This window comes from Zingiber officinale, chromosome 3B (assembly GCF_018446385.1).
Source record: "Zingiber officinale cultivar Zhangliang chromosome 3B, Zo_v1.1, whole genome shotgun sequence".
NCBI lineage: Eukaryota > Viridiplantae > Streptophyta > Magnoliopsida > Zingiberales > Zingiberaceae > Zingiber > Zingiber officinale.
This window is the reverse complement of record NC_055991.1, coordinates 8,533,560-8,642,166: the sequence shown is the minus strand read 5'-3', so window position 1 is coordinate 8,642,166 and position 108,607 is coordinate 8,533,560. Positions and strand designations below refer to the sequence as shown.

Genomic DNA, 108,607 nt, shown 5'->3' with positions numbered 1-108,607 from the left:
CACTATTTTTCATTGTTCTTAGCTTCTGAGAGTAGGGTTGTTTATATAGCCCTACTCGGGGCGCCTGACAGCGTTTCAGGCGCCTAGAATAGGATAGAATTCTATCCCCAATGCAACATTCAAATGCCACATCGAAATGACTAAGAATCAAGTTCTGGGCGCCCGGAAGGGTTCCGGGCGCCTCGGACTAGTCCGAGCACCCCGAAGGTTAAAAGTCAGCATTTTGTTGACTTTCTCTCGGGGCCTCCAACTTTGGCTCTGCTTGCTTCGATCCGGATCTTCTGCTCTGGCTCCGCCCGCTTGGGTGATTTCGGTCATCCAGAATAGGGCTCACCCGAACCCAACTTCCAGTCTTCTCGAGCAAACTTCCACTTCGGCTTCTTGTCCCTCGAAATCACTGCTTGCTTCCTTCTCGTCCACCAGCGTACTCTTCCATAGCTTTTCGTCCCTCGGACAATTGCGTCTTTTGCTCCTCGAGCAATCTTCCACTCCGGCTTCTCATCCCTCGGAAACACCACACGCTACCTTCTCCTCCACCGGTGTACTCTTCCGCAGCACCTTGTCCCTCAAATGCACCGAGTCCGTGGGCTCTCTCTCGTGTCGTCCTTCTCGCTAGCTGCGTCTTTCGCTCGACTTCCTGTGCTCCTAAGTTCCTGCACACTTAGACACAGGGCTAAACATAACAGGACCTAACTTAACTTCCGTCGGCTCTCTCCCGTGTCGTCCTTCTCGCTAGCTGCGTCTTTCGCTCGACTTCCTGTGCTCCTAAGTTCCTGCACACTTAGACACAGGGTTAAACATAACAGGACCTAACTTAGCTTGTTTGATCACATCAAAACTACCTTGGGGTATTAACAAGTATATCCCCTCCCAAGCGTTTGGAACCCTTCTAGGCACCGCGACCAGGACTATAAATACATCACTGGTCCCAATGGTTCAAAACAACAAGAAAAAGAGAGAAACAACACTTGTAATTATTTCAATTTAATTTAGCTTTCTAGTTGTAAGATTTAACTACTGTAAGAAACTTCTCCACCGAGAGGAGAATTTTAGTGAGCTTTACATCTTCCTTGGATTAACAACCTCTCCGGTTGTAATCAAGTAATTTCTTTGTGCCTCATCTTTTTTTAGTCTTTTAATTATTTTATGCAAGTGTTGATAATTATTAAGTTATAAAATTCGAAGAAGGTTGTTGTTCTTTGCAGGGTTACTCACCCCCCTCTAGCCGATCGTCAAGTGTCTTACAAGTGATATCAGAGCCAGAACATCTCAAAATGACTAACTGTCGACTGAAACACTGAGATGATGGCCGGATCGAGCATTTGCCTGCCGAAGTTCGAGGAAGAATTTGCATTATGGATAAAACGCATGGAGGTATTTTTTAAAAATGATTTTGAAATTCTTTTGATAATTAAATATAGTTTTGTAGCTCCCAAAGACCAACAAGGAAATGAAAAGGAAGAATATCAATGAAACAAGGAGCAAGCAAACTTCGTAATAAATGGATGAGCTGAGTTCCACCTACTCAGCGTACTTCCACCCTAGGAAGTAAATCGGGTCGAAAATTATAAATCAACAAAGGAACTTTGGGAGAAGTTCCTAGAACTACATGAAGGGACTTCCGAAGCAAAGCTCATAAAACGAGATCTGCTCCGGAACCAATTAATGAACCTCTGGAAGGAAGAAAGTGAAATGATCGCACATCTGCACTCGAGGATCAAAGAACTCATCACCGGACTCACGAATCTCGAAGAAAAGGTAACGAACCGAGATTCATTAAGATACGCTTTAAATACATTCCCTAGGACACCTAAGTGGACCTCTATAGTCGACTCATTTTATATACCTAAAGACCTAGAAATTAGTTCATTAGAATATCTCTTTTCCATCTTCGAACTTCACAAATCTAGATGTATAAAGATGAAAAGGGAGTCTAGTCAGAACATTGCCCTGAAGACAAGAACGGACAATCCAAATTCAGAAGCGTCAATCGACGAAGATGAAGCGTGCTATTAGTAAGAAAATTTAATAAATTGATTAAATATAATAAATTTAAATCGCAGATGAGAAAGCATTATCGGAACAAGAGGAAGGTCTGATGTTACAACTGTAAAGAAGAATGTATGCTTTAAATGCATTCCCTAGGACATCTGAGTAGACCTTTATAGTCGACTCATTTTATATATCTAAAGACCTAGAAGTTAATTCATTAGAAAATCTTTTTTCCATCTTTGAACTTCACGAATCTAGATGTGTAAGGATGGAAAGGGAATCTAGTTAAAAACATTGCCCTGAAGGCAAGAACAAACAATCTAGATTCAGAAGTGTCAATCGACAAAGATGAAGCGATGCTATTGGTAAGAAAATTTAATAAATTTATTAAATCTAATAAATTTAAATCGTAGATGAGAAAGCATTATCGGAACAAGAGGAAGGTCCGATGTTACAACTGCAAAGAAGAAGGGCACATCGAGGATAATTGTCCAAAATTGAAGAACAAGGACAAGGAGAAGAACAAGAAGTCAGCCCGACCCAAGCATAATCTAAAGGCAACATGGGATGAATCGTCGTCCTCCGAATCTGAAATCGAAGCCTACGCTGGACTAGCCCTAATAGTAGACCATCAAAAAGAAGATGAAAGCAGCTCAAAGATGAGCATCGATGAAGGGGGAGGATCATCAGAGGAAAGCTACGATGAAAGGGGAGTATCAAAATATGAGGTAAGTTAGGTACGTGTCTTATCTCCTAAAAAGTCATTTTAATTTATTAAGATTCTTTCCAAGGATTTAGTAAAATTAGGAAAATAAAATATAGATGTGAAAAAACAATTAGCCAATACATGCACCTTATATTTGCTTGATAATTTAAAAATAGAAAATGACAAATTGAAAACAGAAATATAATATTTGAAAAATTATGCATGCTCAAATAATCAAAATATTAGGAGATATAATAATTTAAACTAGTATTTTAAATACCATAAGGGTCAAATTAGGAAAATATCACAAAAATACATTCTTAAGAAATTTCTTATTAATCTTGTAGGAAGAAACCTATTTTGGGTTCCAAAATCATATTTAGATTAATTACTTTCTTAGGACTTTCAGAAAGAAAGTTAAATGTTTAAATTTTTTAAGAGACTTTGTCTAGAAGTGATTGATGCTTCAATAACCAAGAAGGTCTACTGTCTCGCCACAGCCTGGAAGCTAATTACTGAATTGAATGTTTAATTGACTTATTGTGAAGCATTCAACTAATGCTTTAAATTTTTGCTAGAAAAATTTGTTTAAAAATATCTAATCATTAAAATTTATTCAAGTTAATCTAAACAATCTTTTGAAATTTTTTTCATTAGAAATTTTTATGAACTAGTGATCAAAATGTATTTTTTTTTTAATTTTGCCAACAATCCAACTTTTCGTGAAATATTTTCTGTTCAACCCTTGCTAAAATTTTATTATTAAAGGAGTTTTTCTTAAAATCAAAGTTTTTGAAACTTAACTTTTCATATTTTTTTCCTTAAACTTTTTAAACCTTCCAAGTAATATACTTAGCGTACTCCACTTTTAATGTGATAAAAAAGAGGAGTAGTAAAGTCCAGGGGGAGGTAGTACAATTTTATTATTATTTTTATTTTTGTACTTGTATTTTTTTTTTACAAAAAATTATAACGATTTGTTTATGGTTTACCCTAACTTAACTTGGGTTTGATCACATCAAAAAGGGGAAGATTGTTAGTACCCCCAAGGTAGTTTTTATGTGATCAACCAAATCAGGTTAGGTCCTGTTGGTATTTAACCCCTGCGTCCAAGTGTGTAAGAACTTAAGAGCACAGGAAGTCGAGCGAAAAATGCAGCTAGCGAGAAGGACGGTACAGAAGAGAGCCAACATGCTCGGTGCGTCTGATGGACTAGATGCTGCAAAAGAGTATGTGGGCGGATGAGAGTGAGGGGTGCGGCGTTTCTGAGGGACGAGAAGCCAAAGCGAAAGATTGCTCGAGAAGGCCGAAAGTTGAGTTCGGGTGAGCCCTATTCCGGATGGCCGAGATCACCCAAGCGAGCGGAGCCGGAGCGGCATACCCGGACCAATGCGATCAGAGCCGGAGCGGAAGACTGGGATCGAAAAATCAACAAAAGCTAATTTTTTTGTCCAAGCGCCTGGAGCAGAAAATTATCTGGAACGCGACATGACACGTTTCGTTGCGATGGGGATAAAAGTTTATCCTTTTCCAAGCACTTGGAACCCTTCCAGGCACCTTGACCAGAACTATAAATACATCCCTGGTTCTAATAGTTCAAAACAACAAGAAAAAAAAAAAAACAACACTTGTAATTGTTTCAGTTTTAGTTTAGCTTTCTAGTTATGAGATTTAACTGTTGTAAGAGGCTTCTCCGCCCAGAGAAGAATTTTAGTGAGTTTTACATCTTCCTTGGATTAATAACCTCCCCGGTTGTAACTAAGTAATTTCTTTGTACCTCGTCTTTTTTAGTTTTTTAATTATTTTATGCAAGTGTTGATAATTATTAAGCTATAAAGTTCGAGGAAGACTATTTTTCTTTGCAGGGCTACTCGCGCCCCTCTAGCCGACCGCCAAGGGTCCTACATTTTTTCCTTCCTTTCCCTCGCTCTCTCTTCCGTTAATAAACCTTTCCCTCGTTCCATCCAAACGTATCATAAAACTAAAATTATATATATTAGTTTTATATATACTGCGAACCTTTTATCTACGGATTTGTTCGGACTAGACTCGGGGTGCCTGGAATTAATCCAGGTGTCCGTGGGTGAAATGGTCCAGGCGCCTGGACTCCTTCAGTAATTTTTTTTATTTTTTGGTAGTATATTATATGTCGTTAGGGTCTAAAATTTATAGAATTTAAGAGTTAGGTTATAACGGATTTGAGTCAATAAAATTTTTCCTCTAGGGTTTAAGCTTTCTTCTTGGGTTATAGTGTTCCAGATTAAAAATTTTAGATGCTCATGGGTATATTATATGTATTTAAGATTTTAGAATTTAGAGGTTAGGTTATGATCCTGTCGGGAATCTGAGAAGACGGAATTGTCGGAATAACATGGCTAGGATGTTGACCGCATTTCCATGACCCGGATGATGAGCTGTCTTCTATGTTGACCAAGTTGTCGGAAGTCTTCTAGTCAACGCTACCTGTAGACAACGATCAAGTCGGGCTGATCCCTGACACCTCGATGCTCGAGGCAGGTCCCAATAATATATAAGAAATATGCTAAATAAATAGTGGAATGATGAAGTAAATAGAGAATGAGTACAGTGGCATACCCTGGCCCCGGGGGGCGCCCTCGGATGGATCGGTGAGCTGGTCGCAATGTTGATCAAGTCGTCGTGATCCAGAAGGGTAGTGGAATGTGGGCCGGAGGAGCCGAATCTGACGGCACAAAGTCAGATTTGACGACACAGAGCCAAATGCAACAGGGATTTGTCGGTACGGAGCTAGATGCGGCCTGGATCGCCGAAATATGACAGCAACACGCAAACTGGAATGCAACAATGACTCCCAGCAATGGCTCACAGGCCGAGGTATAACAACACATAGGTTGGAACACACTATCGGCTCGAAGGTCGAAACATAATACTTGTTCGAAGGCCAGATCGACACAAAGCAGACATAGAGCTAAAACAGGGGCGAACTCAGCTCGCGGACTATCCATATATGCGTTGCTGGCACGTGGGGACTGCCGGTTGTAGTGTGATGATGATGACTGCGAAGTGCAACGGTAACACCCTCGGCGCTGGAACGGGTTGAGAGTAGTATGCGACATCCACTGAGGGGCGGCTGTCGGAGTGCCGGCGAACTCAACGAGAGAGATAGGCAGAGCGTGGGCTACCGATGCACAGAGGGGGGAGGCAGTGTCGTCGTTCGGCTGTGGACAGTGAAGAAGAAGTTACCAGCGAGCAGTTGTGGATGCCGGAAAGGAGAGAGGGGGAAATGTGCCACCAACCAATTGGAGATGGGTAAAAGAGGCGGTATTTGCGTGAGGGAGCAACACCGCTCATCGTGGGACGAGGGAGGCAACGCCGACATCCGACGTCGGTGTCTGAAGGCATGTCCAGTAGTGGAGGCGACGGTGAGCCCTCCGACGAGGTGGTGCCGAATAGGGAAAAGAGGCCCTGCTCACCATCGTATCATGTTATAATGAATTTAAGCTAATAAAATTTTTTGTAGGGTTCATATTTTTCTTTTGGAATATAATTTTCAAGAAATAATTTTAGGTGCTCACGAGATATAATATATATATTTAGAATCTTTTGGATTTAAGATTTAAATAATTTTTTATTTTTAAAAATATAAAAAATTGGATTAAATCCAACCGCCTCCACCAAATTTTTTATTTTTTTAAAAAAAGGAGCCTGGATTAATTCCAAGAGCCCCAAAAAAAAACTTGTTGCAGACCGTTCCACAGTCAAGGGTTCGTAGCATATCATTACACAAGATCGATATATATAATTCAAATGAGTTCCAGAAAATTCATAACACTTTGACTCTTAAGACTTTCACATTTGACCAAAAAATAAAAAAGATGAAACATGAAGAGCGGATTAATTCTAATCGATTAGATGGTTGATTTGGTAGTTCTTATTATCAATCCCCGAGCTTTTAGGAATCATGGCTGCCAGAATTTTGATCAAAAGAACAAGGAGTCACTCCACGGGAATGGGTTAATTGCTGCGCCGGAGTACTCATCCATAGTCTGGAAGTTGCCGGCGGCGGCAGCGGCAGCGGCGTGATTGTGACTGCCCTCCAGCGCTGAAGCTTGAATTGATGGGAGTGCGGTCGTGGCTGAGAACGACAAGCAGTTAATGTTCCTCTGAGAAGGCATAGGAGCCGCCGGAGGCTGCGGTGGAAGAGGCAGTAGCGACCCGTTCATGCTCTGGTGTAGAGGGGGAGCCATGAGTGTATGAACCGCCGGAAGAGGAGTGGGAGGCAGTGGCGGCCAGTTGATGCAGTGCTGTAGAGGTAGAGGGATAAGTGTAGGAACCGCCTGAGGAGGAGGAGGAGGAGGAGGCGGCGGAGGGGCCATAGAAAGTCGCCGGACGACCTCCTCCCGCCTCGAGGCGATCTCCCGGAGCTTGTTGTCGACGAGCTGCGAGAGCGTGGAGGCGTCCTCGATGCTGACGTCGAGGAGGCTCCGGCCGAAGAGGCCCTCGAGTAGGAGCACCGACATCTCGAGCTCGCGGTTGGCCCGCATCAGGCGGCGGAGATGGTCGCGCAGCTTGGCGACGCGCTCGAGGAGGAACGTCTCGTGGCTTGACACCTTCCGGCGTCGCTGGATGTCCGGCATGTCCCTGAAGCGTCGGAACGTGAGCTCGGCGTCGCGGCGGGACGGCCACACCGCCGGGCGCAAGGGGTGCTGCGGATCATACACCGCCGCCGCCGCCTCGACGTCGCAGAGCACCGTCAGCTCTCGCACCTTCTTCATCAGGCCCTTGAGACGCTTCTTGAGCGTCGCCCGGCGGATGGCATCGTTGGCGATCCTCACCAGCCTCACCTTGCTCCTCGCCATGGCAGAACAGAGGCCTCTGCTTCTCTTCCCTCTCCTCCCTCCCTTTATACTGTAAATTTGGGCATCTCCCCTCCCATGTCTTTATTACATGAACCATTGAACCGTTCGGTCGGTTCATTTAGATCGGATTCGAATCCACCGATAATAAAAAATGATATACTCATAGTCATAGTGGCTGATAAGCTAAGCTTTTACGAGCTCGCAAGTAGACCACGAGCTCATCGTTAGGCTCACAGCGCGAGGAAGAAGAGAATTATCGTCTCCGGAATAGTGATGCAGAATATCTTCTTAGTAGTGTTTTTAAGTAGATAAGGATTGTATCTCAATTTTAATGAATTAATAGATGTATTTTTTTAATGGACTGATAAATTAATAGTATTTTTAATTTATTCATAGAAAATTTTTATAAGGTCTGATCGGTTATTTTCAAAATTAATCGATATAAATTAAATAATTAATATCTAATGTCAGTTAAAAAAATTATCCATCCTATTCAATAAACTAATGAACAATGTCTCATACTTTTGACAATCTCTCACCAAGGAAACTAAGGGGGTGCTTGGTTGGATGGAATGAGAGCAAGAAATGGGAAAGGGATTGAAAGTGAGTGTTTGGTTTGGGGGATTAGTAGTGGGTCCCATGGATTCATTACCCTAAACATGGGAATGAACCATTCCCTAATAAAAGGAGAGGAATAGGAAAGCCCCCATTTCCATTCCCTACTTCTATCAATCCCATTCTTATTCTCATTCCTTTCAATGAACCAAGCACCCCCTAAGTATTATAACGAATTCATCATCAAAATATCAAATTTAATGTAAAATTGATATCAAAATATTTCAATTTACACACCACTTTTTACACTAAATATAATGTGGTGAATAATGCAACACCATCATATCATCATATTTAGTGTGAGAGAGAGTTTTTATTTTTATTTTTATTATATAATTAATAAAATTAAATGTAATTAATTTGTAATTATTATTTTATTTGTCTTTACTTATATGATATTAAAATGTAATTAAATATAATTATTATTTATTATAAATTTAAATTAAGTGTGTTTAGTAGCATATTTAAATTTTATTATGTATATTTGTAAAGATTTAATTTATTAAAATTATTTTTTAAATTTATTTAATATATTTTAGTTTAGATTATATTTTTGTAAATTATATCACTAATTTCATTTAAAAAAACAATACAAAGAGATGTCTACTCCAAATGTTGAATGCTTTGAGGTGTCGGCTCCATATGTTAAGCTCGCTATATATGATAGTATTAGATTTGAAGAGTTTCTAGTTTCAAAGCTCATATTGCCCTTCAAAATATATTGATTGAATATTTATGAAAATAATATAGTAATTTTGAAAGTTAAAACCTTATAATATTGTATTTTCAATTAAGTGTCATTGTATATTTTAAATGAAAAATAGTAAAATATTTCATCCTGATTGGATGTGATTTTATAATATTTTTAAAATGTATTTATACAACAATTATGTAATAAAAATAAAAAAATAAAATCATAATATTATATATATATATATATTAGTTGGATGTTAAATTTTAAAAAATTTAACCTATCAAATATTAATAAAGTATTGATTTTAAATATAACAATTATCATATAAAAAATAAAAAAAATATAAATGTATATTGATAATTAAATTATGAATAAACAATAGAATATTCTAAAGAATATTCTTTTTAGTGTGATATAGTGTAAGTGGATTGGAGTTAAACTAGTATTTGGTGCTAAAATTACACTATTTTAATTTGAAAACTATACTAGTTAGGGCGTTAATGGATTAGAGATGGTCTAAATACTTCTTTTCCCCCCTAAATTTAGTCAATTTTAATCTTTAATAAAAGATTTTATTTGTTATGTGATATCCATTTCTCTGGATGCATGTATATATAAAAAATTTCTTTATCAATTAATATGATGATAATAATAAATTCCTTCTCAACAATAGTTTTTATTAGCATATTTATTTAGATTTGAATGAAAGAATCAATGAATGAAAAATCATGCACGTTCATGTTCATTTTATTTTCAATTTTGTATTATTTATAGGGGTGACCGGGGTGAGAAAGGGGGCTTGATTACTTTTATGGTAGCAAATATTGTGAGATCCAATCAAGATATTTTAATAATTGGTAATAAATATTTAGATGGGAATCGTTGTAATATATTAATTCAATTGAATTTCATGTTTTTGAAATTGTTGTCCCTCTTTTCAAATGGAGTTTAGATGCATTTTGTAGTTATGTTATGTTAAAATACTAAATTTATTTGATACTAATAAAAGGGAAAGAATTGTACGTCAAATCATTAATTTAAATATTAAAATAGAATTACCTTCAATTCATACGTCTTATATTTAAGAAGATTTTATCAAATTTTCTTATTTATTTATTTATTTATTTTTATTTTTTTTATTTCAGTTGGTTATTCAACTTAGGATCGATCCCATACAAATTTTTATCGACCATCAAACTAAATCTATATTCATTTAAAAAAAATCATCAATTAATTTATTAAAATTTATTTATTTATAATTGATCCGGCGATAAGGCCGGGGGCCCTCATGGGCAAAGGGTCAACGACACGTAGGAGTCAGGAGTCAAGAGGGGTCAACCCCGTCGGCTCGCCGAGCGGGCACCCTATGCCGATCGCCTGGCCATGCCCTCCAGTCGAAGGAACTATAAGCCGGCCATGAGTCCGGGTTTCAGACGCCTAGGTAAAAAGGCTATATGGCTGAGCGGGTGGTCCGGTCGGCCGTGGCCCAAGTCAAGGGTACAAGGCCGAGCGACCTGTCCGCTCGACCAAGGCGTCAAGCAACCAGACCAAAGTGTTCGTCCGAGCAAGGGACCATGAATCTCCCTCGGACGGACCAACATCTACGACGGGTCGAAAGTAAGGAGCCGCCGAGCAACTGGACGCTTGGCTCGAGAAGATGAAATCAAAGAAGACGGGACAATAGGGACGTCATCCTAGTAACCTCTATCGCTAACAACAGACATGTTCGATGACCAGGCCATACGCAGAATCGTACGATGGAAGGTTCTTCTGTCCCATCAAGGAAATATTTGGACTGTAGCAGTATGGCGTTAGACATGCTCTTCTGACAAGCCCATACTGAAGTATGGTGCAGGACACGTGTACCCCTCGATGTGTGTGCGCCAAATTCACCATAGCTCTATATAAGAGCCATCAGACTTCGCCGGAGATATGAAATCTACGATCTTTGGAGCCACTTCATTATTTCCCCCTTTGCCTGACTTGATCGTCGGAGGACCGTCACCGGGAAATCCCACCCGGCTCAGTTTTGCTGCAGGATCGTCGGAGCGTACGAGGAGCCAGCAGAGAGCGCCACGTCCCCAGCGTCCATTGATTCAGCGCTCGGACAGGATCAATAATTATTACTACCAATAATGTCATGTAATCCCTTTCCACGTGATTGGCACATGAGAAATCAATGCAATTCCGAGGCCCAACTAGCTGGCCCAATAATTACAGTCTCTCCCCCTCTTTCTTTCTCTCTCTCTGCCGTTGCTGCTTCGCCCTTGCCTCCTCTCGTCTCTGGTTTGGCGATTTCATTGTGGCGGCTCCATGTTTACTGGTTTGTTGCTCATAGACGAGTACTAAGAAGTAGCCTTTTGGTGATTGAAGGATAAAAATTCCACCTTTTCCCAATTTGGCAGTGTGATTTCACAGTTTCACTTATGTAGTTGGGTTAGTGTTCCCGTTTCTATGTGCTAATGATCATCATGAATCGGTACTATGTAGAGTGACTCTTAGCAGGAACCAGTGTCATATACAATGTTGGTGATTTTGGTAATTGAAACTTGGATTCTGGATTATGTTATTGCTAATTAGACATTTGTTGAATAATCTTTTAGATTGTGCAAATGCCCTCTTATTTTATTTTTTTACATTTCAGGTCTATCATGTCTATTCTTAGAGTTTATTAAGGTTTTAGCAATTGTGAAAGAATGCCTAAACAAGGTTGATGTTTCTTGTTGTTGGCACCCATGTCTGCCTCACATGTGCAGGGATCAAGGCCTAATTTAATTGACCAATGCGAGGTTGTTTATGCTTATCCTAACAAAAGATCCCTCTCAGTTGTTTCTCTGCCATCAATTGTCCCTATATTGAAGTGGTAGCAGCTGGGACAATGTCGAGAAGCAAACTTGGGAGGCCAAGGCCATAATAGTTCTTCTCATTCTGTTTTACATGTTTGTGTTCAGATATTTTCATAATGGAGTGTCTAGGAGATAGGAAGTAGGATACTGAAGCATCCCAATCTATGCATGCCTGTTCTTTTTCTTGATTACAGTATCATGGCACAATCAGTTTGTTTTCCTTTCTCAGTTGGCCTTTCAACACAAATTATTCTTCTAGTTGCATTTTTTTTTATGTTCTTGTTTTTTTCCCCATATTGTTTAAGCCTATTCACTTAGGGATAATGACACTTATTTTGTCCTTGCATAGATTTTGCTAAACATATTCACACAAAATAACAAATGCCTAGGGCTAGACCTTGTATGAATGCCTGATACTTTTTGTAGTTCAAAAATATGGTCACTTTCTCAAAAGGAACAAACTAATTGATTTGTTGATCTATCTTTACTCTCTAAGTTTACCGTTTCACGGTTCTCCATGGTTCAAAATTATTGTATTAAAAAATTAAAATTGTAAATTCATAAAATTATTTGGACGCTATTGGACCATGATTATTAAGAATAATCATTATCAAAAGAAAATTATTAATAGTTATTAAATGATTGGCAGACAAATGGAATCATTGGCAGACAAATGATTATAAATTAACTAACAAATGCATAAGTGTCTCTCTTACTCTTCTTCCAATTATTAAGAATAACAATATAAAAAAATTATTAATTAGTTATTAAATAATTAACTAACATATGAAAACATTAATAAGAATGGATTTGATAGTAGACTGGAATGGGAATGAGTTTAGCCATTCCAATATTGCTGCATGGTGGAATTAACAACGACATGTGGAATTCGACGAAGAGAGGGAGAGATTCTATATAGGCTTCGGCAACGGTGTCGACACCGGTGCTGTAGTGCCACTTGGCGACGAATTTACAGTCGATATGCCTCGTGCAGCTTCAGAACTACATGCCTCCCCTTGTGATGCAAGAGGAAATCCAAAGTATTCAGATTTGCATCTTTTGGATTTTTTTTTTAATTAGTAATCCATTAATTAAATTTAGTTTGTTTTTTAATTATATTTAATTTGGTTCTAAATCTTAGGGAATAAGTCTTGTTAGTTAATTTATCTTAAACTTTAGGGAATAAGTCTTATTAGTTAATTTATCCTAAATTTTAGGGAATAAGTCCAGTTGGTTATTTTTTTCCGTTTAGATTTTTTTTTTTAGGGTTTAGAGAGCTATATAAACCTATGCTTAGATGATGTTTAGGGGAAGTTATTTTGATATTGAATCAATTGGTTTTGCTTAAGTCATGTTACGGCTACATCTCTTTGTTTGCGTTCTTGATTTCATAATAGGTTTAAGCCTAATTTTCGCTATTCCTTTTTTTATGTTATTTCTCTCTTATTTTCTCGTTAATTCCTCTATAACTTCACGTCCCAGAATAATATACATATTCTCCTTAGCGTCAGTTGGTATAAGAGATCATTAAGATCCAATGGAGAGTCATCGTGGACATGGTCATGGTCACAATAGGTAGGTTTCGAATGAGGAAGCCCAGCACCATAATCATAATATCCAGGATGTAATGATGATCGAGGATTTGCATAAGCAAGTTCCAAAGTTATCCCAGCGTCTAGCGGCACAAGATCTTGAAGATAGTGAGGTGCATGGTCGAGGTCGTGATAGATAGGTTCTGGCGGAGGAAGTCTGACACCGTGATCGTAGTGCTCAAGATCTTAAAGGTGGTAAATTTTTTTATTTTAATTTGAATAAAGAAGGGGAACCTTAGCGCAATGGTAAAGTTGTTGCTTTGTGACCAAAAGGTCATGAGTTCGAATCATGAAAACAACCTCTTGCAAAAAGCAAGGTAAGGCTGCATACAATGGATCCTTCCCCGGGACCCGCATAGCGAGAGCTTAGTGCACCGGGCTGCTCTTTAATTTGAATAAAATTTTTCTTGAGAAAGATATATGTAAGGAAATAGGTTGCTAAACACGCAAACACGCAGCGGAAAAACCTATTTCCTCCAGAAGATTCATGCGAAGGGAGAAGAAAAATATACTAAGTTTACATAAGAACATGAGAGATCATACCTTTGTAGCGTGCTCACGGACTCCCGACAGCTCGGATCACAGCACGATCTCGCGTTCGCGCCTCTACGGTATCCACACGAACAAGTGTTCGTTTGTCTCACAAACTCACAAGATGGAGAAAGGTTGTGCTAGCAACCTATGAAGTGGATTTCGACCAAGAGGAGAGGAGCAATGAGAATGAAGAGAATAAAGCCAAAATGAAGAGAAAACACTTAAGTATTTTCATTCAATGAAAACATTTAATTAGCATTAATAGCCTTAATGGGCATTTACACTCCATTAAGGACCACACACTTCTAACTCCTCATTTCAAATAACTCCTCATTTCAATTTCGAAAATTGAATCAAATGTATCATTGAATTTCGAAATTCAATGAATGTCTCAAGTCTCCTCACTTGAGTCTAACTCAAGTCTAATTCACTTGAGTCTAACTCAAGTCTAATTCAATCGAGTCTTACTCAATTAATCTCATACAATTCAAATTCAATGAATCACATTTCATTAATTTGAATTGACTCTTTGAGTCTAGTTTGAATTGGACTTAATCCAACAATTAAATCCAATTAAGTCTAACTCAATAAGTCCAATTCAGATAAGACTTAATCCAATGATTCATCATATGAACCCATCTCCAAATCTACTTGTTCTTTGTGTGTGATCCAATCGGTTCTCGTAACGTTGGCAATGTACCTAAATCAATATTTAGATACAAAAGCAATCAGTGACATCTAGCAAGGCATCATTACTACCCAAGTGACGAGAAGGTCAAGATCCGACCTAACCTATTTGTGGTTATTATCTTGTATGACTTGGTCCTTCTATCCTTGATATCTAGATTGATCAATGAGGCATAGACCGTGTCATCCTCTTATCAACCTTTGTGTTTCTTGATCTCTAAGTAGACACACTCAATCAAATAAGCTCAATATCTCATATTGACTCATTTGAGCATGATCATGCTTTCTTTGTGTCCTACTAATCAAGGGGTCCACAGATATCGCTTCCGTCATATGAAAGGGATAGATCCCATCTACATCATTCACATCCCTCCGCATAATTCATTGCATACCCAGTGATCGACTTTATTGTCCACCTTGTTACAGGTGATGTTTGCCGATATCAAAGTACACAACTCCTTATGTAAGGAACCGTAGTGACTTCAGGTCTAAGGACTATTCATACCAATAGTCACATGAGAATGTTTATGACACTTATATAACGATCCATGAAACATTCTCATGGCGGGTCATTCAGTATATATTCTTTAATATATGCCCATGTGTCAACCTGATATCTCATATCCATGACTTGTGAGATCAAGTCATCCGTCGACCTACATGCTAGTCTCAACGTATTAATATTGTCCTTGTATATTAATGCTCAACTAGGAATAGTTAAGGGTAGTGTTCTCTACAATATCTCACTATCAATTCAACCAATTGATATACTGTAGATAAGAACCTACTACCCAAAGACATTATTATACTTATTCAATTGACACTGAACTGAAATAAATATAATAACCAACTTTGCCTTTTATTAATAATGATATATGATATAAAATGAGCCCTTTACAATCATCTCATAATTGGTACTAGGGCTAATACTAACAATATAGACGACAAGATCGAAATAGTCAGTGATCCAATTTATGATGAAAATGAGACCGAGTTAATTAGCGAGTCAATTTATGATGATGAAGAAGTGGATGAAGTTGATAGGGATTTTTAAATTGAGGAAGAAGCAAAACAAATTTAAGGTTCTGACATGGATGGTACTGTTGTTTACAATATCGAAGAAAAATGCACCACTAAAACTTGTTCACAATTTTTTCAAAAACAAGATGCAAATGATCAGTGTGACGCAATAGGTTGTAAGGATGTCGCTGACAGCATAAAAGATATGAATATTACAGAAGTCAAACCTATATCTACTATCTCATCCAAATTAGATTCTTTCAATAGTGGTTTTGCGGAAGCAATCAAATCCAAGCTGGACCTTCCACACAGCCGTTGGTGATGGACGCAATATCGCCTCTAGTTCTGAAGCAAAGATACCCCTATGTGTCATCGCTGCAACATTCCTATGATGGTGGATCTTTTGTTGTGTACTTTGACGGCTCCTTCCTCACCTGCTCCTACGGTGACAAAGTAAAACTCGTGAGTTCGTCCGATTCCTCTGCCTTAAGGAGTCTTGACGGGTTTTCAGAGTCTAGTTCTTCCTTCACCTTAAGCCTTGAAGTCAGGTTCCTTTTCACTACCACCGACAACCGTCAAATTCGAGTTTGGGAGCTCTCCTCCCGTAAGTGCATTCGTTCGTGGAAGGGATATGATGGTTTAGCAAAGAGCATGGCATGCCATTCTTCTAGTGGATTTCTAGGTGGAGTAAACATAATGGTTTGTGTTTGGGACGTAGACGGTGGATTTTGCCCACATTTCTTCAAAGGTCATTGGGGTATTGTGACACTCATCAAATTCCAGTTACTGTTGTTCTCAGGCGGTGATGTTGCTATTGTTCGAGTTTGGAACTTGCAATCTAAGAAGTGTGTTGCAGTGCTGGAAAACCACTTCTCACCAGTTGCCTCATTGGCAATATATGATGATGGCTCGATTTTGCTAAGTGCTGGAAGAGCTAAGGTCGTGAACAGATGGGACTTGCAAAATTATAGCTTTAAGATAGACAAGAGTAGTGTCCATGATGTCATGCTTATCGGCAGATCGATGAGGATTTTCATAGTTCAGCAGCTTGTAATACATTTTGCCTATTGGGTACCAGATGATCTTCCTCGTGGGCTACTACTTAACAGATGATCTTTCTCCTGGGCTACCACCTGATACAACTTTAAACTTGAGTACGAATTCTCTTCAACTCCGGGCGACTAATGCAGGAGGGAATCCAAAGTATTCAGATTTGTATCTTTTGGGTTTTTTTTAATTAGTAATCTATTAATTAAGTTTAGTTTATTTTTTAATTATATTTAATTTGGTTCTAAATCTTAGGGAACTAAGTGTTGTTAGTTAATTTATCCTAAATTTTAGGAAATAAGTCTTGTAGTTAATTTATCCTAAATTTTAGGGAATAAGCCTAGTTGGTTATTTTTTCCGTATAGATTTATTTTTGAGGGTTTTGAGAGCTATATAAACCTATGCTTAGATGATGTTTAGTGGAAGTTATTTTGATATTGAATCAATTGGTTTTGCTTAACACACGTTACGGTCACATCTCTTTTTTTGCGCTCTTGATTTCATAATAGATTTAAGCTTAATTTCGGCTATTTTTTTTTATGTTACTTTTCTCTTGTTTTCTCATTAATCCCTCTGCAACTTCACGCCCTAGAATAATATACATATTATACTCGATGTCACCTTGTCTCTATAGGCATTGGCCTCTCCGTTGAGAAGCAACCTCCGTCCATGCCCAACTCCAGCAGCCCTCAACCGCAATCCTCTCATTGAAGAGTGTCGACTCGGCCCAGTTGGCGTTTATCAGTGAGAGCCAACTCGAGTCGGAGTGGGCATTTTGCGCTTGATGGGGTCGATCGGCGTTGGTCGTCATCCTCCCTTGTCGTCAACTCTCCCTCTGCGACGTGTGCGACGACGATGCGATGGAGGCGTGCCCTATTCGCGCGGAGGAGAGAAACGAGCTACAAAAAAGAAATTACGCTTAGAAGATGGGAATGAATTCTAAACCTGCCACATTCCTTGGGTTTTGTCCATTTCCGATTATTTAGGAATGATTCCAAAATTATTATTCTCAAACTCATTAACCGAACACTTTATATTTTTATTATTCCATTCATTCATTCCCAAACCCCTAGACCAAACGCCACTTAATTGTTGTAGTCTAGTTAGTTAGGATACTCTAGGAGACCCGGGTTTGAGTTCTAGCACCAACAAATTTCTTTTTAACATCTATAAAAATAAAAAATAAACAGTAATCGCGGGTTTGAACCGACATTTCAATGGGTTAATGGACCCTTGAACCTTAATCGGCCAAGCAAGGGGCCGGGCCGGTTACGATTCAGGCTCGCAACCCGAGTCAATGGGTAACAGGACCGTTGACCTAGTTACGGGCCTCGGCCGGGTTCGGTAAGGACCCAGCCCATGGGCAGGTCTATAACAAACGATGCTAGAAACTGGAAATTTTTCCATAATAGCATTGATGCTGATCATCTTGAAGTTTCAGTCAGTTCCATGTAAACTGTCTTTCCTATGTTTACGTGCGTACCAACATTATATTGCTAAATGCAAATTCTTACATTTGCCTCAGCCATCGATAAATATGCCCGATTGTCTTTTAGGTACAGAACTTTATTGGTTTCACTGGTGGATTTCTAATTTAAGCTGAGATTTAGAGGTCAGGTTAATGGAGGACTCGCTAAGGAACATGAATATACTGAACCAAGATAATTCCACTGTGATTTGCATTGAGGAATCTTCTCTACTTACTGAATTTTTCCTTTTGTACCGTTTCCTTAAATTGGATTGATAGTGAAGAACTTTGATGGGACAATAATATGCAATGGGATCTAGGTTCATTGAATTGCAAAAAAAAAAATTTCGTGTCGGAAGGACTTACTTTAGTTCGATGTTTCTATCTCTATCAATCAACCTCCTCTATCTGGTTCATGCAATCCCAACAAAATAAGCTGACACTTCATCTTCAGGATCCATGATGGCATATTCTTCAGTGGTCCTAAATTTCCATTAGCTATCGACAAGCACTACTACTGAGTAATACGAAGAATTCTTGTCCCAATTCCAAAATAACACTGTGGAATGTATGAGATGAAAGGTACTCTTTATTCCCTGCACTTCCTGTCTTTATTTTCTTCTTCTTCAGCTGTTATTCATGAGGTTTCATCTCCTGAAATATCACTTTCTAGTTAAGGAGAGGAGAGTGGGGACGATGTTGTAACATTTAGCTCACTCTTGGGCTTGTGATTTTTCCTCTTTTGTTTTTTTTGTTTGCGAGGTTTCAACCTCTTCTACTTGTGCCGTAAGTGTTGTCCGTGTCATATATAACTTTTGGCTTAAAAAACCTTTTGGACTCTCTTCTTTGTCGAGAAGCTTTTCCCATGCCTTCTTTTCTGAAAAACTTTTGTGTTGTCTTGGTTGTGACAAGTGGTTACACTGGCATTTTAAGGGCCTACGAGCACCACCATAATGCTGGTAGATTCAGCACTAAGCAGTGATGATTAAGCATCTTTGTGACTGTTTGCTGGTCCCTCATTCGGATCAATCACTTCTGTGTTACTACATGCACACAGTGACCTAGAGACATTGTGTTCTTGTAGAACTCCTTGCTTACAGAGCTTGCCACCATGTACATTGTTAGATTAAGATACCTGATTCTGTCACTGATTTTCGATTCAATTGTATTCAATTCCATTAGATATTACTTGGGTGGAGAAATGGCAATATACAAAAAAGCCAATCTTCCTCCGAATCGAAACACTTTATAAGTGATGGTTGGTTTGATGTGAGGTGCCACTTTCATCTAAACTAAAGAGGAAACTTTGATCACTTAGGTGGTGTTGTGGGGCAAAGTGGCCTTGTCAATCAATCCTATTAGGACCATGCAATTAGTGGATGTATCATTTTAATCTTTCTCATGACTTATTGCCTTCTTTGTTTGCTAAGGCCAACAACATCTTCATTCAGTGTTTACCAATCCTCAAGTCCGTTCCAGCTTCAGGGACAGACCGACAGTAGAGCGCGCGCTTAGATTTCAATACTTTGTTTAGTTATCTTCTAAAGATAGAAACAGGTTTAAGATTTGGACCACACTGTATGACATTTACGATGCTGCTCGATCGAGCAGTCTCGGACGGCATTTAAGGATCCCGGATGAGCTGGATCCCCTAAAGTTTAGGGCTCAATCTCACAATCTCCAGGAAACCTCCATTGGGAATGAATGGAACTCTCCATTAGTCACCATCCTCCTTCAGCAAGGAGTGCCCCTCAATAGTCTCTAGTGTGGAATGTGGACCACCTCCCTCCCTTGAGGACAAGAAGGGATAAGGCCTGGGGCTCACGGCATTCTCTAATGGTCACAAGATGAGGTTTGCCACATTGCCGCGAGCTCGCTATCTTCCAGCTGTACCCGAACGATCCACCGTTGGTGATCACATCAACTTTTTTTCTTTATGCATCGTCGTCGTCATTATCATCATCGTCAAGTTGTCGTGTTTGTCCTAAGAGTCGGATATAACTTCATAGCAAAATATGATTAGTATTCTCATACAGTTAGGTGTTTTCTAATGGAACAACAATCTTTTTCAGCTGAATTGAAGGCAGACGTCTAGTTCTTCCTACACCATATATATTCTTCTCGGTTCGGATCTTTATTCTTTCGAGCACATGAGAAAGTTCAAAGGTGGATCTAGTCGTGTCCGATGAGTACTTAAACGGTAGAATTTTCATCTAAATTTGAATTCTATCTCTATTTCTAGCGGGTAATTGAGAGCCGATAGTTAATCTCGCTCGAAGGGGATGGCGGATCACCCTACCGGGTTCGAAACGTAGTTGAATTTTGAGAAGTGGTCCACATCGATTGCGTCTCTTTAATTTGTATGATTCTTCAAACCTTATTTTCTATTGGGAATCATCGGCATCAACCAGTTGGAGTTGGCTCTTGTACATCAGCTGTGAGGACCATCATATTTAATTTTAATTCAATTTTTTGCTTCGTTTTTTTTTTTTGAAAAATATAGGTGAATTTATTAGATTTTTTTATGTCTTAATGTTCAACTGTTTTAAATTTAATTTTGTGGCAGACCATTTATTTCTGATAGGAGTTGCATTGGGAAAAATAAAAATCATTGAAAAAGACTAAAAATGTATGGCTCAACAAGATTAATCAAGCTATAATGCACTTCAGGGATTAAAAAATTAGACTAGGAGGATATGGAAAAGTAGTATAATTTTGACAATAATTTCATATGAAAACACATATTGAATCTTTGTAAATAGGACTATGTGATGATATCATCATTTGAAGATGGTGCGATTGAACTGATTTTGATTCGACTAATGGACTTTTTTTTTTTGACTAATTGATTTGATCGATAAACTATGAACAGCGGAAGGAGAAGGGAACCTCTATGATAATTGAGAGTCCTATTTGAATACAATTCACTAAAAAATAAAAGGAAAAAAAAAACAAAGAAAATTATATGATGAGGATCCATTATTAGGGATAATATGTGATATGATCCTTGACAAGCTTAATTTGTTTAATTGGGTTCACATGGGCACATTCATGGCACCAAAATAGAGAATTAATCATTCATGACAAATGACATAAATTATAGTTTGATCCACATGGCCTAATTAATTTAGTCTTGGTGGCAAATCTCCGATCAAGGGCTAAAAACTAAGACAAATCATATAGTAACATATCTCATCTCATCTACCTAAAGTTCATACAAATCCGAGCATGTTTGGCCCGAGTAGATTTTCAGCTGCGAAGGTCCGTTGTTGGATGAATTATCATGAGCACTTTTAAATTTATCCTATTGATGAAAAAAAGGAAGATCATTAATTTATAGGATTAATCGGGTCTATATGAGTCTAAATACTTGGATTAATATAAAAGTAGCAATCTTTTTTTCCATTCCAATAAATGAAAAGGAGGTGTTGAAGAATCTCTTTGCTCTTTTGCAATCACTTTAATTTACTTTTAATAAAAGCCACGAATATATGAATGACTAGTGATTAGTGAAAAGATAAAGGATATATGTGCATTGATACTTGCTTGGGCGATATTAAACCAACGGATGAGTTTTTTTAAGTCCCCATGGTTCATCCGGACTTTCTGAATTTATTTGATGTTGGATAGAAAATTTTTATAAACTCAAGTTGATTTATTCATATTTTTATTTCTATGTGAATGAAAAAAAAATGATGAATCAGTTTAACATTAAATTTGGGACGATCAATTTTGCTCTAAGAAAGTTTTTTATTGACTGTCAGGATAAATTAAGAAGCGTTTGTGACAAACGATCTAGAAATTCAACATTTCATGATTATACGTCTCATTTAAAGAAAATATTCCTATAAAATATATCATAATTGGGATTAAACCTCATATACTTGAATAATAATTTGACATCCTTCTATTTTATCATAGACCTAAGAGTTTTAGTCCCCTCGGGGTGGTGTGATGGTTAAGACATGGAGTATTGTCTCATGAGGTTCTAAAGTCAAAACTCAGCACGTATGAGCATGACCTCCCTCATACCTTGACAACTTGCACTAATGGTTAGTAGTCATATATAATTTATCCTCTCCGTATTGTTCTAGATACGCATTGACGGAGACGCATGAATAAATCACATTTTGCCACGTAGACTCGAGAGTTTCTGTGTGAATGAACTATAGACACATGAGTTTCTCATTGATACCTCATGGGAAAAGAACATCAACTTTGGAAACACATTTACTTTCTCGTCAGAAAACAAGTAATAAAATCCATTGCTTGTTTTCCAATTCCCATTCACGAGCACATGTCGAATTATTGGATCGATTCAGTCGAATTTTTTTATTCAAAAATTTATTTATTTTTAAATCTTCATTATTTCAATTTAGTCTCAATTTTAAAATTAAAAAAATCGATTAAATGGATTCAATTTATTCATTTAAAAAAATCTTCATATATAATTTTGATTTATTAAATCGAATAATATTATTTGACCGTTATATCTAAACAATCATCGTGTTTCTAGATGGTATTTTATTTTATTTTTTTAAAATCCTAATTTTTGACTGTCCAATAGCAGATGTTTTTATCATAATAAAATTCCATGTAAAAAAAATTATTTAATTTCCATTTAATAATTTTATTATTAAGTAGTCTTTCTTCTCTTTATCCTACAATTGATTCTATCTGTCTCTGGGATCATGATACCGTGATAGGATATTCATATTATCTCCTAGATATGTACAGTTCGAACCCTAGCTACGACATATTTATAAGAATTTTTCCTCCAAATAGAACGTATAATCAAAGGATGTTGGACTTCTGGATTGGCCGCCACGTGCACTTCTCAATTTATCTTGGTGGCCGATCGGAAATTTCCGTGAGATCAAACCGATCACTTTCAAAAATAATAAAAAAAAAACTAACTGAGATTATCATCATCATTATTTTACAATTGATTATATCTATAGAAATTGTTTCTTATTTATCATAAATATTTACTGATTTATCTGATAACTGATAAAAAAAACTTTCAAAATCAAACTCTCGCTCAACATTAATCCAACTGATTAATTTTTTTTTCTCCTCCCTGCCCCATCATCGGGCCACCTCAACATTAACTCTATCATTCTATCAGCTTTGATGTTGCACTCAGCCCCAAGTTAAAAGGCCCCCACATTCCTATCTCTTTCCTCTCTCTCCCTCTCTCTCTCTCTCTCTCTCTCTCTGTTTCTATCTTTCTCTCCGCCTTTAGCTCGGAGAGCTCGGTCCGTGGCATCTTCTCTCATTGAAATTTCTTCTAAATTGCCGGCCACATTGCTGAATTGTCGTCAATCAGCTCTTCATGGGCAGGCACTCTTGCTGCCACAAGCAGAAGTTGAGGAGGGGGTTGTGGTCTCCCGAGGAGGACGAGAAGCTCCTCGACCACATCACCAAGTTTGGCCATGGCTGTTGGAGCTCCGTCCCCAAGGTGGCAGGTAGTACCAACATCCCCTTTCGGTTCGATTTTGGTGATGAATTCAGACTGAAATTAACTCGACAAATTTTCAGGTCTGCAGAGGTGCGGGAAGAGCTGCAGGTTAAGGTGGATAAACTACCTGAGGCCCGACCTCAAGAGAGGCATGTTCTCGGAGGAAGAGGAGAGGCTCATCGTCGAGCTCCATGGCATGCTGGGCAACAGGTTGGACGACGAACTCTGTCTGTTCCCTTTATTTATTTATTTATTTATTTATTCCTGTATTGTTTGAGCAGAAGATTAATTCTCCATATATAATTTGAAGTAATCTGTGCTTTCAGATGGTCTCAAATTGCGTCTAGATTGCCCGGCAGGACGGACAACGAGATCAAGAACTACTGGAACTCCAACATCAAGAAGAAGATGAAGCAGAACGGGATTGACCCCGACACCCACAAACCACTAAAACAGGATAACAAAGTCACTGCCACAGAACAAGGGTTCAGCAATCATCCCCTTGGCCAGCAGCCGCCGCTCTGGTTCGAGCTAATGAACTACAACAACAACAACAACAACTTGATCGCTTCGGCGGTTGTGAATTTGCCTCGAGATGAAGCTTGCTTTCAGTCATTGCAGTGTCTAGAGGGAGGAGCTGGAGGTGGAATCATGAACCCAAGCAATAGCAGTGGGAGCAGTACTGGGAATAGCATGAGCAGTGCAATGGAGTTGCAGAGCTTCAACAGTACTCCTCTAATGGAGATGGGCGGCGCCATGCTTCCATGGCCAGACCAGCTGCTGCTGCTACCGAACAAAGGAGCTGAAATCCACATTGAAGGTGAGCCAGAGGATCTCAAGTGGTCAGAGTACCTGAATGGCACCATTAGATGCTTGGCTTCGAGTCAACAAGACGACTGAAGATAAATTTGAAGAATCAAGAACGAAAATTGATAGGGCATGTGAATTTGTGCACATAAGGCAGGAGCCGAATATACTGCAGCCGTTGAGTGCCTGATGAAGAACTTGGGAGGATGAACACAGAACAGGCATGAGGATTTATTTTTTTTTATTTTTATTTTACTGTGATTTTAGTTTGTTTCAGTAGGAAGAAGAAGAAAAAAATGTTTGATTTGGATTGGAATCTTGTGATAAGAAAAAAAAATTCTTGTTCTAGTTTAACCATAATTATTGATCCAACCTCTAGCACTTATGCACTTAAATAAAGTTATTAATCTCAGGATGTATTGGTTAGATCTTTTAAGTAATTAATCAAATATTTAAAGGTTAGAATCTCAATTATAATGTATTATAGAGATTTTTTTTTCTAATGTAATGATAAAATGGATCTCTTATAATTGATGAAAAATTTTCATAGGATTGAATGAGTTATAAGATTAATCGTTTCGGAGAGCTGAATATTAAGATTATTAAAAATAAATAAATAAATAAAACTATTAAATTCTTTTTATCAAATCTAATCTATCCTTTATGACATTTAAAAAGGGTGAAAACAGAGAATAATATTGGGAAATATTTGAAGTAAAGAACTGTGAATTTTGCTTGTAGCTAAACATACTAAAAACACAAACAAAAATGCCTTTGTTTTTTTTAAAAAAAAGTGCATCACCCTGCAAAATCAAAGAAAGCTAAAAATAACTCCACTGGATTTCATTTGCTCTGTACGAAATAATATAGCCTTTGAGTTATTTTATATAAAGCAATATCACTGTATTTATAGTTAATTTTCAACGGATATAAAATAAACTAAATATTCTTGTTATTTAGTCGATTACATAAGTTGACGACTTCAGCTCCAATATTACTTATAAATTGACAAAAATTAAAAGGACATCCCAAATCACGACAAATATCATATTAAAACCTTTTTTTCCAAAAAAAAATAAAAAAGAAACAAATTCAAATAAGCATCCATCCTTGATTAAATGCCCATGGATTCAATATTATTGTAAAAGCATCGAGTACCTTTTAAACGTTATAGATGCTATGACAAACTTTTATAATATTTAGAAATTAGCATATAATATGTAGCTGCTATATGGTATATATTGTAAAAGCTCACCGAAGCTTGGTTAAGATAGTTTCAAAGTGAAGCTCTTTACCTTTGCACGCTATTTTATATAAAGCAATTTTAAGATGATTATACTTTGATTAAATGTAGGTCAAAATAATTCCAAATTATACTTGCCTAGGAGTATTTGAGACCAGGTGGAGTTGCTCTGGTCAAGATAACCCTCGTTAATTTGGTAAATTTCAGTTAATTTCATTGATTATCTCTGGGGTGATCGGTTTGGTCCCATGAAAATTTTTCACCGATCATCAGGATAAATCAGGAGTAGGGTGACCGGTCCGATCCCAGGAAGTTTCCCATCGACTATCAGGATAAATCGGGAAGTGCGCACGACAGTCAACCCAGACACCCAATATCCTTTGATTATATTCTCTATTTTAAAAAAAATTTCTATAAATATGTTATAATTGGAGATCGAATTGTGAATATTTAGATGACAATCGGAATATTCTAACATCATGCCTCAGGGATCAAAGCTACTAGAAGGTGAATCAATTTTGATCGAAAATGGAGTATATAATTTGGAGTTTTTAAATTATTTTTTTGGTCGGATTGGGTTGTAAAAGGTCGAGAGACTTCGGAAAGACTCATTTGCCCTCCTCACGATTCACACTCGCTGAACCCGTGCCCGAGTCGCCTTCCTCGCGCCGTCTGATCTCATTCCTCTCCGGCGTCTGCTCCTTCTTTCGCCTTCGTCCATATCGCCCACCCTGATCTTACCGTTCCGGTACACATCGTCGACATCGGACTTCTCCGCTGCTGTTCTGAACGCTTTCTCCAGTATCCGGTCGAGCCGCATCGGAATTTCGATCTGGTAATGCCCTTCACCCTACACTTGCCACTAGGGTTGTATCGCCGACGAGGATATACGCGTAGTTTTAGATCTAAAAGAAATTCCTCGGAATTATATCTGAGGACAATGGATATTGTTGTGATTTACTTTGTAAAAGTTATGCTTGTTGGTGCTTCGCGTTAGTGTCCCGCTACCAACCCTAGATTGTTCTGTTGCCTGCACAGTTTCTGAAAGAAGATTCCCAGTGCGCAGGGCTTGCCGCGCTATGGAGCTGAGCGTCTCTTTCCCTGTGGACAACCCGCCGCTGTCGGTGATCGCTGCTGCTAAGATCGCTGGAATCGCGCTCTCAACCGATGCTTCCCTCCCTCCCGGCTCCGATCCTATCCTTCGCCTTGCTTCTGGGTAAGGAGCTTACTCCCTCAGACTCTTTTTTATGGTCTCTAAGGTGCGGAGGTTCTACTTCGGCTGCAAATTACATAATTCCAGAGGCTCAAATGCGGCTAATTGTGATATTTCCCTCTTTGTTTGGAAGAAGGATCTCATTTGTCTACGAATAAATATTGCTTTCCCAGCCGATGTACAAACTCTTTATTTCGGTTCTGTTAAACCTTAATTAGTTGATCGGCCAGTGCACGTGTGTTTGTATATAGTAGCATTTTCTTGACAATCACTGAAAGATTAGGTTATTTTTCTTGGCGAGTTTTTAATGTTTTTTCTCCAGCCTCTGATCACCTATGAATGTTATCGACTCCTTTGTTTTACTAGTCCTAACTGAACCCTAGCCTGGTAAATGCCTTGCCTGCTAAATAACTATCACTAAAGACACCTTGTTAGCTCTTTACATGGCTTCATACGGAGTCAACGTTCAATTTAAGTTTGATTAAGTGGTATTGACCTAAATCAATATCTGTTTCCTCCCTCTGAAGCCTCTTTTGTACCCAAGCCTTGATGCTTTGTGTGGTAATTCAGGGAGGTTTTACAAGGTACTAACACTCTGCTCTGGCACATTGGTAGTATTGCAACTCTTCCTAGCTTTTATGGCCCGGACAGATTGGAAGCTGAGCAGGTATGCTATCCTAACTCTGTGGATGTTTATTGGTTGCTCATTTCTTGAATCATAGAGATATATTGTGATTTGTCTTCCGTTTCTTACAGATTGATAAATGGCTTGAGTTTTCCTCAGTCTTTCTGTCTGGTTCGGAATTTGAGAATGCCTGTGCACATGTTGATGGACATCTTATTTTGAGGACCTTGCTGGTTGGTTTTAATGTGTCCATTGCTGACATTGCAATATGGTCTGCGCTTGCAGGTATAGTAATTCCTGGAACCTGTTCTATTTGTCAATGTACAATCTTTGACTATAAGCATCTTGTGTCTGTAGGCACTGGCCAAAGGTGGGAAAGCCTTAGAAAATCAAAAAAGCACCAGAACTTGGTTCGCTGGTTTAATTCAATATTAGCTGAATATGGAGATGCTCTAAATGAAGTCACTGCTGCATATGTCGGCAAGAGGGGATTAGGAAAGGTTCCTGCAGCTAAGGAAATTGTGGGCAGTGGCAATTCAAAAGACTCAAGTGCAGGGGTTCTGCAGAAGGAAAATACAACTGGCTTTGAAATAGATCTTCCTGGTGCTAAAGTAGGAGAAGTATGCTTGCGATTTGCTCCTGAGCCTAGTGGGTATCTTCATATTGGACATTCAAAGGCTGCTTTGCTGAACAAATACTTTGCCGAGAGGTATCAAGGGCGGCTACTAATCCGCTTTGATGACACTAATCCATCGAAAGAAAGCAGTGAATTTGTGGATAATCTTTTGAAGGATATTGAAACATTGGATATCAAGTATGAAAAGGTTACTTACACATCAGATTACTTTGATGATTTGATGAAAATGGCTGAGAAACTGATCCTTGAGGGAAAAGCTTATGCGGATGATACACCCAGGGAACAAATGCAAAAGGAGAGGATGGATGGGATTGATTCAAGGTGCAGGAACAACACTGTAGAGGAGAATATGGCAATGTGGAAGGAGATGATTGCAGGTTCAGAGAGAGGTTTACAATGCTGTGTAAGGGGTAGGCTGGATATGCAAGACCCTAACAAGTCCCTTCGAGATCCTGTTTATTATCGCTGCAATTTGGATTCTCACCACCGTATTGGATCTAAATATAAGGTGTATCCAACTTATGACTTTGCTTGCCCATTTGTTGATTCTGTTGAGGGTATTACACATGCTCTTCGAGCAAGTGAGTATCATGATCGCAATGCACAGTATCACCGCATTCTTCAGGACATGGGTCTGCGAGATGTCCAAATATATGAATTTAGCCGATTGAACATGGTTTATACACTTCTTAGCAAGAGAAAGCTTCTTTGGTTTGTTCAAAATGGGAAGGTAGATGGGTGGGATGATCCACGCTTCCCGACTGTCCAAGGGATTGTGCGTAGAGGCCTAAAGATCGAGGCGCTCATACAGTTCATTCTTCAACAGGTAACATTATGACATATTTCATGTTAATAGTCGATGCTTATAAATTATAATTTTCGTGTCAATGCAGGGTGCCTCTAAGAATCTCAACTTGATGGAATGGGATAAGTTGTGGACCATCAATAAGAAGATAATCGATCCTGTTTGCCCAAGACACACTGCTGTCATTGAAGAGAAGAGTGTAATATTGATCCTTGAAAATGGACCAGAGAAACCTTTTGTTAGGATTATACCTAGACATAAGAAATATGAGCCTGCAGGCCAGAAGGCCACAACCTATACAAACAGAATATGGTTAGACTATGCTGATGCATCATCAATCACAGAGGGTGAGGAGGTCACATTAATGGATTGGGGAAATGCAATTGTAAAAGAAATCAAGAAGGAAGATGGAAATATAACCCATTTGGTTGGCGTTCTCCACCCTGAAGGCTCAGTGAAAACAACAAAGTTGAAGCTAACTTGGCTTCCTGATACTGAAGAATTGGTTCACCTTTCTCTTCTTGAATTCGACTACCTGATAAAAAAGAAAAAGGTAACCTTTCAATTTAGAAGTTGATGTTCTATTATACTAGTTTCATTTGTATGGTAATATAAATAGGATGAGTATGCTGAATTATTTTGTTTCTTAGGCAGCATTACTTTGCATCTGCGAAGTCTTCCATACTATTATGAATCAAGTATCCATGTATAGGACTCTTGCTAAAGAATGTTCTGTCATGTTCCACCCACTGAAATTCTGTTTGGTGTCACAATGTAGTTTTTATCCCAGAGTTATTATCATGCTCGATTGTGTATTATTGTTCTGTGGTATTCTCTTTGAACACGATCAGTAGATTGTAAACTGGGATTTACCGTTCTTCTCAGGTTGCTAAACTAATTGGTTTTATGATAAAACTCGTAATCAATCATATGTCAATCCAGTTTTAGCATAGAAGCAGAAATATTGGGTCGCTGCCATTATAAATGCTAAATCATGATAAATCTTTTGCTTTCATACGCATGGCATCTTTAAAAATGCAATCTGACAGAATGGATGCATAGTTAGTAGCTACATAAAATTTCTAATGGCAATATATCAAAAGCATAATAGATTTTTTTAACATAAATTTGGCTTGTATTTCCTTGTAAAATAGTCTGCCATCTTTTCATTGTTATTTCTCCTATTGAAGGAAAACTTTTTATTACTCAAATGTCTGCATTATATGATCACTCGCCAATTTTAAAAACTGAAAAACGATGTGGTTGCCTACAGCTTGAAGAAGGGGAAGACTTTCTCGACAATTTAAATCCCTGCACAAAGCATGAAACCCTGGCTCTCGGAGATGCTAACATACGTAACCTGAAGCGAGGCGAGATAATCCAGCTTGAAAGGAAAGGCTACTACAGGTGCGATGTGCCGTTCTTACGTCCTTCCAAACGCATTGTGCTATTGGCAATTCCTGACGGGCGACAGCAGGCATCCCTAAATTCATCTAGGTGAAACAACTTGATCTGCATTTATCTAGCCTTACAATTGGAAGAACAATTTTGTTTATGGTTCATTTGCACATCAAGAATGAAACTCTATCCTTGGAACTCTTCTTTTGCCGCGGACATCCTTACCATCCTTTTAGCTTCCTTGTTTGCAAACACTTCTAAATTTGCAGAAAACAGCTACCATCACTATGTATGTCTGAATATGAACGAGCTTTTTTATTTATTTAGAAGACATTTGGGCATTTTGTTTCAACTTCTTGTTAACGGTGTGTTTAGGTCATAGGAATTGCTATTTTGTTCTCTTATTTTATTCTAATGAATTTATATTTGAAGAAACACAAAGATTGAATTCAAATATCAATTTGTATAAAATTTAAAATGTTCTATGCATGAGAAGTTGGCCGGTTAGAGTAAACCGGTGTCATGAGTTAGATGGGGGGCATTCAAATTGGCAGAGTAGACTGTTTGAGCTAGTTGACTAGTTCAATCTTTGGAGCCAAAAGGGAAGGCAGATCGGTTGAATTGGATCAGTAAATCTTATGAGCTATAGATCTAATGTAAGATTATTATTATTGATTTATACACAGTTTGTATGATCATGTGGCATGTGGCGAAAAGACGAAATCGCTCACCCCCAGCGCCTCCGCCGCACCTGACCCAAGACCATCACGAGGGAGGTAAATCATAGCATCCTGAGCTAGCATGTGGCAGATGAGGTGAGTTACATAGGGACCGGAGATTTACGCCCCCACAGTTTCTATGATCAGAACTATGAATCAATCACCATGGATAACAAAATGAATGTGACTTCAGTGTCAACTAACTATTGGATGTTTATGTAGGTTCCAATTCTTGTGCAAAAGTTGTTTAGCAACTTGCAGCGAAGCATCAAGTAATAAATAACAAACATTGCCGATTGAAATGATCCCGTGATGCAAAAAATATTTAAATAATATCTAAATGAAAGCCACAAATTATTTTGAACAGTTTATTTTGATGACTCTCCAATTTAGTGATAAATTAAGAAATTTTTTGACGAATAAATATATTAAAACTGTTTTTAAAAATAAAATAAAGACATTGGATATTGAAAAATATATAAATAATTTTGTTTTTTTTTAATTCAATAAAGATTGCTAGATTCTTGATCTAGAAATGAAAAAAAAAAAAATTAAAAATAGGGTGTTTTGGATGATAAACCATTTAATTTTCTTTCCTTTATTCTAAGTAAACAATTTAATGGATTGATCTCACTCACCTTCCTCAATTAAAGTAAATTAGCACAACACAGAAAGGATTTCTTTCTTGTTTCTTAGGTATTCTTTTTTTTCTTGATTCCTTTCCTATTTCAATCCACACCTCCAAGTAAACAAAGCATTAATCTCCGGCTTCCATCCTTCCTCACCTATCCTCCTCCCTTTCCTCGAATCGGGTTGTTGTGGGGCTCGCGCATTCCATGGAAACTACAGGAACTGCTCGATTTACTTGAGACCCCAATTTTTGAAATTTTTTGAATGTTCTTTTTCCTCACTTATTTTGGATTATAATCTCTATTTGTGCGTTCAAGCTGCAGTTCGATTGGTTCTTCAGAGTTTCCTTCAAAGTTCCATGGCGCCTATACTTTTTCTCATCGTCGCATTCTCATGTACGGTGGGAGCTATAGCATTGTCTATGCTTCATATATACAGGCACCTGTTGAATTATATGGAGCCGACTTTTCAGCGCTACATAATTCGCATCATCTTTATGGTTCCGGTATGTTGATTTTCTGGTCTGCTTCCTACTGCATCTGTTGTTGTTTGTGTTTTGCTTATTTGTCTTTGACACCAAATATTTACAAATTGGTTAATATGAGTGTCATGCAATTCCACTAGTGCAATCACATTACAACTTTTATGCCTTCATTTATTCAGTCTAAACGCATTTGGCTAGTATGCAGTTTTAGAAACTAACTATGTTCCAATTAGCAGGTATTGTGACCATCATGATTCAACTATGTAGATCATACCATGTGTAAATTGTTCTTGCAGTATTAGCGATTATCCTTTTTCCTACAAAACCCACAACTAGTTTCTTAAATTTTTCTACTAAACCCTGAACTCTATTTTGGGTGAGAATTTATGATGGAGAGGCCATACAGGGGTAGATCTATATGCTGAGGATGAAATCTTATTTAGGCCTTGAAGTTATGTTAATTTCATATTTTCTTTCCAGAAACATGAAAAAAATGGGTGGATCTTAGAATTTCCTACACAGATGCAAGTCATAATTCCATATGGATGGAGCTCTGATTTGTATATTGGTATTTTTTTAATGCTTGGAATCTCAAATCTATAAATAGTATTTTGATTGGACTTCCATACTCCGTTCCATATATTTCCTGAACTATATGGTCATTGGACTCACAGTTTCTTTTCAGTATCCAAGCAGGTGACTTATTAGTTATTCTCTTCTATTGATATCTAAGGTTTATTCCATAATCTGTTAGACTATAATTTACCTATCTGTATAAGGCTGCATCGTACAGAGGCTTGTTAATGCACCTTCCAGAGTAGATATATAATTTGCTGAAATTATGTAGGCAAAGGTTTAACGTAGCCAAATCTTGACAAAGCTTGAAGACCACGTTGACTTTGAATCAACATTGTGTTGAACAAATGGAACACTGGGCAATTCTAAGTAATTATCATGTGGATAATTCGATGTATTCCATGCTAGATCAAGCTGTATACAACAACTATAACAAGTTGTATGCCCCAACAAATCATAGCAGAGTTTTACATTGCATTTCATGATTTAATCTCAGTCAAAAACATCAACATGTGATGATTCATTGTTTGGATAAATTGTTAAATATATAAACATTACTGCAATATTTTGTGAAGTTTGGGAGCAAGCATGACTGATGCTTGAACCGGAACATGTTTTAATTCAATAATAATATTGTGGATGCCTTGTCTGTTATAAAAAAGGAAAGAAAAGTATGTCTAGAAATTGCTTCGGCCTTTTCTGGACTGATTCTTTATTCTCGCTTGTTTAGAAGATACTAGTTCCTGTATCTACAGATATATATTCACATGGCTCTTAAAATAATTAAAAAATGAGTTGTATGTTCCTTTGATAAGATAACGAACCTCTCATGTAGCTTTCTGATTTCTATTTCATTTCTCTCTCTCTCTTTTAATCCAGTTTTACTAATGCCTGGAATCAAAGCCAGTTCTCTTTTATAAAAGATATGTTTTGATTGTCTTCTTAATAATATACACATATATGTGTTTATGCGCACGTCCTAGTTGTTTTTCCATGCCAAATAGATGATTCTGATATGTGGTTTCTTTATATCACAATTAGATTAAACATATTTTGCCTGTTCAGTTTTAACATGTTTTCTCAGGTTTATGCACTGATGTCATTCTCGTCCCTCATCCGTACTGAACGGTCCATATGTTTTAGTACTATGAGAGAAATGTAAGTTATGCATATCATGACCGTCGTGCTAAGTAACTTGTTTCAAATAATTTGAGAATGCATGTCTTTTAATGCCGTCGTACCATTTATTTTCTAAATATTTATGATTAATTCATGATATTCACTGCAAATTCTTGTTAAACCAAATAAATTTAACATAGAAATACACACTATGTGATTAATCAACCCAAGTGTAATTTCACATCTTTATTTATTTCTTTTGAATAGTAATGGCTATTTTGAGGTACTTGATGCCGGTTTATTATATATCTTTAAACTTCAAAGACAAGATTGTGTAGGGAGACATGATCTGGTAATTCTATACTCTTAGAAAAGATTAGTTATGCATAGATTTGAACTAATACATTTTGCATCAAGGATTAAGCTATGTGCATAGTGGATATATTGTCTGGACTAATTGTAATTTATAATAAGACCAAGTTCAGTGTAATTCTGATAGAAGACTATAGCAATATCATTTTATGTATTTGAAATTGTTTTTTATGGCTGGAACATCTGATTATCAGTCGAAAATTTTGCCTGGGAATTTGCTGGTAGATTAATGCAAATTTCCCTAATACATTATACTTTTCTTGGTGTTTCGAATGGGATTCATGAATAGCAGATTTGAAAATTTTAAGTAATATGTACTTTAATTTGCTGTTCTATGCCTTTCTCTCGATGTGCCAAGATTGTTACTATCTTATCCTTGTATATTTTTTGAATTTGCCGAGTTGAACAATCTCAGGTACAGGAAATTAAAAATTGAACTCGGTTTCTTTTTAATTGCTGGGTTTTTTTTTTCAACTGTAAAAGAAAGATACACACACACACACACCTGCTGTTTTGGTTGAATGAGGGACTTGAAAACCTATATTTTTACTTCCAAGTTTGACGATAATTGATGTAACACTAACTAATTATTGTTTCAGCTATGAATCATGGGCTATTTCCAACTTCCTTTTACTTTGCTTGGCATGGGTTGGCGGTAGAGTTGCAGTGGTTGAGTTTAATGGACAATCGCTGAAGCCTTCATGGTATCTAATGACATGTTGTTTTCTTGCTATTCCACTTGATGGGTGCGTGCCGTGTCAATTTTTTTTTATACCTTCTTGTATCTATATTTTGTGACTTAGCAGCATGAAACTTGATGCAATTTTAGTCACATATCTTGTTATTTATTTTTTAACATTCTCGTTCAACAGACGTTTTATAAGAAGGTGCATGCAAGGTGTTTTGCAATTTGTGATACTGAACCGTATTTTTGTCAATATCACCTTCATAATCTTTGCAAATGAGAAATATGAAGATGGAAATTTCAGTGTGGACCAAGCCTATCTTTACATCACAATTATGCTCTCGCTTTGGTTTACGTCGCATGTAAAGATTTGCTCCGGCCTTTTAACCCTGTGCCAAAGTTCATCATAGTCCAGTCCGTCGTTTTTCTCACTTACTGGCAGGTACTTTCTTCACAACTTTTCTTAATTGATTATTTTGAGTTTGTGTCACATGTTTGGATACTGAAAAATCTTTAACACCACGAACTTGACCATTTTGGTCTCCACTTTTCTTTTGTGTGCGTGCAGGGTGTTCTAGTTTTTCTCGCAGCCAAGTCTAATCTCATAAAAGATGCTGAAGAAGCTGCTAATTTGAACAAAACTTCATTATGTGTCGAGATGCTCGCAGTATCGGTCAAGAACCGTTGTGCCTACCGACCAGGAGATGGACGCTGTGAGAAAGAACAAACAGACATGTGCAGGAAATCTAGATGAGGTTCGGTTATCCTGCGTATCCACTTCGCGTTTAAGTAGCCCTGTGAAATCGAGCACATGCCCTGACCAAGTGGACTCCGAAGCAATCAAATCTTCTCGTAAAGAATGGTGCTGATTCTTTCACTAAACCATATGAGCTTTCAGTACTGGTGACTACTGATTTAACGAGCTATCCTGCGAAGGTTCCTGCAGTTGACGACGTAGGCAATTGTGTTCATCGCTGATGTTTTCTTTTCTTTGTTGATTCTGAAACTTAGGCAAAATCAAACTACAGAGGTCTCGAAATGTATCCATTAGGGAATCACCTTCGTTTGCAAAAAAAAAAAAAAAAAAAAAAAAGGGTTCGATGCTTATGTTGATTTGATAGATATGTCAATAATACGAATGACAGATTTGAGCAACAATGTGTCCTGCTAGATTTAAGGTTTAACATCACGAGAATATATTTGTACACATACGGCCATTTTGGCAGAGGGGGAAGTGAGGAATTAAGAACTGGCATCACCTTCTGAATCATCAGAAGCATAATTGACGGCCAAGTTCTTCGTCGAAGGCATCCCCGCAACAACATTCGCCTCGATACCGCACTCGTTCATTCCCCTTGTAATCTTGAAGTAACCATCCTGTGTAAACCAAACAATGAGTAAGTTAGTCGAGAGTAAGAATCGAAACCGAGTGGTAGTTTCATCCGTCTAATTTTGCACATACCTCACCCCATTCTGTGTTCCATGAGTTTGCAATAAGCTGCACGTTGAGGAAAAGAAGAAACAGCTCAAATCAGAAATGTTTTAATAAAACAGAAGAGTTTCAGGAAGTGGATGGTTTATGATCGGACCCAGTAGTCTTCACCCTCCTCGCTGGTTCCCCATCCGATCAGCTTCACAGCATGACCACCCATCGGGTAACCTGTGAGGTGCTTGTAGACTCCTGACTGGTAGTGAGCAAAATCCTAAGCACCGGGAAGATTGTAAGGTTATCGAAACATTGTAGAAATGATCAAGTGACACCAAACCAGAAGGGAGAGGCTATGAGAATGGCATACCTCATAAACTGTGAAATCAACTTCCACAGGTCCATTTGTGTAGATCTCGGCCATGATATCCTCTGGATTCGAGTTTACTCTATATGCATCGACTCCAAAACGCTTATTTTCCCGCCAGATGAGGTCATCGACTTTACACTTTCTTTCACATTTGGGAGTTGGATATAGAGGTTCACATCCCGGATGAGCACATCCAATGTCATCAAAATAGGGGTCACACTGCAACATCAAGCATAATTAAGGTTGTCAGAGAAAAGGAGCCATATAATAAAACAGTTCCTACTCTCATTTTGCAGAAAATTAGGGTGGAAAAGCCTTTGATGCTATAAGAAAGTTGAAAGCATAAGGGTAAAGATATTGCTGCCTTCAAATGGGCAAATTCACTTATTTTATCGACAAATTAAACAAAAGCATATTCAAGTTGTTCATCCTCAAAAGTTAAAACTATTCTCACCAAACCCTCATTTGAAGTCCTTAATACATACACATGATGTAGAGACATTAACAAATGGAAGTCCTGTTATTTAAGCTCCCATTAATGTTTATTCTCACTTGAAATTCACAGAATTTGTACATTTTCATTTTCCATTTCTCTACTTTATATCAGAAATATTATTGTATTTGGCACGTCATTAAGCATTTAAGACTATAGCAGTTGTGTTCGTTTTGATTGTCTAAAACTTCAAAAAGAAGCATAAGGGATACATAGGAAAAAATCATAGAGACAAGACCAGAACAAATGAATGCTAGACAAGACAAAGAGGAAACGTAGGAAAAATCATACATAGTTTCAAGTATTCAGCACATCATCGAGCATTTAAGAATATGGCAGTTGTATTCAATTTGATTGTCAAAAACTTCAAAACAAGGGATACATAGGAAAAATCATACCAGACAAAGAGGAACATAGATACTAAAGAAATTTCTAAAGAGTTGTAAGAAAAAGGTGGTTACCTTATCAGTAACCACGCCATGGCGCACAAAGTATTTCCATGCGCGTAGAGTATACCCTCCATCACAGCCATATCCACATAAAAACCCACAGCATGACAAAAGGTCATTAACCGAAAGAGAAATATTCTGCAAATTAAAAGCATGCCTTGTTTATATCAGCTTCTACTACACCAAAAGGTTGTGTTTTATTTATTTATTTCAAAAGAAAAGGAGTAGGTCTTACAATGCCAAAGTGAATGCAGAAGCGATCAGAAAGTGATTCTACGGCACCAAAAGCCCAGCAAGAACCACAGTGGCCCTGCCCGTGAAGAAATTCACATATTTTAACTTGTCTCAAGTCAACAATAGAGGGATTAAATGAGCCAACTTACCTGGTCTGTTAATTGATCAGTAATCCATCCATATAGTTGCAACAGCTCAAGACAGTTAGTTTCTCATAACAGAAGTGTGCAACTTTTTTAAAACAATAAATAAAATCTTATAATCAACAATAACAACAACAACAACAACAACAACAACAACAAAAGACAGCTGACCGAGTATTTTTCCAATTGTGCTACACTGGGGCCAAGCTTTTCTTGCATCAAATTCCTTGGGAAGGTTTAAAGATTTTGGATAGGTCTTTGTAGGAAGAACCATCACCTCATTGGAAGGCATAGGCTTAACCCCGAGAATATGCTTGAATTGCTCAACCTATACAAAAGGAACCATGAAAAGTAAGCAACTACAGATTTATGAGACTCAGAGTTCCATCTGACTCATTAAAATTGGACTCGAGAGCTCACCGTATAGTTTTCGAGACGAGGATTAATGGAAGCTTTCCATCCAGCTTCAGGGTTAGCATTAATTTTTTCAATGATTGAATCCTGTGTCAACCAAGGAATATCACTATCTGATACTTGTAAGAGAGAATAAAAAAAATAGAAGAATCATCCCCCGTTAACAGAATTCTATTTAGAACCATTGTCCAATAGTGAGAATGGGCACCTGAATGATCTTTGACTCTGACCTGAGCTGAGGCATCGGCTTAGCTGCCATCACCTGTAAAAGAATACTCATTCAGGAAAGTGACAGTCTAATTTCTGATCCGATTCTTAAAGCAGAAGCTCAGCAAGGTCATCAATCACCAAAGTTTGACTACAGCAAGTGTGCAGTCAAATAAATTGAGTGGGGAAACCAAAGTTTGAAGTGTTTATAGTGGAACTATGCAAAAAAAAAAAGTTTTTTTTTCAAACGATTAGCAAAGACACTGTGTCGTAAAGTAAAACAAGAAGAGAGAAAAACAAGATTGTCTCAAGGAACCAAAACCAAGCCCACGGAAATCCTTCATCGACGGAGCCCAGGAAGCACGAATCGGCAGCGGTCGGTTGCGATCGGGATGGCGATTAGATGAAATCAATCCTCCATCGCCCAAATCGCAACTAAACCCTAACAAGAGCAGAGAGATTGACCTGCTGCTGGCGATGAAGCGCCATGGCCAAAACAAACAGGAGGAACAAGGAAATCAAGCGCCGGGACGTCATCGTGCTGCAACCGCCTCTTCCTCTTCCGGATGGAGATTAGATTAACGGGACGGGGAGGAGCAGGATGAGAAGAATCTGGTTTAGCTTAGGATATGTTGTATGTAGATGGAACCATGGAGGGCGGAAGGAGAAGCAAAGGTCAGCGTCGTGACGCCATGAGAGGCGTACGGGAGAACGCAAAGTGAGCGCCACGACCGTGGGAGCTGGCTCAGTGTACATGGGTGCGTCGGACGAATCGGAGGTTGACACGGCGACGGGCGGCGGCTGCTGAGTGCGGCGAACTATCGAATCGGATCGATTCTAGAATAATAACAAATATTATTATAAATTTAATAAAATCTGGAGAATAAAATATCAGCCGTACAAATGGCAAAATGGCGGCCCCGCAGGACCTGAGACGCGAAGGAAGTTTGGGTCGGAAAGGAGGGGACGCGAAACTTTACGTATTTATTCTCGTCCATAAACCCATACTTCGGTCCCCCTCGCGTGGGGCCCATCTCAGATATGACTATTTTCTCCAGTGACGACACAGGTACGACAATGGGTTCAGTTTTCGCTGGCGCGATTTCCTCGGTTTTCTTAGTGCTCAATAGTCCATTAATCATCGACCCATCCGTCGTGCTGGTTCATTTCTTCCTCGTTCGACTCGAAGGGCCTTCCTCGCTCACCGCCGACGATCATACCGATCGATCCCGTTCGTTCTTCTCACTTCCTCCTCCTTCAATTTTGTCCTTCTCCATAGATTCGTTTTCTGGTTGACACCCTTATCGGTTGATCGGTTGATCGGTTGGTTATTGTGCCGATGTTTGTCCTCCTCTAGTCCTCTTCGGATTTGATTTTTTTTTTCCTGACCTCTTTGTTCTTGGATTTGTGTTACGATTTGTCGATTCATTAGGTTTTTTTTATTTTTATTTTGGCAGGGCGGTTTGCGATTGAGCGATACATGGATTTCAAGGAGGTTTTTGCATCTTTGCAAGAAATTTTTCCACAGGTCAGACAACGGTTTCCTGTCTCTTTGCGTTCTCTAGCCCTATGCGATGTGCATGTTTTGTTGCCATACTTAGATAGGTTGTATTTTTCTTGAGAATATAAAGTTTAGGTATTATCTTTATTATTTGTACCATTGTATGAAATTTGTTGAATCATCCATCATACGGTGAAAGAAGAAAAAAAAGCTGCAGGTTTTTCAGATGGAATTGTTATTCATGTTGCACAGGCAGAGATATGTATTGACGAGATTGACACTGTGTTGAAGTTTGAAAATTTGGGATAACCTAAATGCATTTTAATTGTGTAAAGTGTTTTAATTGAAGAGAATCTAAAAATTCTTAAAGCACCAGAAAAGTTATCTGAGTTTATCAATGATCATCATAATTTGATTCTTATAACACCTAGTTTGGTTTCATTTGGTGAGTTGCGATCTAATAAAGAAGCTTTATAAGGTAATATAGGTGTGCCAATATTAACTTGGGTTTAAGCCTTTTGATCTAGTAGTTGAATCTAACAAGTTAATGGGTCACTACTTTTATCTAAGGAAGTCATAACAAATGGTATTGGAGCATTTCTAATTTTAGGCATGGTGAAATTTTAAAAAGAGTTTCTGATGTGATGGTGGAGCCCCCATCAAGTTTCAAATGTGGGCCATCATTGGTGATTCTAAGCTATGAGTTAGACTTTGAGTATTGATGAGGACATCAAGCCTTAATTTATGGAGAGTGTAATTGTCTAGTTTAATCCTACGTGTTGAGTTTTGGGATAATAATGCTACTACTAATTCATGTTTAAGCATTTTGGGCCAATGGGGGAGCTTGGAACTAAATGACTAACTTCTCCCATCTAAGCAGTAAGTTTACTGAATAATTTAAGTTCTTAGGTTGGTTAGGGTGATTGATAATGTTCATAGGTTGATTATAGCATGCAAGTGATTTGCTTATGTATTTTAGAGACTGTGTCCTGTAGTTGAATTTTTCAGTTGTTTCAGGTGTTCCATTAAGCCCAATGTGCTTGTACTTATTGTCCCCTATTGATCTTATCATGCTTCAATTTTTTGATTTCATCATTAAGTTAACAGCTAAATTAATATACTATGAAGACACTTAATGAGGGAGACAATTTTCTATTGGTACTGATCAAATACATTTGAAGTTGGAAATGGGTTTACTTTGGAATTGATTAGATTATTTTAGAACATGATTGTATTTTAATTTTATGTATTGCCTTTATTCTTCAAAAACTTCAAGCAATTCATATTTTGAACTCTAGTATTAAATGTTAGCTGGTGATGTTAGTGTTGCATAACATTATCTATGATTTGTTCATATCCTTACAGGTTGATTTGCGAATATTGAAAGCTGTTGCTATTGAGCATCCTAGTGATGTTGATGCTGCAGCTGAATCTATTCTTGTAGAAATTCTACCATCTATTGTCTCTTTTCACGAAGCATCATCCACTCCACCAGATGCAAATGAAGTGGCTCATGCCTCAACTTCAAGTAGTGTTTCTTTTGTTCTCTGTTTGATATTTATAAATTTTCTGCTATTAGTTCTGATTCTTTTCTAGGTATAGACCTAATTACTAGCATAATTTAAATTGTGTTATGATGCTAGTTTTATCTGTCTTTTTACTTTTCTACCATTTTATTGTCTGTCCTGCAAAAATTGTGTTGAGGAAAAAAAAATATTTTGTTGGATATAATACTAGTTTCCAAACTATTTTGCTGTTTTTATGTAGTCAGTTATACTATTGTTTGATTCTGCAGCTGAAAAGCATAAGCAGCCTATGTTTTGTGAACATCAAGAAGAGAAAGAAACTACAAATCATCTGTCAGACAAAGATCCAGTTGTTTGGGAAAATACAGTTTCGAGTTGTGGTTCAAGCTCTGTTAATACTGGGTCATCATGCATTGTGGAAACAGGTGCTAGAGATTCACAGGTTAGCCTTGCAAATTACTCAAGGGAACTGGAGTATCCAACATCTGATATTAATGCTTTAGAGGAAGTAAATACAAATTCCAGCTCTGAAGGAAATGTTAAAGAGAATGAACTTGATCTAAACCATGGCGGAGTTCTTCCTTCAAATCCATTGTTTGAACAGTTTGTGGATGCTCTTAATGATATAAGCCAGGACGATATTGTTCCCATTGGTAGTTCCAATCTTGCACAGGAAGATGAATGTCCTTCAGGGCAACATGTCATACAACCATCAATTGAAAAATCACATACTGCATCTGATGATATGCATGAAACTTCTCAAGCATTATGTGATAAAATCGCTATATCATTTAGATATGAACATCAACAATTGAAAAAATTGGATATCAATTTGAATTCTATTGATCAACATCCGCAATTGGAATCACTGGATATTGATTTGAATTCCATAGCCAAGGAGCAAATTATGAGTGGTGGGAGCTACATTTTAGATGGTTCCATGGAACAATCTGGATTTCCAGTTCAGCCTCTGAATACTCTGAACTTCTCTGAATTGGTAACATATGATTCTGTTTTAGATTACGATACCTCAGGTCCATGTATTAAAGCTTATGAAATAGAGGATTCTGAGGGTCGCGCTGTCAGTGAGTTTGCAACTGTCACAAGTGCATTTGAAAAGCCACTCTCTAAGTTTTCTGATAAGGGTGCCACTGAATTTATATCTTCTGAGAATGGGTTGCTACCTACTAATGACAATCCACCAACTCTGCTTACACGATCAGGTCATTTTGTCGATATTGAATTGCTTGCGGGTATGATTTCTGATGCTAAAGACAAAAAGGTAAAAATCTTATTTCTTTATATTCTTCTGTTTACTCACTGTTGCTGCTGACTATTGAGAAAATGTTCTCTACAAGAGGTTGTATGAACTCTAGTGCCTAGACTAGATAAGTTCTAGTTGGGTAGTTATAGTTAATTTTCTTTAATGTATTGGAGTCAGAAGAATGTTTGTTACCTTGGTATTATTAACCTTTTGTAAAGAAATAATTGTCCTCATCGTAATAGAAGGTTTTACATTTTTTGTTTCTCTAATATGGGGCCTCTTATTTGAAGTCATCCTGTCAACTTTTGATCCTGTTGCTTAGCCACCATATTCTGTTTTTCTGCATTGAATTATCAGCTTTTATGTTGCTATTATTTCTTGTAAACTTTTACTTTTCTATTGTAGGTTAGCAATAGTAGAGGTATTGTCCGAATATACATCCTGTTTGAATTGCTTTAATACTTTAAAGTTGTTGCAGGATAGTCTGTTATCTGCTGTGGAATTAACTGGTAATTTGATGAGAGATGTGGAACTTCTTGAGGAGAGGAGCAAGCATGCTAAAGAGGCAGCCTCTAATGCTGGCGAAGATATTCTTTCGAAGACTGAGGAACTTAAGATAAGTGTAGTACATGCAAAGGAAGAAAATGACAAGGTTGTTGGCAAAATCTGATAATGTGCTCAGGATATTTATTTCTAGTGGTTGTTTACTTAGATTTGTGCTTTATTTTGTAGCTTGGCGGAATTATTTATGGTGAGAAAGCTATATTAGCTACTGAAGCCCAAGAACTCCAGTCCAGACTACTCAGTTTGTCAAATGAAAGGAATAAATCTCTTTCCGTGATTGAGGAGGTTAATTGCTGACACTTTTCTTTGAAGTGTATATATGTTTGTTAAGCTACTTGAATCCTTGAACAACACTTAAATCTATTTAGTTGTGCATCCCTTTTCTATGGTGATTAAACTTTTCCAGTGTTATGGCACCTCTAATGGAAAATTATGTCATTCCAAGATTCAATGTTCTTGTACATATCTATGGCATTTTATATTTACAGTGTCTTTCCTAATATTTTACTTGCCAATCTTCTATTTTTCTTGTTTAACATAAGCTCATTGCTCCTCATGCAAGATGATCCGCTGTTTGTAGCTTGTAGTTGCAAAAGAATTAAAAGAAGATAGAATGCTATGCTCAAACAAGGCTCTATACTTTTTTTGTCTTACTAAAATCTTTGTTCCAATGTTGGTATTATGTTTTTGTTTTGGTTTACAATGGAAACTTATGCATTTCCCCCTTCATTATATTTCTTAATTGATTGTAGATATGAAAAGGAAAATATAACACGAATACATAGATCAATCTATTTTTAAAAATATTACCAGCAAAATTTTGAAGAAAAACATACTTATGCAGACTATATATGCAGATAGTATTAAAATATTCAACAAATACATTGTTTTTGTTATCAAAAATATTTGTCACTTGAAAAATAAGTGTTAACACTTAGAAGTAATATGCTCAATTGATTGTAGATATGAAAAGGAAAATATAACGATAATACATAGGTTAATATATTTTTAAAAATGTTACTAGCAAAGTTTTAAAAAATACTTATGCAGATTATATATGCAGATAGTATTAAAATATTTTTTAAAAATATATTTCTTTTGTTATCTAAAATATTTGTCACCTGAAAAATAAATGTTTAACACTTGCAAGTAATAAGCTAGTGAATATGTTAATTTAGAGCTTAAGTTAATTTTGTTTGGTTTAAATGAACCAAATAGGCTTTTGACTATAGCAACTGATGGCCTTTAGTACATGCTATCTTGTTTTACAATAGGGATAGTGTTCCCTTGCTTTTGTTGTTACTGGATTCTTCATATTTTAATATTTGCTATCTTATTGATATGAATTGTTATATCCTAACTAGATGTAGTGTCCATACATTATCCTTCTTCAAAAATAAAAATAAAAATATCTTATTGTTATGAATTTTTCTACCCTATATGGAAGGACTAGGATTGGGAGAGAAAGGGTTATAAAATTACAAATGAAGAGCTCCATCATTCATGTGCATCTTTTGTGTTCCTTACCCTCATTCCCATCATATTTTCCATTCCATCCTTGTAGACTAACTCTTAGTGCAATCTCTGATACATGCTTTATTTTTTTAGTTATTTTGTTTTTATTAATTGCAGTTACGCCAATGCACACCTATGCTTTCTTTTTTATTAAAGTTGTGCTGATGCACACCAATGCTGCTTAGGAAATTATAGTATTCTATAATTATAGAACACATTAATCATTCTATGTTTGTTCAACTTAACCGCCATTTTAAATTGAGATATACTCTGTTTAACTATTTCCATGTAATAAAATAATGAGCTATATTTGAATTTAGAATGAAATTTATATATCTTGCAGGATGCAACTACTTTTCTTATAGAACTAAAACTGAATGTATGAAATCTAATTGTTTTTCAGATTCATCAAACCCTCATGGCACGCATAACTGCTTTGAATGAGGAAATCGCAGCATCTGAACAAGAGAAGCTTGAGAAGGAAGCTGCAGCTCAGAGGGTTCTTAGCGAACAGGAAGTCATCATGGCTTCTATAGTGGAAGAGTCGAAAAAGCTGCAAGAAGAAGTGGAAAAGAACTCCAAGGTAATCTGTTTTTCAAGCATAAAAATAAATTGCAAGATCGTATACTGCTCTGGGAAATTAACAAAGCTGGATTTCACTTCATTTCTTTTCAACTTTTTTGCTACAGTTTAGGGAATTTTTGATGGATCGTGGCTGCATGGTCGATATACTCCAGTAAGTTTGGTTTCTCGCATTTTATTTTTAAGTGCACTTGAACATGCAAGCATTTTGGTATCATTACAAATTATTATTTGACAAAAGTTTGATGTGGAATTGGGGCATACCTCATTCCATCCCAAAACGAATTGTCATTGAGTTTGGAGTAGTTTTATATTTCGTAGTCCCATGACCATGTAGTTTCGATAGTAAAGTATTGATCTTCTGTTTCAGAGGTGAAATTGCTATCATCTGTGAAGACGTTATGCTGCTGAAAGAAAGACTCGATACTGGTTTACCTTTAGGTCGATCTCTGCGAGGGATGCCTTCCAGCTTGTCTGCTTCTTCAGGCTCATCACACAGCAGGAGCAAACACTCGTCGTTGGACGTGCCACTTGAGCTAGAAGGTAGCACAGAGACCCTTTCGATTCACAACAACATCGTCGTGACACCTTCAAGCACCGAGCAAGCCAAGCTGGTGACTAAACATCCCCTTCAAAGCAATTTCCTTGGCTGCGACATTCGCAGCGCATCTGTCACTGACAATGACGGCTGGGAATTTTTAAAAGATGATATGTTCTGAATCTTATGAGAGTGGAAGAGGCTACAGCTTGATACGTTGCTTATGGGTTAAAACAGTTTGATTTCTTGTCTGAATGTAGTTCTGTTGGATCCCAAACTTGCTATATTCTGTACAGTGTTAAATTTTGTGGAGTAGAGAAGCTGTGTATTTACTTGGATGAAAAATGTGAAGGAGAGGGATATAAAAATATATACAAATTGATAAGTTTAATTAAAACACCCTTCAAAGGTTTTTTAACCTCATTTAACAAATAATGATGTGATAAATGTATTCTATCACACATTACTTACCCATCCAACTCAAATAATATTAAAAAATAAAATAAATGTTTTAAATTAATGCCTCGTTTGGGGACTATGGTCAAATATTAACTAATGTTTAATTTTACATAAACAAAGAAGCATTTCAGCATTTGTAACGTTAGAATATCCAATCGATAGATTCTGAAACTCCAAAACAAGAATATGAAAAAAATAATGAATTTTGTCTGTAAAGAATCCATACACATTTTTCATTAATGGATAATATAATCTAATACAGAATTGTTCTGCTCTTCTACGGCTTTGTTTACTCCGAAAGATGGAAAAAAATTGACCGTACCTGGAAAAAAAAATCCGTAGGAAGTATAAGAGAAAGATAGGAAAAAAAAGAGAAAAGAACAAGAGGAAGAGGAAAAAAGAAAAAGACAAGGAAAAATGGACAGACGGACTTGTGCGGAGCCGCAGGTCTAGGCTGTGCAAGGCGATCTGACTGGGAGGGAAAGGGACGGAATTAGTTTAGTTTGATTTGGACGGATAAAAAACTATCAATTTTGGAAGGATTCATAATTCTGTTTGCTCATCTAGATAGAAAATAATTGGCCTTTTGTTTTTACCAAGTAAATATGTTCAAGTTTTTATTTCCGTCCGGTTAAATAAACATAGTCACATATTCTAAGTTGTGATACTTTTTCGGTTGTATTCATGAATAAATTTAATGTTTAACTTAATAAAAATTTATTTATCTTCTTTCAATACACATAAGATTAATTAAATGAATAGACTTGAACAACTCATTAAACTAAATAAACAACCTTGAATACATGTATTCAACTCATTAATGTTCGTAAATAATATTTCTTAATACAATTTTTATCAACATGCTAAATTGATAAAGAAAGTTTAAAAATGAATAAATAAATTTATATTTTCAAACTCAATAATCAACTAAACAAACTTGAAATGTAAAAGTTTTAAACAATCAAACAAGCTTGATAACATTTAAATGAACCTAGCTCAAGTCAAGCTTAAACTAAACTCAAACTCATAAAAAGAAACTAAGTCAAGTTTGAACAATCATTTCAATAGTTTGATTTATTTTAGGCTCGGCTTGTCTTGGCTTGGCTCGATTATCTTATCAAATATATTTTTTATCCCCTCGGGATGATCTACTGGCTAGCACATGAGGTGCTACCAATTTGAAGTCTAAGATTCGAATCTCGGCATAGCCGAAGTAAATATCTTCCTTATGCGTCAGTCACTATTCCAAAGACTAATAATAACCCATGATTTATCTTTTCTGTGTTCTCCCTGAGTTACTATTATTCTTTGAAATAGTTATTGACGCATGAAGGAGACATTTATTCTCTTTTTACACCAATAAATGCATAGGATCATACATAAGCTCCATAGTGAATATTGAGATTTATAATATACTAAGGTCATAAATAGGCCAAGCGAATTAGCAAAAGGTGACTGTAATCGTCCCAACGCTCCTATACCTTTACTAGTGTAAAAAAAGAACAAAGGAAAATCTCAACTGCCAAGCTGATAGTTTACCACCTTTGGGAGTATCAAGAGCCAAGGAAATTGCCCTTTGTGCCGCTATCCTTTCAGATTGCATCGACTTATTGCCGGAAACAGCAAGCAAATTGGCATTACACTTCCTGATGATGGACCATCTCTGTGGTGACCAAAAGATACAACATTATCTTGCAGTGTCCATAAAATCGGAAAAGAAACTTTTATATTTATAAGAGCGGCCCCCTAGAGTCGGTCCCACGGATATGGAGAGAGGTAAATGCAGGTACACAGGTGAAAAGTGCATGGCGGAGACATTAACCTCAGGCAGTGACACCCCGGGGATCGACCCCTGGACCTTTCAACCACAGAACCATGCACTCCCCATCTGTGCTACACCCTGAGGACAAGAAACTTTTATATAAATTGATTGGCGATGGATATGCGTCAATCTATCTAGACAAAAGGGTGACAATAAAGAAAAACATCTAGATTAGTCCTTTCATGCTCTACCATGGCACATAAACATACCACGGTAAACGAAATAGCATATCTTCTAATGTTGCAAAATATTATAGTCAATGAAGATCACAAAAAAGTAATAAGGCTGAAAAAAGAAATACTACGGTTCATTGAAATGGACAAAAAAGAGCATGTTCAATATCTGAGATAACTGGGATGCTGTTCGGTGAAGCTTCGAATTTGCCCTGAGAATGTTTACACAATTACCTTCTCCAAACTAATGTGCCGCAGCTATTAATTCATTATCCTCCTCTTTAGTCCATAGTTTACTCTTCTTTTTAGAAGGATAGCTTGAATCTACCAATTCATTTTTTGTCAATGGCACAGTAGATGCTCCTGTTGGCTGGGTCTGCTTCTTCTGGAGAGTATTAGCAACACCATGGCTAGTTTGAAGGGGTCGTTTATCTTTAGTGGTGTCTAGCATCTCCTTGTCAACTCCTTTTTCAGCTAAAGGAGCTTTTTGACCTGTCTTCTTCGTTGAGCTAGTTCATGTGATGTGCCACGTAAGCCCAAAAGCTGAACATGTGGGGAATACATTAATTTGATCAGTTAGATATGAAATCAGAATTAATAGAAAAAAAAACAAACTTCCATGGATTGCAAATGCCACTGTCATTTTTGTTGTCACAATTTCAATGGAGATATGGTTTTTTAAATAGTTTATCCTTTGATTTCATCTGTCGTCCTAGAAGGAGATGACACTATAAAAAGAGAGAAGGGAGGAGATAAACCAAAAGTTGAGATGTACCCTATCTCGTGTCCATTTTCAATTGTGTCAGTCGAAGTCCTTTTATTATTTATTAATCAAGATTATTTATGAACATGTGGATAAACCAATTACAATACTAGATATCTCAGAGCATTATTTAATTTCATCATGAAAAATTATGAGGTTGATCTCACTACCATGAGCCTATCCTCTCATCCTCTCATCATATACACGACACTCATTTTGGTATCAATAAAACAAAATATTTAGTCTAGATGGCATGTAATTTTACAATTTTCTTCTCTGTAATTCTAATTTGATTGACTTTTCAATTGCTATAAGGCTTCTAGGGGAGAAAAGGCTAAGTGAAAACAATTATAGAATTAAAACTCTGTTAACATTTATATCAACACACTTTAAACATGTCAAGTATCATTCTTGGCCATAGACCAAAACTCGAAAACTCGAAAACTCGAATGCTACCTTAAACCATGAACCCATGCCTCGCCGGTGTATACCCCACTTGTGCAAATGCTCATTCAACAAGTTAATCACATCGTTTATAAATGAATGACAAGCCACTAATTGGAGGAAACATGATCGATGCAGTTAGCATTGAGCCAATCCCCCCTGCACTGCAGAACATAATTGATAATTTGGTCCCGTGGTGCATAATCCCCGACAATAAGAAGCCTAACAGCTGTATTATCAACTTCTTCAATGAGGTAACTCCTTTCTCATAGCATCAGGGTATTATTACACATGCTTACATCTCCATGGTCTCGAAATCCAAATTCCTTGGTGTTCCTTCTCCTTCCCCAACCTTTTTTCTTTTCCTTGTGAAGGATGATTTTTCACAGCCTTACTTCAAGCCTCCCCATCGAACTGAAACTGCAATGGCATTTGGCTGGTCTCTCGTCAGCGATCACAAAGGAAACTATAAGGGTTCCTTAACGCTTCCAGTCAATGAATGGTATGCAAACCCACTTGCCAATTCTACTATGCCTGTGATAATTAAAATCTCTGCAGGACTCCTAGTAATGTGTGGGCTTAGTGCTGACATGGTTGAGGCATGTTGTGTGTTCATCTCCAAACAAGAGGATGACCATCACCTTTTTGAAAGTTAGAACCGGCACTCACAATGCCAATCCCCCTACTGCATCGCAGGCCAACCAAGCCATGATGTTGTGGCGACCGGAGAGCCCGAACCCCCAGACGGGTGGAGGTCTCGCCTATGGGCCTCAAGCCATGATTCCAGCTAGTTGGGGATTGACTCCTCAAGCTCCCATTGATAAATTAGCGCAACCCGGAGACGTTGTCATGAGCTCCTGTAGGAAGTCACCTCTACACAACAGAACTGGTGTCTTCCTGCCGTGGTGGGCAGCTAATCCAAAGAAGAACACCAAGCAACCCCCTCCCCATTTTCAAAAGCGGAGGCTCTCTTTATTTTCATCTCCATTAGAAGCGCAAACTTAAGCAAAGTCGGAAGCAAATCCTGGTCATCTTGCACCAAAAACAACTATAGAGATTGCAATCTACACCCTTTTGAGGCCTATCATGGTTGTGTCAAAATGGTAGCTGGGTTTCATGTTTCTTCTCTGAACAAATAGGTTGGTTTAACATTTTAGGTCATTAGCAGTTGCAAGTTGCTTGAATCTCAAGTTCAATCCTCCCCTCAAATGACCTATAAAAAAATCTTCCTTGGAAAAAGAAAGTTTCCTTTAGCTAGTTTAAAATCAAGAGTGGAGGGTGACCCATATCCGTTTTAAGGACCAGAGGATGTGAGCTGCCCAAACAGACATTTGGGAAAGTGATTAAGTAAATTGCCGTATAAATTGATTAATAAAAGTCTGGGTCATTTTCGCCAAACATGGATCCCCTGTGTCCGTATTTCCGCCCAGGTTCATTCCCTCATCCAAGTCTTTAAAATGCCATCAAATGCGTCCCCTTCGACAATCCCCATTCTTTCGCCGAGTTGGGAGGAACAGTGCGGTGATGGCGTCCACGGTGTCCGTGCAGAAGACCGAGGAGGAGTGGAGAGCGATCCTCTCGCCGGAGCAGTTCCGGATCCTTCGCCTCAAGGGGACTGAGTAAGTCTCGCCGCTTGTCCTGCCTGTTTGACCGGTGTTTTTTCTGTGATTCTGGGTCTGTCCTCGTTCACCCATCTCGGCAACTTTGGATTTTCCGGGGGAGTGCGGTTGTCATTTAGGGTTTTCCATTGTTTAATCGTTTGTCAACTGCAAGCTTTTCATCGGAAGAATAAGGGGAGAGGCTACCATAAACCCTAGTAGGCAGTGTTTCTATGAAAAATCTTCATTAAACGGATCATTATCTTGTATTCGAAGTCGATGCAGGGCGTGTTCTAGGAGATCAAACTATAGCCATAGTCACGTTTCCAATGTGCTACTGTGATCATCTAATCCTAAATCATGAATTTATTGTGCCCGCTTAATTCTTAATCCAAGTTCATATCTTGAATTGCCTTTGTCTTACAAAATGTTAATGGAGAGATAAAATTCGTGAAGTAACACACATGGATTTGTGATGATAATTCAGGTGTATGCTCAATAGAGTTTCTTGTCCTTGTTCATGGGTTGGGATCCGCATCAGCTGTACATATTTTGATAATGTCGTATCATTTTTAGATTTTGTTTATGTTGATAATATCTTAGATCAAATTATTGAGCTGTGTTGTCGGATGTTGCTAGCTCTAACTAATACTTTATGTTAAATAAAGTTCTTCAAGTTTGGAAACTTGATTATTTTCTTGATATAAGCCTTCTATTTGAATAGCTTTGAGAGACTTGTATTTGAATGGGATATTTTAGAACACAAATCCTACGGAGTGGTCCTCTAGATAAAATCCTTGGACCCTTTTTCAACTATGGAATCTAAGTGAGACTTAATCTTTCCATTCAACGTCTAGTTAAGAAAGAGTGACCATCGACAACTGGGATCAAATCGTGGCCAAATCTGACCGATAAAAAGGGTCATATTTCCTTGATCCTAGCTGAGTTTGAACCCTAAAGGGGGCCATATTTCCTTGATCTGGGCTATTTTCTATGGAGAACACTTCCAAAAACACGACCATCTACTGTTTGATTTTGAATCACAATTTTCTGTAATTTTCTAGTTTCTTCAGATTGCAAGTAGTGTTCTTTCATACTGATGGAGGTTTTGAGTGTAAGCTTCTCTTTTTATACTTATGACATCTTAATAGACGAAGAATGTGATACTTAACTATGACAAACTGATGCCTTTTTGAAAATTCAGGGCTCGTGGTACAGGAGAGTACAACAAGTTGTATGCTGGCGGTGCTTACAACTGTGCCGGTTGTCAAACACCGCTCTACAAATCCACAACTAAGTTCGATTCTGGTTGCGGCTGGCCAGCTTTTTACGAGGGTCTACCCGGAGCCATAAATCGCTCGGTAACCAATCCTTCGTCCCCTTCATCAAATCTTGTTTCTTTACAGTATTTGAGGATTTAGATAGTGTAACCAATTCTCATGTTGCCAACTAACTCGCGACTTTGATTCACTTGCAGCCCGATCCCGATGGACGGAGAACTGAAATCACTTGCGTAGCTTGTGGCGGGCACTTGGGTCATGTTTTTAAAGGGGAAGGATTCGGGACTCCTACAGATGAGCGACACTGCGTCAACAGCGTCTCCATCAAATTTATTCCTGCCAACGAGAACAAGTAGATTACATCCGTCTAAGTATTTTCTTCTCAAATTATTGAATAATGGGCGATATTAAATTGCCAAAATGCTCCTTCAAGTTCTTTAGATCATTCGTGCCCTCGCAAGGTTTGGAAATTCTAAAACATTTGACTTGTTTAAACGTTTGTGTCATTTTCAAATATTAAATTGTAGGCGTTAAATGAGATTATTTCAAATACACTATATATTATTATTAATTTTTGTTTCGTTATGAAAAATATCGAAGTGATAGGCATGCCAGGTTTTTGTAATCACATCGTGGTTGAATTATTATAAACGGTTAGTTACCAGGGTCAGAACAGTTAAAAATTTATTTAACTAAATTATTTTTTTAAAATTTATAAATAATAAATAATTTCAAGGATATTTTGATGACTAGAATAAAATTATAAAATTGATCTTAAAAAAATTTTAGTCACTTGGATGCTGGCAATGAGACGTGGAGACAATGCAAAGGATCAATAGTGTATTTTTTTTTTATAAATAGATGCCGGAGATGCAAAGTATCATCTATTCTTTATTCTTTAGATGTTGTCTTCGGGATCATGGTAATGTGATAGGATATTCTTTATTCTTTAGATGTTGTCTTCGGGATCATGGTAGTGTGATAGGATATTTATATTATTATCTAGATATTTATAGTTCGAATTTTAATTACGGTATATTTGTAAAAAAAAATTCTCCAAATGGTGGGCGTAGTGTGCTTTTCAATTTATCCTGATGGTTGATGGAAAACTTCCGTGGGACCGAGTTGGTTACTCCAAAGGATCCTCAATGATGCTAACTGAGATTATCAAAAGAGAATCTTTTGTTACAATAAAACCAGAAGCGATTTGGATCATTCAAGAATCGAAGTGGATTTGTTTTATAAAAAAAAAATATCAATGAACTTCTATGAAATGATTTCACGGGATTCAGCCAATTGTCCTCCAATTTTTTCTCATCGAGCTTCTCGATCCGTCATTATACCTTGAGAAGTGGAAAGAATTACAATTCCTATTCTACCTAAAATCTTAGGAATTTGTTGGTAGTTGGAATAAATTCGTAAACGAGGTCGTCTAATACGCTTTAAAATACTTTTATGTATTAAAATATTTAATATTCAATACATTTGAAAGCATACGATAAAAATATTATTAAAGTTGTGCTCTTTGATTCTTCTTAGAATCAAACTCATTAATTATTATATCATTGTCGATATAATAAACCAACTCCTGTTCAATGTAGATAACTATAGAATATGTTAAAAACTCTTCTTTCATCCTGTTACGCAGAGTTATTTTAACAAGTTTCGTAGCAGAAAATGCTTATTTTGTTGTTACTGTAGAGATGAAAAGAGTTAAAATAAGACAAATCAACCTGCCAATTAAATAAATATATTTGATTCATTATATAAGTAAATGATATAGTTATAATATATAAACTAAAAATTGAGAAAAAAAATTATTGTCAATCAAATTATACATTCATGATTTATTTGTTTCAACTAATCTTCAACATAATTTAGAAATAGTTGATAAATTCTGAAATTGTTCATGGCTAACAACATCAATCTTATAGTGATCCAATTACATTTTGAAGTGGTGCAAATCTTGTATATCAAAATCAAGAGGATAGAATTTCTCAGCAAGCCAATAGATATAATCAACATTAAGAAACTTAAAGTTTTCTTTATGTTTCAAAGCACAACTAAGCTTAAGAAGTTCGACTGCATTATCCTTGAATCTACTATTAAGATATTCAATTTGAAAATCTATTACAGTAGTAAAACATTAAATCGATAGTGGTGCTCAACTGTGATTAAATCATTTTGTCGACAAGAACGACCTGTAGCAGATTTATAATGAGCTTCCATGTGAGGTATCTCAATGTTATACTTGGCACAAACTTCTTTCACATAACTAAGTAGAATAACAAATCCTTCTTCTATCCAAGTATGAAGTAAAGTTTTAGTAGTTGAAACATAATCTACTATATTTAAAATATCTAAACATTTCTCTTGCAATACTCTACAAAGTAAATTTGTTAACCCCATTATTTGTTGCATAAAGTGTAATATGAATATGAAATCAAAAGACTTCATCGCTATCAACAAACCACTAGCTTTACCACAAATAAAGTTAGAGGACCTATCATACACCATGTTTTCTAACGCGGTAATCACAAAGCTATACATATCAATTATGTTACAAATTGAGTCAAAATTAAAACTCCAATGAGTCTTTCCAGGTTGTAGTAAATTTCTAATTTGATTACATCATCTACAGGTATCACGTTCACCAATAGCTACCATATGCGTAACTTTAACTCTTTGAGCAGAAACTAACTCAGCATGACATTTAGGAGATGTGTTAAAGAGATTACAAATGAAATTCAATTTTGAAAAGTATAACCAAATGGATACCCCTTTTTCAACAGCTATAGTTAATGTTGGTTGAAGTCGATGAGTAAAACAATGTACATAATATGTACATGAACAAATTTTCAAGAAAAGAGCTTGTAATCCTTTCCAAGAGCCACACATATTGCTAGCACAATCATATCTTTGTCCCCGCATGTTGTGGATATGCAAGTCATAACAATTAAGAGCATTAGATATTTCTTTCTTAAGTGTTGGAGCAGTTGTATCAATCACATGTACAATGACAAAGAACCGCTCTCGTAAAAAACTATCAATATCCACAAATCTTAATACAATAGTTATTTGCTCTTTGTTAGATGTATCTCTTACTTCATCAACTAAAATGCAGAATTTTACGTCCCCGATTTCATTACGAATCTTAGTTCTCACTTGATTGATAAGAATATTCATAATATTTTTCTAATATCTGGTAAAGTATATTTTTTATTTTTGGAGCTTTCTCTAAGACGATGCCCCTAATATTCTCATTCATTTTTCCCATAAATTTTATCATCTCAATAAAATTTCCACGGTTATTAGAAGATGAAAATTCATCATGCCCTCTAAATGCACATGCTTGTAAAGTGAGTCATCAAATGCTTTCAATAGTTGTTGTAAACCATAATTTATTCTTTTGCTTTTCTTTTGAAGATTGTGCATTCATCACTTTATTAATATGATGAAGTGTATTCATCAAATTATCAAGATATTCAACAACATTATTATGTGGTAAAGTATTGCATCATATATGCATAAAAAATACACATGTATCACCATCATTAACTTGCTTTCGATATTTGAATCCATCCATTGTAAATGCAGGATTATGAGGATGCTTATGATCAAACAAGAAGTATGGAAAACAAAATGATATGAACCTTTGAATTTTTTTTAAGCCAATGACTTTGGAATCGTCGATTTTGACTTTCGAATTTTATCGGTGGATACTCATTCTTAATAGGTTGATATGACCCCATCTTAATATAAGCTTGTCTAATTTCATCCCTTTGATTAACAAGATATTTTCATATCGGAGTACGTAATGCTGGATCAGGTTCAAGAGAATTTATATCAACATCAATTATAAGAGTTTTATTAGATTGTTGATCATTTGAATTTGATATATCTGGATGAAGAATTCCCTTAACTTATCATATGTTGCTAATATCGAAGTAATAATAACTAAAAGTAATCATGTATATAAATAAAAGTAACCAATTCAATAATCCAATCTATATATATCATCCAATCATTTTATATAGCAGATTAAACTATGGATTACTTATAAAATTAATTAAACGATTAATATTTAATCATCTAATTAAATTAACCTTAGTTAACTAACTAATTAAGTAATTAAAATAAATTCAATTACCATTGATTACTATCAGATAGTAGTTCTCAGCGGCAGCGGGCTCGAAGTGGCATGGTGTTGAGAAAGCTACGGGTGGCCCATGGCCGACGTTGGTGTTCCAGTGACGATAGTTGTGACAACAGGATGGAATATCAAAATAATAATAACTAAAAGTAATCAAGTATATAAATAATGGTAACTCATTCAATAATCTAATCTATATATATCATTCAATCATTTTATCTAACAGATTATACTAAGTATTACTTATAAAATCAATTATATTGATTATTATTTAATCATCTAATTAAATTGACCTTAATTAACTAAATAATTAATAATCAAAATAAATTCAATTACCTATGATCTAGACAGTTCTCGATAGCAGACTTTCAATAGGAAGAGTAGTGGCGACAAAACTCTCGACAAGAAGAGTAGAACGCAACACTGTGGTGGTCAGAGAGGAAGACAGTGATAGCGGGGTTGGGGGCAACGGCAATGGTTGCGCAGTTCATAGATATTGCACGTGGTTAGGGAGAAGGGAGGCCGTAATATTGCAATCGAACGTGTACGAGGTGGGACAAGGAAGTGGCACCGACATTGGCATAGGCTACACGTGCAAGTAGAGAGTTGAGTTGTCATTGTGGTAGCAACGTCATTGTGGCGGAGGTGTCATGAGGTGAAGAGGAGCATGGTAGAAAAAAAATAGGTTAAGTTTTGGTTGTGGCGTGGGGCTAAATTTTTTTTTTTTAATTTTTTTTTAAATGGGTGGGGTTGGAGCCCACCCTAGCCCAAAGGTGGCTTCGCCCCTACATGAGATAGAAGATATCTATCTATTGGTGGAGACTTTGGGTCTATAGGTACTATAGAGGTGGTGTTAATATTTAAATGTTTTATTTTATAATATTTATTAGAAGTTCTAGTTGTCTGAGTCTTAGTTTGTTCAAGTCTTTAGGTGTTTAGTTATTTGATTTCATGTTTGAGAAAGTGTCTTGGATGATCCTATTATATAGAAGTTATGGTTAGATGTTAGGTTAAGTGTTCTGATATAAAGCCTATTTATAAGCTCTTTTTTCTGATACAATGGCAAAGAAAACAAAAGAGACATGTTGGAATGAAAAAGCTCATCAAATTGATGAAGAAAAAGAGCCTATAAATAGGCTTTACATCGTAATATTTCCCATTGCACTTTCTCATACACGAAATCAAATAACTAATTAAACACCTAAAGACTTGGACAAACTAAGACTCGGACAAACTACCAATGACTAGAACTTTCAATAAATATTATAAAATAAAACATTTAAATCTTAACCCCCTTCCTTAAATTGAAATATTCAGAATCAATTTAAAAGAAAAGAAAATAATAGCAGCGCGCGAACAAACTCCAAGTAGACTACGCAACCTTACAAATGTAGCCCACTTGAGAAGCTTGGTTTGTATATCTGTAACTTGATATTCACTTCGATAATAAACCAGTTTGATTGTTCCATCATTGCTGAGATCTCTTAAAAAACAATACTTCACATCGATATGTTTGCTTCTGCCGTGTAGCATAGGATTCTTAGAGAGTTTGATTGCTGAGTTGTTGTCACAAAAAATTGTAGTAGCTTCAACTTGTTTGAACCGAAGCTCTTCAAGAATTCTTTTTAACTAACTAGCTTGACAATCACAAGTTGTTGCAAACTTGCAACAATAAATTCAATTTTTGTAGTTGACAAGGAAACAATTGGTTGCTTCTTAGAGGACCATGATACGACCCATGTGCCCAACATAAAAATTAGCCTGAAGTGCTCCTTCTATCATCTTGATCTCCTGCATAATCATTGTCAGTAAACTCGAACAACTTTAACTTTTCACTCGTCTTGTAGATTAGCCCAAAATCTTTAGTTCCTTATAAGTAACGAAGAATTTTCTTGGCAACTAACAAATGTATTTCTATTAGATTTTCCATATATCTACTTACTAAACTCATAGAACACATTATGTCTGGCCTTGTTGCAGTTAAATACATCAAACTATCAATAATTTGCTTGTAAATTGTACTATCCACCTTCTTTCCTTCATGATCTTTGTTTAAGTCAAGCCAAACTCAGTTGGAGTATTTACAGGATTGCAATCCTTCATCCAAAATCTGTCCAAAATTTTTCCCACATACTTCTTTTGAGAAATAAAGATTCCATTAGCTAATTGCACTACTTTTATACCAAGGAAGTAATGCATCATACTAAGATTAGACATTTCAAATTCAACGATCATAAATTTCTTAAATTCTTTAAACATGACATTATCAGTTCCAGTAAATATAAGATCGTCTATATATAAGCAGACAATGAGCAATTTCCCCTTATCTCCAATTTTAACAAAAAGTATATGCTCGCTCATATGGACATTTGTGAAAGCTTTTTTTTTTTTTAAAAAAAAAAAAAAGAGGCCTCAATGCAACTATACCAAGCTTGTGGAGCTTGTTTTAATTCATAAAAGGCTTTCTTTAATCTATATACTTTATGCTCATTTTCAATCTTAATATGATCAAGGGGTGTTCTACAAATACCTATTCCTTCAAGTCTCCATGCAAGAATGTCGATTTGACATCTAGTTGGTAAATAGACCACGAGTTCTGCCGCCAATGTGATCGCCAGTCTGATTGTGTCATGTCTTGTAACGAGAGCAAAAATTTCTGTATAATCGATCTCATATTCTTGCTTATACCCCTTAGCTACTAAACACCTCCATACTTGTCAACTTCACTATTTTCTTTTAGCTTGGATTTGAAGATCCACTTTACACCAATGGTTTTGTGCCCTTTTGGAAAATCAAACAATTCCCAAGTATCATTTCTTTCAATGACTTTAATTTCATCATCCATTGCCTTACGCCATTTTGCATCTTTGACGACACTTTCAAAAGTTGTAAGATCACAATCTGAAAATAAAACAAATGAGTGATTGGATCTTCAATTTCTATTACCTCAAAGTCTTTCATCCATGCAGGCCTTCTTTGAATTCGATGAAGAGATTGAGCAGTTGTATTAGTAGCTTCTGCTGCTGTTGGCAAGATTTCAACAGTTGTTGAACTAGCTTATGAATTTTCAGGCATAAAGACTACTAATGCTGGCTCTCTTTCAAAATCATTGTCAAAAAGAACTTAAGTAGGTTGCAGCCTATTCCAATCCCAATTGTTTTCCTCATCAAAGACAATATATCGGTTGGTCACAATCTTCTTGGTTTATGGATTAAAATATTTATATACTTTGGATACTTCACTAACACTAAGAAAGATACACTTTTCCTCTTTATCATCAAGTTTTTCCTTTTCCCATCCGGGATATGTGCATAAGTGATGCAGCCAAAAATTTTAAAATAATCTACAACTGATTTCCTTCCACTCCAAGCTTCCTCTGGTGTCATATTTGGAATAGCAAGTGTAAGACTTTTATTCAACATGTGAAGACTCCAATTTATTGCTTTATGCTAAAAAACTTTTAGGGTGCGTTTGGTACGCGCGTTTTTTATTTTCATTTTCTGAAAAACGCGCATTTTTTGAAAAAAGGTGTTTGGTTTGCGTTTTTCGTGTCTGTTTTCTAATAAAATAGATAGTGTTTTCTAGAAAAACAGAGAATGACAAAAAGTCATTTTTTGTTTTCTAGAAAATGCGCATTTTTCAGAAAATGAAAATGAAAAATGCGCGTACCAAACGCACCCTTAGAATTTTCCCTTTTGTCAACAAGCTTTTCACGATATTGAGGATGGTTCTATTTTTTCTTTCTGATATACCATTTTGTTGCGGGTGTGAAAGCAGCTGTAACTCCCTTTGAATGCCATGAACTTCACAAAAACCTTCAAATTTGATTGAGCAATATCTTCATCACGATCTGTTCATAGGTCTTAATGGTGTTTCCTGTTTCATTTTCTACACAAACCTTGAAGCTTTGAAATGCACAAAATACTTCTAATTTTTCTTGTTAAAAATAAACCCAAGTTTTTCGAGTATAATAATCAATGAAGGAAATTAAGTATCTTTTACCTCCATTAGAATATAGTATTATCGGGTCACATATATCGGAATGAATTAGCTCCAAAACATCTTTTGCTCGCCATGACTTCCCCTGAGGAAATTGAGAACGATGTTGTTTGCCAACAACACATTCTTTACAAACTTGGGAAAGAATACTAATCTGAGGAAGATCTGTCACCATATTTTTCTACTAAAGGATCTTCAATCCACCAAAACTCAAGTGGCCATAACAAAAATGTCACAATCAAGAAGGGTCTTTTACTTCAGCTGCCAAACAAGATTGCACACTTGTAATCTTCAATGGAAACAACTTGTTTGAGTTTATTTGCACAACAATAATGGCTCCTCTAATGGGATCATAAATCTCACAAACACCCTTTTGAATAGTGATTACATAACCCTTTTTTTGTAATTGACTGGTGCTTAATAGATTACTTTTCAAGTCAGGAATGTAAAGGACATTAGAAATTGTTTCTATAAAATCATTCTTGGTTCTTATCTCTATATTACTCTTTCCTATCACTTTCACAGTAGAACAATTATCAAAACTTACTGTAGAATAAAATCCTTCATTTAAATAAGAAAAAGAGGACTTACTTACATAGATGTGGTTACTATAGCCTGTATCTACATACTAAATATCAGACTCAGCTTCCTAATTAGCTTGAACAACCATTAACAATGTTTCCACTTCTTGCTTTTTGACAAAATCCTATTATGCTTCCTTTTCTTTGTCTTCAGGTAGCTTAGTATAATATTCAAAACGATGATGTCCAAATTTATGACATCTAAAATACTCTACATTTGATTTGTCAAAATGTTGATCTCATCCTCTGTCTTTGCCCTGAAAATGACCATTATCTTTTTCAAAATACCTATAGTCATCTCTATTGCCTCGATCTCCCCTTCCTCTACCTCTACCTCTACCTCTATCCCTTCCTCTAGAGTTTGAGAAATGAGTAGAGATAGAAGCCTTTAAAGCTTACTCCTCTGAAGTTGAACTTGGTTCATCTTCTGTTCATGGACCAACAAGTAGCTCTGCAGTTCATCCAGAGAAAATACATCTATATCTTTGAATTCTTCAATGCAACACACAACATGATCAAACTTTGATGTCAGGGAACGCAATATCTTCTCCACAATGGTGACATCTCCCATCTTCTCATCATGAAATCGTATTTTGTTTGATCTCCGTAGTCCTTGCATAGTTACTAGTGACAGATTTCCCATCCTTCATTTATAGAGTCTCAAAATCTCTTCTCAAAGTTTGAAGCTGTGCATGCTTCACTCTAGCAGAGCCTTGATATTTTTTCTTCATGGAATCCCAAATATCTTTGGAAGTTTTTTTGCTAAGATTTTTTTCCAAGATAGGACGATCAATTGACTAGAAAAGGTAACTTTTTGTCTTCAAATCTTTGAGCTTTCTCCCTTTCAACTCTATTTTCTAGACATCAATCAAGACTATATTTGTTGCTGGCGCTTGAATTCCAGATTCAATGATTGGTCAATACTATTTTGAAAATAGAAGATTCTCCATTAGCATACTCCAATGGTCATAGTGACCATTAAAATGTGGAATCATAGGGTGAACAAAATTATTTTCAAACACCATTGAGTCTTGCTACTACAAGATGAAAGCTGCTTTTTCGAATCTGGCTTTATACCACTGATACAACGGCAAAGAAAACAAAAGAGACGTATTGGAATGAAAAAACTCATCAAATTGATGAAGAAAAAGAACCTATAAATATGCTTTACATCAGAACACTTCAACCTAGTATTAATCCATAACTCATATATAATAGGTTATATAATAGGATCACCCAAGACATTTTCTCAGACACGAAATCAAATAACTAAACACCTAAAGACTCGGACAAACTAAGATTCGGATAAAATACCAATGACTAGAACTTCCAATAAATATTATAAAATAAAACATTTAAATCTTAATATTTTTTTTTTGAAAAATCAATAAAGATAATATTAACATCATTCTGAATGAAATATAAAATAAGAAATTTGAAAACGCGTAGGAAAAGGAAATTCACTCACTCCCAAGTGCCCCCACTAACCGATCCCTAGGCATGAGAGAAGGTATGCTCGAACGCACCAAATTTCAACCTTAATACATCATGTGACAATATTTCATACCTCAACTACCGTAAATTGATAAACTTTTTCATTCCAAGATGCCTCTTTTATTTTCTTTGCTGTTGTATCAAATGGATGATTACTAATAATAACAGTTTTTTTGATGAGGGTCAATCGAATTGCTGAAAATGTATAGCAGTATATAGATACATATACAGGCTATTAGAACTATATTTGGATTTGATAACATGAATAACTTCAATCTTAATTATCGTGTATATATTTTTTATATATCCAACAAAATAAAATTGATTGATAAATAAAAAATTCTTCTATAAACACTTGTCCATCCTACTCTCATTTTAGATAATTTAATAATTCTTAACTTTTAATTTTTTCTTCTGTAAGTGACAGTTAACTTCAACCGGATGTAACTAAAGTCTTTTGTGTCTTTTTAATTAAATACTATTTAGAAATCATCAAAATATCCTAAAAATTCTTAGGCTTATTATTTTGAGTCCCACTCTTTTACATCAATATTTTTTTTAAAAAAAAACTTACACATTGTTCATAGTATTATGGTAAATTAAAGTTGTAATGAAGATTTCTTTATGATTTTTTCATTTGAATCCAATATTATAAAAAAAAATAGTAAAAAAATTTGAAAGTTTCTATAACATTTTTATATTAGCCCTCGGCGCTCGAAAGCCCGAATAAACGCGATGTTATTATTGGGCCTATTAAAGCCTATCCAAGCGCAGTACTTGTGATCGCGAGATACTTGCTTCGTCTCCAACCTACGCGACCTAAATGGCGAGAAAGCAGCTCGTCGCCCTCCTCCTACTCCGCCGCCGCTTCTCCTCCCTCCGATCTTCGATTCCCCGTTTCCGAAGCCCTACACTCGCGCGCCGCCCTCATGCTGCTCCCTCCGGACCCCGCTGGTTTTGCTCCGATGATATTTCCGACCTCCGCGAGCGCATTCTCCTCCTCTCCGAGAGCCACTCCGAGGTCTCCAAAGAGGACAAGGAGTCTCTCCGATTTTCCGTTCACGCGCTCGCGGACGAGCTCCTCGCCCTCCCCGATGGCCAGGGTCTTGAAGCTTCCTTGGGCTCCGGATGCTTTCCTGACCTTCTGCGCCGCCCCCCTGCTGGCTTCGCTTCCGTCGAGCTCCTATCGCGCCTCCAATCGCACCCCCTCCTCGCCCTCCAGGTTTCCCTTCTTCCCCTCTCGCTACCTTATGAATTTTGCACGGCGTATCGACAATGGTTAAGCGATTGTAGGTCTTTGACTGGAGAAAGAAGCTGTCTTGTGAGATCTCGGTGCTACCCGAGGAGTACTCCAAGGCGATCACCCTGGCCGGACGCACTAAGAATGATACGCTCGCAACCGAGCTCTTTTGCGACGCAGTAGCTGCTGGCATCAATGAGACCTGCATCTACAATGCGCTCATGTCCACCTGCATGTACAATGGCCTCACGAATAAAGCGATCCTCGTGTTTGAAGATTTGAAGAAGGATGCCAAGTGCAAGCCCACGATTGTCACCTACAACATTCTCCTTTCATTGTTTTCTCGTTCCATGCTTATGGATCATTTGGAGAAAGTCCTCAAAGAGATTGAGGACTCAGAGCTTCCCTACACCATCAATACCTATAATACTGTCATTGCTGCGTATGTTACGGCATGGAGGTGGGACAAAGTGGAGAATATATACCAATCTATGTTGGAAGGGCCAATCAAGCCTGATGATAGCACCCTTTTTCTGATGTTGAGGGGTTATGCCTACTCAGGGAATTTAGAGAAGATGGAGCAGATTTATGATCAAGTAAAGGAGACTGTTAATAGTCAGCAGATGACTTTGCTCCGAACAATGATATGTGCCTATACTAAGAGTTCTCAACCTGATCGAATCAAAAAGGTGGAAGCTTTGATGAAGTTAATACCAGAGGATGAATATAGGGCTTGGCTCAATGTGCTTTTGATCAGGATGTATGCACAGGAAGGCTTGATTGAGGTTATGGAAAGATTAATAGCTGAGGCATTCCAGCGACAAACTATAGTGACTACTACAGGAGTGATGCTGTCGATCCTTTCCGGTTACTTCAACAATAATGCAGTGGACCGACTAGCTGGATTCCTTAAAAAGGCAGAGTCTGCTGGGTGGCGGCTTTGCCGGTCATTGTACCACTGCAAGATGGTGATGTATGGGCAGCAGAACCGCTTGGGTGAGATGCATGGGGTTTTGGATGAGATGGAGAATTTTAGATTTGACCGAACAAGGAAAACATTTCTGATTATGTACAAGGCATATGCTAGCACAGGAAGGAGATCAGAGGCAGAGTCAGTCTTTGGCATGATGTGGAAACATGGTTTGGGAAATTCTGATGATGCTTTTGTTACTTGATATTTGAGGAAGTCCAGATGATTCTTTTGCTAACTGACAAACCAGCATATTACTGAGTTTCATAGCTTTTGAATGGAGATATTACTGGGTGAGTTTTACCTCACAAATGCTCATATTTATCTTAAGTTGCTAATCTATTAGCATTAGTGTTCTTACAAATACTGATGTGCCATTATGGTGGATAAGGTTAGCATTAAACTCTAGGATTAAGCAAATATCAAGCTAATAACTATGCTTATTCTGTAACTTCAACTATTAGAAAAAGATTTTTCGTCATTTACTTTTACTCTTTGGTTCACATAGAATGCTTGAAGATGTGGTATAAAAGGAAGATGTACCTCTTTTTTATTAAGTATTGAGGTTGCAAACTCAACAACCTCTTTTTTTTATAGTGTTTTGTAGAAGTTTAAAATAAAGGTCCTAATTGCAACTTAATTAGACTGTTTTGCTACTTTACCCCGTAGGTAGTAGCAATAGCTGATGCACATGCTTGATGGATATTAGTATTAAGCCAATTAATGAAAACCTATTTACATGTAGCAACAACCATAACAGTGTTGGTAAACCAACAGAAATCTTTCTTGGATCGGAATAGTTATAGTGGTATTTTTTTTTCTTTTATGTATTAGATAGAAGATGCCGTGGATGTAGTTTGCGCTCTTGTACCACTTGATGCAGCATGGAATAGGAAGAGGGAGAGAGTGGGAGGGTTAAGCTCTTGTGCCTCAGCCCATCAATCTCAAGATAGGGTGCATGCATTAGCTGACTATCCTACAATTTTTTCGTCATAAAATGGTGAACTGACTCAACAATAACCCTATGATTCATTTGCAATTTTCCGATTCTTTCCCTCACCTTCCCCTGCAGCCCTGCTTTCCTATTTTACATCCAAGTGAACCAAATCTATGTGGCTCGACTAAAATATACTAAGTTTAAATGTAAAAGTAAGCTAAACATATTACTTTGGATCTCACAATTTTTAGGAACTTGATTCTCTTTGCTATGGTCCGACTGAGTTGAAGACCATGATATGGAAATAGTGCTTTCTCCTCAGTAATAATGATTGTTCTACATGCTTTGACTTGGAATTCTTGAGTAGAAGTTACGTTAACTTGCTTGATTTTAACTTTGTTTGGTCCAACTCTTGTTATTTCAGAACATATCAGAGGCTGGGAATTGATTTCCGTAATCTCCCCGATCCACCGATAATGCTAAAGCAAAGCAGTGATTTTCTGTGCATTAATACTTGTAGATATCTGCTGAGGAGGCATCTCCTTGTCATTGTTTCAGTGACTATTTATTTAACATAAAAGGTAAAGTGATCTCAACATGGAGGAAAAATTTTGGGGGGAAAAAATAATAAAAGAGCCCCTTTTTATTTTTTATTATTAGTAAAAATATCAGAAATACCTTTTAGATTGGTTCAACAGTGTAGTAATATCTGAAATTGCTCCAGTGTAGTGTTGGTTAAAATTACTCCAATGTTAAGTTGCTCCAATATTCTTTAATATTATTTGTTGGTGATTTTTTTTCAATTTGATTAAAATGACTGTAATACTAGATCAAAATTGTTTGTTAAAATTGCTTAAGGTTATAATTTTGTTCACATCCTAACTAATATGTATTCTAAAAAAATTACTCAGTTATCCAAAGAGAGGATAAAAGAACAAATGAAACATTTGCTATCCATCTATCCCTCATGACATGATCTCAAGTGCCTCCCTTGTTTGCCCAAGTATATTGAACACTGTTGCGGCGATATGAGAAGGTGTCAAGCCAGCCTCTGCTAGCTGATCCATCGGTGCTCCATGGTCGATATATCGGTCGGGAAGAACCAGCGGCCTCCACTGTTCGAGGCAAGCGAAAAAAACATGATCAGAATTCATACTTTAGACTTTGATACTAAATCCGATATATCTCACCTTGATTGTGCTATCAAGAAGGCCATTGAGTGCCATGAACTGGGCCACATGAGAACCAAACCCTCCGATCGATCCTTCTTCAACTGTGATCAGCACTTCATGATGCTTGGCCAGATTTTGAATCAAAGCGTGATCAAGCGGCTTGCAGAATCGTGCGTCGGCCACCGTAACCCTTAGGCCATGTTGTTCTATGATTGAAGCTGCGGCTAGGCAGCTTTGAACTGCTGCTCCATATCCCAGAAGTGCCACCCTCTCGCCCTCGATCATAATTCTGCCTTTTCCGATCTATCAATTGCAAACAACATTCATCAAGCACTCATTATTCTCGATCAGAGAGTTTGTATCGAGAATTCAAATGTATGATCTCCTTGATACCTCAAGCGGGACACCTTTGTTTCCTGCAGGTAGAGGAACACCGATTCCGTTTCCTCTAGGGTATCGCAAGCAGGATGGCCGGTCGTCAATGGCTGCTGCAGTGGCAACCATGTGAAACAGTTCTGCCTCATCGGAAGGAGCCATGACAATCATATTGGGAAGACATGCCATGTAGGTGACATCAAAGGCACCGCAGTGAGTCGGTCCATCCGCTCCCACGAGGCCTGCTCGGTCCATTGCAAATCTTACTGGGAGTTTCTGCAAATCCACATCATGAACCACCTGCCAAACAAACTCAAAACATTTCATTTTGATCCATGTTGTCTCTCTCTATCAACATGTTCTCGCAAATAACGACTTTAGAAGCGGCTTGCCTGGTCGTAGGCTCGTTGTAAGAACGACGAGTAGATCGCGCAGAATGGCTTAAGACCTTCACAGGCTAGACCAGCTGCAAATGTAACTGCGTGTTGCTCCGCTATACCAACATCAAAGCATCTAGTTGGAAAGCGACGAAGGAAATAGTTTAGCCCGGTTCCACCTCCCATTGCTGCATGAATTGCAACTATGTTTCTGTCCGCCTCTGCCTCGGCTATCAATGCGTCGGCGAAATAATTGGTAAAAGACTGAGTCTGAGAGCTTGACTTGAATTGTTGCCCGGTCGCCGGATCAAATTTGCCAACACCTAAAGAAAAGAGAGCATATTGTGATACTAACACAAAAAAAAAGAGAGCTAATATGTTTGTTTTAACACAAAATTGAACGAAAATCACCGTGATACTTATCGGCAGCTCTCTCTGCGTAGGGATACCCTCGTCCCTTTTCTGTTACGACATGTATAAGAACTGGACCTGTAGTCTTGGTCTCCTTAACCTCCTCAAGTATGGTAACAAGATCATCCACATTGTGGCCGTCAACCGGGCCAATGTAGTATAGACCAAGTTCTTCAAACAAAGTTGACCCCGAACCACTGATCATTCCTCGTGCGTATTCATCGACTTTTGCTGCAAGTTCATGCATTGATCCACCAATTTGCTTTGAAACTCCCTAAATAATTCCAACCATACAATTAAAACTCATGAAAATAACAAGAACAAGGGTCTAAATGTTTGATCATTCACACACATTATTTTTAGATTCTTCATTCTAACCTTGGCAACCTCCCTCAGTTCTCGTAGTGGTCTGCTAGATTGCAATCGACTGAGGGCGCTGCTTAAAGCTCCAACAGGTGGAATAGGCCCGTCGAGACTGGCTGTGGGCAAAGAGACCTGCTTATTGTCATTGAGAATGACAATCATGTTAGAGTCAAGATAACCGGCATTGTTCAAAGCTTCATATGCTTGTCCTGCGGTCATGGCCCCATCTCCAATCACTGCTACGACATGATTCTTCTTGCCCTTCAGATCCCTCCCAACAGCCATCCCTTGAAATCAAACATAAATTGGCACAACTATGTTAATGATCTTGGCCTTAATTAGTATACTGAATACGGAGCATACCAAGCGCAGCTGATATAGTGGTGGAACTATGACCGGTTCCGAAGCTATCATAATCGCTTTCAGAGCGCTTCGTGAACCCAGATAGCCCATTTGTTTGCCTCAATGTAGGCATCTTGTCGCGCCTTCCTGTCAGTATCTTGTGTGGGTATGACTGCAAAATAGTTTCCAAACCAAAACCACTCAAATAAGATTGCAATTTTCATTGACTTATAATGAAAAAAGTCGATACAGGGATTTTAGAAACCTGGTGCCCCACATCCCAAAGTATCTTGTCTTGGGGAGCATTGAACACAAAATGCAGAGCAACTGTGAGCTCAACGACTCCAAGGCTCGAACCAAGATGACCTCCCGTCCTCGAGACATGGAAGATGACATCGGAACGGAGCTCATCTGCGAGCTGTTTGAGCTCCTGCATCGAAAAGAATAACAGAATAGAATCAGAAACCAATAGGGGCATTTCACAGAACACATGAGTGGCACTTCATCCTTTGTATTATCGGTTAACCTTGGCAGAGAGATTCTTCATATGGATCGGATAGTTGACAGTGTCCAGCAGTGGGGTCGGAGGCCGCTGCGAGTAGTACTCCCCGGAGTCCGATAGCAACGATGCACAAACATATAACCTTCTTCTTGGCTGCAACCAATCAGTCATTCATTCACTCATCAAATACATTCAAAGCTTCAGCAATTAGTATCTCTGTTATTTTATTTTTTCAAAAAAGAACACATTCCTAAATAATGAGATCAACAACCACACCCAAAAAACAATATGAACATCAACTAAGATTCCAAAAGTTCAACTTTAAAGCTAAAAATTTAACTGAAACATGGAAGATAAGGAAGAGCAGGAGATAGTCCATTCAAACAGCATTTCTATCTTACAGGAAACAGAAAACAGAAACCTAAGGAAGAATCATTCCTCTCTCAAAGAAATTAACCTAACAAAGAGCTGGTAGGGAAGAACCCTAACAGGCTAACACACACCCAGAACCAAAATTCAACCTTGAAAACTCCAGTTTGAAGCCGGAGATCAAACAAGGGCTGAGTAAGAGAGGAAGCCTTGAAGTGGCTGGAAAAGCAGATCAATCTGGGGGCAGCCATGAGGAGAGGAGGAAAGTGTGGGAGAGAGAGTCTGAGCAGGAACCCAGAGTGTTCGATCTCGCCTTTCGAAATTATTGGATGAATAATGAGAAATTGAGCCGGCTCCTAACGGATATTGGAAATCCAATTACATAACTTGGGGATATGGCAATCTGTCCCTTCATTGGACCACATCGACATCCAATGCTCCTCTAGATACGTTGACGGATAAAGTGGATCGGCGTAATCTAAGCTAGATTTGATCGGAGCAGTCAGCTTTGGGCACCTGTTTTCCACGTCGGTGACTTTATGCCGACACGTGGAAGATGGTAAGGAAATGGATATGCAGCAATTAATTTCTCAAATTCATCAGAGCCCGGATTGTAATGCGAGGATAAGAAATGAGACAGACTCCAGTCCCTTGTCAAAAGATTCAAATCTGGCTAGAACATGTTACATTGGAACATTTTGAAACATTTATGAGACTTAAATTATCAAAAAAAAAAAAACTTTTAATTATGAAAGTTTTAAAAAAAAACATACCTAATTTTTAAATTTCTATAACACACTTATTTCATATTTTAGTTGATTTTTAAAATCCCGGAACTATGATCCAGCGACAAATCATCCTGGTTATCACACTTATTTTATATTTTGTTTTTTTTATACCGTTTAAACTTATGTGTTTCCGACTTCTACTATCTTACTACCTCATTGTTGACCTCAACACAAGAGAGAAATGTCGTCCAAATTCACAATTCTTGTTGCTGCCAAAATACACTAACATGAAATTGCAGAAAAAGACAGCATAGACCTCGATGAACCTAATGCTTAACATATCTATAATGCATGCTAACTTACAATCTTTCAAACTTAGTTGAAGCTATCTAGGGAATTCTCAGATCTTATAATTTCTGTTCCAAACTAAACTAAACTGGCTAGCACAACCATGGTTATTGCTGTTCCTAGCTTATTCTCCATGTTCATTCTTATGATATTCATGTAGGACCGTTGGGCCGGCTAGGAGGGTTGGTAAATAACCTGTCAAATAAAAACAGACAACCCTTCCTCGAACGATTAAGCTAACACTTGTAAAATGAATTAAGCAGATAAATAAAAGCATAAAAGAAAAGACGAGGCACCAGATGTTTACTTGGTTACAACCAAGGAGGTTGTTAATCCAAGGAAAATTAAGCTCAAAAACTCCTTCAGGCGGAGAAGCCTCTTACAACGTTTAGGCACAGAAAACAGAAGCTTAACTACAACTAAAGCATACAAGTGTTTGGAAATAGAATGATCGTGATTGTTGAAAAGCTTCTGGACCAAGACTATATTTATAGCCTTGGTCAGGGCAACTGGATGGGTTTCGGGCGGGGATAAAATTTATCCCCCAACGGTTGGATCGAGTCAAAGCTCGATCCTGTGAAAAAGTCCCTTCCGGGCGCCCCGGACAGCTCCGGGCGCCCCGGATAGTTCCGGGCGCCCCGGAGCCAAAAGTCAACCCAGTTGACTTTTGGTCCGTGCTCTCTTCTCTGGTTCAGCTCGCCTCTGGTCCGGGTCTTTCTGCTCCGGCTCCGCTTGCTTAGGTGATCTCTGACATCCGGAATAGGGCTCACCCGAACCCATCTTCCGGTCTTCTCGAGCGTGCTTCCCTCCGGCTTCTCGTCCCTCGGAATTACCGCGTGTCCCTTCTCGTCCACCAGCGTACTCATCCGCAGACTTCGTCCCTCGGTCGCACCCCGTGCCGACCTTCGCGCTAGCTGCGTCTCTTGCTCCCCGAGCAATCTTCCGCTCCGGCTTTCGTACCTCGGAACCACCGCGCGCACTTCCTTCTCGTCCGCCGGTGTACTCTTCCGCAGCACCTCGTCCCTCGGACGCACAGCGTGTCATTCTTCTCGCTAGCTGCGTCTTCCGCTCGAGTACCCGTGCTCCTAAGCTCCTGCACACTTAGACACAAGATTAGAAACAACGCAGAACCTAACTTAACTTGTTAATCACACCAAAACAACATTGGGATTCCAACAATTCATTTACTCTTCTAGCTCTTACACTGAATTTCTTAGCCACATCTGCTTGTTCATTTAATCATACAGGACTTGTGCATACTGCAAACTCGAGGTTGGCTACTTATCAAGTATCACTTCCTTGTAGAATGGTTTTGAAGTGACTGAGCACAATATGGTTATTCTTTGAAGTTTATTTAAACTGCATGATGTGGTTAGGCATACAGCATTTGCAGTTGAGGTGTTTCATACAAAAGTTTATATACACTGCATATCGAACTTCTGTTCATTTAGTTTCAAACATCATTAAATTAGATGATATTATGTTATTAGATAGGTGTCCTTGGAAATGCTGGTGATTTTAACAGCAGTAATCGAAACCAAAGCACTGATGAGGTGCACAATGACAGAAGGAAATTGATGATTGCATTTCAAATTAGATGAAGGTATCTATTCAGAGTTGCTGTTATATTATGGAGTTACATCAAGTTGTCGAAGTTTTTCAATGCAAAACTCAGTGTTCGGAGGTAATTTTCACATACAGCTTGTGAGGATCTTGTAGGGTTAGCTCAACTTTTTCGACAAAGTACTCCATGAGTCACTTGTCCAGGGGGAAATGGAAAGGGATGAATAGCTTGAAGGAGCTTCCTTCCAGCCTCCCGGCGGTAGACTTAATGTGGATGATATCGATGACACTTGATTCATAAAGCACTGATATCGCCAAGAAAGTGCTTCGAGAGGTTCGTACATAAATCATGTTAGGTATTCTGTTCTTACGATCCGACTAATTTTAAAGGTGATCGAGGTGATCGATCGGACACTACAAAAAATTTTCACTGGACATGACTGTATCAATATTTCCACTTAGTTATGCGCTTTACAAAGAGGGAACCATCGATCCTCTATTGCAACAACTGATCTATTCGTCCATGTATATATCAAGAATCAATGTAGAGCAGATTGTGAGCCTGCTCAAAACCCTTTGGTAGTGGTAATGGCCACTTCGTTGGGCACCAGCTGCGCAGGCTTCTGCAAGATCGGATTTTGATGACCTGCGCAGGAGCCGGCAGCGGCAGAGGTGAGGAGCGGCCACCACTGCTCCAGCCGCTGCTTCCTTGACCTCCTCCGGAGGTGCTTGTTGTGCCGCCGAATCAGGCCGGCGATCGCCCTCGCGTAATTGCTCGAGTCGTGGTCGCGGAGGATGGTGCCCTCGGAGCCGTAGGCCCGGGGGTCGCTCAGCGTCTCCAATGGATGGGGAGAGTTGATGAAGGCTCGCAGCGCGCTGGCGGAGGCAGCCGCGGCTTGCGATGGACCTTCTTCTTTGCCGGTGTGCTTCCCGTCGAACACGTAGAGGGCGGAGTCTTGCGGCAGAAGAGGGTGGTAGGGAGAGGACTGGTCGTCCGGCTGGAGGATGTACGTCCGGCCAAGAGGAGAATACAGTACTTTCTGCAACACCAAATCACAAGTTAATAGCAATCCAATTGACGGGAGTAAAGATTGTAGCAGGAAGAGTGCCTGATTGTTAAGGCAAGGATGGGATCGAAAGGCGCCGTTGAGCCGCTTGAGGAGCTGAGCGACCTGGTCGGGGTAGTCGCAGGAGAAGGCTCTGGGGACGATGTCGAGGTGCATCATGACGGAGAGGACGAAGCCGTCGTCCAAGCCCAACGCCTGCAGGACCCTCTCGCCGCCGCAGAACACGGACGGCGTCCCGAAGGTGACGACCGGGTGGAGATGGCGGCGCTCCACGTTGCCTCGAGCCAGCAGCATGAAGGCGACGAGGATGCAGAGGCTGCCGCCCAAGGAATGGCCAGTGAAACGAAACCTGGCGCCGTCGCCGTATCGACGGAGGTGTTCCGCGACCTCCGGAAGGAATTGCTCGTATATGCCCTTAGCCGCTTCGTAGATCCCCCGGTGAACAAGAACATCCATCCTCTGCTCGTGAAAAACGTCGATTTCGATGAGCTTGCAACGGATTAGGAATGAAAGAGATTCAGTTTACCTCGAATTTGGTAGGCTCGAAGAACAGATTTGCTTGCCAAGAAGCCAGCGAGTCGGATCCCTGAGGAATGAGAGCCAATGCGTTGTAGAAGACGAAAGGAGTCCCTTTTTTTAGTAGCAGAGTGTCGCGTCAACGCACCTGGATCACAAAGCAGCGGGTGCGCGAGCGCGCTTCGTCGCACACGAACCACTCGCAGGGGGAGGAATGGAGGGAGCGGAGATCCTTCGCAGCCTCCTGCCTCACCGCCGCCTCCGCCGCCACCACGGCCGTCATCGTCGACGCTGCCACGCACGCGGCTACCTCGGGATTCTTGTAGCTGCGGATGTTCGTAGTCCCCGCATCACTGCAGGACTCGGAAGGGAAGCAGCTTCCAACGACCCCGCTTCCGCCGGCGAGAGGAACGTTTACCTTGGCGCCGGAGTGGACGTAGGAGGCGGCGGAGGCCGCGACCTCGTAAGCGAGGGAGGAGGCGACGGGGGAAGACGGCGGGGGCCGCGTGGAGTCGACCTCGAGCTTGGCCCTGATGGCGGCCGCCGACTTCGTCTCCAAGGACGAGGTCACGAACTCGAGTCCGTACCAAGCGCGCAACTCCTCCACCTACCATGTCCGGCCCAATACAGCCCATTAATGAATTAATTGGGCCCTCATACGCGTCACGACAAATCGACATAAAGAATGGGTACGTGGTCACATGCATAATAAATAAACATTTAAATTTGCGGAAAAAAATTCCAAATTGTTAGGCAGTTGTGGGATAGCTGCGAGTCTGTGGAAAAACGAAAGCCGTTGGAATTGAAATGGAGGGTCGAGATTGAAGGGAGAGCTTTCACCTTGATGTCCGCGATCTTGTACGCCTTGGTGCAGAGGAACGCGAGTTGGGAGAAGAGCATCGTGTCGGACCACGCCGCCGGCTGCAGCAACCTCGCAAACGATTCCCGATCCCACTCGCCCTGATTCCCGTTCGCCTCCTCCGGCGACATGTCGTCGTAGCTCACGCCGCAATACCCGTCCTCCTCCCCAGCCACCTCCCTTTCGACTTCGTCTTCTCCCTTCGCGTCGCTCGGCTGCTGCTGCCGCCGCTGCCGATCCCTCCACCTTCGCCGGAGTTCCAAGATCCGAGACACCCAATTCGCGCGCTGGCGGATCTCCGTTCCCGCATCGGCCTCGATCTCCTCCACCAGCCTCAGTTCGCCGGCGCTCGCCGACTCTTCCTCCTCCTCCGCCTCGAACATAAACGACCGGATCCTGTTGGAAATGATCCCACCGAATGGAAACAGCGCCCCGACCGACATTCCGCTCTTCAACGAAGCAGTCGGCGAGGCCGTCGAGCGTACGACGGCAAGTGAGCAACGCAGCTGCGGAGACGATTGCGTCCGCCGCATCCGGCCTGCCATTCCCTCCGCCGCCATCTCCGGACACGGAACACGGATCCCCACCGCCGCTCGCGTCATCATCTCCGGCGGCCGCCGCGGGTCGACGGATCTGGATCGGAACAGGACGACCCAATTTTGACCAGGGAAAGGAGGAAAGAATTTGCCTCTTCAGCGACCCGTGCGACTCAACTCTCCCCCCTATAAGTAGAAACCCAACAGGATAATCAAAATGACCAAAATGCCCACAACCGATTACCTCGAAAGGAAGGTCAAAACTGTCACCGAAGGGCAATCCATCGAGATCTCCGCAGCGGCGAACCCGATTCCACGGATTCACGCTTCGAACCCATCGGCTTCGTCGAGACCGCGGAAGGCAACAGAGGAATATCCATCAGATACATCGAACCCATCGGCTTCGTCGCGGATTCATTAAAAAAAAAAAAAAAAAAAAAAAAGCGGTGGCGGCGGTTGGCGAAGAAGGCGGTGGCTGCCGGTGAGGTAGTTGTCTCCGACGAACAATAATAATAATAATAATGATAATATATATTATGGAGATGTCGGCGGGAGGGGGAAGACGAGCACGTGGCGGCGTCGTGGCACGAAGAGATGGTCGGGCAAGTGGTTGGGCAAGTGGCTGGTCGGGCACCACCTGCGAGCCACCCACTGTGGCTCGCTGGGTCGGCCAGCGCAATTAATTTCCTGCAATTAATTCCAAACGAGTTGGTGTGACGATGGATTAGAGGCTTAATTGCGAGATGGGAACTGATGTATTACGTGATGGAAACGGATGTCTTTTTGGTTTGCTCCGATTCCTCTCTGAAAACCTTTTTGTGACGCTGCACAAGCCTCCTCATAGGCCCAGATTCAATAACCTGCGAAGTAAGAAACATTAGGGTTAGTTGACTGTATCGGCGCGATCACTTTCACTTTTATATTCAGGAATGAAATTCCAGATACGCAAGAGGAAAAAAAAAACAGATGAAAGTGCAAAATTTAGCGGAGAAAAATAATTATCCTTCGGTCTATATATAGTCCTCCGGAAGAAAAACTCTACTTAGTATCTGATATTGTCGGATCGTTGGGGGCCAAAGACGTTAGTTGTTAGACCATACATTGATATTGTATGATTGTTTACGGGCAGATTGAGTTTTTGGGAGTCGTTGCCCTAGTGTAGCATCACAAGGTGGTGGCTACGTGAGTCCTGCAGCAATCTGACTAGTGTAGCATGTTAGAAATTGTAGTAATGTAGTTTCTATAGTATTCCGAGCACAATACTGTTTTGGTTGTTATAGCTTCCCAACATCCCAACATCCCGAGAAATGTAGCATCTCGACTATTGTAGTATCGCAAACCTAATGGTTAAAAAGCAAGGCCTGATGCTAGGTAATAACTTAGGATACTTATACGGAATGCTACGAATAAATCTAAAAATAACATGGAAGTTAAAATTAAGATGAGATGATAATCAAAATTAAGATGAGATAGTAGCTAACGCATCATTCTCAGCAGAGCTTAGCCCCTCACTCGACGCTAAGACTTTCAATATAAGAACGATCGACTTAAAGACTGGTTGTGCTTGAAAGATTCAGTACTCCACTTGTGAACAACCGATCGACATAAAGATCGGTCAAAATCATGACCCGCGCCACATAACTCTATTATATATCCGGTATGCCTTTGGGTCAAGCGTAAGGATAGCATTCACTCTCAATATATGGCCAAATATCTCCATATCCAGACAGACTCAATAGACATGTCTCTCCATTCAGCGCCAAAACATACAAACTAAACTCGAATGACCCTGAAGTCGATTGAGTATATGAGATTCAATTCTCTACTTCTTCAATATTACTTTCAACTTACAGATGCTATCATATAATACAGTACAATTCTCAATATAAATCAGACCGTCACAAAATTGATCGTCAGTATGACCCATAGGTCGATGTTATACTATAGTAAGGGGACTTTGAGGCACTCGGATTTTCCTTTTCTTCCCCACCCCCACAATCAAGAATTAATTTAAACATCTAAGGAGCTTTGCTAGATACATTCAGCATCCTTTGACGCATGCTGACTCACTCCATTTAACAAACTGACAAGTGATATTTCACCTGTCAAGTTAGTAAATTTAAGTTAAAACTTATTTATCAGTAACTTAATTGGTTCGTCAACCATATGAATACTAATTAATTTGTTGAATGCTCATATGCAGGTAGAATGTTTTATCATTAGTCATGCAAATGAAAATTCATTCTTCAACTGTACAAAATCTAAAACTTCAGAACAAAGCTATTGAGAAACTTCGAACTATCATAACAAAATCATGCCTTCATTGAACTTGCTTACAACGACCAATTTATAATTTGTGTTGTATTTTATTTAAGAATTTACACATATGTTTAAAATACAGAAGCCAAAGATTTGCACAAGCAAAAAAAAAAAAAACTAGTCAACCATCTATTTGTTAAAACTGTTAACTGAGTGACGCACACACTAAATCTTGGATTTACAACCAACAAGAAACATTTACTTGGAAGATATTTCAGCATATGCTTTTAGTTTAATTTCACATTCATGCATCATTCGGGTTAGTCTTGTGACCAATCTTGTTCTTTTCATGTTGACTGAAAATCCAAACATTCACTTAGCATATTAACATTTACCTCTTAGGCACTTTATTCTTTCATCCCAAGGATTGCATCCATATGCCAACATACCTCTGGATCTGTCCGCAGGTTGCAAGCTTTTGGCTCAATTCAAAAGCTGCTCGCTTGGAAACTAGCACAGGTGAAAAGAGTGAAACAAGATAATTTGCTCGATAACACGAACCAGACACTTTAAACTTACAGAAACAAAGGTATAAAAACAAGCCATCAGCAAATGCAAGCAAGGTAGTGGCATTATGCAAAGTCAAAACCAAAGTTCTGAAATATGCAGAAATAGTGCATTTTATTAATCACCGCTATGTATGGTCAATAGGAAAGAAAAATGCTCCAACAAATCAATGACCAGAGGGGACCAGTGTACATGAACATATATCACTCTCTGGATATGTACAAATGGTTCGTTACAAATCACAAATTCAAGATCCAATCTTACTGGAAGAAACAAAATAACCATTTCAATACAATAAGAACTAAAAGTCAAATTCCAACTTAACTTGAATCTCATATTAAAAGTTTGCACATTCTCCAACTCAAACATCAAGCTAATAGTAAAATTTCATAGTAGAGTTGGCGTACAGGTTATCATGGAGTAATCAATACCATTTTACCTCAGCAGTAGGCAAACATTTGAATTCTGCACAAAATTGATATAACATATAAAGGACTGCACAAGTTAGAAATGTATACCTTTGTTTTCAAGGAAAAAAAATCTCTGGCAGATTGGTATATGCAAACTAAATTTATATTAATAATTGAAGAAATTTGGATACAACAGCAAGGTTAACTGGAGTTTTCTCTATTCTGTTGCAGAAATTCAAGGTCCTTCTTTTGCCTTTCTATGGCCTCTTTTGATAAAGATTTTGGCTCTGGATAATTAGTTCTCTCACCTGTAGCTATTTCCTTTACCATAGAACTAACTATTCTATCTATTTCTGTTTTTCCAATAGAAGGGAAAACGGAATTTAGCATATTGCAGAGTAATCTTTCGTCCTCCTCTTCTATTGTATCATCATTGCCAAAGCAGCAGACATAAATTGCATCCAAAGCTTTTTCGACTCTAATCTCCATTGGAGTTTCAGGAACGACACTCTTCATTTTGGCTCGCCTCTGGACAAAAGTAGAAATCAATTTCAGGCATTATGCATAGTATATATGAGAAAGAATTCTCATTGAAGAATTGATATAACAAAGCAAGACAGCACTTGAAGAGCAGCATTCCCTATGCACATAGAGTTGGCAAAACTTATGACAGAATTTGCATGAATTCTGCTGTTCAAAATTTTTTCTAACAATAGTGCGATTTTAGTCTCTACTTGTGAGAATGCTATCAAGCAGCAAACATCCAACAAGAAATTAAAGCTGCAAAAGGGATTTGGTATGACAATAAGATAATGATGTGCAGGAAACTTATTTTTATAATAAAGCCACACTTCGATAGGTTTATCAAAGCTCAGACCTGCTGACGGCATCTGAAGTTCAAGACCAATATTATTGCTCGGTATAGAACCAGTCAAGAAAGATGGGCCGTAAGAATCGTTACAAAAGAAACCAAATAAATATTATTATCAGAGAAATATTTCCATCCAAATAAATAAATAGGCAAGTGTTATTAAAGGATAAACAGAGATGACAAAGTATAATACTGCATGAGTTATGTGAGAAAACACTTAATTCTGCAATAAAATTAAAATATTCATAGCTAATAACAATAACAAGAATCATTGTCATACAATGAGTTAAATTTGATTGTTTATCAACTAATGTATAGAACGGAATCAACAGAAAATAACTAGCTATGCTGAAGCTCATAGATTTTCTTACTGCACTCCAGTTTAATAATTTCTACATTCCATGATTTTGTTTTGCCAGGCATTAAGCCAAAAAATCTGCCTACTTCTCATTGTTTAGGAGTTTGCCCTTCGAAGTACTCACAAAGGATAATTTCCCATCGCAACTATGTGAAACTACCCAACCATACACAGCTAGCAACTATCCAGCAAGTCCTTCAACTAGCAATTCTAAGAAAAGATATGAATTGATAGTTGCTTCCAGCCGAAAACATACAGAAGATTGAGACTAGAAATATTTGCAGGCATCTACATTAACATTTCAACTCAATTGATAAGATTTAATGAGTTATTCCCTCTTTTGCTGAAAGTAAAGTGACAAGAGTGAAGATATCAAACTGAAGGAGGGTGAAGCTAGAAAAATCACCTCCTTCGCAGCAGTCATTTTAGCAAAGAAAGTCTCTTCCGCAAATTCAATATCATTCGAAATGCGGAGCCTTGCTACCCCTTCCAGTATCTCTTCCGACTTCAAGAGTCCGGCACCAAGTGCAGCCAACCAGCAACACATAAGAACGTAAAGTGGATCCCCTGCCTATGTAAAAAAAGGAAACAATTACAACAAAATAGGAAAAAAAACGAGATTTATGTATGAAGGATTAGAAACGAACTCTTCCGCGGCGGTCTTGGAACTCATAAAAGGCTCTGGAATCCATGATGCTGCATTTCTTCCCTACTCGTCGCCGGAACTCAGCGAAGTCGATCAGATCCTCGCCGACGCCGCCCTCGTCGCTCAGAATGCGGGCGAAGAGGCCCACTATGGGGAGCGACCCGATCAACTTACTGGCGAAGCCGGAGATGGAGTTGGGCTTCCTCTCCATGTAGCCGACGACCGAGAGCCTAGCGGCGCAGCCATAGCGGACGAAGGGGCGGCAGGGCAGGAAGAGGGCGGAGGGTGTCGGTGGCAGGAAGGAGGAGAAGAGGCGGACCGAAGAAAGGGTTGCGGCCGGTGCCCCCATGGCCTTCGCTCAGCAATTGGAGCTCAGCTTATCGTTATCCCCTAATGGATCGAACAAGGGGTTAAAGCACCATTTTAACCTCTGTTGGGGGTTTTTTCATAAAAAAAAATAATTTTGAATTTTAGAAATTAAAATTAATTAACTAATCCTGCCGTTTGGCCTCTCCAAAATTTTCATTCCAAGAAACATTTTTTCTTTTGGCTAAAAAATTATTTTATTTTTTTGAAAAAAAGGACATCAAAAGAGTGCGATTACAAATTGAAGAATGAGAAGGTCACGTGAATTTTTCTAATTTCTTGGTTAGTTCCTGAACATGATGAGATGAAAATAAAACGACGATTAAACCTGCTAAATCAACTCTGGTACGTTACACAGCCATTTGAAATCTCCCAGGAACACGAAGCAATGGCGCTTGCACATCTCCAGGCTTTCCTAGCTGCCCACAAGCTGCCATCTTATCGTCCCCCCTGCTGAGTCGCAAGAACACGGCGATGCCTGCTTCTGCGAGGACGTTGCGGAACTCGATCATCTTATCCTTTGCAGTCGGCTTGAATAGAGTTCCGCAATGAGGGTTAAATGAGATGAGATTTATCTTGCAAGGAATGCCTCGAACAAGTTCAATAAGCCTCTTGGAATCCTCTATGCTGCCAACGTTAGAACACTAGAATCATGAAAATGGTGATGAAAGTGGGTTGATGCCTGTGATAAAAGAAGAATCGAAGCAGCTCAAACCTGTCATTCACTCCAGCAAGCATCACATATTCAAATAATACTTTGTACTTGTGTTTAGATGAGAGTTCTTCCTTTAATGTGTTGAGGAGGAGGCTCAGTTTGTACTTCATGTTGATCGGCATAATCCAATTTCTCACCTGCACATACATTCTTAGATTGATAGTCGATACACATACGGAACAACCCACCTCAATAAGATTACAAGTCAGAGTAGCATTATGAGTTACCTCGTCTGTAGTAGCATTTAGACTAACTGCCAATGCACATGGCGATTCACGGAGAAACCGTTTTAACTGAGGAACAAGTCCACTGGTCGAAACAGTGACTTTCCTTGGGCTAAAATGGAGGCCTTGGTCATGAACCATTATGGCAGCTGCTTTGATGACATTGTCTATGTTGTGCAACGGCTCGCCCATGCCCTAAACAAAATGATCAAGTTTTCAGAAGAAGCCACATCAAATGAGTGCAGACTTTGAAAAAATAACCACATAAATTGTTCCAATTTGAAAACACCAAATATCGGCCAAATGATGTGATAAGCAATGCTAACTGCTTATTATTAACTTTTTCGAACATGGTAGTAAACGTTGAAATGGTTTCTTACCCTCCTAGCTATAAGAAAACACTGTGCTAATTCAACTTATAATAGTGTCTAGATTTTAACGAGTCAACTTCTTCATTTATTTTATTCTGCATTCTTTATCCGATTGTTCAAACCATTGGGATATCATCTATTTTGTTATAACGGTTCATTCCGGATTAACCTTTCAACAAGAGATGCAGATGCATAGTGATTTTAATAATCACTTTATGAAATATTCTAGTTGATAAGATTGTGTGCATACCATGAATACCACATTTGTGATGGATCCCAATTCGCTTGTGAATAACCTGCGTGCAAACACAGCTTGCTCAACAATTTCTGCCGTTGACAAATGCCTCTTTAAGCCCATCCTGAGATATATCAGATACAAGTTAGATTTAGCTATTATCCCAAGTGTGTCCATACCAAGGTGTCCAAACAAAATATATCGTCAGCATGAGCAAACCAGATTCAATATTAAACAAAAAAAAAAAAGAAAAATGAACGTGCCTCCCAGTGTAGCAGAACTGACAATTCATGGCACAGCCAATTTGACTAGAAACACATACAGTAGTTCTCCCTTGTCTGCAGGGGATGACAACTGTTTCGATCACTGATCCCTCTTCCAACGTGAACAAAATCTGCAAGCTCCTGTGTGATCCAAAATTAATTTTGAATGCTCTAAAAGCAAGCATAAAGCAGGTTTTGAACTGAACATATAGACTACTGATCAAAATTAATAGATGAAAACAAATTACCTTTCGAGTTCCGTCTGATGCTGTTAGAACTTCTTTCAGTGACAATGCCGTTAGAGAAACATTTGCACTCAGCATTTTTCTAAATTCTTTATTTAACCCTGCAAAAATACAAAGTAAGATCTACATGACAGAACAATAATTAAGGATACAACAGCAGCAAGATCAATAAGTTTTGTACACAAAAAAGTAATTCTAAATTAAATGTCAATGTGAAGAGCTGATGCAATTGACATAATGCATGTTTTTTTGAGATGGTGAAATAGAAAATTACTTAACAAAAGATCAAAAACAGCAGGGCCTTCAAAAACAAGTAAGTTATTCATGGGACGGTGGGACCTGGAGTTGAAATTGGCCTTGATTTGCTATCAAAGTGAGACATCAAAATGGTCAGTGATTCCTTCTGGAAAAGGACAACATGGCATAATTTGACAAGCCTGCGCTAGAAGTCGAGACTGAGCAGGATGAGAGTGTCAAGTAAACACAACATGCAAGTGAATCGCTATAGTGGGATGCATGTGTGAAGCTTTTCATGGAGCGAATGAGAAAGAAGCTATACAATGGATGCTAAAAGTTAGTTCTTTTTTCATATATACCTTTTTATCATATCCAATGCTTGAACTTAGCACTCAGATAAAGAGTAACTTGATTAATTGTTGTTATTTGTTCCATCAATTGCTATTAAAGACTTGATTCAATTCTGTTTATATTGTGTTCTATAATATTGGGAGAATAAGAGCTCAATTTATCTTTTGCAATCATGCATCACCTATTTGCAATCATATATCACCAAAATCTTCTTGAGAATAACTTTAGAAAGAGAGAACAACTAAGCTGGAAAAAGTCTACCGCAAGACCTGTCAATTCATCGCAGCTCTGTGCCCAACTGTTGTTTCCGTAGAGGCATTTCCACAACATCAATGCCTGCCCGGACCTAAATCCTTGAGACTGAACCCAATTCTGCTCAAAAAAGTGTGTTTTTTTTTAACCAAATTGATGCGAAATAATAATCTCGAAAGTCAAAGCTTACAATTGGAAACCTTGTGAAAAAAAAACAATCATATATTACACACAGCAAAGCAGATACAAAATGATGAACATCAAAAACAAAGTGAGAGTCTTACTTCGAGTTCTCGAAAATCCATCCCCTTCAACGTGACTTTGGAGCTCCTAGGATCGCCTAAACCCAGATACTCGATAAGCGAACAGAAAGTATGAGGATAATTTTATCAAAAGGAAAGCATTAACGATCCGGAGGAGGAGAAATTAATACCAGATTCTTGATGGATCGGCGAAGTCGAGAAGGGGCGACCGCCGGAAAATCTGGAAAAGGATCCTCGTGGCATATTTAGGCGAGCACTAGCATTTGTAGAAGGAAAGCAAACCATAGAGGAGAGAGAATAGGCCGTCCATCGAATGAGCACGGCCATGGACAAGCACCGGGAGGAGTAGCCGAAAGGAACGGTGGTGCGGCGGCGGCGCTTTATCGTCATCCAATTCCATCCCTCTTCCTCTCTATTCACATTTTACGGGCCGGCAATTAGGCCCATTAACAAAATCTTTTACTCGTAAGCCCATTATCTCAAATTGTACCCACTCGGACTCAGTTCCAAGTCGATGTCAATTTCTCAGTTGTCCACCAAGAATTTTAAATAATTGTATTATGGTGAAATAAGGTAGACCAAAATTAAGAAAACACCCCAAAATATTAAAATCATCACAATTCAAAAGTGGTCATATTCTTCAAACAATCAAAGAGACGCCCAAATTTTTAATCTCTGTCATCTTTTAGATCTCATTTTCATCAAATTCAAAACATAAATCTGGTTGAATTTTTTTCCCATCTATAAGAGCATCTGTATTCGTATTCGACGGTAAATGCTTAACTGTATGTTAATGTTAAAATCAATGTGATGTAGCGTTAATACTGTCGTGGTTGAACGCGTTCAATGCTACATGCCAGGATTAAAAACAAATAAAATACTAAAATGTGATGCTGCTGTAGTGTATTTTATTTATTTAAAAAATTAAAAATTGAATAAAATAGATAAATAATAAAATATGAATGTATTTTTAATAATAATAATATTTATTTTTTAAAAATAATTTAAATATTTTAAAATATATTTATTTAATATGATATAATTTTAAGATGATTGAGTATACTGCGGGATTCATAAATAATGAGTGTTAATATTAAAAGGAATATGAATGAAAGAGATATGTTGTTATAATAAGTTTGTGATAGTGAACTCCATATTTTTTTATTGAGGTGGTAGATGTTATAATAATTAGCATTATGAATGCTCTAATAACACTAATCTCAATTAGTATGGTCAAATAAATCAATCTCTGATGAGACAAGCTTATTCATAAAAAATTTTATGGGATGGGACGGGATGGGACAGTCAATCATCTTGACAGGTTAGAAATCTCTAATCCAAGACATATTGTAGGTTAAGCGGGATAACACTTGCAAGTATCTATATATATAGTTCATTGATTTTTTTACTTTAATATCTGAGTGAGTCACATACCCAAGTGGGTCAGCCTGTATTGATTCATTTTAAAATGAATTGATAAAATTGTAATCCGATCCACTTAAATTATTTCAAAGAATGTCAATCCGACTAATTAAAAAGTTTAATCTCATTACATGAGCTTCAATTGAACTATCCTAATATAATTTTTACACTAATTTTTATCAATCATCCCCTTCTACAACTACTAATGGTAGATTGCGCTTCGAATCTCTCATAAAATATATCATATGATCACCGTGTTCGAATTATTTGTAATATTGGATGGTCCATTGAATTTATCGATACTTTTAGTGATTGATGTAATCTATCTGTATTTTTTAAATTTATTTTAGTGATTGAAACCTTGATGGGATGGATCGATCACATAATCGGAGAACTGAATAATCAGATTATAACAAAAAAAATTGATAAGTGATTGGTAAATATAAATCCGTAGGAAGGATGGTGGGGTGGCGGCAAAAGAGGGATGAACTTGAAATAAGGAGCACGTTGTGCTGATTTTAAAAAAATTAGAGGCACCTTTGTAAAATTTCTCCCAAAATTAATTTAAGGTAGAAGCGGAAACCATAAGGGGCAACGTAGGACAGTAAAAAACATTCAGGTGTCTAATCCTAATATTTCACTTTATATCGTTGAGCCTTAAACCGGCAGAGATCGAGGCTGTGAACTCCAATTGAGATCCACGAAAGCCGATTTCGCAGGGATCCGATCTTTGTTCGTCCTTTGCGGCCGGGGCAGAATCGCCGCCGACTCCGCGCGCCGGGGCCATGGCTTCCGGCGCTGAGTAAAACCCGAAGGCGGTGCCACCGCGCGGCCGCTTCCTAGGCGGTGTTATGCGTCTCCACGCCTCCAAGCTCGATCTCCCCCTCCCGACGACCTCCTCGCCAGCCGCCGCCGTCTCCTACCTGCTCTACGAGCACTCGTCTCGCTCCCTCGCCCTAGTTCTCGACGACTTCTCCGCGTTCCTCTACCCTTCCCTCTCCCCGACGCGTTTCCCCGCACCCAACCACACCGCTGTTCCCCCGCCCTCCACCACCGCTTGCTTCGTCCGCCTACTTCCCTCCTCCCGTGTCTTGTTCCTCACCGCTGCACCCCTCGCCGCCGGCTCCAGCATCCAGCTCCGCGTTTGGATCCTCCTCTCCCGCGGAGGCTCCGCGGCCTCCGCCTTCAGCCCCGCTCGCCTTGACTTCAGAAACGACCGCGGCCGGTTCTCTGTCACCCTCGGCCTCCGCCACGGGCACACGGTACGGCTCGCTGGATCGGCTAACGTGTTTGTTATCCACTCGGTCGCTGCTAATCAGATCTGGGTTTTCGCCGCGAAGATGGCTGCGGCGGAGGAGGCCACCGTCCATCTCATGAAGTGCGCAGTGGTAGAGCTCTCGCTTCCGATCTACTCGATCACGGTTTCGATGGGATTTATGCTCCTGGGAGAGGTGGACGGCGTCCGGATCTTTCCTTTGCGACCGCTGATCAAGGGCAAGCTGTCGAAATCTTGCGTTTCAACCATCAAGAAGGCAACTGCATCAACCGGGGATCTCTGCAAGAAAATTTTGCCAAATGGATTGATGATTCCCAAGAATTTTATCAAGAGCTCGTTGATTCCTGAAGTCGAAGAAAAGACTGGTAGATGTGCTACTCCCCATAAACTTCCAAATATTTATTCTTTTTTCGTTGTTAAGAGTCTATTCTCTGTCTCTGCGACTCTGCATTCTTCTTCCTCACCAATATTGATATTTGAGCTAAGGCATGTGTCTGGTTCGTTCTTCTGGGTTTTACAGTTCTGGATTTTGTTGATTACATTTATATTTCTGAATCGATAGGTCATATTACGTAAATCAATAAAAGGAAATAGGTGTTTCATCTAGGTTGGAATATGATTGCCAATATAACATTTGAGTAGCATATGAGGTGCCCCTCAAGAATGACTGAATGGTCAGAGGTGTGTTATTTGCATTGAAGTTTGGATAGGTTAATATAATATGGTTTAGTAAGTCATTCAACAAAATTAAGAACTAAGAAGATTGTTGTGGAGAGAAACTTTAGAAATTAAAGGTTTAAAGTTAAGTGGAATTAAGATTCAACGTATTAAATAGTTTTGATAATAGGAAAAGAAGTGAGGTAATACATTGTCTAAGCGGGCATGAAATTCTTGTGATCACGCTTTAGACACCTTGGCTAGTTGGATGGATTATTCAACACTATGGAGACATTGATGGAGACTATTTATAGTATAAAAGGTCGTAGTTAAATAAATGGAAAGCAACTTTTGGGGCTCTGAGTCATCAGAAAAATGCTTATTTGATTGTCGCATGACAAGTCATGCTTCATAATCAGAGAGTTGATCTATCAGAAAATGATACATACTAAAACTTAATTTAATAGATACAAGAATGTAAAGATGAATTTATGGGGTCGTCATAAATAATAAAGTAAAAGATATTGTCTGCCATTTAGGAGCACTTTGGCATTGTTTCAACAGATGTAGAATGATCAAATAAAAGCTAAGATGATATGAACATGTTCAAAGACAATAAAGAGATTCTAAAGGTAGACAAATTTAACTTGGAGTTGAGGTGTAAGGTGTAGAGGAAAACTAAATTTAGTTGCTTAGAATAGAGGTGTAAGGTGTAGACAAATTTAATAGAACTTGAAGTTTATGGAACAGAACTGCTTTTTTTTAGAACTTGAAGCATAGATAATTAGTTTTTGTCTGTTACAGGTGATTCCGGTTAATTATAAGTTCACATAAATAATCACTTTTGCCGAAAGTCTAGAAATTGATAGTGTCAACAACCTAGTTTGAAAACTATAATGATAATAAACTGTCTCTTAGTTTTCAATATTCCTTCTCTTTGTTGCTGAGTAGATAGTTAACAGCCTATAATGGCATTATACTATGATAAATACCTTTACTTTTATTTTAACATAATGATATCCTTTCATTTAGAGAACTGAGTTCATTAAACGTCATCCTCTTAGTTTGAAATTCGTTGATATTCCTTGTCTGGTGGAGCATACACTTGAAATCATTCGCCACACTAGTTCCTATTTGGAAATTTTGTGAACATTGAGTAACACAAAACTGAAGCTTTTCTAAGGTATTTGATAAAAAGAAAATTTGACTGTCAATATCATTCTGATAGCACAACTGATAACTTATTAGGGTAGAGGATAGGAGTGCAGAACTAATAAACTAATCATGGTAGAGGATTGATGTGCAGAGCAATTAGGAAAGAGAGTATGAGTGTCATTTATACAAGTTTATTAATATGAAATCTGCAATCTGTCAAGTTTAATCTGAGTTATATGTTTGGCTTTAATTCACATTTCAAAGTCATTGGTGTTTAACCATTTTATTGTTTAATGCATATATCTTTGATGGCAAAAGTATGACCAATGTTTTTAAATTTTTTATCATTGTTATTTGAGTTGAGAACTTATCGATAGGCATCTTTGCTTGCAGATAAGCTTAAGACTGTCAGAGTGACACAAGACTCAAGTGATCCCTACTCATTTTTTGTGTTCATCAAGCCTGCTGAATTGCAAAGTTATAAAGGCAGTAAATCAACTCCCTCATCATTAAAAGCAGTTCGCATCCATGTTCTGTCAGAGAAGAAATATGTGATCTTGGATTCAGCTGGTGGTTTACACTTTCTGAATTTTAATGAAAGTGGTGGAATGGCACTGGAACTCAATGCTCAGTCATCTATGCCTTTCAATTATGCGCATGCATGCCAACTAAACAATGTCATGGAAGTGCACTTTTTGTCTATTCTTCCTGATATTTCTTCAGGTATGTTCTAGTTTGTTCTATACATCTCTGTTTAGTATATTTTTCCCCTCCAATTTATGTTCTCTGCAGAAATACAGTATGCCTGGCTATCAGACGGAGAGTATTCCATACATTTGATCTCACTGGTAGATGCTGATACTGCTGATGATGAGATTGATAAGGATGGGAGCAAGGAAAAATCTACTGTTCTTTCAGGTCCCTGAAAATCAACTTTTTTTTCTGTCAAACGAACAAAGCCCTTAATTAGTCAAAATGATTTTATAGCTCTTTGACAATTGTCTCATATATTACTCAAGTGACATTTTTTGTCTAAAATTCATCTAGCTGTGGGAGCGATATTTACAAATGAAAAGATTCAAGACCTTGTGCCTATTTCCTCGACTTTATGTCTTGTACTTTGTCGAGGTATTTAATCTCTCTCATTGAGTTAGTTGACAAATTGAGTTTTCTAACCTGTCTACTGGAAACTGGACTCTTAAGGTAAATATTGACTACTTCAAGTTTAACATACAGGAAACATGTTTATTTATGGAGTTGCTTGAGCAAATTTATGTCTGTTGGAGGTTGGTTTTATATTCTAAATATATTGTGAAATTTAAGATGCATGTTTAAGGGTTATATCCTTCAACTTCATTGACTTTTTAGGAACAAGTGTGCAACCCTACTTAAGCTGTTGGCAATAGCAGTTAGTGATTTTAATATAATTGGTTTTTGCTTTTCTACCTTATATACTCATTTATTAATTCTATTCCTTTGCCTTTGTTTCCATGGAATGAAGGAAAAACTTGTCAGGCCAACTTAGAAACTTAAATTTCTATGCTTACACGGTTGCTTTATGGAGCAATCTTGAGTAAGATAGGGTAAGTATATGCAGTCTTTATATGATGCTGAAATTACAATCTTCTTTTACTTATACCTCTTATGAGTGCTACGTATTGTTGTTCATTTCAGTTGGCAGTCATGCGGTCATATCATGTTGGGTTTCTTTCATCAACCTATCTTTAAGTCATGAGCTACTTTAGACTTCTACCTTCAGTATCAAACTCTAGCTTATGACTTCGAAAAGGATCTTCAAGGGCTAAGGTGTGACTTTATCCATTTGTTTGTCAATAATAAAATGACTATTTATAATTGATACCTGTTAAAAATCTTTTTTTCCTGCTAGATGAAAAGATTAAAATTGCAATTGTCACCATTTTATTTAGTCACTTGAGTAATTTGACACCTTGTTTTATTTTTACAAGTGACCTACATAGTTCTTCAACATAAAACTTTGACGATTTAAGGTTGAGGACTTCTTAACACGCATATTTCTTTCTTGAGAGAAGAATATTAGTGTTGGTATAGAAGATGCTTAACATATGGGAACCATACTTAGGTTTCATATCTTCTTGAAAGGATTCTTGGTTGATAATCATCTGATTTAGCCCGACACTTGCTCGAAGAATTCAAATTTGTTAGTTTCACCTCTCCACATTAAGCTTATGCAAGAGTGCATCCATAGGGATTCAAATATCAGTTTTCTTTTAAAATAAACCTGTCCTCGCATGCTCTGTCATTAAGCAACCGCAACCAACATAGCATATTTCTAGGCGCATTCTGGCAGTCGATTCTTAACTCCAATCTTTACTTCATTTTATTGGTTCTGTGATCAGATGCACGCCGCCATCCAGAGCACGACTTCCCAATGCTAGATGGCTCTTTTACTTCTGCTCTGTGGGTATCAAAGGCGCCTCAGTTTACACATGGAAGAGTTGTTGATCTGTGAAGCCTTTAGATTTCTCTGGTTGTTTGGTTTGTTTATTCCTCACTGTCTCATTTTCAATCTGCTGTATCTGAGAGGCAAAGTAGGGTCAAATTGTGGTTGTCGATAAAGCTGTAGAATGCAACTTTGTTCCAGAGGAAAAAAGCCCCTTGCCAAACTTGTGATGGTGCTATTAGAAAAAGGTAGATCCGTTAAGGTAGTGATGGTGCTATTAGAATGTTAGCGTATTTATGCGTCAGCTCAGTTGTGGCTGTCTAATTGTGTTAAGATTTGGTATGTACCTTATTATAGTCGTGATTTATAGACTTTAAATTTATTAAAAAAGGAAAATTCTGCTTATTCATTGTAGCTGATTTGGGAGGACGGAAACAAAAATTGTAGAAAATTTTTACGGTGGAAAATTTGTCTTACTTGGTAAAAGAGTATGAGTTATTGTCCTTTTAGATATCTAAGAGAAATGATATATATGGAGCATGAAATCCTCAAGAATGACTCAGCACTTCTTACGTGGAAAAAAAAGAAATAAAAGAAGCATTTCGTATTGCGCAGCCTAACTTTTGTCCTAAATCTTGCGGCTTCTCCTTTCCCCTCCACCTGCGATACGATTCTCGGCTCGACTTCTCTCTTCTCCACCACCGTCGCCGCTTCTCCCTCCTCCTCCACCCACGACGACGGCCAACTGAACCCTAAGACGCCACCCCAACAAAGCCTTAAAGCCGTCCTCCACTAGCAGAAGCTCGTCCTCTACTCCACACGGTGAAGCTCCAAGCTCCTCCACGTTGTGAAGCTCATGCGGCTCGGCTCGACTTCTCCCTTCTTCTCCACCGTCGCCGCTTCTCCCTCCTCCACCCACGACGACGGCCAATCGAACCCTAAAACGCCACCCTAGTAAAGCCCTAAAGCCGTCCTCCACCAGCGAAGCCCTAAAGCCCTAAAGCTCCTCCACCCTCCACCAGCGAAGCTCGTCCTCTACTCCACGCGGTTAAGCTCCGAGCTCCTCCACCTTGTGAAGCTCCTCGAAGCTTCTCGAAGCCATAAATCTCCTCCACACCCTAACGCCATACTTCCCCCGGACCTAAAACTCCTCCACGGTAATTCTGTCGAAGCTCCTCCACGCCCTAACGCCACACTAACTTAGTCGATGTGGAGAGGATCTCGTTCAGAGGGAAGGTAAGGGTTATTTTCTTCCTTGTAGTTCCTTTAGAGGATTTTTATTGGCGGATTAATTGGAGGAATATGTTTCTAGTGCTCATTTCAGCACGGAAATGCAACTCTTTGATCGTCGATGTTACTGTATCTGCTGGATTTAGGAGTTGTTTGGGGAGTTTGAGATGTAACGACCCGACCCTCTTGGCCCATTTGGCAGCCTATTTACGACCCGACCCTCTTGGCCCATTTGGCGGCCTATTTGGCTACCTCTCATGTCGTCGACCGTCGGCCCTTATGTCGTCGGCCCATTTGGCGACCTCTAATGTCGTCGACCGACAACCCTTGGCCGTGCCGTTACTCACTAGGACTTTCCACCCCTGGTCAGTGGATTTTTGCCTCCCCCAGGATTCGAACTCTAAACCTCCAGGCTTAAGTATTAGAGTTTATGAATCCTGGTAACCAAGTGAGATCATCTCACTTGGTTACCAGGATTCATAAACTCTAATACTTAAGTTTAGAGGTTTAGAGTTCGAATCCTGTGGAAGACAAAAATCCACTGACCAGGGGTGGAAAGTCTTAGTGAGTAACGACACGCCCAAGGGTCGTCGGTCGACGACATGAGAGGTCGCCAAATGGGCCGCCAAATGGGTCAAGAGGGTCGGGTCGTTACAATAAAAAGGCACCTTTTATTGTAATGACCCAGCCCTCTTGCCTCATTTGGCGGCCCATTTGGCGACCCTCGGGTCGTCGACCGTCGGCCTTTATGTCGTCGGCCCATTTGGCGACCTCTCATGTCGTCAAATACTCTAATACTTAAGCCTCTCATCTCACTTGGTTACCAGGATTCATAAACTCTAATACTTAAGCGTGGAGGTTTAGAGTTCGAATCCTGGGGGAGGCAAAAATCCACTGCCAGAGGTGGAAAGTCCTAGTGAGTAACAGCACGGCCAAGGGTCGTCGGTCGACGACATGAGAGGTCGCCAAATGGGCCGACGACATAAGGGTCGACGATCGACAACCCGAGGGTCGCCAAATGGGCCAAGAGGGTCGGGTCGTTACATGAGATTCTTTGTTTGTTTGAATGATTGACTTCAGATTTTAGAAGGATTTTAGGCTGCGTAAGCAAATATGCTTCCCTTTTGTCATATATGATGTTATGGGCAAAGTATTGTTATATCATATAGTTGCAAACAATTTGGTAATTAGGTGATCTTTCTAGTTTGTATTTGTTTACTGTTCTTTTCTTTTTTGTCAGTTGCTGGCATTTCTTCTCATATTGCTGTATTTTTTCCTATTACATGTTTTGGTTATGATTGATGAGTTGTTCTTCTATACGATTATTTCTTTCTTTTATGCTAGACACTTGTAGAAAGATAAACCAACCAATATCTATTTAATTGGGATCAGTCAGTGTTAACACTACACTGGAGTCTGGTTTAGGAACTCAGAGATGCATGCGAATTATTTGTGAGAATGATTAAAGTATGTATCTAGTTAACTAAGGACAACTATTGATATGAAAAAAAATTGCAGGACAAAGGAACAAATATCCATGGAAGCCAGCTCTTCATCAGGAACATCTTTGACTCGAAGAAGCATGAATGATGAACAAGGTGAAACTCCCAATATATTATATTATTGTGGGTTAAGAGCTACCCTCTGGACATCATGGAAGGAAACTAATCCAGGAAGGTATTTTGTTTCATGTACAAAATTTAGAGTAAGTTTTATTTATATAAAATTGTTTCAAAATCAAATTTATTTATATGTTGAGATCTCTTATATGTTATTTAACTATTGGGTTTTCATTAAGTTTATTCGATATTCAGGATAGGGGATGCGACTTCTTCTTATGGCATGACCCATAATTGTCAGAAAGAACTAAGACAATTATTAATCATTTGAAGATGGATAACAAAAAATTACAGATGGAGATTAGTGAATTGAAAAAATATAATAGTTAAAAGGGTGCAATTGATTGCAATGATCTTCTGGAGGATGTGAACAACTCTGTTACTATAAAGTTGAGTGATGAATATGTTCACTGAATAGGAAGTTTAGAGCTGCTATCGTTGTAGTTGTATTTACTTGGATTGTGATGATTTTAAGATGGTTGATGTAATTTACTATAAGCAAATAACTTTAGATGTAATGAAAGATGTTTCTAGATTTTTAATGTACCTTATCAATGTTTTATGATTTAATGTACCTTCTCGGTTATTCTTAGTTGTTCACTCACATATCCTTTCATGTCCTATGAGTTTATTCCAAGTAGCTTTCAAAATGTAATGGAAAAATTAAATTTTCAAAGTGTATGAGTTTATTCCTATGACGATCAAGCCACCTCTTTTCATTAGCAGAAGCTGTTTCAGTAACAAGGTTTATTTTATTGGCATGTAAACATGCATAAATTCTACACAAGATGTCATCTATTATTAGCTACAATATGTCATCAAACGCCTCAAATACATCTATACTTGGTTGGTGGATTGTGCAAACAACAGTTCTTCCAGTGTCAACTGTGTTCCTCACAGTTCTCATGCCAATAGCTACAGCTCTTGCATCAAGACCAGATGTCGGTTCATCCATGAAGATAATAGAAGGATTAGCAACAAGTGCTACTGCTATTGGCAGTCTCTTTCTTTGTTCAGTGGAAAGCCCTGTGATTTCTGGAAGACCCACTATGGCATCCTTAAGGTTGTCAAGCTCCAATAGGTCCATCACTTCATCAACAAATTTCTGCAAAGAAGGAAGACCTTTAATTCATTACATTCTCAATACCAACGTCAGTACACACATACAATGCTTGTGAAAGTTATTTAATACATACCTTTTTTAGAAAGGAAGTAATTTACAAAATATAAATTTATTCATTTAAAAGGGAAAGAAAGGAGTGAGGAAGGATAGAGGAAGAGAGCAAAAGTAAGCAGAACATTCTTAGATTTGATGAATGGGCAAAAACTAATGACCCATTTTGTATATTTATGTCTAGCAAGTTCTACAATTGTATATGTCAATTACATGTGGTAGAGCAATAACACAATATAACTTCTACAATTGTATTACAATTGTAACAAGGCAACAATTCCAGTAATCTCAGAAGGAACAAAGTGTTTGAAGTTCAATAACAAGACAATAATTCCAGTAATACACAAAATTTAGAAGTTCAATTGCATTACAATCTTCTATTACATTCCAATAGCAGCATTTTAACTCTCGCCTTCATGAAATACTTCATCTCCATTTATAATTTGGTGATTTGGAAGTATAACGATCATTTCCCACCTGATCCTGGATAATCATTAATCTCAAAATTCATCTTTGCACTTTTGCCTTCCTGGAACAAACAAAGAATCATGAGCATCTATCATCAAGCCAAGGATTGTGAAAAAATCTTTTCCAAAATTTGTGTCTTACTAGATAAGAGAAGATACCTTGAACAAATCAGCATGCATTTGTAACAAATCAATAGGCTTCACAAGAGACCTTGTTCTCTCCATTGTCTGCGCATATGTCCACACACTTGACCATTTTCTTTCCAAACCAAATGTTACATAGAAAATACAGAATTTTGATACAAAGGATGAGGTTACATGATAGTTACCGATAATATGTCAAACATTAAAAAGTTTAAAGTGAAAGAAGCAATAATGATACCTGAACAATATCATTAGGAACCAACAGTTCTTTATCCAATCTAAACAATCTCTGACTCTCTATAAGAACAGAATCATCACTTAGATTTAACAAAAAAATTGGAAATACAATAAATGAAGAATCTACAATCAAACCTGAAAATTTATCAATTTGTTCAATGTTTGATAACTCATCTTGCTTTCTATCAATTGTAGAACCCTGTAGACAAATGTACTTATACAAATTATCAACATAACATAACACCAAAGTAATAAATTACACCCAAATATACAAACCAAACCTTTTTTCGAGACTTTGTCTTTGCCCTTTTCTCAATTTGCTCAATTTTGGATTGTTTTCTTTTCGTTGATGGACGTCCACGAGACCTTACTTTCAGTGGGCTGTAAAACTTTTTTCTCTCATTTCTTGATTCCTCATGTATTATGTTGCTATCATGATCACCATCCAACCAATGTTGGTATCCATAAACTTTTTTTTTTTTGCTTCTTTTAATATCCCTATTAAAACAAAGAACCTTTCATCATTTTTTGACCCAAGTTGTCCCACTTCCTGTAACAATGGTTGAAGATTATTATATCTTCGTCTTTCCTCTGCATGTTGACAAGAATCATCATAAATATTGGTGATTCCTTGATATCCACGTTTAATGTCTTTGCGTCATCGTTCCAAAATATAATGTTCTGAAACTGTAGTGACTTTTCTTTTTACCAAAACAGACATCAAATGTCTACAGACAATTTCATGAAACTCAAAGAGACGACACAAACACTTCATCTGACATTGTAACTCACTATATTGTACCCAAAAGGAAATCTCTTTTGGAGTTGTTCCATCTTTTCCATATACAGTTTCCATCACCTCAAAAAACAATGTTGATCCTTCTTCCTTCACAAATGAAGTATTACAAAACATTAAACCTTGTAGTTCATTTTGAAACAACTTAAATATCTTGTTAGTGTAAACACTTTGAAACTGCTTTTCAATTGGATTACCACTGATGACTGGAATTATTGAATTAAAAGATGCAAAATCAAAATTATCTTCCTTTTCAATCTTGCTTTTCAAAGCATTGTCATATTATTCAACAAACTGCTTCAAAGTTGTTTTTGAATGAACATAATCATCAAAAAAAGCATTCATACTTTTACTTCTTTGACTTGTCGACATTCCTACCCAAAATTTATCTTTCACATACACAGGCATCCACTTATGACGAATTTCATACAAAGAATTCAACCAATCATTTTTCTCCAAGTTAAATTCTTTGATAAATTTTTTCCAGTTACTATCACATTCTGTAGATGTCAAAGAATTATAAACAATATTCTTCAAGTTTTTCTTTATCAACTTATAGTTGGTATGACTACTAAACTTAGCTGGAAGTTTTTTCATAATATGGCAAAGACATAAACGATGATGAGAGTCCGAAAATACCTCAAGAATTGCAATTTCCATGGCTTTGCATTGATCCGTAATAATAGCTCGTGGAGCTCTTCCTCTCATGCATGCCAACCATGATTTAAATAACCAAATGAAAGTTTCTGAATCTTCTTTAGATATCAAACCACAACCAAGTAATATGGATTCACAATGATGATTTACTCCAACAAACGGAGCAAATGACATATCATAACTATTGGTAAGATATGTGGTATCAAATGTAACGACATCAGAAAAAGAATCACATGCATCCCTACACCTTGCATCAACCCAAAATATATTTCTGATGCGAGAATCTTCATCTACATCAATTACATAAAAGAAATTTGAATTTCTACTTTGCATACGACAAAAGTAATTATTTAAGGCTTCTACATCGTCATTCCCAAGCCTTAATCTCCGTGCTTCAGCCATATAATTTCTACACTTTCTCTCATCAAACGACAAATTTTCAACTCTAATTTCCTCTTAGTTTAGGAATCTAACGCTTTATTGCATCTGAAATGTCTTGACTTCCTTGGACTTAATGCATGATTATGTTCTAGTTGAATACTAGTAATTGTTGGAGCAATCCCAATGGTCCGTGCGACCATGTGTTTTGGTGTTTGGGCAAAGGGTTTAAGTTAGATTCACCCTTGTATTTGATATGTGTATTTGAGTTGTGCAGGTTTACAGGATACACATGTGACTCAGGTTGATGGCTTCGGGTCCAGTGAAGGATGGAGCATCCAAGGGATCATGGACAAGGCAGCGAGGACAAGGGCCGAGGGAAGCGACTTCAAGGCATACGCGAAGGATGACATTGGGACGAGCCGCGGGTTTGAATGCATCCGAGGGACGAGAGTCAAAGGAAGTAGGCTTGAAGGCAAGAGGTCAAGGCTGCAAAGAAGCATCAAGTGAGTCATAAGGGTGAGGGTACTATTGGGTTTTTCGGGCCGCGAAAATCGCTTTTCGCGTAACGGAAACCCCGAATCGCCCAAGCCACGAATCTCGTGCAAGGTAAAACCGAACGAAAATACGAGTACGAGTTTGAAAACTTTAATCTACAGTAGATCTACATAAGGATAAACCATTTATACCTTTGATGCGATGCCCTTCGCGTTCCCGCTCGTCCAAATGATGCCGGATCTCAAGACCGTCAAGCGCCGGTCCTCTAGAAGTATCCACACGGACACACTAGATGGAGATGACCAAAAACCAAGGTGTGCTAGCACCTATGTGGTTCGGCCAAGGGAGGAGAGGGAGAGGGAGAGCTTGAGAGGGAGAAGGAGGAAAAAATACCCAAGTGAATGAAAAATGAATTTCTTCACCCAAAACAAAGTGGCCGGCCACATTTCAAAATTCACATTAATTGCATTAATTGCAATTAATATGAAACCATAAAATCACATTAATTGTATTAATTGCAATTAATATGAAACCATTAAGAGAGTGACTTTGTCACTTCCATGAGGTGGCACCCATGATGATGTGGAACATCATTATTGGTCCACCTAATGCCAACTCACCAATGAGGTGGCAAAAGGTCAAGTCAAAATTGACCTTTGGTCTTCCTTCTCAAGTCAAGTCAAACTTGACTCAATCTCTACCATGGTGGATCTAATCCAACCATTTGATTCGAGCCAACTTAATATAATGAATCTAATTCATTAAATTAAATTGATTCAATAAGTCAAAATCTAAATTAGACTCATTTAACACATGAATCAACTTGAGTCGAACTCAAGTTAGCCCAATTAGGATTACTCTTAATCCAATTTGATTCATCAAATGAATCTAATCCTCTTGGTTCATCATATGAACCTAATCTCCACCTAATTGTCCTAAGTGTGTGACCCTATAGGTTCTTGTAACGTTGGTAATGCCCTAAACCCATTTAGGAGCATAAGTAATGAGCGGTATCTAGCAACACATCATTACTACCCAAGTTACAAGAATGTCGAGATCCAACATCACCTTGTGACTACCAATTGTGACTACTCACAAAATAATGACAAGTGTCCTTCTATCCTAGACATCTAGATTGATCAATATGAGGCATAGACCGTGTCACCCTCTAATCAATCTAAATCTTGAACTCCAAGTAGACTCACTCGATCAAATGAGCTCAACATCTAATGTTGACTCATTTGGGCATGGTCATGCACTTAGTGGTCTCACTCTATCAAGAATACCGATGTCGCTCCCGTCATATGGGAGGGATAGATTCCATCTACATCACTCACATCCCTCTACATAATTCGTTATATACCCAGTAATCGCCTTTATAGTCCACCCAGTTACGGGTGACGTTTGACGAAACTAAAGTACATAACTCCTTATGTAGGGATCCATGGTGACTTCAGGTCTAAGGACTAATAGTCATACTAATAGCCACATGAGAAAGTATATGACACTCATATAACGATCCATGATACTTTCTCATGGCGGGTCATTCAGTATACATTCTCTAATGCATACCCATGTGTCAGTTTGATATCTCTATATCCATGACTTGTGAGATCAAGTCATCGAGCTGACCTACATGCTAGTCTTATTGTATTAACATTGTCCCTGAATGCTAATACTCGACTAGGAATGATTTAGAGTAGTGTTCCCTATATCATCTCACTATCGATTCAACTAATCGATTGATATAGGTATGAACCTTTGCTCAAGGACGCTATTATACTTAGTCTATTTGGCACTAATATAAATAAGTATAATAACCAAACAAATGCCTTTATTAATATACAAGAATATGATATACATGAGTCCATACAATCATCAAATGATTGGCTCTAGGGCTCTAACTAACAATCTCCCACTAGCACTAGTGCCAATCAGTATAGGCTCTAAGGCCTAAAGACCTAGTGTGACCATCATGCTTCCTCTGTGCCAAAGCCTTGGTCAAGGGATCTGCGATGTTAGCCTCTGTAGGTACTCTGCAAATCTTCACATCTCCTCTATCGATAATCTCTCGAATGAGATAGTATGTGCTTGGTCCGCTGGTGTGAGCGAGGTTCCTTCGCTGCTATAGCTCCATTGTTGTCACAATAGAGCTCAACTGGGTCGATGATGCTAGGAACCACCCCAAGTTCGGTGATGAACTTGGATCCAAATCGCCTCCTTTGCTGCCTCCGATGCAACAATATACTCGGCTCTGTTATAGAATCAGCTATACTCTTCCAGCTGACAGCACCACCATTAATGCAAAATACGAACCCTGACTGCGATCGGTAATCATCCTGATCGGTCTGAAAGCTGGCATCACTGTAACCCTTTACAGTTAGCTCATCATTGCCTCCATATATCAAGAAATATTCTTTAGTCCTTCGTAAGTACTTAAGAATATTCTTGACCGCTATCCAGTGACTTTCACCTGGATCTGACTGGTATCTGCTCGTCATGCTCAAAGCATACGAGACATCAGGTCGAGTACATAGCATGGCGTACATGATCGATCCTATGGCTGAGGCATAAGGGATCTGATCCATGCGGTCTCTCTCCTCTCTAGAAGAGGGACCTTGAGTCTTCGAAAGACTCACGCCATGTGACATCGGCAGAAATCCCTTCTTGGAGTTCTGCATGGCAAACCGAAGGAGTACCTTGTCAATATATGTACTCTGACTTAGGCCAAGCAATCTCTTAGATCTATCTCTATAGATCTGTATCCCTAGAATGCGGGATGCCTCACCTAAGTCCTTCATTGAGAAGCAACTCCCTAGCCAGGTCTTGACAGACTGAAGCATAGGGATGTCCTTCCCAATGAGTAGTATGTCATCCACATATAATATGAGGAAGACAACTATGTCCCCTACAACCTTTTTGTAGACACAAGGCTCATCTTCGTTCTTGATGAAACCAAACTGTTTGATCGCATCATCGAATCGAAGATTCCAGCTCCGAGAAGCTTGCTTTAGTCCATAAATGGACCTATGCAGCTTGCATACTCTACTAGTATGCTGTGGATCTACAAAACCCTTAGGTTGTGTCATGTACACATCTCGAGTAGGTTTCCATTCAGAAACGTGGTTTTGACATCCATCTGCCATATCTCATAGTCATGGTAGGCTGCAATAGCAAGCACTTTTACAGTAGTGCCCATGTGGACAGTGATTTACCTTTCATTTAGTTGTCGGGTTTCCTGGAACCCTGCAATGAATTGCAGACATGATTAATGGCATCTTGTATCTACACTCAGGTTCTGGTAGATAACACCACTGGACATGTTTCAACTAATGAATTAAATACCTCTAAATTGTTCTTAGTTCTAAGAAGACAGTCTACCTTAATGTCCAAGTCCTATTTCCAATCATTACAATTGGGACTAATAAGTCTTTTTCTATAGTATGACTACTAGGGATTGACAAACATCCTAAGAATCACAAAAATATTTGGTCAAGATCAACTACTTAAAATCTCCATGAATTTTGTGTATACAAAATCGAAGAGGAGATTTTATTCATTAATTTTATTATCTCGTCAACTTTACTTTATGACGAATAAAATTAATAGTTGATCTGTCTTTGATCAAATATTTGGTCAAAACTCTTTGAATTTAAAATAAAATATTGATTCCTCAAACAATATTATTTAAATTCACCAACACCTCAAACACCGTGAATTTTGCATGCCACGTTAGTGTGGACGATACAAATTCAACATTTGTAAAAGGAGGGTTTTACCCATTAACTATCTTGTCAACGTATCTTTATGACAAATAAAATTATCTCAAACACCGTTAATTTTGTATGCCACGTTAGTGTGGATACAAAATCAATCATTTGTAAGAGGGGTTTTAACCCTTTAATTTTATTATCTTGTCAACCTAGTTTTATGACAAATTAATAGTTGGTTTCATTTGGTCACACAAATAATAGCAGTGACTCCGATGGGGAGGATACTATTAGATGTGTCTAAGTGTATACCATTACTTAACACTAAGTCCATTAATAAGATTATGCCTCTTCCGTTGGGGAAGATCACACGCTCTTAATTAACTTCCTATAGTCATCCAAAAATGGAAGTTTGTTCTAGTGATCCACAAACAAGCTCATCCGTTATGGAGGAAGGCACTCAGAGCCAACGCGCAAGCTTGTTTGCATCACTTACAAACCAGTAATGGAGACCATGGGATTTATTTAAAAATCCCTCTCCCACTTAGTTATTTATAAACGAGGAATTTTAACTATGCTAGCCTACTAGTCATGTATACTAACATGCACACACAGCACAATATAGAAAATCTAATTTTCAACTATTATGGCTTTTATCTCTAGTTGTCCTCCGTGTGTTGTCATCCCAAGCTGCTGCCATATTTGGCCACCGCCACCGGGTCTAGCTATCGCATCCATCTTGCTACTAGTTCCGCTGCGCCTCTGGTCCTTAGAAGGTTCCATGCTTTGCAAGATTCGATCTGCGACATACATAGAATTTTACATTTTGATCCTATATTCCATAAAAGGAATGTACATGTATCTAGATCAAAAATAAAATCCTAATAAAACTAAATACAGCTCCTGCTGTATTTTAATACAATCATGCACACACAGATAAATGCCCTTGACATGTCCAAGGGTCCAATCACACACATAATAACTAAAAGCCATAATAGTTGGATCCTGCATCCACAAAGTTAGCACATCCTACTATTAACCTGCCTAAATTATGTATGACATGTGCATAATTAAACTAATACCAAATACACAGAGGCAAAACCCTAGCTCTGATACCAATTGTTGGTTGCTACTCGGAAAACCTATAGGTTCCACTGTACAAAAATTTTGTACAAAGGTCTGAACCTTTTCCTAGCTACCATGTGTTCTTTTAAATTAAATTTTGGATCGTCTGCGGAACTTAACACGTTTGATCCAAAACTTAATCTATTTGTTCTTTTAGGTTTTGACTTGGATCTCCTGCGGAACTTAACACGTTCGACCCAAGTCTCCTTAAGTTATTAATTCCATTAAATATTAATTTCCATAAAAGGTTCCCAGTACTGACGTGGCGAGACACATGGCCTTCTTGGATATGGGAGCAACCACCACCGACTAGACAAAACCTTTTATGGAAAACTAATATTTAATTTCCTAAAATAACTTTAGGTTAACCGAAAAGAACAATCAAATCACAAGGAAAAGAAAAACAAAAGAACACAACTTCGAAAAAACATATTCGAAATTCTAGAACGTAAGCCTCTTGTATTTGGTATTATTTCCATAAATAACTAGCATGATGCGGAAATAAAATTTACTAGTTATACCTTGTAGAAAAACCTCTTGATCTTCTACCGTATTCCTCTTCTAACCTCGGACGTTGTGTGGGCAACGATATTCCGAGACGAGAAACCACCAATCACCGTCTTCTCCTCCTAGCTAGGTTCGGCCAACAAAGAGGAAGCTTCACCAAGGAAGAAAAACAAAATACTAACCAAGCTCCAAGAGATGCTAGCTTTCTCTCCTTCTTCTTCTTCTTCTCCGAGTAGTATCCGGCCACCACAAGAGCTCCAATAGAAGGGTAGGGTTCGGCCACCACAAGAGGAAGAGAGGGAGAGGTTGGCCGGCCACACCAAAGAACAAAAGAGGGAGAGGAATAATAGATGTTGTGTCTTGTGAAGGCACCCTCACCCCTTCTTTTATATTCCTTGGCCTAGGCAAATTAGGAAATTTAATTACAATAAATTTTCCTTAATTTCCTTGACATGATTTAATTGAGAGAAATAAAATAAAATTTCCACAATTAATTTCAAGTGGGCCACATTATTGGAAAACAAAGAGGACAAGTTTTAATCAACAATTAAAACTTCCTAATTTGTTTCCGGAAATTTTAAAAAATAAAATTTCTCTTTAAAATCTCTTCATGGTTGATAAAAGGAAATTTCTATAATTTTAATTTTATCAACATGTGAATAATTTTTAAAGAAAAAATAAAACATCTCTCCAATCTACAAATAAGGAAAGAGATCTAATCTCTTTCTTTAATCTTTTGTAGATCTTTTACAAGAGAGATATTTTAATTTTAATTCTCTTTAAAATATATCTTCCACATAATAATAAAAATTAAAATTAAATTTCTTTTTTAATTTATTTTGGCCGGCCCTACTAGCTTGGGTTCAAGCTAGGGCCGGCCACCCAATCTCATACCTAGGCCGGCCCTAGCTTGATCCCAAGCTAGCTTGGCCGGCCCCTATTGGGTGGGTATAGAAGGTGGGTATAGGTGGGTATAGAACTCTATAAATAAGAGGCTACGATAGGGACCGAGAGGAGGAATTGGTTTTGGTCTCCCGATAAAATTAAGCATCCCGTGTTCGCCCCGAACACACAACTTAATTTTATCAATGATAATTCATTCCACTAGAGAATTATCATTGAACTACCGCACCAATCCCAAATTACATTTTTGGGCTCCTTCTTATTATGAGTATGTTAGTCTCCCTGTGTTTAAGATATCAAATGTCCACTAATTAAGTGAGTTACTGACAACTCATTTAATTAATATCTAAGTCCAAGAGTAGTACCACTCAACCTTATTATCATGTCGGACTAAGTCCACCTGCAGGGTTTAACATGATAATCTTTATGAGCTCCTCTTGAGGACATTATCAACCTAGTATCTCTAGGACACAGTTTCCTTCTATAATCAACAATACACACTATAAGTGATACCATTTCCCAACTTATCGGGTTTATTGATTCAACGAACTAAATCTCACCCATTGATAAATTAAAGAAATAAATATCAAATATATGTGCTTGTTATTACATTAGGATTAAGAGCACACACTTCCATAATAACCGAGGTCTTTGTTTCTTTATAAAGTCAGTATAAAAGAAACGACCTCAAATGGTCCTACTCAATACACTCTGAGTGTACTAGTGTAATTATATAGTCAAGATAAACTAATACCTAATTACACTACGACCTTCCAATGGTTTGTTCCTTTCCATCATGGTCGTGAGCTACTGTTTATAATTTATAAGCTACTGATAACATGATCTTCTGTGTGTGACACCACACACCATGTCATCTACAATATAAATTAATTGAACAACTACATTTATCATAAATGTAGACATTCGACCAATGTGATTCTTATTTCTAGATAAATGTTTATACCAAAAGCTAGACTTTTAGTATACACTCCAACACATATAGCATGAAAATTGATTTTGGATGTATAGATGTCATATAAACCAATGTCAGGGATTCATTGTGGGTTAGTATGGGCAAATACATCAAGAGGAAGCCAAAACTAAGACTTTAGGTCAAGGTTCAATTGAACTTTTTAGCTAGTTTTGTATTTTATGTCAATCTTGAGATTTGTGATAAATATATTTTTGTATATATTTTTTCCAGGTAGACATTGATATAATAGACCTCTTCACAAAATTTGAGAATTTTTGGAGGTCTGTGAAATTTCTGGCGCATTTCTGAAGTTGGCCAGAAAGGTAGATTTTTTCATGAATAGTGTACCAGTCGACTGGTACAGTTACCAGTCGACTGTTAACAGTGTTTTTGAGCATAGAATGTCTCTGTAAGCTCGTTTTCATGAGGGCAGTCGACTGGTACTTCTTGCAGTCGACTGATACCAGTCTGAAAGTGTTTTCAACATTGGATTTTGACCGGGTCAGCTCGTATAGATGTATGGGATCCATGGGGGATAAATACATGAGTTTAGGGTCAATTGGATGATAAGTTTTCAATAATTGGGATATTATTCGAAAGCTTTTTGGATGTTAGACAAAGGGGGAGAAGTAAGGTTTAGTTGGGAAAACCTTAGTGTCTTTGCGTAGAGAGAGCCTTAGGATAGGTTCTTAAAAATCCCTGTGGGAAAATTCCTAGCTCAATGGGGAGCATAGGTGTAGGGGGAGCCTTGGGATAGGTTCCAATACATGATGCATTGTTTCGGCATTGTAAGTCCAAGTGTGTAGCCTTGGCATCGTAAGTCCATTCGCCGGTGTAAGTCCAAGTGTGTAGTCTTGGCAACGTAAGTCCATTTATTTTAGCATATTTATTTGCTATTGTTTTCCCTAACTTAAACGTATTGCCAAAATATCAAAAAGGGAGAGATTGTTGGAGCAATCCCAATGGTACGTGCGATCATGTGTTTTGGTGTTTGGGTAAAAGGTTTAAGTTAGGTTCACCCTTATATTTGATATGTGTATTTGAGTTGTGCAGGTTTACATGATACACATGTGACTCAGGTTGATGGCTTCGGGTCCGGTGAAGGATGGAGCATCCGAGGGACCGTGGACAAGACAGCGAGGACAAGGGTCGAGGGAAGCGACTTCGAGGAATACGTGAAAGATGACATTGGGACGAGCCGTGGGTTTGAATGCATCCGAGGGACGAGAGTCAAAGAAAGTAGGCTTGAAGGCAAGAGGTCAAGGCTGCAAAGAAGCATCAAGTGAGTCATAAGGGTGAGGGTACGAATGCACGAGAGATTGTAATTGGAGTAAAATCCTAGTTTTAGGGTTTTACTGTAGCAGTATTATAGCGCTACTATAGCAGCCGACTGCATATTTTAGCAGTCGACTGGTGCAGTCGACCGCGCAGTCGACTAGGTGCGAACAGAATGGTTCTGTTCGTTCGGTCAGTGTGGATCAGTCGACTGCATATTTTAGCAGTCGACTGGTATCGAGCCGTTGGGACGTAACGGTCGAATTTCCACAGAGGGCAATCGACTGCATGTTTTGGCAGTCGACTGATAGGCGGGGTTTTCAACCCGGGGCCTATATAACCAAAGCTTGGGAGCTTGGTTATAGTTGACGAAATAAAGGTAGTTAATCTCTATTAGTAGTCTACCTGTGTCCTAGCTTGTTAAGAGTCCTTGGTGAGAGTTGTGGTGAGGTTTATCCACCCACAAGGAGCTACGTGAGCTAGTCAAAGGTCATCCGAGGAGTAATCCACCGACGGATAGGGATCGTCCACCTCAAGGTCACGCCGTAGAGTAGGAGCTTTATCTCCGAACCACGTAAATGATCGTGTAGCTTGGTTTGCATTCTTTCTTGTCTTTAGTTTAATTTCCTTTAGCTTGTTTGTTTAGTATATTCCGCTGCGCATACTAATAAGTGTAGGAAGATCAATCAATTTGGGGACGTCGTCTATCTAACCCCCCTTCAAGCCGACCACTGATCCCTTACAGTAATGACACATAATTCATCATTCTGAACTGTAATATTAATCTTTGCTTTGCAATCCGTTTTGCTACAAGCTCTAGGATAAAAGGAATTTTTCACTCTAGGAACGGTCTTACCATTTTTAGAGCATCCGAATGAAAAATACTTTATCTGGCCATCATCTCCTTTTTTGGAACCCAACTTTGAAATCCCAAAACCAAGACCTTGGACATATGATTTGTAAAAAGCACGGACTTCTTCTTCAGATGAAAAATGCATCCCAACCTGTGGAGTATCAAGTGTATTTGAGCTTGACGAATCACCCAAATTTTGCACATCACCCTCAATTAATAGTTCTTGCTCCATAACAATTTTACAACCTAAATTCAAATAAAATATTTATTGGCAATCATAAATAAATAATAACACAAAGAAATGTTTAAGAACATCATTAGGAAAAAGAACTGAAATGAGAATATAACAAGGAAGATACATAAATAAATAATTCAATATGTTTCTTTTGTTGTTATGAATACACATAACTTACAAAATAGCAAGGAACAAACAACACGCATTATTAATGTCAGATTTGTGAAGAAACAACAAAGCATCAATCAAGGTACCCCTTTAAGCAGGATAATGAATCATGAAATTTAACTAAAATATAGGAAAATATACCGTGAGTGAATCCACTTCCTATACATTGGAAACTCTTTGCATAGGAAGAAATCTTTGCATCAAAAATAAACAAGACGGCTCATGAATTGTTCAATCATCACCATGGCATTTAACTAAAACATAAGAGAAGATACAATGAGTTACCAGAATGGAAAGGGCAGGAGGAAGAAGGAGATACTGCCAGGAGTAGCTTCTTTGGTGGATGTTTGGTGGTGGAGCTTCACTAGCAGAGGAGCTTCACAGCGTGGAGGAGCTTGGAGCTTCACCGCGTGGAGGAGATTTAGGGCTTCGAGAAGCTTCGAGGAGCTTTACAGCGTGGAGGAGCTTGGAGCTTCGCCGCGTGTGAGGAGATTTAGGGCTTCGAGAAGCTTCAAGGAGCTTCACAGTGTGGAGGAGCTTGGAGCTTCGCCGCATGGAGGAGATTTAGGGCTTTGAGAAGCTTCGAGGAGTTTCACAGCGTGGAGGAGCTTGG

General features: G+C 38.2%; 13 protein-coding genes and 1 pseudogene across 20 annotated transcripts; 8 read left to right on the top strand and 6 right to left on the bottom strand.

The window, feature by feature from the left end:
• Window positions 1–6,444: 6,444 nt before the first annotated feature.
• Window positions 6,445–7,651, bottom strand: LOC121968062 (agamous-like MADS-box protein AGL80). The gene has a single exon (XM_042518578.1). It carries the CDS (start codon window positions 7,534–7,536, stop codon window positions 6,658–6,660), a length of 879 nt encoding a protein of 292 aa, XP_042374512.1. The 5' UTR covers window positions 7,537–7,651; the 3' UTR covers window positions 6,445–6,657.
• An 8,194-nt stretch (window positions 7,652–15,845) lies between these two features.
• Window positions 15,846–16,637, top strand: LOC122054656 (transducin beta-like protein 3). Its single transcript, XM_042616101.1, has one exon. It carries the CDS (start codon window positions 15,846–15,848, stop codon window positions 16,635–16,637), a length of 792 nt encoding a protein of 263 aa, XP_042472035.1.
• Window positions 16,638–23,219: 6,582 nt separating this feature from the next.
• On the top strand, window positions 23,220–24,722 carry LOC122055814 (transcription factor MYB61-like). The gene is made up of 3 exons (XM_042617452.1): window positions 23,220–23,507; window positions 23,581–23,710; window positions 23,827–24,722. Exons 1-3 carry the CDS (start codon window positions 23,375–23,377, stop codon window positions 24,398–24,400), a joined length of 837 nt encoding a protein of 278 aa, XP_042473386.1. The 5' UTR covers window positions 23,220–23,374; the 3' UTR covers window positions 24,401–24,722.
• Window positions 24,723–26,154: 1,432 nt separating this feature from the next.
• LOC122055813 (glutamate--tRNA ligase, cytoplasmic-like) lies at window positions 26,155–30,580 on the top strand. Of its 2 annotated transcripts, none has more exons than XM_042617451.1 (7): window positions 26,155–26,385; window positions 26,589–26,766; window positions 27,379–27,430; window positions 27,520–27,673; window positions 27,746–28,851; window positions 28,919–29,383; window positions 30,104–30,580. In XM_042617451.1, the coding sequence occupies exons 2-7, from the start codon at window positions 26,630–26,632 to the stop codon at window positions 30,329–30,331; spliced, it is 2,142 nt and encodes a 713-aa protein (XP_042473385.1). In that variant the 5' UTR covers window positions 26,155–26,385; window positions 26,589–26,629; the 3' UTR covers window positions 30,332–30,580. The 2 variants fall into 2 exon arrangements, with proteins under 2 accessions (XP_042473385.1, XP_042473384.1); XM_042617450.1 differs by having other exon boundaries at window positions 26,156–26,385; window positions 27,334–27,430.
• A 1,149-nt stretch (window positions 30,581–31,729) lies between these two features.
• Window positions 31,730–35,781, top strand: LOC122055812 (annotated as a pseudogene).
• Window positions 35,782–35,909: 128 nt separating this feature from the next.
• On the bottom strand, window positions 35,910–39,301 carry LOC122055811 (cathepsin B-like protease 2). The gene is made up of 11 exons (XM_042617448.1): window positions 39,015–39,301; window positions 38,551–38,604; window positions 38,349–38,429; window positions 38,100–38,256; window positions 37,935–37,939; window positions 37,787–37,861; window positions 37,564–37,689; window positions 36,610–36,828; window positions 36,403–36,516; window positions 36,276–36,311; window positions 35,910–36,190 (listed from the first exon to the last, which is right to left on the bottom strand). The coding sequence occupies exons 1-11, from the start codon at window positions 39,084–39,086 to the stop codon at window positions 36,056–36,058; spliced, it is 1,074 nt and encodes a 357-aa protein (XP_042473382.1). The 5' UTR covers window positions 39,087–39,301; the 3' UTR covers window positions 35,910–36,055.
• A 325-nt stretch (window positions 39,302–39,626) lies between these two features.
• On the top strand, window positions 39,627–46,384 carry LOC122054655. Its single transcript, XM_042616100.1, has 9 exons — window positions 39,627–39,780; window positions 40,007–40,077; window positions 41,416–41,578; window positions 41,846–42,858; window positions 43,319–43,492; window positions 43,573–43,689; window positions 45,323–45,502; window positions 45,609–45,655; window positions 45,872–46,384. The coding sequence occupies exons 1-9, from the start codon at window positions 39,627–39,629 to the stop codon at window positions 46,218–46,220; spliced, it is 2,268 nt and encodes a 755-aa protein (XP_042472034.1). The 3' UTR covers window positions 46,221–46,384.
• Window positions 46,385–51,152: 4,768 nt separating this feature from the next.
• On the top strand, window positions 51,153–53,116 carry LOC121968060 (peptide methionine sulfoxide reductase B5-like). Its single transcript, XM_042518577.1, has 3 exons — window positions 51,153–51,319; window positions 52,503–52,659; window positions 52,776–53,116. Exons 1-3 carry the CDS (start codon window positions 51,168–51,170, stop codon window positions 52,932–52,934), a joined length of 468 nt encoding a protein of 155 aa, XP_042374511.1. The 5' UTR covers window positions 51,153–51,167; the 3' UTR covers window positions 52,935–53,116.
• A 10,480-nt stretch (window positions 53,117–63,596) lies between these two features.
• Window positions 63,597–66,728, top strand: LOC122055810 (pentatricopeptide repeat-containing protein At2g30780-like). Its single transcript, XM_042617447.1, has 3 exons — window positions 63,597–64,027; window positions 64,099–65,308; window positions 66,377–66,728. Exons 1-2 carry the CDS (start codon window positions 63,629–63,631, stop codon window positions 65,218–65,220), a joined length of 1,521 nt encoding a protein of 506 aa, XP_042473381.1. The 5' UTR covers window positions 63,597–63,628; the 3' UTR covers window positions 65,221–65,308; window positions 66,377–66,728.
• Window positions 66,729–66,842: 114 nt separating this feature from the next.
• Window positions 66,843–70,209, bottom strand: LOC122055809 (1-deoxy-D-xylulose-5-phosphate synthase 1, chloroplastic-like). The gene is made up of 10 exons (XM_042617446.1): window positions 70,016–70,209; window positions 69,519–69,647; window positions 69,258–69,422; window positions 69,014–69,164; window positions 68,666–68,937; window positions 68,288–68,561; window positions 67,892–68,199; window positions 67,518–67,799; window positions 67,143–67,427; window positions 66,843–67,067 (listed from the first exon to the last, which is right to left on the bottom strand). Exons 1-10 carry the CDS (start codon window positions 70,112–70,114, stop codon window positions 66,918–66,920), a joined length of 2,115 nt encoding a protein of 704 aa, XP_042473380.1. The 5' UTR covers window positions 70,115–70,209; the 3' UTR covers window positions 66,843–66,917.
• A 2,591-nt stretch (window positions 70,210–72,800) lies between these two features.
• LOC122055806 (phospholipase A1 PLIP1, chloroplastic-like) lies at window positions 72,801–78,719 on the bottom strand. 2 transcript variants are annotated; one of them, XM_042617442.1, is made up of 8 exons: window positions 78,135–78,719; window positions 76,243–76,340; window positions 75,751–76,167; window positions 74,926–75,666; window positions 74,234–74,692; window positions 74,096–74,155; window positions 73,612–74,028; window positions 72,801–73,542 (listed from the first exon to the last, which is right to left on the bottom strand). In XM_042617442.1, exons 4-8 carry the CDS (start codon window positions 75,547–75,549, stop codon window positions 73,069–73,071), a joined length of 2,034 nt encoding a protein of 677 aa, XP_042473376.1. In that variant the 5' UTR covers window positions 75,550–75,666; window positions 75,751–76,167; window positions 76,243–76,340; window positions 78,135–78,719; the 3' UTR covers window positions 72,801–73,068. The 2 variants fall into 2 exon arrangements, with proteins under 2 accessions (XP_042473376.1, XP_042473375.1); XM_042617441.1 differs by having other exon boundaries at window positions 74,926–76,167.
• Window positions 78,720–78,857: 138 nt separating this feature from the next.
• On the bottom strand, window positions 78,858–80,940 carry LOC122055808 (photosystem I assembly factor PSA3, chloroplastic-like). Its single transcript, XM_042617444.1, has 3 exons — window positions 80,593–80,940; window positions 80,352–80,516; window positions 78,858–79,244 (listed from the first exon to the last, which is right to left on the bottom strand). The coding sequence occupies exons 1-3, from the start codon at window positions 80,938–80,940 to the stop codon at window positions 78,918–78,920; spliced, it is 840 nt and encodes a 279-aa protein (XP_042473378.1). The 3' UTR covers window positions 78,858–78,917.
• A 258-nt stretch (window positions 80,941–81,198) lies between these two features.
• LOC122055807 (dual-specificity RNA methyltransferase RlmN-like) lies at window positions 81,199–84,505 on the bottom strand. Its single transcript, XM_042617443.1, has 9 exons — window positions 84,284–84,505; window positions 84,135–84,190; window positions 83,868–83,970; window positions 83,014–83,111; window positions 82,766–82,896; window positions 82,518–82,626; window positions 81,900–82,091; window positions 81,673–81,809; window positions 81,199–81,584 (listed from the first exon to the last, which is right to left on the bottom strand). Exons 1-9 carry the CDS (start codon window positions 84,501–84,503, stop codon window positions 81,308–81,310), a joined length of 1,323 nt encoding a protein of 440 aa, XP_042473377.1. The 5' UTR covers window positions 84,504–84,505; the 3' UTR covers window positions 81,199–81,307.
• Window positions 84,506–86,123: 1,618 nt separating this feature from the next.
• LOC122055805 lies at window positions 86,124–90,406 on the top strand. Of its 6 annotated transcripts, XM_042617439.1 has the most exons (9): window positions 86,124–86,797; window positions 86,876–87,176; window positions 89,017–89,346; window positions 89,416–89,541; window positions 89,671–89,751; window positions 89,860–89,909; window positions 89,992–90,031; window positions 90,125–90,206; window positions 90,298–90,406. In XM_042617439.1, the coding sequence occupies exons 1-6, from the start codon at window positions 86,387–86,389 to the stop codon at window positions 89,886–89,888; spliced, it is 1,278 nt and encodes a 425-aa protein (XP_042473373.1). In that variant the 5' UTR covers window positions 86,124–86,386; the 3' UTR covers window positions 89,889–89,909; window positions 89,992–90,031; window positions 90,125–90,206; window positions 90,298–90,406. The 6 variants fall into 6 exon arrangements, with proteins under 6 accessions (XP_042473373.1, XP_042473369.1, XP_042473372.1 ...); XM_042617435.1 differs by having other exon boundaries at window positions 86,124–87,176; XM_042617438.1 differs by lacking the exons at window positions 89,860–89,909; window positions 89,992–90,031.
• Window positions 90,407–108,607: the final 18,201 nt, after the last annotated feature.

Bases quoted from the DNA above. Each gene is read 5' to 3' on its own strand.
- LOC121968060 (XM_042518577.1), top strand. From the start codon at position 51,168: ATGCGTCCCCTTCGACAATCCCCATTCTTTCGCCGAGTTGGGAGGAAC. The intron at 51,320-52,502 runs GTAAGTCTCGCC...TTGAAAATTCAG, and splicing joins CTTCGCCTCAAGGGGACTGA to GGCTCGTGGTACAGGAGAGT. The intron at 52,660-52,775 runs GTAACCAATCCT...ATTCACTTGCAG, and splicing joins CCGGAGCCATAAATCGCTCG to CCCGATCCCGATGGACGGAG.
- LOC122055813 (XM_042617450.1), top strand. From the start codon at position 26,630: ATGGAGCTGAGCGTCTCTTTCCCTGTGGACAACCCGCCGCTGTCGGTG. The intron at 27,674-27,745 runs GTATAGTAATTC...TTGTGTCTGTAG, and splicing joins AATATGGTCTGCGCTTGCAG to GCACTGGCCAAAGGTGGGAA. The intron at 28,852-28,918 runs GTAACATTATGA...GTGTCAATGCAG, and splicing joins TACAGTTCATTCTTCAACAG to GGTGCCTCTAAGAATCTCAA.
- LOC122055805 (XM_042617434.1), top strand. From the start codon at position 86,387: ATGCGTCTCCACGCCTCCAAGCTCGATCTCCCCCTCCCGACGACCTCC. The intron at 89,347-89,415 runs GTATGTTCTAGT...TGTTCTCTGCAG, and splicing joins TCTTCCTGATATTTCTTCAG to AAATACAGTATGCCTGGCTA. The intron at 89,752-90,124 runs GTATTTAATCTC...CATGGAATGAAG, and splicing joins ATGTCTTGTACTTTGTCGAG to GAAAAACTTGTCAGGCCAAC.
- LOC122055809 (XM_042617446.1), bottom strand. From the start codon at position 70,114: ATGGCTGCCCCCAGATTGATCTGCTTTTCCAGCCACTTCAAGGCTTCC. The intron at 68,938-69,013 runs GTATGCTCCGTA...TTTGATTTCAAG, and splicing joins CACTATATCAGCTGCGCTTG to GGATGGCTGTTGGGAGGGAT. The intron at 67,800-67,891 runs GCAAGCCGCTTC...TTTGTTTGGCAG, and splicing joins TACAACGAGCCTACGACCAG to GTGGTTCATGATGTGGATTT.
- LOC122055814 (XM_042617452.1), top strand. From the start codon at position 23,375: ATGGGCAGGCACTCTTGCTGCCACAAGCAGAAGTTGAGGAGGGGGTTG. The intron at 23,508-23,580 runs GTAGTACCAACA...ACAAATTTTCAG, and splicing joins CTCCGTCCCCAAGGTGGCAG to GTCTGCAGAGGTGCGGGAAG. The intron at 23,711-23,826 runs GTTGGACGACGA...CTGTGCTTTCAG, and splicing joins CATGGCATGCTGGGCAACAG to ATGGTCTCAAATTGCGTCTA.
- LOC122055808 (XM_042617444.1), bottom strand. From the start codon at position 80,940: ATGGGGGCACCGGCCGCAACCCTTTCTTCGGTCCGCCTCTTCTCCTCC. The intron at 80,517-80,592 runs GTTCGTTTCTAA...TTTTTTACATAG, and splicing joins TCCAAGACCGCCGCGGAAGA to GCAGGGGATCCACTTTACGT. The intron at 79,245-80,351 runs GTGATTTTTCTA...ACTTTTGTCCAG, and splicing joins AAATGACTGCTGCGAAGGAG to AGGCGAGCCAAAATGAAGAG.
- LOC122054656 (XM_042616101.1), top strand. From the start codon at position 15,846: ATGGACGCAATATCGCCTCTAGTTCTGAAGCAAAGATACCCCTATGTG.
- LOC122055806 (XM_042617441.1), bottom strand. From the start codon at position 75,549: ATGATGACGCGAGCGGCGGTGGGGATCCGTGTTCCGTGTCCGGAGATG. The intron at 74,156-74,233 runs GTGCGTTGACGC...CTCATTCCTCAG, and splicing joins CCCGCTGCTTTGTGATCCAG to GGATCCGACTCGCTGGCTTC. The intron at 73,543-73,611 runs GCACTCTTCCTG...TTGGTGTTGCAG, and splicing joins ATCCTTGCCTTAACAATCAG to AAAGTACTGTATTCTCCTCT.
- LOC122055807 (XM_042617443.1), bottom strand. From the start codon at position 84,503: ATGACGATAAAGCGCCGCCGCCGCACCACCGTTCCTTTCGGCTACTCC. The intron at 84,191-84,283 runs GTATTAATTTCT...ATCTGGGTTTAG, and splicing joins GCCGATCCATCAAGAATCTG to GCGATCCTAGGAGCTCCAAA. The intron at 82,627-82,765 runs GCACGTTCATTT...GATATATCTCAG, and splicing joins CAGTTCTGCTACACTGGGAG to GATGGGCTTAAAGAGGCATT.
- LOC121968062 (XM_042518578.1), bottom strand. From the start codon at position 7,536: ATGGCGAGGAGCAAGGTGAGGCTGGTGAGGATCGCCAACGATGCCATC.
- LOC122055810 (XM_042617447.1), top strand. From the start codon at position 63,629: ATGGCGAGAAAGCAGCTCGTCGCCCTCCTCCTACTCCGCCGCCGCTTC. The intron at 64,028-64,098 runs GTTTCCCTTCTT...AAGCGATTGTAG, and splicing joins ACCCCCTCCTCGCCCTCCAG to GTCTTTGACTGGAGAAAGAA.
- LOC122055811 (XM_042617448.1), bottom strand. From the start codon at position 39,086: ATGACGTCCCGGCGCTTGATTTCCTTGTTCCTCCTGTTTGTTTTGGCC. The intron at 36,829-37,563 runs GTAACCACCTTT...TTGATGTTGCAG, and splicing joins ATGGCGTGGTTACTGATAAG to TGTGACCCCTATTTTGATGA. The intron at 36,191-36,275 runs GTATGTGCAAAA...TGGTTTACACAG, and splicing joins GGAACACAGAATGGGGTGAG to GATGGTTACTTCAAGATTAC.
- LOC122054655 (XM_042616100.1), top strand. From the start codon at position 39,627: ATGGGTTCAGTTTTCGCTGGCGCGATTTCCTCGGTTTTCTTAGTGCTC. The intron at 39,781-40,006 runs GTTCGTTCTTCT...TTATTTTGGCAG, and splicing joins CGATCATACCGATCGATCCC to GGCGGTTTGCGATTGAGCGA. The intron at 42,859-43,318 runs GTAAAAATCTTA...AAGTTGTTGCAG, and splicing joins CTGATGCTAAAGACAAAAAG to GATAGTCTGTTATCTGCTGT.